Source organism: Ochotona princeps, chromosome 14 (genome assembly GCF_030435755.1).
Source record: "Ochotona princeps isolate mOchPri1 chromosome 14, mOchPri1.hap1, whole genome shotgun sequence".
Taxonomy (NCBI): domain Eukaryota; kingdom Metazoa; phylum Chordata; class Mammalia; order Lagomorpha; family Ochotonidae; genus Ochotona; species Ochotona princeps.
This window is the reverse complement of record NC_080845.1, coordinates 24,794,835-24,939,013: the sequence shown is the minus strand read 5'-3', so window position 1 is coordinate 24,939,013 and position 144,179 is coordinate 24,794,835. Positions and strand designations below refer to the sequence as shown.

The following is a 144,179-nucleotide window of genomic DNA, read 5'->3' as shown; positions in this document are numbered from 1 at the left end:
AATGGCTCAAGGATCTAAATCTATCACCAAACATCCTCACATTACTAGAGAAAAACATTGGGTAGACTCCTCAAGACATTAACACAGGCAAAGACTTACTGGTATATATGCTGCTGAAGTGCACACAAGCAAAGACTTATTGGAAAAAGAGCCCCCTAAAGCACAAGAAATTAAAGCAAAAATCAGACAAACTGGATTATATTAAGCTAAGAAGCTTCAATTCTGCAAAGGAAGAACTCCATAAAACACAGGTAACCAACAGAGGGGGAGAAGTATGCAACTATTAATTTCTTTCCAAGGTCTATAAACATTTAAGAGTTTCAGCACTAACAAAACATGCAACACAGATAAGAACAGCGACAGGGACAGAAAATTTCCAAAATTGCCAACAGACACATGAAAACATGCTCAGCGTCCCCAACTATCACAGAAATGCAAATAAGAACTATAATGATTTTTCACCTCACTCTAGTTATATAGATATCATCCAAATGTCATAAAACAATAAATGCTGGAGAGGATTATGGGAGAAGGTACTCTACTCTACTCTACTGCTGCTGGAATTGAAACTGCTATAACCACAATGGAATATAGTATGAAGATCCCTCAGAAATTTGAAAACAGATGTATCATATGACCCAGCCTTCCCACTCCTAGGAATTGACCCAAATGAAATGAAATCAGCATATTAAACAGCTATCTACATCCCCAGGTTTATTGCAGCCTTGCTCACAATGGATAAGAATACTACTCCGCTATTAAAAAAAACAAAATGCAGTTCTTTGTGGCCAAATGGGCCAAACTGGAAACCATAATGCTAAGGGAAATGAGCCAATCACAAAAGGTTAAATACCACATGTTTGCCTTAATTTAAGATGATATGATGTTATGTATAACATGTTATGTTTTGAATGTTATATGTTGTGTATAAACTAAAATTGAAGTGTAGGTGAGGTGGTCACAGAAGGTGGCTGGGAACTCGCATTTACTTTTAACATATTGGTTACTCATTACTATGTCAATTAATTCCATAATGATGTAAATTCTTGCTGATGGTATGTTGGAGCTTTCAATTGACTGGGATGATACTCTGCTGGCTCTGTCTTCAGACCAGAGAGGGTATACCTAAGAAGCCATTGAACTTGACTGGACAATAAGATGCTGGACTCTATGTTTGGTATACGCTTGCAATGGGGGAATCTCAACTGAACTTGAGCTGTGGTTATGCAACAAGGTGGAGGAATCCACCATGGTGGGAGGGTTTGGGGAGGGGTGGGAGAACCCAAGTATCTATGTAACTGTGTCACATAATACAATGTAATTAATGAAGTTAAATAATAAATAATTAAAAAAAAAAGATATGGAATCAAACCAGATATCCATCAACTGATGACTGGATAAAATAAATGAGCTGTGTATACTACTTAGGCTTTAAAAAAAGTGAAATTCTGTCTTTTGGGAAAAAAAAAAAAACAGATGCAACCAGGAAACATTATGGTAGTGAAACAAGCCAATTGGAAAATTGCAAATGCCATGTTTTCTCTGGTATGTGGCAGCTGATGAACAGAACAAAAAAACCATACAGCAATGAAATGATCATTTATGATGTTATTGTTTTTTTAGCCCATGCTCACATTTCTTCAGAACTGTGATTTTACATAATATTATTGACTATGATTAGTAATGAATTAAGTGCATGCATATACTACTGTAGATTAAAATAATGTCTGCAAAGGCTGATGAACAGAAGGAAGAGTTAGGGCTATTGGAGGAGAAAAGGCAAGTGAGGGAATTGTAGTTGTCTTCTTTGAACTGTACCTATAGAGTACATATAATCTGATCTCTTTATATTAATAAAAGTTAAAAGAGTAAAGGATATACTAAACCATCTCAAAACCGTCTACTATAAAATTATGGAACATTGATGAAACAAATTGAAGAGAATACACAGAAACAGAAAAGGCTGTTTATTTTCTTGGATTGGAATAATCAATACTGTTAAAATATGAAAGCCACAGAAGCCTATATATATTGAAGACAATTATTACGAAAATATCAATGATATTTTTCACAAAATTATGACTCATATGAACTCACAAAATAATCTGAAAAGCAGAAGCTATCTTGAATGAACCGAATGAAGCAAGAGGCATTACACTAATGGACTTCACATATAGAAGAAAGGTCATAGTAATAAATAACTCGTAGTATTAGAATATAAACCCTTAGACCGTTAGAACACAATGGAGAGCCTGGAAGTAAAACACTTATCTACCAACTTCAGTAATGGTGCTGATAACATGGATTGGAGAGAGAAAAGAATTTTTTAAAAAATACTGAGAATATTAGATATTCACATGCAAAAGAAACTATCCCTTGTCTCTCATGAGACAGGAAAAGAACACTCAAAATAGATTAAGTAACAAATAAAAGGATATTTAAAAACTAACTAAATCAAATACTTCACTTTAAAAATAGTTAACAGATTTAAATAGACAATTACCAAAGAAGAAAGGAAAACAGCCAATAAATACGTGAAACGATCCTCTGTCAATTTATAGTCATCAGGTAAATGCAAATTCAAATCAGTATGAACTATCCTCACATTTTGGTTCCAATGACTATTATTAATGCTGACAGGATGTGTAGTAAAGGTCTATGCAATCATGATTTTTAAATAATCTATTTATCAATTTGAAGAACAGTGACCTGACTAAACTCTGGTTTGTCAGACATTGTATTTTAGGTGATTTTGGCTATTATGCTATTTCTAATTAATAGTAAAGAACTATAAAGGTAACCATAACTTGATAACTGTGTTCCTCTTTGGGTGGGATTATTTTTTTAGGTACATATTTTATTAAATAATTCCATAGAGAAGTCTAAAGTAGAAATCAGAACATGTGCAAAAAAGAAACAATAAATGATTCATATGTGTGCACATGTATCGTAAAGGGAGTAAAACACTGACAAGAGGAAAGAAACTGAAATTGAGACATGACATGGTATTAGCACTTAGACTGGAACAGAAATCAGCCAGCTACTAACAATGATGTATTGGGTCGAAATAACAGATTCTGTGACTAATTTTTGTCTGCTCGTTCATGGGATACATTGGTTATTAATTTCATCTAATGACCAGAGACTCTACAGAAGGAAATTGCAGCAATTAGTCTAGACACTCTTTTACCCAGACCGAGGCAAATGGGTCAAGGTAGGCATCTGGGAGACGTTCCTGCCGTGCTGCTAACTCAAAGCATATGTCTGACTTAGCAACTGAATTCATTGGAATTTAATTACTCAATGTGATTATATACTGACAGCAAACTCATTATTGGAAAGATTGATTATTATTATGCAAACATTTCCATTTTTCATTTATTGAGAACTTGGGCATACTTCCCAGACTAGAATTGAATCGTTTACTTCTCTTCAGTTCATTACCTTTTTAGGTGAATATGCGTAACTTTCCAAGATGCTTATTTTGACCCATGTCATTCTTCAATATGATTAAGCCATTAAAATTCATTCAGAAATCGACATTCATTCAGATAAGAAAAAAAGCATTATTCTAAAATGCGAGATAATTCCATTAGATCTGCCCAGGCAAATCATCTCATAATAATTTGCTTGTTTACTTATAGATCTTTATATGAAATGACCTGGCATTTCCTTTCGTAATGAATGCTCCCAAAAAGCAGTAATTTTATATAATGCATCAGTTGCTGAAACATGAGTAGTTGCGGGGTGTTTTATAAACACTTGTGAGTGGTTACATGGGTAAGGGGAATGGACTCTAAAGTTCCCTTGTTTATTTTACCTTTAATTTGCAAGGCATTAGAAAGTAGGAGTGACTACTCTTCTATTTAGCTCCCTAAAATGTGTGGACAGCTGGACCTGTTCCCAGGGGCACAACCAGGAGCTGTGACTACAACCAAGGTCTCCCACATTGGTGGCAGAATCCAACTATGTCAGCAGACACCTTTGTTTTGTATGGCTGGCACTAGCATGAATATAGGGACAGGATCTACAGATAAATATCAAATCCAGATATTTCAATGTGGGATGTGAAGACATTTTAAACACTACACTAAATATTTATTCCATGTAATGTATAAACTTGAGATGATACTAACATTATTACTTGTTTTTGAAAGGGATAGTCATTGCCTTCAAGCAATAGTGATAAGGTTTATATTTTGTTGATATGGATATGTGGATATCAACTTGTTGTACTAATAAAATCTCCATGCCAGTATTAGTCATTATAATCAATAAGTTCACAGCATAAAATTCAAATATCATAGTTCAACGAAACCACATTTTAAAGTAATATTTAAAAATTTGTTTATGGCCAGGCATGACGTCTCAGTGGCTAAATCCTCGCCTTGCACATGCCACTGTCCCGTATGGGCACCCATTTGTATCTTGGCTGCTCCATTTCCCATCCAGCTCTCAGTTTGTGGTCTGGAAAAGCAACAGAGTATGGCCCAAAGCCTTGGGACACTGCAAGCATGTGGGAGACCTGGAGGAAGCTACTGGTTCCTGGCTTCAGACTGACTCAGCTACAGTCATTGTAACCACTTGGGGAATGAACCAGAGGAATGAACCAGATCTTTTTCTCTGTATCAACTCATCTATATAAATCTATCTTTCCAATAAAACTAAATAAATCTTTAAAAATTTATGATTCCACTGCTTAAGGTCTATATTACCCACACCTGTGGATACAGTATGAGATATTATTTAAACATTTGTGAAAAGGAGGGAGGGTAGAGAGATGGAGGGAGGGAGAGAGAGAGAAAGGTGGAGAGAGAGAGAGACAGGTAGAGAGAGAGAGAGAGAGAACCTATTTCAGGATAGAGGTATGTCACTTTTGCCTGGGTCTGAAGAGGATACAACTTACGGGAATAGAGAGTGATTGCAAAGGGTTGTAGTCATTTCATTTTTAGGGGACAAACATGTTCTTAAACATGTTTGAGTATAGTGTTGGTTATACAACACTGTGACTATATTAAAAGCACTAAACTATACACTTTCAAATACTTGATCAAAAAGTGGCTTATTTTTCTTTATACAACTGTTAAAATAGTTTATAACAGAAGTAACAGATGTTTTAAAATTATTATTATTATTATAATTTTATGCTACAGTTCCATAGGCTCCTGGTATTTCCCTTATCACAGCCCCAATGTCCCCTCCCACATAGTTCCTCTATATCATTACTTTACTTCTTCATACACTGTCATATGTTGCGGGCATGGACAATGGCAGAGAGTCCAGCATCCTACTGTCAAGATAGAGTAAACAGTTTCACTGGGAGTCCATCTTTGTCTGGAAGCAGAAATGCATACTACATTGCATCCTCACATCTGGATATGTTAGTCTTAATTTCACAGCTACTGAAAATCTCCTTAAATGAAAAGTCATAATGTAAAATTAACAATAGGAAGAAAAATACAAATTTACAATGTCATGAAGTTATATAACATGTTACTAGATATGACATTCTCCATTACACAGGTACTATACATCACCTCAAATGAAAAGCCACCAAAAAAAATCAACAACTGGAATAAAAAAGAAATGAACAACACCATGAAGTCAAATAACATGCTACTAAATGACTAACATGTAGCTGAAGAAATGAAAATCAAGAAACTTCCTGCAAAAAATGATGCCACTGCATGATCTTTGAGTCATGGAAGAATTTAATCAGAGGAAAGTTTCATCTCTTCAAAAAATTAACAGAAAACATCAAAATCCATGAGATAAAGCTTCTGCTGATTTTTGTTGGGGAAATGTGTCTCTTCCAGACAACAAATAGATGGGTTTTGTTTTTTAATCCAGTCTATAATCTATGACCTTTAATTGAGCGTAAGCCATTTACATTCAGAGTTTAATATGTATGGGTGGTAATTTGGTCCTGTCATTTTAGGAATGGGTTGTTCATTGGTTTAGTATTCTGTTGTCATTTTACTGGCAAGTTCTTCACATTTGCCTTTGGTTTTGTTGGGTGCTATTCCTCTTCTCTATCAAGAGAACATCTTTAAGTATCATTTGTAGGACATGTTTGGAAGAGGCAAATTCTTGTAACTTTTCTTTACTGTGGAAAAATTTTATTTCATTTTCAAAGACAAAAGAAAGCTTTGCTGGATATGTTATCCTAGGCTGACAATTTTTTCTTTTAGAATCTGGAATATGGCCCTCCATTCTCTTCTGACTGTAGAGTTTCCCGTGAGAGATCTCCTGTGAGTTTAATTGGCATTCCTTTATATGTCAATTGATTTTTTTCACGTGCACATTTAAGGATCTTTTCCTTATGTTCAATTGAAGAGAGCTTGATTATCATGTGTCGTGGTAAAGATTGCTTTTGATTAGGCTTGTTGGGAGTTCTATGCCCCTCCTGGATGTTGTTTCCCAATTCTTTCTCCAGATCAGGGAAATTTTCCTTTACTATTTCATTAAATATATTTGTAAAATCAGTTTCTCTTTCTGTACACTCTGGGACTCCAATAACTCTTATATTTGGCCTCTAAATAGTGTCTTTCAATTCTTGAATGCTTTTTTTGGCCTCATGCAACTCTGCTTCCAGCTTTTTGTTTGCTTCCCCCCTGATAACAGGAAATATCTCCCAATTCTGAGATTCGTTTTTTTTTTTTGTTTTTTTTTTTTTTGTTTTTTTTTTTTTTTTTTTTGCTTGCTTCCTTCTATTCTATTCTATTCTATTCTGGAGACTCCACTGTACTTTTAATTTGCTCTACTGTGTTCTTAATTCCTGATATACCAGTCTTGATTTGCTTTATTGCTGCTATTTCTTGTGTAAAATATTCCTTAAATTCTTTGAACTCTTGTATGTGCTACTCATTGTTGATCAGCAGCTTTAAAATGAGTTTTATGAATTCTGTGTCCCCCATTTTCTCCATGTCTTCCTCAGTTAACTCTGAGGTTGGCATCAGGTTTTGCTCCTTTGCAGGGGAGTCTTCAGTAATATTTGTTGTGCCTTTGTCTCTTCTTTTGCTCTTGGTCATTATACTTCTGGTTAGCAGATTCTTCTCCTTGGTGCAGGTTTCTAAGCTCTGTCACCCACAGGTCTACAGTTTGATTTTACTTATTGCCATTGGTACACAGCTCTTTGCTTGCAGCCAATTGTGCCACTCCCTCCAGTGAGTTCCAGGTCTGGGTTCTTATGTTAGATTTCCACCGTGGTTTCTGCAGCCCCAGCTCCTGGCTCACCATTCTCCACCTCCTGTGATACAGTGCTGAGGCTGCACTGTTGTCTGTGCAATCTTTCTCCCACTTCCAGTTGGAGCAGGTCCCAGGATTAGGGGGACACCAGGTGTCCTATTTAGCAAGGTTGTTGGTGGTGCTAATCTTGCTGGGACCTGTTGGATGTTAGGTCTGGGTGCCACACGGACCAGTTTTGACCCTTACAATGCCACAGTCGGTATTATTTTCCTGTGAGACCAGTGCAATCCATGGAACTCAGTGAGTTCTCACGAGCTCAGCACATGTGCAGTTCACTGTTGTCCCCTGCAGTTCTAAACTTTTGCCACACTGTACAAAATGACGGCTGAAGTGCCACTGCTAGAGTTCTTAATCTGCTGGCCGTCAGGTCTGAGCTGTCTTGGGTGGAACCTGTAGAATGCCTCGTTGCTGCAGTTCACTGAGTCAGAAATGAGTTCACTCCCAGCTCAGTGTATGCTCAGACCTTTCCCTTGCCTTTGCCTCCTTAGGCAAAATGGCACCCAATTTGGCTCTAGGGGGCTGACTGGGCTGTGAAATCCACCCTGTTCTCACACTGGTTTAACTCAGAATAAATATTGGGAAATTGTTATAAACACACTAATACAAACACACACACAACAGTTATTTATTGTATCTGTTATTTATTGATTAAATTTGGTGAAAGAGGCCGACATGTGAAAATGTTGACAGGTCACAGTTACTACAGCTCATTTTCAGGTATTGTTATTTGCCACATTATCATCATTTTTTGAAGTCTCCATATTATCTCTCAGGGCTTGCTTAATAAACCTAAGTTAGTTTGTTCAAAAACAGGCAGGTTCAAGATGCACTAATAAAAGTATTTATTACTGTTGATTATAATGAACATTTTAGTTGGAAAATTCTCACTAAAAGCAAAAGGGCGAGAATAATTCTGAAGACATACAAGTTCAATAGCAAAGTACGATGACATAGGATTGGACTGAATGAAATACTACACTGAATAGTGAAGAAATAAACCTGGACAGAAGAAAGCGTTCATTGTCATGACATTGGTAAGTCATTGTGACATAATGTCTAGCATAGATGAAACAAGCCCAGCAAGTTAATTAAATTAAGACCCTACAAAGCAAGTGCAAATGTAGAAGTCAAGGTCCTTTAAGCATTGTGAGGATGTTTATGATGCATTAGCTCCACATTGCTTAGCACAGGTGTTCCAGTAATTGTGGAATACTGGGAAAATGCAGAGTGTTACATTTATCTTCATCATATCCCAAGGTGCTACACCAGTAGCAATTTAGCACCTGCTAAAGCAATTTGGCATCTGTGGTATTTACCAAAGTGTTTGGTCTTAAAGGTTGGCTGTTATTTTCTAGTTCCAAATGTGCTGGGGAATTAACATACCTTTGCTGATATCAAATGCACTGTGAAACCCTTTTGGTAAAAGTTGTGAAAACTATTTAATGAAATACAATGAATACCATTTTATGAATCTAGAAGATTACTTTTACAACCCCTCCATCCTATCAAAAAGACCATTATTCATATCTCAACACAAAGGTTCTCATTCAACCTGATAAAAGACAGCTTTAACAAATCTGCAGCTGTCATCTTAAGAAATTAACAAAAACTGGGATCAGACATTATGGCATGGTACAACACACTGCCACTTGCAACATCAACATCCCACATCAGAATGCCAGTTTAAGTTTCAGTTATTTCACTTATGTGGGCAGTGAGTGCCAGGATCGGTCTTTGCCTACCTAGCCTATGCGAAGGGCCATGGGAATATGGCCTCAGTGCATGCCTAGAGGCCCCCTTTTGTCTCAACACACACCTAAAGTCCCATTCCTGTCTCCGTAGTGCCTCAAGGGCCCTGAAGCCTATGCAGTTGGCAGGGGGTGAGGGACCTCAGGTTACCCTCCTCTCCCTCTCCCTCTTCTGGTAATTGGATACTTTCTGGTAATTGGGTCACCTTCCCCCACCTGCTTATATTGAGACTATTATAACAACTTCACGATGTGGGTGGGCTACACAGTGCCACCTGGTGATGTACGTTACCTTAGTCTAACTGACTAGGATTATAATACATCATATGTACTTGTATCCTATAGAATTACTGTTGATACACCCAAAATAAGTTTTTCCTGACTTACCTTGTATAAGCTTGTGCTTGACTGTCAATAAAAAGAAGTGTCCACCCGACTCATCCCAATGACTCACTGATAATTGTGGCCTCTGCAACCCCACCTACTTGCTCAGGTAGTCTACTGGCCAGAGACCCCATTCACTTGCAATCCAGCTTCCTGCTAATGTGTCTGTGAAGGCAGTATAAAATGGCCAAATGGTTGGAAAACCTGCTACCCACTTGGAAAACCAGGATAGAGCTATTGGCTCCTGCCTTCTGGCTCTTGCAATCTTAGCTGTGTGGCCATCTTTGGAGAGAACCAGTAGATTGAAGCTCATCCTTTACTATGTCCTTCTCTGTTTGTTTCACTGTTTAAAAAAAAAAAAAAAGAGTCTTTAAAAAATAAATGATCAGACTCAGGGCGATAGTCTAGCGGCTGAAGTCTTCATCTCGAATGCAATGACATCATATATGGGTGCCAGTTTGTATACTGAATGCCCGATTTCCCATCCAGCTCCCTACTTGTGAACTAGGAAAGCAGTTGATGATGGTCCACAGTCTTGGGACACTACATGGTCTTGGGATGCTACATCCACATGGGAAACCTGGAGAGAGCTCCTTGCTCCTGGCTTCAGATCAGCTCAGCTTCACCGCTGTGGCTCCTTGGGGAGTAAATCAGTGTAAAGAAGAAATTTTTCTCTGTTCTTCTCTCTATAAATCTGCCTTTGTAGTAAAAATAAATAAATAAATCTTTAAAAAAATAAAAATAAATGATCAAATACTGGTCTTTCTTCTTAGGAAAGAAAGGAAGCAATTAAGAACTTGTTTTCATGTAAACAGACAGTTGAATCACATGAAAAGAAATAATTACTGCATGATAAATTATCAGCAGTGAAACTAAAATAACCTGATAGAAGACTATATTATCTCAGTAGTGATGCTGAAACAAACATATGTTCTTTAAAAGAAACATATTAATTCATTTTTATGGAAAAGTCAGTGATACAGGAACAAAGATCCTGCGCCCACTGGTTCACTCCACAAGTGGCTGCAATCGCCAGAATAGAACTGATCCAAAGACAGGAACTAGAAACTTCTTCCTGGTCTCCGACACCAGTGCAGGGTTTCAACGCTTTGTGCGATCTTCAACTGCTTTCCCAGACCACCAGCAGGGAGCTGAATGGGAAGTAGAGCAGCTGGGACAAGAACCAGTGACCTTATAGGATCCTGGTGCATGCAAGCTGAGGACTTTAGCCACTAGGCTGTGGTGCTGGTCTCTAACTAGATGTTCTTTAAAAAGGAATGACAAAATGAAGGAAGGGGAAGAGCAAACAAACACAAAGAAGGACAGAAAGATTAACGAGAAATTTCATGCTACTTCATTAACCAAGAAAATTAAAATTCTATAACAATGTTGCTCCAGAGTTTTAGAAAGTAGAATCCTGATTGATTGTTCCAAGGTATACAAGAAAATTATCTGCAGAAAGGTATGAAAGAATCCTTTGGGCTAATAGCCATGACAGTCATGTTTTAAAATAACGTGGGCAGTAAATTATTTACAAGGTTTCTTAATACAGTCAACTCTCTTAGACTGGGAATGCTTTTTCCTGTTTCCATCTAGAAATCATCAAGATGAATCATTTCTTTTGGCTATGATGAATAACTTGTGGAAGACTAATATTTCAACCAAACAATTAGAAAAGCCAGATAAGAAAATGTATTATTTACAAGTTCTTATTTTTCATACTGCAGAAAATTATAAGAAGTAACAGCAGATCCATAGTTGAGTGGGAAAGAGCATAAGTCAACAACAAGACAAGCAGACAAACACATGACTCAGTAATAAACTGTTGGTGATAATGTATCATCAATATAAGCATATTAGAACCCCACATTCAAAAGAAAACTACAAGAGTCTAATATATTAAAAAATTAAAGCTGACAAAGAATACTGGAATTGAGAAACTATTTTGACTAAATAAAAATGTTGCATTTCTAAACTTTTTTTAATGTAATTAAAGTAGAATAGAAAAGAAAATAGGTTAACATACACTTATATTGCAAGCTAGATGAAAATTAATAGGCTATCTACTTGAGAAATTTATAAAAATTAAAACAAACATAACACACATCCAAGTAAAATAAGTTGTATGAAACATAAATAAACAAACTTGTAAAAATGAAAATATATAATAATATGGTCAAAAGTTCATTTTTGAAAGTTTTAATAAAGAAAATTAATCTCTGGCTAGACTAAGAAAAAATGCATACTACACAAAGATTCAATAATAAATAAGTATAATAAAATATGGGACATTTATTCAGATTCTGCATACATTAAAAGAGTTTTGAGCATATTATTAACAATGCTATATTTATAAATTTAGGATAGTCTAGAGAAAGGAATGGGAAACAACATCCAGTAGGGGCACAGAGCTCCTAACAGGCTTGACCATGACACATGATAATCAAGTTCTTTTCAATTGAACATAAGGAAAAGATCCTTAAATGTGCACGTGAAAAAAATCAATTGACATATAAAGGAATGCCAATTAAACTCACAGGAGATCTCTCCCAGGCCAGAAGAGAATGGAGTGACATATTCCAGATTTTAAAAGCAAAACATTTTCCGCACAGGACAACATACCCAGCAAAGCTTTCCTTTGTCTTTGGAAATGAAATAAAATTTTTCCACAGTAAAGAAAAGTTACAAGAATTTGCCTCTTCCAAACCTGCCCTACAAATGATACTTCAAGATGTTCTCTTGACAGAGAAAAGGAATAGCGCCCACCAAAAACAAAGGCAAATATAAAGAATATCCCAGTAAAATAACAACAGAAGATTAAATCAATGAACAACCCATTCCTAAAATGACAGGACCAAATTACCACCCATTCATATTAACCCTGAATGTGAATGGCTTAAGCTCATCAGTGAAATGTCTTAGATGAGTAGACCGGATTAAAAAACAAAACCCATCTATTTGTTGCCTACAGGAGACACATTTCACCAACAAAGAGCAGCGAAAACTCTATCTCACGGATTTTTACTTTGTTTTTAGTTTCATCTCTTCAAAACACTTTCTTCTGATTAAATTCTTCCATGACTCAAAGATCATACAGTAGCATCATTTTCTTCAAGAAGGTTCTTGATTTTCTTTTACATTTCTTCAGCGACACATTAGTCAGTCAGTAGCATGTAATTTAACTTAATGGTGTTGTAAATTTCACTTTTTTCTTCCTGTTGTTGATTATGTTTTGTGACTTTTCATTTAAGGGGATGTACTGTAACTGTAATGGAGACAATCATATCCAGATGTGAGGATACAATGCAGTATGCATCTCTACTTCCAGACAAAGATGGACTCCCAATGAAACTGTTTACTATAATCTTGACAATAGGATGCTGGATTCTCTGCCATTGTCCATGCCCGCAATGATGGACATATGACTGTGTATGAAGAACTATACTATAATAATAATATTGGGGAGCTCAGTGAGGAGGGAGGAAATTGGGGAAGGGAGAGGGGAAGTCCCAGGGTGTATGGAACTGTATCATAAAACGATAATAACAATAGCAATAATAAGTAAAATTTAAAAATAATAATAGGTGAAATAATAATAATAATAATTAAAACTTAAAAAATTATAAGTGAAATTAAAAAAAGAAAGTTGGAGAAGTGAAAAAAAAAGATATGCATGAAATAGATATATTCCAAAATAAATTCAAATGGCTGCCTAGAAAATGTCTATAGCAATAAGAGCTTGCTTTGGTGCTGTGCCAAGTTATCACAGACGTTTGCGATGTAAATCAGTGAATGACCACTTTATTGCACACTGTCTCACAAGATCACTCTCTTACTTTCCCTCATGTGTGTATGAGTGTGTGTGTAATTTCATTGATTCTCTAATAGATACTTTTTTAAACATTAAAAAATGTATAGAAGATAAGCTCAATATACATGATGTGAACATACATTTGCATGAATAGAATTTTCATATAATCTATATGAACAGGAAAAAAAAGTATGAACAATAAGCACCAGGCCACAAAAACTAGTTACAAGGAGACCAACATTAGCCTGCTGGCTGGCATGCCTGTTTTCCACATCGAAGTTCCTGGGGTTGAGTCCCACATCCAGTGCCTAACTCTGGCTTTCTGCCGATGCAGATGCTAGCAGGATGTGTTGGCATAAGTAATTGGATGCTTGCCACTCACATGGGAGAACTAAGTTATTTCCAATTCCTGTCTCTGACCTTGGCCCAATCCGGGCTGTTGCAGACAAATAAACCAGTAAATGTAAACATGCTGCCTCTCTCCTGCTCTCTGCCCTTTATTTCTCATTCTGTCTCCACTTTAAAATATATATATATTTAATTAATTACAAAAGTGACTGGAACATGGAAGTCTCTCAGGTGGAAAATAATTACTTGTTTTACATGTGCATATGTATATGCATTCATAAACAAACATCTATATTAATACCAGTTTCTTTTCGTCAGTCCTATGCATTGTTCTACATTTGTGTGGTACTATTAAAATAACTGTGAAGGCTTATAACATACAAATACACCTTTACTTTGGTAAGAAACTTGTAATAAGTTCATAATTTTAGAAAATCACTTCTAATATATGAAAACACCCATACTGTCTATTGTGCATATATAGTAAAAGGGAATATTAATAAAAATGATATTTATTTTGACACAGTGATCATTACATACATTGATAAATGTTCTTTTTTTCTTTCTAAGTTCCCAGTTCCTAGGTTTGGCCTTGCCCAGTTCTGGTCATTTGGTAAAGTGAACCAAAAAAGAGATCCTCCCTATCAGCGTGCCTGTCTCTCTCCCTCATCACTATCTTTCTGAATCTCAAATAAGAGAAAGAGAATGAGAAAGAATATTTCTTGAGGATTCCAAAAAATATATAAATTGCTTAACTATTGACAAAAAGCACACATTTTCTCTGTCTTGGAACTGCCTCTCACACTTTATTGTTTGAGTTTTACAAGTGCTTTACAAATCTTTTGTAGTATTGAATTTCTTTTGACTCCACTTCTTCCTCCAACACTTCATCCTTTTCCAGAAAAGTGCTTTCTCATTATACCTTTTACTAGGTTCTGGGAAAATACTTATCCAGTATATCTCAACTACAGCAGTATAGATATACCGACTGTCATTCTCCCACCTATTAGCTCCATTGACATTCAATTCCAATTCCAATCATATGTTACCACATTTTGTCACTTTGACAAACCTTTATTTTTACAGAGATAACATAAAACATAACATAATCTTTATTTTTTATAAGCTATCATATAGGACAGAGACCCATATGGTTCAAGAAGGTGGCACAGGGCCTGGCGGCGTGGCCTAGCAGCTAAAATCCTCGCCTTGAAAGCCCCGGGATCCCATATGGGCGCCGGTTCTAATCCCAGCAGCTCCACTTCCCATCCAGCTCCCTGCTTGTGGCCTGGGAAAGCAGGTGAGGACGGCCCAATACATTGGGACACTGCACCCACGTGGGAGACCCGGAAGAGGTTCCAGGTTCCCGGCATCGGATCGGCGCGCACCGGCCCGTTGCAGTTCACTTGGGGAGTGAATCATCGGATGGAAGATCTTCCTCTCTGTCTCTCCTCCTCTCTGTATATCTGGCTGTAATAAAAAATGAATAAATCTTTAAAAAAAAAAAAAAGAAGGTGGCACAACCATGTACTGTTCTGTCTGTACACAATCCAAATAAAAGGTACACAATGATCAGTAACTGACAGAGTTTTCAAGAAGTAGTATGAATCATCACTTATTGCTGTGCATGTTTAACGTACATAGTGGTTTCTATACAGTCAAGTAGCACTGAAGTTTGCACTTACATACAATTATATATATGTGTGTGTGTGTGTACATATCAGAATCACAAAAAGGGAATAGCTTATACAATTACATCTCTATATGAAGGTAAAATGCTACTTCATTGTTTGCAATAACAACTGATTGATTTTTGTGTGTAAAATTTAAATGAGTGTTTAATGAAAATATATGTATCCTAGCAGTTAAGACTTCAGTTCACATGACATCTGCATCCTATCATAGAGTAGATGGGTTCAATACCCAGCCCAGCCCCTAATTCCTGCTTCCTACCAATGCAGACCCTGGGAGGCAGCAGTGGTGGCCCAGATAGAGGTTCTACCTGTGTGGGAGACCTGATATGAATGCCTGACTGCTTCAGTCCAGGCAGTTCCATCTCAGTTGTAGTCACTGGGATGTGAGAAATGAGAGTTTTCTCTCTGTTTCACTTTCCCGTGTTGCCCTCTCTCCCACTCACACCCATCTCCCACACTTTTTAGTAATATTTTTATATAAACTGAACAGATTTAATGTATTTCGCCATACAGTTTTAGGAGCTTTAGTGAAACTTCCCGATCTGTCTTTTCTCTTACTCATATTTTCCACCTACCCCCCACCTTCCTTTTTCCCCAATTTTATTGAAAAATTTCTTACAATACTATACTTTCATTTCACTTCACAATCACTGTTTCAACATTCCATTAATTTGGGAAGTGTTGGTGATATTGACCGCATTTTGCCCATGCTACTTCAGCACTCACCTATTCATGACACTTACCACAAACACACAAGACCTCCAAAGAATTATTTTTCCTGTTTTATGGAAAAATAAACTACAGTAGGTAGTCTGAATGTGTAGGACTATAAAATCCAGGGACATATCCACAATGGTGGAAAACCCACCATCACCCTGATCTTCATTTGAGGAACTCAAGAATATTGCTTCATTAGTCATCAGGGATTGACTAGTGTATTTCTCATGGTAACTGGCTTAAAAACAGATTTACTGATGCTCCTACTAATTCTACCATGCATGTCTATATTTCTACCAACAGTATTGGATCAGATCCACAACTTACTCTCATCCTTGTCTTAAGCATTACCTTCTGAATAAACTTAAGTGAAATCTTAAAAACTAGAATTTAATTCCCATTAAATCCCAGGAAAATATAAAATTAGAAAAATCATTTGAATTCTTAGAATGACAGAGGTAAACGATTCATCTTATAGAAGACATTTTTTGGTACATTTGTCTTTACTTTAAAATGACACAGGTGTATGTTCTCTAAGTTGTTTGCATTCATGAGAGCATTTGAAAACTTGAAGAGTTTATGAGTTTTAAAACTCTTCAGCCATGAGTTGGAAAGTATAGAAATTGCTGTGAAAGTGTGTGAATATTTAAATTTTCAGAAAAGGTAAAGACAAGTATTTAGAGGCCTCAGCAGAAGATATCTTTACACTTTTCCAGTTTCCTGCATATAATATTGTGCATTAAGTTATATAAAAAAGAACGTATGTCATTTGATTTCACAGTAATGAATAAAAACTTTGATATTTCTCTGTAAATTAGGTCACCATCATCCTTGATTTTATTATTTTATAAGGTTAGCTAATTTTCTAGCTTGAATGTTCTCTGAACAGTATTTCTAATGAATTATGGATGGGAAAACACTTTCAATGTATTTTTAGCATTTGGATGAATTATTCTGCTTCTTGTGCGCAATCTCCAGTAATTCTCTATCATAGAATTCATAACAACCATGGAATTAAAGTGCTTCCATGAAAAACATCCTGCATTTGGTGTGTTGTTTCTTTGATTGGAGAAACTTGCTGAATCTCACTGTCCACAGAAATGTGCGATTTAATCATAGATTGCACTGCGTGAAGAAGAAATAACCATTTGAGTAACGAAGTAGAATGCTTTTCCAAAGGGTTGTTGAGGTTTAAAATGTTCTTCGGGGACATCAGGTTTTAAATCTACAACCTCATGTTTTTTCTAGCATCACACTGAAAAGTGCAGTGACATTTTGAAGTTAACTTCCAGGATTAGTTTTCCTTCAATGAACACTCGCATAAAAATGTACAGAAATATAATTTGCTTTCCATTATTGACAGAAATTAGAAAGGAGAGACTCATTAGGCAAAAATGAAATACTTAAATTGACATTTAAAAATATTCTCCATAGGACCCTGTGGTTAAATTCCTGTTTCATAAAATACTGTTTGCTTGTGTTGATACCAAACATATTGGTACTCCCCCTTCTCTGGTTTTTTTTTATGAATTTTGTTTGAAAGCATCATCTAGTAATAAATATTTAACTTTTCTATTGATTGATTTTTCTTTGAAAACTAAGACAGTGATTTCTCTTCTGAACTTCAAATAATGAATTCCCAGCATGGAGTGATGCATCTCTGCCTCCACAGAAGCAACCTGAAGACACTCACGCAGAGTGGGGAAGAACTGACACACACCAATCCACACTATTTTTACCCCCAGTTCCTATAATAAAGTGAAAAACACTTGGAAAGCTCAGGACATTTCTTCTTCTTAACTTATTAATCTGATAATTTACAAATTCTCATTGAGTTTACCATTCAGGATTTTTTTTGTATCACTGTTTTCATTTTCACTACTACTACTATAAATGAGATTGTCATCTTCATGTCCATGTTTATTCTATCACACAATTTATTCTCAACACTAATGCACTCTCACATGAAAAATTCAATTGAGTCTGTGTTATTTCTTGATTTTATAGTCTTCATTGACTCTGCCTCACCTGACATACTCAGTAACATTCTAGGTCTTTCCCACTTACAAATGTGGTAAATAGAAAATTGAATATTTTGAAAAATTTCATGTAGAGAAGACACAGACTCAATTGAAACAATATTTTGGGAAACTATATTTTGTTGTTGCTTGCTTTGTTTTGCTTTTAGATCAACACTGTTTAGCAGGAAAAAAAGATGCATCCTGAAAGCCCATAAACAACTTTTAGACACATGGGGCCATTTTGGTGTGGCCCCATCAGACTAATCCTCTGTGCTGTGGAGCCACTATTACATAAGAATGCCAGCCCATGTCCTGCGTGGCCACTTCCAATCCAGTTTATAGCTTATGCCCTGGGAAAGTAGCAGAGGATGGCCCAAAACCTTAGGACCTTGCACCCACATGGGAGACTCAGAAAAAGCTCCTGGCACCTATCTTTGATCAGCTCAGCTCCAGCAATTGTGACCATTTGTGGAGTGAACCATCAGATGGAAGATCTTTCTCTCTGTCTCTTCTACTTTCTGTAAAATCTGGATTTCCAATAAAAATTCAAATAAATTAATAAATAAATGGAATCTTAACAATACTTCTTTAAAAAATATTGATTTACCTTTATTGGCAAGGCAGATTTTAAAGACAGAAGCAGAGACAATGAAAAATGTTCCATCTACTGGCTCACTCCTCAAATGTACCCAATGCCAGTCAGAAGCCAGGAGCCTGGTGCCAGGAGCCAGGAGTTTCTTCCAGGCATCCCATGTAGGTGGAGGGACACAAGGACTTGGACCATCCTCTGCTGCTTTTCCAGGCCATGACCAATGAGCTGGATTGTAGTGAAGGAACAGGTACACAAACTGGCAACCAAATGGGATGTTGGCTTCTGAATGCAAAGGATTAAAATCCCTTAAAAATACTTTCAAAAATAAGATTATAGAGATAAATTGCAGCAAATACAGAACTGCCTTACAAACATTCACTAGTTCCTCCTGAACTGGTCCTTCATTTATTGGGACTATATAATAAATAAGTAAATATTGGCAGTGAGCATAATGTTCATTAGTAACTTTCCTCTCATGAAGAAAAGATTTAGATATGGTATAGCTCACTTTTTACAGTAATGTTGTGACAGAGAAATTTCCAAGTTAAAATGTCATATGTCTTGGAAGGAAAGAAAAAAAAAAGGAAGGAGGGAAAAAAGAATAAAGGAAGGGAGGGAGGCAGCGAGGGAGAGATGGAGGGAGGGAGGGAGGGAGGGAGGGAGAGATGGAGGGAGGGAGGGAGGGAGGGAGAAAGGAAGGAAGAAGGAAGGAAGAGAAAAACATAGAAATCATTTATATCAGAATTTACTATCGTGGAGTCAAGTAAAAAGAACATTGAAGCAACCAAGAGAAACAATTATTTGTAAACAAGTCACAATAAAGTAAAAAATGATTTATTAAATCAGAAGGCAAAGAAAATGATTTTGTCTTTAAAGTTTGCAGCACAATCACTGCAAATTATAAAAAAAAGGTAAAAATTACATATTAAAACCTACTTGAGGGCAGGCTTTTGAGATGTTTTGCTTTACCTTGAAATTAACATGATTATTCTGTTTGATTTATTGCCCATTTATCTTCATCCATTTTCTAACATAACTGACATTTTTTCTGATGCTTTTCTTCAGTGTATTCTAAACTGTGCACACAGTGGGGATATAGCAATGGAATGGAGAAGGCTTTAGAAAAGCCCCCACATACCTTTTAGGTATAGATGAAAACAGACTTCAATTAAATGATCAATATGACTACAAATGAATACTCATCAATAATATGAAGAATAATATAGTTTGTGACAACACTTAGAAGGATTCAACTTTGAGATGTTTGGAAAGAACATTTTTGAGTAGAAATCTGATTATTTATGACTAACAGGCATATAGCATAACTTTCTAGCAGATTATTCTATGAATTTAATAAAATTTACTTGATCCTACTTAAAATGTAATATAATTATTTATTTATTTGGTTAATTTGAGTTTAATCAGACCTAATACCTATCCACCAATATTTTTCCACTCTCCACTCCTTTCTGTTGCTTCTGGTAGCCACTGTGTTTTTAACATCTAAGAGATTAACATTTTGCTATATGTAAGACATTAGAAGAATTTTGGATGTTTTCATTATAAGGAAATGTTAAAGGTTTGAATAGATAAATCTATTCATGCTGATTGGACATTATAATATATATAACAGAGAGTACATACTATATGTACTATGAACTACACAGGTTTTTTTTTCAATTTTAATTTAAATAAATAAAGTTTCATGGTTAGTGTTTTCATTGTCCAACACTCATTTTAATTTTTACCTTAGGCTAATTATTTTTCTTTTGGGCAAAGTAAGTTTAGCCAAAGATCCCTTTAATTTAGGCAAACTAATGTGCACAGAATTTCTAAAATAAAAATGCTTTCTTCCCTCAGGGGAATGTTACTTCTCTTTAACCCTATTGAAAAAAATTAGGAAATACAGAAGGTAAAAATTAATTACTTTGGAAAATAACTGTTGAAGATATGCGCTTCTCAGGGCAGGCAGTTCAGTAAGTGAGTCAAGCCAAGATAGTGCTCGGAATGCGGATTGTTTATCAGAGTATGCGGCTCCTGACATCCGGCATCCTGTTAATTTGTGAGGTATGCAGTGGATGATACCCTAAGCACCTGAGCTTCTACCACTTGCGTTAGAGGCCCACAAAGAATTCTTGCCTCTTGGCTGTGGATTGTCCAGTCTCAACCTTCGTAAACGTGGTAAGCAGACCAATGGATGGAAGACTCGTCTCTGCCTCACTTTGTGTCATTCTGCCTTTCTACCCAGTAAGTAAATTCTCACTTTTTGTAATTTATAAGATATCCAGGGGATAAGTTTTTAAACTATCACACAGGAAACACAATGGTTGTAGTCTAACTCCATCTAGCATATAATAATCAACCTATAACGTCTAAACATTAATGAGATAAACACCACTGACAAGTTTTTAACCTGAAATAAGGGACACTCAATAATCAATGGAAAACAAGCAAACAAAAACAACTACCTCACAGCAATGAAGGAGTAGTCACTGTGGTGCTACGTAACACACTGGAATGTGATCAACAGAGATCTGGTATTTCTTGACTAGAATGCCTTTCACATATTAAATGCACATAATTCTAATTAAAATGTTATTAAAGAATGAACGTATGTAAATTATCAGAAAACCAAAGTGAGGCAGAACTTAATATGTACTGTTTTACTTAAATTAATGTGAATAATTCACAATTACCTGATAGTAATTAAAAAAATGAAATTTGGAAACATATATTAGTTAACTTGTGAAGGTCACCAAAACAGTTTTCACATGTTGGTGTTTGAACCTAACTAATATCTGAACTTGGGCATTTTCCTAAGAACCACTGCTTTGTATCCTTTTCAGCCAACTAGTTTAATGCTACACAAGCTATACTTTTTTTTTCAAGATTTTTATGTATCTTTATTGGAAAGATAGACCCGAAGACAGAAGCAGAGACAAATTCTCCATCCGCTGGTCCCACCCCAAGTGGCCAACAGCCAGAGCTCAGCTGATCTGACACCAGGAGCCTGGAGCCGCTTCCAGGTCTCCCACATGGGTGCAGCGTCCCAAGGCCTTGGGTCATCCCTGACTGCTGGAGCTGGATGGGGAAGTAGCAGTTGGGACATGAACTGGTTCCCATATAGAACTCTGGTGGTTGCAAAGCGAAGATTTAGCCACAAGGCCATTGTGCCAGGCTCACAAGCTGTACTTTTCTCTGCATCCTGAAGTATCATTTCCCAATTTCATATGTTCCTAAGCTGTTTTCAAGTTTCTTTCCTTTTATCATCATTTCAAAACTTGCTGAACACTTCATTTGAGAGTTTATGCTTCTCAAACGTGCAGAACAATGTCAAGGCAATGATCTGTCTCAACACAAGTTTGTAATAATATACTTTAATCAAAAAGAACCACCCTCTCAAAATGCTCACAACATTCTGAGAGCACAGGTGTAGCATTTCTTCAGGTTTATTTACAAAACTATGTAACCTCATAAAAATCTATATTCAGATGCAAAAACAATTTGCCTGCACAGCTGCCTCAAATCCCAATATGACTAATCAGCTAAGGATTGTGTAAAAGTCTCAGAAGTACCCTTGTTGTTCCGTTCAGGTATGGGTGTTTTTCAAAATGCAGGAAGAGTGAAATGTTCAGAGTGTACTTTGATTATACTTTGCCGCTAATTAAAGTGGGATGTTGTTGATTTTTCTATGGAAGCTGCACAAGTATGAGCATGTATAAAAACTAAGTGAGAAAGAAAAAGCTACTTTACCATTAATCAATAATAGCTGTTGAACATATTCAAGAATGTAAGGAATGCGATTTTAGAACACGCCAACATAAATGCCTTATATCTAAATAATGATGTTCTTCCAGGGTTCCTCTATTGTTCTTGTGATTGTGATCTTTTTTTCTTTAACTTTTTGCCCATGCATATATGGAACATTCAGTAAATATGGCTGATTTTCACCCTACAGTAATTCTATTTATATAAAATGTTCCTCCGTTATCTATACCAGAAAAGTCTTTTAATATAAGGTCTATACCTATTTGTTGTCTATTATCATGCATGACTCATAAGGCAGTTTCACCATTTTCATAGTTTTTCTTCATGATAATTTTGGAATCTGTATTCTTTTCTGGATAGCTTTCTATGCTACACCTGCTTCATCTAACAGTTATAATGTTTCAGGAGCCTCTTTGGCATGTTCCTCCCATTGAGTTCTTCTTAATTTATTACCATAAAGTTTGCACAAGGAAAGTTTCGGTGCCAGCATTCTTGTACAATGTGTTAAACCACAGCTTGTGACCCAGACACCCCATACCAGACTACCAGCTGGAGTCTCGGTTACACTGTTTTTGATCCAACTTTCTGCTTGCGTCCTTGGGAAGGCAGGGAAAGATGGTCCAGGTAGAAGTGACAGAACAGGATGGTGTACCTAGCTCTTGCCTTTGGCATGGTCCAACACTGAATGCTGGGGGCATTTGGGGAGTGGACTAGCAGGTGGAAAAAATCTCTTTATCACTCCTTTTCTCTTGTTTAACTCTAACTTCCAAATAAATAGATATTTTTAAAGTTAAAACAATATCAAGCCCTATAACTGACATGTTTCTCTAATGTGTGTTAAAAATGCTCCTTCACCCGACTATACATTGAACAACTTTAAGTCAAGCATCTCTACTGTCCAGATGTGTATTATGTGAAGCTCTGCCAGAGAGAACAAGATGTCCATTACAGCTAGCTAGTAATATATCAAATCACAGTTAAAATAAGTAAGTTAGTACAATTTACAAACACATAGAAATGTCTTCTTTAAAGGTTAAAATATGGGCCTGTGTGGTAGCCTAGTGGCTAAAGTCCTCGCCTCACATGCCGGGATCCAAACAGACAGCCGCTAATGTTCTAAGGGCTCCACTTCCCATCCAGCTCCCTGCTCGTGGCCTGGGAAAGCAGTCGAGGATGTCCCAAAGCCTTGGGACCCTGTGCCCACATGGGAGACCCAGAAGAAGATCCTGGTTTCAAATCGGTTCATCTCCAGCCATTGTAGCCACTTGGGGAGTAAATCAATAGACAGAAGATCTTCCTCTCTGTCTCTCCTCCTCTCTGTATATCTGACTTAATAAGAATTAATAAATCTTTAAAAAAAGATTAAACTATGTTCCTGCATATCCGCCATTTTTGAAAAATTTATATTCTGATTCATGTCTAGAAGTAGTTAGCTTTTCGGTGCTAGAACAATTATGCCATAACTTCAGTATTGTTGCCACATTACATATGTCCAAGTATATGCAATAAATAATGCCAAAAGGTTCCTTTTAAAAAAATCTCATTCATATTATACTACTCCTACTATTCAAACCATAACTATGGTAAAGGAATAAGCTATTTAACAAGAAAATATTTACATTGCTAGAAATGTTTGCTACATTGCTATCAATTCAAATATTACGTTAAAGAATGTAGAATCCAAATTGCAGAGGATTAAAAATGTGTAATTTCACATGCTCATAACAACTTTCAAATATATCTTGTATATTCCAATTAGTTCAAGAAAAGGAAAATTTGGTAATTTCTGTGGTTATAGATCCACTTACGTACTTATTACTTGCAGATGTGAGAAGAAAACTGTGTAGTCTGTTTAAGCATTAGTTCAAGACTAGAGAAAATGACTGAGAAATAATTTGAAGATTTTATTGCAAGATTTTCAGTTCAAGACTGTGATGCGAAAAACAATATAAAATTGAGTTACTAGTATTTGAGATGATTCTTACATGCTAAACATAATTTGTTATACCTAGCTTCTGCAAAATTTGTTTTCATTATGCTAGTTCCTAAAGGGGGGGAGCGGGAAGCAGACTGTGTCACTTCAATTCTTAAATCTTTTCTGAACCAGCTTGGGGATGCCAAAAAAATTCCTAAACTTTATGCCTGTCTTGTAAAGATTTATTCACTTATTTGAAAATCAGGGAGAGAAAAGGAAAAAACAAAAGGAGAGACAGAGAGTGAGTGAGTGAGAGAGAGAGATCCTCCATCCACAGTTCACTCCCAGCAGTGGTCACAAATGCTGGAGCTGAGCAAAACTGAAGCCAGGAGCCAGAAATTTCATCTGAGTCTTCTTCATGGGTGGTCCTAACTCAAGCACAGGAGCCATCAGTGCCAGGTTCCAGGGCACCTTAGTAGAGAGTTAAATCTCACAGTAGTTGGGACTCCACAGGAACTCCTGTATGAGATGCAGACATCCCAAGCAATAGTTTAACCCATTGCTCCATAACTCCCACTCCTAAATTTCCGTCTTCTTGAGTGATTACTATTTTTCTCAGATTCCTCTTCTCCTATAAAATAAGATTGGTGACATTTTCTTAGAATCTTAAAAAAAAATTTTAAGTGCCACACAATAAGCAGCTTTACAGTAACAGAGGTTCACAAAATTTAAAATTTCTTGAAAACTCATTTTAATGTCAAGATTTGTGTCTTGAAAATCCATTTTTATAATATGTTCAAAACAGAGCTCAAGAAAATGGTATCTACAAGGAAAAAAACCGCACAATTATTATAGTAGACTTAGAAAGGAAGTAATGGTGCCCGGCACAATAGCACAGTGATTAAAGTCCCTGCCTTGCACGTGCCTGAATCCCATATGGCTGCCAGTTCTAATCCCAGCGGCCCTGCTTCCCATCCAGCTCCCTGCTTGTGGCCTAGGAAAGCAGTTGAGGATGGCCCAAATCCTTGGGACCCTGTACCCGTGTGGGAAACACGGAAGAGCTCCTGGACCGTGGCTTCGGACTGGCTCAGCTCCAGCCATTGCAGTCACTTCGGGAGTGAACCATTGGACGGAAGATCTTCCTCTCTTTTTCTCTTCCTCTCTGTATATCCGCCTTTCCAATAAAAATAAATAAATCTTAAAAAAAGAGAGAAGGGAAGTAATGGGTCCTGTCTTTTTATTTGGCAGTTTGCTAATGGAAGGGTTTCTATTACATATATATAAAATATATATATAATTATATGTATAATTTATATATATAATGTAAATTATATATTATATATGAATATATTATATAAATTATTATATTATTATAATTATAAAATATATCATATAAATATATAATATATATAATTATATATGTAGATACTTTTGAATTATGTGGTACAATTTTGTATAGACTGGGATTCCCCCCTAACCACTGTGGAAATCAGTACGGAGGGAGCTTGGAGAATTGCAAATAAATCTGCCATATGACCTAGCTATCCCTCTCCTAGGACTATACCCAATGGAAATGAAATCTCCATATGAGAAGGGAATCTGTTATCCTATATTTGCAGCAGCACAATCTACAGACTATAGAGATGGGACTCAAACATTAAAATTGCCTTGTTTTTCAAAGTTCATTCTGCCTGAAAAGGTCTCAGTGTGTTAAGTTTTAACCTGGCCTTATCTTTCGGTAATGGGAAGATGCCAGTGTTTCGTACTGAAATGGAATCTTTTGTGATCTGTTATTTCAGCCTCTCACAGAAATTGGTCAAACTTCTCTTCCTACTTCAAAACTGCAGAGATGTACCTTCTGAAGCATCTTCCTTGCCCAGGAGATGTTGTTTCCCTAGCACTTCCTAATGTTCCTTTATTTAAGTGCTGTTCACGTTCAGTTACAATTATGTTTACCAATCTTTCCCAAAAGACTAGGATTTCCTTAAGGGTAGGGAGTGAAAAAAAAATTTTTTTTTGTGCAAATTAATGAGCAGACCTTTCTCTACCTTTCCTATTACAACTTGAAACTTAAATTGTCTCTTGTCTCACACACCTGTTGGAGCTACAGTCTCCTATAATGTCTGAAATGTGTTGAAAAGTACCTTCTAAATACAGTGCCTGTTTTATGGTAGGCCCTCAGATATTTATAGAGGAATATTTTACATATAAAATGGTAAGATTCACTTTACATGCTTCAGAGAATGGTAGTATTGTTTGAAACAGCTGCTGAATACAAAATTATAACTTCTTATTTTATATTCACCATTAGAAGTGTGGAGTTGCTTACATTTTTATCTTCAAAGAAAAAATTAAGGAGCCTCCTGGTCCATTCCTTCCTAGTTTTCCTGTCCTAGAAGCAACCACTGTGACCTCTTTCAGATGGTTACTGTGATATTCAACTCCTAGGCTTTACCCTGCTTGTTTGGCAACTAGATACTCATTGTAGCTAGATGTGTTGGGAATATGGACTCGGGTACTGGGCTACTTGGTTTGGGTTCTTCCTCTGTTATTGGCTACTTCTCTGTAACTTTGGGCTACTTGACCACTCTATGCCTCACATGTCTTGGTTTAAACAAATACTATCTACCTCATAAGATTGTATTAAAAATTCAGTGTGCTTGGAAAACCTTTTGAACTTTGACTCTGATAAATCAAGTGTTAAAATACTCCTTGCTTTTCTTTCTCTTTTTTGTTTTATTGACTTCTTGGATAGGAAACAAAGACTTGATCCTACTTTTACCAGCTACCTAGATGTTCCTCTTCTTCCCAAGAATTAGGGTTGTATGGCTATTGATTATTCTATATTCTTGTAAGGTATGCTTGCTTTTCCTACCAAATACAATGTCTTGTGAGTTCCTTGTTGCTACCACCCTGTCCCCAACTATCATTTGTAGAAATGTGTGTTCTCCCTTTGCAAGTTTTCATCTTTAGCATGGTCTATTTACTTCAAGATACCTAAAAAAATTTTTTTAAAAAAATGTTATCCTATATTTGCAGCAGCACAATCTACAATAGCAAAAACATGGAAACAATCCAGATGTGCGTCCAAAGAAGAGTGGTTAACGAAACTGTGGTACATCTACTCCATGGAATATTATTCAGCTATTAACAACTACGTGGTCCCAACTAGAGATCATTATGCTCAATGAAATGAGTCAATCACAAAAGAACAAATACCTATATTCTCTCTTATATAAGGAAACCAGCATGGAAAGTCTAACTGCAATAATCGGATTCATACTGCTGGTTTTTTGTTTGTTTTGTTTTGTTTTGTTTGGCTGCATCCCATGTGTTTTGATGGTTTCTATTTTTAAATGACCATGGGTTTGGATTGCTGTGAATGAATTCTTCTTTGGCACTTCAGTAGCTATTGAATTCTACAATAGCAGGGAGAGGGTAACCAAGTAGCAATAGAACAGTACAGCAGCCTGATGTGGATATTATTTTGATACCTGGTAGTCTTCTTACTCACATTTCTCTTCACCCACCAGCAAGGAGTTGCAACTTCCCTAATGCAGATAAAGCACTGTAGCTGTAGGTTAAATGAATTTGTTTTACTTTAATGACTAGTGTGTCAGTAGCTATTCAATAGTATATGCTTCCAAAACATCCCAGAATTTCAAAAATGTATTATTAGCCATATTGGACACCTGGATTGAGTTCCTGCTCTCACAGTCAACCTACCCTACCTTCTAGTCCTAGCCCCAACTAGGGGCCTACGGCAGAGTGAGCTAAGAGGAGAGAACATTTGATCTTTATCAGTTTCTCTCCTTTAAATAAAAAAAAACTTGTGAAACTTGCCTATGCTATGATTTTTGAAAAAACTTTTAAATTTTAAATTTTAATGAAAAAACAGAGCTTTGTACATAGAAAATATGATTAGAAACACTAAACCTAAAAGAAAAAAAAAAAGCTCAACATGAAAGGAGACTTCTAAAACAGAACAGGTTGGACCACTCTCCTGGCCAAATTTGCAACAGGTTCCTGTGTCTGTGGATGCACTGAGGTGGACTTTGTCAACCAATTCACTTTGGAATGATTTTGTCAACACTGTTAAAACAAAGCTGATGACTTTTGAGAACTATCCAAACCACTCAGTTAACACCCACAGACATTTTTCCCCACATCTGGGTTTTTAAGGCATCATGAAATTATTGTCCTCCATCCCCAGGTGCTAATGCAGTTTGATATCAAGGAGTGGCCCCCTTCCCTTCATACCCTGTAGACACAGGAGAAGAAAAATGGAAGCATTTGTCTTGCCCACCTTCTCCCATACCTGGTTCCTCCCCACCCTAATCAGAGACCCACGTGAGTGTGTATCCCTCTCTACTAAATATTCATTATTAACACTAAAATAACATAAAATTAAGAAAAATGCTTAGCAACCATAACTCTCTGCAGTTTTTTAAGTTTCGTAAAACTTCCAAATGAAAAGGCACCTTTCCTGAGAAATCTTTCAGAATTATTATTATTATATCTGTGTGAAAAAGCTCTATTCATAGTAATATTTTATTTTAGTTGATATTGGAAAACATATAATTGCATGTAATTTTAAATAGAATCCATTTATTTAAAATTTTAGGTTTAAAACACATACTTATTTATTTTCCTTCTATTTCAAAGTAAGGGATATGGAGATTTTCTCTCTGCTAGTTCATGCCCCAAATGCCCACAACTTCCAGGGTTTGGTCAGGCCAAAGCAAGGAGATCAAAATTCAATCCGAGTATCCCAGGTCGGTGGGAGGTACCCAAATTCTTGAGCCATTCTCTGTTTTTCACTAGGGTGTGTAATAGCCAGAAGTGAAATAAGAAGTAAAGCAACCGGGACTGAAACCGGGTTCTGTAGAACGGGATGTGGTATCCCAGGCAGTGTCTAATTACTGTGGCAAAAGTCTACCACCATTTAGCTCTTAAATTTCAATAATTATCCCAAGGATATCATAGACAATTTCATCATAAGAAATCACTGCATATGTGAAACATTGTATCTGATTTAGTCAGCAGAGAAAACTAATAAGGCTTTTGTGTAGTGCTCAGTTCTGAATCCTGGCCCACTGTTCCAACTGTGTAAATTGGAAACTCCCTCTTGGCAGATGCTAGTGAAGAGTCCCATGTCCTTGTTGGAGGTCCAGCAAACAGACCCGGAGAGGCATGTGAAGGACCCTGGGATGCTAAGCTTGGGCAGTAAGACCCAAGCTGGTGATACATTTCATCTAAATGTTAGGGTAAGACAGATACTGGATAACAGACCACAAACATAAGAAACGTACATCCCTTAACCAATCAATCATTTAGGACTTGAGAAAACTCCTTTAAGTTAGCTTCCTAAAGAACTTTCTAAGCACAATTATATATACATGAAATAAATGATTTACATTGAGTAGTAGATGCTAGGGCATTCTAGCTACTAGGCCAAAGCTAGCTACTTTGAAGTCCTTATTTTTTTTGCACAGCTTCTCTGCTTATCTTTAGCTCAACAACTAATATTCCTTGCTTATTGTCCCCTCATTTGAAAATTACCAATTGCAATGCTCACTTCAAAACTTAATAGTTCTTAATTTTAAGTATGTTCTCATAGATAAGTAAAATCCTAAAATCATTCTCTTTTATTTTAGCAAAAGAGTTTGCAACAAATTTGTTCTAGCTTAACTTTTGGTCAATTCTTTCAGATATCAGATATGTTCCACTTAAAGATTATGACAGTAGGACCTATCTTACATAAAATGAAGCTGCAACAACATAATTTATTATTAATTTATCATTACCTTACATATAAAATTTATTTGATAAAATTCAGCATAAATTTTGCATGTCTAATATTAAAACTGCCTAGAGACAAAGAAAAAAAGAAAAAAACTACCACAAACAACCGCAGCAGCACGTTCTAGCCTATGCTCTGCACAGAACTTTGCATTTGTGCTTTGATCAGGAAACTATCTATCATTATCAAAGGTGTTTCAGGAGAGATACACAGCTTTCTTTAACTCTGTATCACGCAATTATGGAAACTGTAACACAACAGCAAGAGACCCTAAAGTTAGCATGCAATGAGATATTAAATATTTCTGACAGGCAGAATAACATTGCTAGATGTATGATTTATTAGTCACTGGAATGTAAGGCAAAAGCCAGCAATTTATTTTCTTGATATTAAAGCAAAAAGTTTAGTCCAAAAGAATGAAGATGATGCATTTTGTTAGCAGAATATTATGTCAACATTTCAAATGTACAAAAAAATCAATAATGAGTACTCAATTGCTAAAAGCATATATATATGCATGTATGAAAATATTAACTACATATTAACTACATATGCATATATGTACATTTATGTAGATGATAAACATACATAGGTTTAACAATACTCTCTTACAAACATTGCAGTTAGCTCTGGAGTAATATCTAACCCTGTAGCAGTATACACACAAACACACACATATATTAAGGAATAACAAATCATTATATTTAAAAAATTGCTTAATTCAAATATATTTTCAATTATATGCTAATTACAATATAGGCAAATTAGTTATTTTTGCAATAAATAACAGATGAGTTTCACTTTATTCAGGATAAGCTACTGATGTAAATTCATGTTATGTTGTTCATTTTTAAATTCTGGAATCTTGAAGATACCTTTCCTCTATTAGAACCCCTTCTCCTAGTGGAGAATCTAGTGCAGGAAGAAACTGACTCAAAAAGGTATGTTTCTTTCTTTCTCTCTCTTCCTTCCTTCTTTCCTTCCTTCTTTCCTTCCTTCCTTCCCTCCTTTCTTTTAACATATATACTATGTCTTTAGGTTCCACTGTGTTAAAAACTACTTAATGGGGACGAGCATGCTAGCCTAATGCCTAAAGTTCTTGCCTTGCATGTGCTGGGATCCCATATGGGCATCAGTTTGTGTCCCGGATGCTCCACTTTCCATCCAGCTCCCTGCTTGTGGCCTGGGGAAAGCAGTCAAGGACAGCCCCAAGCCTTGGGATCCTGTACCCGCATGGGAGACCCAGAGGAGGCTCCTAGCCCCTGGCTTCGGATCAGCTCATCTCTAGTCGTTGTGGCCACTTGGAAAGTGAATCATTGAATGAAGGATCTTCCTCTCTGTATGTCTGACATTCCAATAAAGGTAAACAAAATCTTCAAAAAACATTCCCATAGTTCTTGAAATACCATGCCATAATATTTTCAAAAGAGATTGTACCATTCTTTTCTGCTACCGTCATTCTTTATTAGTTTTTGTATGTACTTGATGGTCTATCATTATCATTGATTTCTAATGTCATGAATTTAGTAGTCATAAAATATACTCATTTGAAGTTTTTATGATTTACTTTGTTGAAGTAATCAATGAAGTTATTCATTATTTCATATGATTTCTAACGGGCTTAGCAGTTCTTTTCTGAGGTTCCCACTGATATCTTTTGTTCATTTCAAACAGCTCAGATTCTGTCCTTGAGGATTAACATCAAGCACATTTGCATTATTTGCAATTTTTGTGAGTAATGGTCCATTCTTCACACTTTGATTACACAGTGACTATAAAGGAAAAGGTCTATTTGTATCACACATTATGAGATAGCTTACTCTTCCACTGTTGGCACAGAAAATCAGTATAAAAACTTAATAATTGGTAAACTTATAAACATAATTGACTCAAAATTACCATAATCAGAAAGGGTAACAAAATGAACAAAATAGCTTTTACTTTAAACCTATGCTTTGTTTCATACCTTGATCTGTTTATTTTTTACTTAAGTCACTGAAACAGAAATAACCATCAGTTATACTTGCATCTCACTTTTTTATATTTCTCCTTGCTAGATTATTATGATTAATACTATAAAATAAGAAAGGCAAGTTTTCATTTTGCATTTTTTATTAAGTCTTTGTAATGTCAGAAAAGTTGATGAACTGTGGAAAAGGCATTAACAAATAATATATGTTCCTTCCCTATTGGTCAGCTGAAAATGAAAAACAAAGCTTTTTAATTTTATTTATTTTTTTAAAAGATTTATTCATTTTATTACAGCCAGATATACACAGAGGAGGAGAGACAGAGAGGAAGATCTTTCGTCCGATGATTCACTCCCCAAGTGAGCCGCAACGGGCCGATGCCGGGAACCTGGAGCCTCCTCCAGGTCTCCCACACGGGTGCAGTGTCCCAAAGCTTTGGGCCATCCTCAACTGCTTTCCCAGGCCACAAGCAGGGAGCTGGATGGGAAGTGGAGCTGCCGGGATTAGAACCGGCGCCCATATGGGATCCCGGGGCTTTCAAGGCGAGGACTTTAGCCGCTAGGCCACGCCGCCGGGCCCAAAAGCTTTTAATTTTAATGCAGCCAAATTACAACTATATGACCCGAGTATGTTAAGGAGGAAGAACAAAGAAAAGATGATCTCTGACCTAAGTTTTAAAAGAATAGAATGATTTGCTCATTGTTCCAGCATATTTACTAAATGGAATGAGGAATAGTACATGAAAATACTAAAAAAGTAAAATTTGTAGTTTGCGAGTGGACTTGTTTGAAGGATTGGAGACAATGTTAAAGATGAAACCACAGGAAATAGACCATTCAGATAAATGTAAAAGAAAAAATTTAATCTTGCTCACATCCAAATTAAAGAGAACCAACAATTAACAGAAGAAACAAATAACAGCAGAAATAACAGACAACATCACTAGAGTCTCAACTCATGAAGCTTACACAATTCATATTAAGCAATTAAAGTGGAGGGAGATTTCTAGTCAGTGGTTGCCAATGTTGTTCTTAGAACAGCTGCAGAAAAAAGAAACTTTCAATGACTTTTTAAACAACATTAGCAAGCTCCTGAACTTTTCTTCAAACAATTATAACAAGAGATGAAAAATGTTTTACTAGTATGGTACTGAAAATAAAGCAAGATCAAAGCAATGACTACCAAGAGATAGAAGTGGTCCAATAAGTGCAAAAGCAGACAACGCCAAAATGAAGGTCATAGCAGTGTGTCTGTGTGTGTGTGTGAGAGAGAGAGAGAGAGAGAGAGAGAGAAAGAGAAGAGAGAGACTGAGAGAACAGACATTTTAAAAATTATTCATTGTTTATTTATGTGAAAGGCATGAAACATCATACGTGGGAGGGGTAAGACAGAGAGGGATCTGTCCAGTGATTCACTCTCCAAATGAGCACAAAAGCCAGCTCTGGGCCAGGCTGGCATCAGGTTGTACCCCTCATCTAAAGTTGTTAACATTATTTCTGAAACCCAAACTATTACTTTGTAAGCTCTGGCACAGGATATCAGAGTCTTTATATGTGGTGTTTTCTTCATTGTGTGCTGAATTTCAAATCTTCTGGACTGCTCAAATAAATGCTATTCTTTGCAAACTCTTTTAACTTCTTCAATTGAGTTAGTCATTTTCCTTTTTTATACCCCAAAGCCTTTGTACTGAGCTCCTTTGACTGTAATGAGATGTGTGTAGAGCCTAGCATATAGTGATCCTCTTTTATATTTGATATAAATGATAATTGCCTTTTATATTTTTTTTACTAGAGTGCTTGTTTCCAATCATTATGTTGTTCAACGGTCTTTCGCCCATGCTCTTTGGTGACCTCTTAATGTCAGTCTTTTTAGTACTAGTGTTTAGCCTAGCATCTAGCACAAGTCTGGTTATTCAAAAAGAGTTTGCTCAAAAATAAACGAATTAATGATGCACTTATACAGTAATGAAAGCATAAATATACAGAAAATGAATCCTAATTATATGTAGCAAATACTTACATATGTATGTATGCCCACATCTATTTATCTCTATTTGCTCTGGATAGTTGATCATACGCGTAAATATCACTTAGATACGGGTAAAGACTTTTTCCAACATTTTTAGCCAATCACATAATTTTATATAAGCTGTAATTATTCCATTTATTGTATATAATTATTCTATGAATAAAATAGATTGCTATCTTCAATGAACTATTTTATTGCTTCTACCAAGTACAACGACCCTTTTATGTGTTTCTATATTGACCACAGGACCCAAGATGGACTACAATAATCTCTTGCCATCCAAGCTCAAGTTTGCGTGAACAGGTATGGTGGCATAATGGGTAAAGCTACTAGATACAATGTTGGCATCATGTGTGAGCACCAGTTCCTGTCCCAGCGGCTCCATTCTGATTTAGCTCCCTGCCTATGACTTGGGAAAGGAATCGAGTCCTTGGGCCCCTGAACCCACACGGGAGACCTGGAAAGCAGCTCCAGGCTCTTGGCTTCTGATCAGCTCAGCTCCAGCTATTGCTGCCATCTGGGAAATGAGTTAACAGATAGAAGATTCTTTCTTTCTCCTTCTCTCTTAAATCTGCCTTTCAAATAAAACTAAATATTTCTTAAAACACCACTTTGTTACGAGAGAGTTGCACCAAGAGTGAGCATGGCTTAAACACAGGAATTTAGCAGAGTGTGTAGGCTTCTTAGCCATTAAGGGAGCTGCTGAAGCTATCCCTCTACTGTCACTGCCTTTAGACACATTGTTTTACGTTTACAAGACTCATCTCCCCGAATCATTATATGCACAAACATACCCAAAAGATATTCACTACTTTCTTTGTCTTCAGTGCCTTATTATGCAGATATTTCATTTGCAAACAAAATTTCTATTGGATCTTGAATTATAGATCAAGTAATTAAACATAAAATAACCATATATTTTCACTTGGCAGGAAAGATTTATTGATTTTTTGTCAACCACTGGACAGAAGATCTTCCTCTCTGTCTCTCCTCTACTCTGTATATCTGCCTTTCCAATAACAACAAATAAATCTTAAAAAATTATAAACTGAATGCCTAATCATTTCTTATTGAAAATTTCACAACATTGTATTTGTTTAATTAGAGGAATGAGCAAGAGCTTTGTTATGGCAGAGAAAGTCTTTTTGATGAAGTTTCTCAAGGTATTTTTTGCAAACCTTTGGCAAATTTTCTCTAAACAGTCTCACAATAAGTGCTTATTTTCATAGCTTGACTTTCAGAAACTTAAAAAACAAAATGTCTTGATTTGGAACCAGCATAATGGTACTGCTCTATGATGGCATCCCACATAGGAGTGCCAGTGATTGAATCCCAGCTAGACTGGGATTCTTACACTGATATGGACACTAACAGGTTCTGATTCTATGCTATAAAAGAGCTGGGTGTTGGATCAATGGGAGTGAATCAGTGGATGGACTATCTCTCGTTCTCTGCACACCAACTCAACCCCTCAAGCTTGCCTCTCAAATAACTCGATGTTTTTAAAAAGGTAAGATAGGGCCCGGCGGCGTGGCCTAGCGGCTAAAGTCCTCGCCTTGAAAGCCCCGGGATCCCATATGGGCGCCGGTTCTAATCCTGGCAGCTCTACTTCCCATCCAGCTCCCTGCTTGTGGCCTGGGAAAGCAGGTGAGGATGGCCCAATACATTGGGACACTGCACCCGTGTGGGAGACCTGGAAGAGGTTCCTGGTTCCCGGCATCGGATCGGCGTGCACCGGCCCGTTGCGGCTCACTTGGGGAGTGAATCATCGGACGGAAGATCTTCCTCTCTGTCTCTCCTCCTCTGTGTATATCTGGCTGTAATAAAATGAATAAATCTTTAAAAAAAAAAAAAGGTAAGATAATGTATTGAATGTCAGTAATTATAGCTATTCTCCCTTTAAATATAACGTATTGAAGAACTGTCTTCTATCCTAATGCAGAAATATGAAATTCTATCCAATAATCCACAACTGAAGAAATTTAATGTTGGAGCCACATTTTTCTAACAAATTTGTACCTAATTAAATAATTCAGACTATTATATTATTGACTATGCTATATACATGCAGATATATAAATTTTTAACTTGCATTACAGAGGTATTTCAAATCTTTGGTTATATAACCTAAGTTATTGATTTGAGTTTTTGTTGGTATTAATTGGCAGCTATGATGAGTTAGATCTTCTAGCAAGTTTTTTCTCAGCAAGAACATGGTTTGGATAGAAATGTGCTATTAATTTTTGTATGTTGCTTTTTCTCCTGGAACTATGTTGAATTCTTAAATCAATTCTAATAGTTTCTGAGTCTTTTTGTTGCCCTTTATATAGAATCATGTTGTTTGTAAATGTGTAGAGTTTATCTTTCCTTTTTCCACTTTGTTTAATCTTTCCCACAGACTCTTGATTTGCTGTCAGGTTGAATTTGCAAATGTTCTATTACAGATTGCTGCATTCATGTTCACCAGGAATACTGATGGATAATATTTATGTTATCATTACACACTTGCTTGCTTCTGGAAATTCACACTTCATAGAATGAGTTGGGGAGCTTTTGTGTTAGTTTCTTAAAGGTTTGGTAGAATTCACTGGTGAAGTGATCTTACCCTAGCTTTTTCCATTTTAGGAGACTACCACTGATTGATTGTCATCTTTTACTAATGCATTTTAGAGTTTTCCAAGCCATTGTGATTCAACTTGGATCAGCCATACATTTCCAGAAATCTATCAATATCGTTTCAGTTTTCTTATTTGCTGGTATATAGATAACAATCATGATTGCTAATAATTGCTTGGTGATGTCTGTTGTATCAGTGATCTCTGCTTTTTCTGATTTTGTTGTTAAAATCTCCTCTTTATTTTCTTGGCTAGCTTGGTTAGTGGCTTATCAACTTATCAAATTTTTGTAAAAACTAGATATTCATGTCATTATCTCTGTCTTGTTTTTAAACTTATTTATTTTCATTGGAAAGTCAGATTTACAGGGAGAAGGAGAGAGAGAAATATCTTCCATTTGCTAATTTACTCCTCAAGTGGCTCCAATGTCTAGAGCTGAGCCAATCCAAAGTCAGGAGACAGGAACGGCTTCTGGGTCTCCCACACTGGTGCAGGGTCCCAAGGCTTTGGGCCGTCCTTGACTGCTTTCCCAGGCCACAAGCAGGGAGCTGGATGGGAAGTGGAACCACCAGGACACAACCCGGTACCCATATGAGATTCCGGCATGAGCAAGATGAGGACTCTAGCCACTAGACTACCTTGCCAGGACCCTTTGTCTTGTTTTTTGTACATTTTTATTTTACTTACTACTTATTATTTTTTCCTTTGACTAATTCTAGAGTTGGTTTGTTCTTTGTTCTTTTTCTAGGCCCTTGTGTTGCAATATTAGGCTATTTAAATAAAGCAGTATATACCATGTAGCATATACTGACATATATGTGTTGTGCTTTCATTTGGGTAAGTTTCAAAGATTTTTTTTTTAATTTCCTTTTTGGATTTGTGCAGTACGTTGCTAAGACTGTATGCCATCTATATGATTTCTAGAATTTCTTTTCTGTTATTTTCCAGATTTATTCCATTGTGGAAGAATGTTTCATGGCCATTTCTGTGTTGTATTCTTAAAAATATTCCATATGCTAGTGATATGAAAGTGTGTTTTGTATATGTGGGATGGAATATTCTATAAAGATCAACCAAGCCACATCATCTATGCTGTATTCTGTTTTGAAACAGCATTCACCAATGTTATTTCTTCCTTATATTTTTATTCATTTGATTTGTCCATTGTTAAAAACAGAGTGTTGAAACCTACAAATATTATTTCATCAGTTTATAATTAGAAAGTTAACAATTCCTTCATAAAGTTGAGTGCTCTGGTGTCACCTTAATATAATTTTATTAAATCATATTTTCTTGTTGGATTAATCCTTTAATCTTTACAAAGAGGCCTTCATTACCTTAATGTCTCATTCACATTTTTCTTAGTCTATTTTATCTTACATAAGTATAGCCATTCCTAGTTGGTTTATTTTGATTTATATGAAATGAATAGCTAAGGCTTTTTACAAATTTTTACACATTCAGCCAATACATATGTTTTGAGGAACATAATCCAATTACATTTGAAGTTATTTTTCATAAGTAATGGCTTAGTTTTTAATGGCCATTTTTCCATTAATATTAATTTGTTTTACATATTTTTGTTCTTTGTCCAGTTTCATCCTTTCATACATTTTCATCATACAAATTACTTTTCTTAGTTCATTAATTGGTTAGACCTATAATCTAGACAAAGACATCTTTTGCCATCTAGACGACTAACCTGTTTTTGCTCACATGTAGTCTGCAGGTTACAACATTGAGAGGAAAGATAGGCAAAGCTATTTCAGAGTTAAGCTTGGGATTAGCACAAAATATTCACAGTATACTTATAGTCAAAGAAACTCACAATGCTAGAGTCAAAGAATAGAGGAATGGACTCAGTTTCCTGAAACAAAAATCTGTAAAATACTTCATGGAGATATGCTGAATAATTATGAATAATTTTGTATATAAAAATAATGAATTTCATGATTCTGTTATGTGTTATGAATTAGTTAATTATAATGGTTTTATTTTTTTACTCACTAATGTTTGATTATAATGATGCAAAGATTATGTTGAAATGGCAGGTTAAATATAAAATTCTATATGTATAAATATCATTTCTGTTCATCTTACTTTTTCTGTGAATTTACTTAAAATATATAATTAGTGCTATAAAATTTCCAGGAATAACAAAGCTGTGGGATATTTCCTCAACTTTTAGCCTACTGTACAGGTCCAAAAAAGTTAATCCCTCTTATAGTAGGGTATTTATTTTTAAAAATGTTTTTGCCTGCCTGCTGATTTCTAACACTTGGTTTCCCCATACATTCGTCAAAGACTGTTTAGAGATTTATGTATTATTTTATAAATTTCTGATGCAGGCCATCATGTTTGTTGTCTGGCTTGCCCTTTTTACCTGATACAAATGATTCACTTAATTAAGAAATACATCTTCTGACCATTCTGGGCAATAACTTAGAAAGGTGAGTTTTATGTAACCTATAGCTTTAGTCCTATAAGTAAGAAACATTTTTTGTACCTAGAGCTTATGGATTTTAAACATTCAACTCTTAAGTATCCCTTTAACTCTACAAAATCAATCTCTATTACAAAGTAATTGAAAGAGAACACAGGCATGGTATACCAAATTCTTCACTAGCCATTTCCTTCAGCTATAAGTTTATATGAGAAATATACAGAGAGCAGTTATATAAATAAGATATGAAAATAAATGGGTAATAAAGAGAAACATAATATGAGGTCCATAGGCAATATTTCCAGAAACTACATTTGAAAATAAATATGAACATGTGAAATCCACTGTAATGTTGCATTGAAGCCAAGATATTGCAGAACCAATAATAGTCAACATAAAAATTAGTTTTTGAGATACTTTAATGTTTCATACTAAAACTCTGAAACTGAAATCAAACTCCTGTAACATAAGAGCAGGACCCAGTCTTTTCTCTGTTTCCCTGAGCACAAGATCTCCTTGCCAACCCTTTATCAAAAAGAATTCACTGACTTAAGGGAGTGATTCAGCTAGCCTTACAAATGTCTAATCTCCAAACTCAAGGAGTCATTTGATGCTCCAATAGATAAACACCCATTGTCCTGGAGTGATTTGTGTAGAGGAATTCCAGATCTGGGAAGAACACAACTGCCATCTTCATATAACCCAAGATCAACTGGAACTTATGTGGTCATCATGAATTCCCTAGAGTATGACATCACTGACCCAACATAGAAATGTCACAAGCTCTAACTTGTTGTCAGGAACTTGGGTTTGAACTAACCACACACCTCTCAGCTCCACTTTCAGTCTACAAGAACCTTCATCTCAAGCTGCTTGGGAAACCTAGAAATCAAGCAATAGCTGCCTGGCTCTTTGCTGTGTTTTGCAACAAATACCTACTTTCTTTGATCATCCAATGTCAATAATAGGCTTTCTGAGTATCAGTTGAGTGTACCCACTTTGGGGGTTCTACAATAATTGTTCAACTAGTTTGGGGTGTTGTTTGAGAATAAAATCAAGTATTAATTTTACACTAACTGTAAATCTCAATTTGGAGTCATATTATAGCACTCCAATGGCCACACATAGCTAAAAGGTAATCACATAATTGAATCTAGAATAAATGTGGTAACCCTTAAAAATTCTCCTGAGTATAGAATTTAACAGATATGCTTAAACAAAAATCACACATAATAAAATATAATTAATGAATACTGCATTTTGTGCTTCCATGAAACTATTATTAGTCTTTTTATCTGGCCTGCTATAAAACAACATCATTCTTAGGATAGATCATACCTGGAGAGACAAAGCACCTTCATCCTGCTGATTGCATAAAGTGTTTATGGTTCATATAGCTTCTCTTCCATAACTGCACATCATGTCAGAAGAAAACTATATGATGGAAGCACTAACATATACCTTTGCTGGATGTAGTATTGTGTGCTAAATCTTATGTCACCAAAGAGTTGATACAAATACTAATAAATACATTTCTAATATTATTTAATGACTATGCTACCTATGTATATAAAATAGTTATGTAGTTTTACACACCTCTGATGATGACACTTAACATCGGCATTTCTAATTTTTCCTAATCATCAACTATACTATCATCACCTTATAGAACTGAAATCATAATTAAAGCAATCCGATGACCTTGGAACCTGCAAGGCAGGATTTGGGCTTCTTCCATCCCATGTGGTAGATCCAAATGGGGGTGGTTGACCTCAGAGTTCTTGGTCTCTGAAGGCACTCCATTTCCCCGTGGTCTCCTTGGCAGTAGGGATGTAGTCCTCCGTGCTCCTTGGTGAGGATCTGGGAGTCTTCAGGATTGGGATAAAAGCCTCCTCCTTTCTGCCTGCTCCACTCTGTGGTACCCCCCTGCTCTATGCGTATGACCTCCTGTTAAGAGGTTGTTAGGATTACTCCTGATTCCCCCATATGCCTTTGTAGTTTTGCTATTGTCTAATGCTAATTTGAGTCTGTTGTCTATGAGTTACCAGTTATGATCTTGATAGGTTATATTTCCCATCTTCCTCATACCTTCTAGGGTGATGTAAGATTTCTCTGCTCTCCCTCCCCATTTCCAAGTATCATAGGGCCTTACAAGTACATTAGGTTTTACAATTCTTTGATGTAGATCATAAGCAATCTGCCTCATATCATTGGTTACTTCACAATATCTTATTGCATGAGATACAGGCTGTTTGGGGTTGAAATAATATTACTGTTTTTCGGATTGACATCATTTCATAACAGCCACATCGAGCACAACAATAACAACAACAACAACAACAACAACAGTATCAACAACACATTGCAGCACCCTGATAAAACAATGTGCCACTGAGTAAGCAACACATGCTTAACTAAAAGGAAACACAGAAGTCTCTTGGGAAAGATGATGCCATCATATACTTCATGAGCACTTGATGAATTCTACTAAAGAAAAGAGATTATTTGGAAGCAAGCAAACTGACATAAAAACATCAAAACATCTGAGACACAGCCAAAAGAGCAAACAGACAATCAATCCAGGATCCCTGAGCGGTCCACAGAAACAGAACAGTAAACTTCCTTCGGGACTAGGGAGAGGAGCTTTCTCTGGTCCTTGCCTGCTTCCAACTTTGGGTCCCCACCCCCTCTCGTAATAACCATCAGGGGCGCTCCAGAGACCCCTCAAAACAAACAAACAAACAAACAAAATGAGAATAGATAGACAGAGAACAACAAGGAAAGCTTAGAACCAGATAGGAAATGGTCAGCGGGGATGCACTTATACCTCACTGGGTGGGACACAAAGATTAGTTACTCCTCACTGGGGTATGGAAGATTTCTCTGCACACCCCTCCTAAACATGCTCACCTAAACTGTTGACATATATCATGTTAGAATTATAGAGTTAGACCACCCGAAAAACAGCCAGGTTCAGCAAAAACGTGCTTCAATGCTATAAACTGCTGAAGACTAAAATTAAAATAGGCATGAGACAGCTGAATAGCAATCTAAGCCATTTTAAGGTGTATAGAATACGGTTGAATGTAAACCAAAATTGAAATGTCTATGAAGAAGTCACAGGTTGTGGTTGAGAACCTCAATTTTCCTATTAACATATTGGTTAATCAATACCATGTCAATTAATGCCATAATGTTGTAAATGGTTGGAAATATTATGTTGGGACTTTTAATTGATTGGGATGATACTCTGCCGGCTCTACCTTCAGACCAGAGATGGTCTCACCAAGAAACCATTGAACTTACCAGGACAATCAGATGCTGGACTTTATGCTTGGTAAATAGCTCCAATGAAAGAATGTCAACTGAATTTGAACTATGGAAATGCAACAAGGTGGAGCAATCCACCGTGGGGGGAGAGCTTTGGGAGGGGCCGGGGGAATCCCAGTGCATAAAAAATGTATCACATAATGCAATGTAATTAGTTTAAAAAAAAGGAAATGCAATAAAAATATATGTTTAAAAAACAAACAAACAAAAAAAACCAATCCAATATAGAATAAATGCCCATTCTTTTCCACTCAAGGTTTATGTTCCTGGTTTGCAAATGTTTTGCAGAATAATGTTCTATAACATGATTACATAATATAGATCATTGAAAATAGCAATGAAATAAAGGTAACACTGTACCCCTGTAAATATTTTAGGTGCATTAAGCAATGCAAAATCATATTTGCTAATTTTGTCTTACCCAATAAGATATGTTTCATTATGAGATTAAAGGGCCTGCTGAAAATACATATTTTTTTTACTTCTGAATAAAATGCCATAAACCTGTTGATACATTTAAGAGAGAAAAAAGTAAATTTCAGAATATCTATGCTTTACACAAAACAAATAACACTATATTATTGAGGAGTGATAATATTACTTAAGTACATTTATAAAATAATACATGCAACCACTTAATATAGAATCTTTCATTTAGATAAATGCTCTGTGTTCTGTGTATTGCAAAGAATGAGAAGTAAAGCAAAAAAAAAATCTCGGATTAGTGTGTGTCAAAACCATTTTTTCACACTCATTCTGTACTTAATTTCAGTGTAATACAGAAATTTTCAACTTCCAATGTATAGGTGTTAAAACATGTTTAATTAATTATTCCAAAGTCACTAGCAAAAACAAACAAAAGAAAGTGCAACTGGGTTTCTAACCAGGCTAAGTCTAAGCCTGATGCCCAGATAATCCTATTGCATTCCTACTATTCGTACATTGTCTTATATTGTTAATGCCAACTTTTCAACTGAACACTGGGGGAAACTTGAACATAGGAGGCACAGTTGGTGTCTGGAATTGGCAGTCAGTAATTTGCAGGCTAATAAATCCAAGGACCCAACTGTTTCTCTCATTGACAATAATGGATCAGCCACTTTAGGCTCTGCACTTTTGGTTAATTAGTACACTTCTCAGATGGTAAAATTGATAGTCTTCAGCTTGGTATGCTTTAAAAACAACCTGAGGCTTGCTTCTATCACTCAGATAGGCCTTGCCTGCCAAATATTACTGCTTAATCCTCAGATTTAGCTTAGCACTATAATCACTGGAGTGTTTTAAAACTAAAAAAAGAAAAAAGAAATTAAATATATAAATTACTTCAAAAAGTTGAAGAAAACAAAAATAAAAATTTATTTTTGTGAAAAATTGTAATCTATGAAAATTTTTAAATAACAAGCTGTTTTTCCTGAGTTTTTTGTTGATACTTTGAATATATATAAAATAAATATGTATATTTCACATCTAATTTTAGATCTTTTTTATCTTGTCAGTGTTTTAGGAATAACAGATTGTGCCAATCATTCATAAATAAGGAGTTAGCAATACAAATTTAACAAAAAAGGAACCACCAGAAACTAGGAAACAATGGTTGATATTCCAATAATAATGATAAGATTTTTTAAATGTTAGTAGATCTATTCATTGAGCCTACATTATGTGGTATTAATCAACATCATTCCAGTTTTTCAAAAGAGCAAAATGAACTTTAGATACAATATAATTTATCCTGGGCCACACAAATATTTATTGTTTGAGAATTCAAAACAAGATTACACTCAGGAAATTACATTCTTAATAACTATATTTTAAAGTTGTTAACAGTTTTGAAAAAATGGAAATTTCTCTACATGTCTACCAGTGCAGTCATTGAGATTAAATGAAAACAAAATAATTTATTTTGAATATTAAAATGTATACGTAGGGGTACTTTAAAAAGTTTAGAGATGATGGATTTAAAAGTTAAATTTATTTTGGTTTTATTTTTTTAAAACATTATATGCCTCCTTACTAACATTTTGAAGGCTTTGGCATGATATATTGATATTCCCAAAGGACACAAGACTTTTGGATCATGAAAAGAATATACTTAAGTCATCTGCGGTGGCATCACACTTCAGTCAGTATACAGATAATTTTTAAAAAATTTTTCTTTACTTATTAATTTTGTCTGCTACAGATTATATAGAGAGATATATTTCATTTTCTGTTTTATTCACCAAACACCTGGACCTAACCTGGGTCCCTTTGGGGGTAGCAGAGAGACTCAAGTACTTCAGCCATCATCTGTTTTTCTCCAAGGTGCATGCTAGCAGAAAACTGGAACAGAGAACAGAGTCCGGCTTATGCTCAGGGATTTTAACATAGTAAGAACCAAATCTTGACCTGGGTGTTTCCTGTGGAACAGCATCTTCTGTGATACAGTCCGAAGAAAACTGATATTTTTATCCACCCGAGAAAGACAACTACATTGAGAGTTTTTTTAGCTGAAATAACTAACATCTGAAATGTAAAGAATTTACAAATATAATTGCACTTTTATTTATTAATGTTTTGAAAATGAACTATAACTATAAACTCATTGGAGTAATTACAACATAAGAAGAGCAGAAAAGATTTCAGTATTTATTAATAAGTAGTTGTATGAAGGGCTGGAGTGATAACTCAACTAGCTAATCCTCCACTTTTAAATATTGGCATTCCATATGGGACTCTGAACCCATGTAGGAGACCAGGAAAAAGCTCCTGGCTTTAGATCGACTCAGTTCTGGCCATTTTGGCCATTTTGGGAGTGAACCAACGGATGAAGATCTTTCTATCTCACTTCTCTCTGTAAATCTGCTTTTTCAATAAAAATAAATAAATCTTTAAAAAATTAACTTTTATGAAAACAAGTTAATGTTATTTATAAAACAACTACTTTTCAATGTATTTTGGTCTCAGGAATGGTATAACAGACAGGACAGAAACATGAAGAAGGCAGAAAGCATGAATTAAAGAACTTACCAACCACAAGAGGTTTATAGACTGAATGACATAACATTTATTCAAAACAAGTTCATTAGAAATTTCTGCCTATTTTATCAAAAAATTATTTTACAAGATCACTTAAAAGATATTTTAATTATAGAAATTGACATTGTGGCAAACTATGTTCAAAATTCATTGCAGCTCCTTATATTAACTGCTAGAATCATTTTCAGGCATCTGAAATTTTGACATGCTCTGATGAATAAGAGGTCACAGAAATCATACCCGATGAGGTTGTAGAGGTAAAGACTCAGACCACAGTATAGCACTTGCCATGCCATCATAAGAACACCATGTAAGGAAACCTGCTGGGGTTATGGAATATGAGTGGCCATGTGAATGAGAACTACATTGACCAAAGTACACTCAGACACAACTGCTAGATTCACGAACAGGTCATTTTGACCTGCCTGTCCGGACTCTCAGATCACGAATGAGCTCAGCAAAAGAAATTGCCTATCCAACTCAACAAATATAAATAATGATTCAAGAATATTCCAAGACACCTGTAGTTGGGCTTTTGAGTTGATGTTACGTGATAGCAGAGAAGGGGATAAGGCTTATGTGGAGACTCTACTTCCTGCTTCTTCTGCTCTTAATCTAAAGCTTTTTAAAAGTAAAGCTTACTAATTTAAAGAAAGTAAAATAACGATGGAAGCAGTAAGATGTTATATGTTTTGTCATTCCTCTTCTATATTTATGAAGAGAAATTCACGTTTAAATATAAATTGCTTTGCTATCACAACTTAATCAGGTTTTACTGTAATTTACCTTTTAATATTGCTAATAAATATGGAAACAGATTTTTTGTTTTGTATTTCACACTATAGAATCTACAAAATTTTCAGTGATACCCAAAATAAATAAAATGCGACATGCACTGCTGTTAATACACGAACACACATAGGTGCCTGGGGCAATTATTTCACTAGCCAAACACAACTATACAGATTCAAAGAAACATTTGAGAGGAGAAAATAACGAATTAAAGAATCGCTTGAAAAAATGCTTAATTAACTCAGTAGTTATTTCCTCTGATGGCACTCAAAGTGAGAAGAAAGAGACAGAAAAAAATACACATGAAATGTGCTTGTATGGGTGTGAACAGAGATGGAAAGAGAGCTTATTACTGATTGCAAGCAGCATATTTTTGCTAAATTGCATTCCTAGTTACTGTTGTTAATTTAAAATTGCCTGGTAGGAGGTCTAAATCCTTGCAACTATTAAGACTTACGGTCACAGCAATTTTTCATAAAGATAAATTTTTAACATGCTCTAAATTTTTGTATGTTTTCTTCGGTTTCATAAGTAAAGTGATATGTTCACCATTTGTAAATGAAGGAAGACATAGCCAGTAATATTTCAGTAACAAAGATTATAAATAAAATCATTTAGGGAAAAGTTTAGCAAGCCATGTGGAGGAAACTCAGCTTGATTTAACTGCTGGCTTGCTCTTTAGGTCACTCCCATTATCATTCCCAACCTTAGGATACAAAAAAAACTCCTATGACAACATGTTGTTCTTACCTGAAACTCTTATCTGATTCTCAGAATCCTCCTATCTGATGTCCAGAATGTCTCTTATGAATGTTAATAGGCCTTGAAAAAGTTCAGATACATCCCTATTCACTGATAGCTAAAAACCTCCATCCCACCAAAACCCTGCCTATTTTCTGTGGCAGATTCAAAGCTTTGTGAGTAACCACCCTTCTGTCTATAAGCATGCCCAATAAAATTATACTCCAGGCAATCTTACATTTTTCCACTTTCTTTGGTTTTCCTGCAGCTTCAGCTTTGGTAGCTGGCTTCATATATTGTGTTTTTCTAAAACACCATGGAGCTTAATGGAGATTCAATGTGTTAGGGCTCCTTAAATTATACAGTTATTTAATGATATAGCAATAATAGTAACAATGCTTTTCAAAGCAAACGTTCTTTTTCTATTTTCTCAAAAGACAATACACAGATTTTATTGTGTATCCATTTTGTGCCAGGCACTCTTATAATCAGGTTACATATTACTTTTCCTTCTACCCTCATGAGAGCCTTTATAAGCAGCTACCCATTTCACAGAATAGGAAAAAAGGCATACAAATATTAAATAATTCATTTAAGGTCACATAATGATTCTATGCTAATGCTGAAATTTTCACACAGTAACGTTTAGATCAGAACTTATTCTCTTGAGTATAGGGATACAAAAGAATTCTAGAGAAAATACCTTATTGTCTATATTTCTTTACTCACAATTTTCACAGTGGAATAAAAATAGACATTTTGATTAGAATTAACAAGTAATTATTGTCACAAGGTGGATATAAAAATTAACACTCTCTCTGTTTTCTAAATTTATTCCCTGAAAATATGTGTAGACTTAAAAAAAAAACCAAAACTGTTCAGCTACCTTTTAAAAACTAGTTTTAAAAAAAAAGATATTTCAGCTGTACAGAATTCATGCATTATTGCAAAGTAATAAAAAGTATATTGGCAAAAAATTTAAGAAAGCTACTATCCTCATTTTTGAAATAAACTGTGATCTGTTCCCATGAAGATCACATCAAAAGAATCAAATTCTGAATATGTTCTGTGTTGTGTTACATCTTCCCAAAGGTCCACCAAGTTAATGCAACTCGTGTTTCCACAACTGTTGCACCTACTCTGGCCCATGACAAATACTACCTTTAGACTTTTCAGTCGTGTATATTATACTAGCATTTGTTATTGATCATCTTTTTCTTTGTGGAAGCAGGGGTGTTCTTACCTAGGAGCAGTGGTTAAGGTTCGATGTCTCAGAACTTACCATATAAAGCACATGAAAATTCCAATCATTTGCTTGCCTCTGATGAGAGTTAATCAGTTCTCATTGACTAAAGCTGATATTGCATCATTTTGATCATTCTATGATGGTTTGATTTGAATTAGAAATACATCTTTTCAATAACTGTTACCTGTAATTACATGCCCTCATTCCTTGTCTTTGGTTCATATTTGCTTACATCATGATCTCTCACTTCAGGAATCACAAGTTATGCTCCAAAGGTTTTTTTTTTTCTGAGCTGTTTTTGGAGTATTTTATACTAATAGTTTTAAATCACAACGATAATAACAACAACAAGGTATTATCTCATTCAGTCCACTTAAGTTTACCGTAAGTGATACATTTGATTCTGACTTGTAGGTTTACAAAAAGATACAGAGAATTAAGAAATACATGCCTGTAGACACACAGATGCACATGACCAAGGCAAGATTTCCACCAAAGCTTTACAGAAATCCGTGATCTTAACAGTACATTCTTTAGAACATAGGAAATTTAAAATTTTTCTATAAGAATTGCTGCAATATTTTTGTCTCTTTTCTGTACATCTACTTAGAATTAAATAGCAAAATACCTAAATTAAGTAGCATTCTGTCACTATAGATGGCCTCTATTTTTTCATCTTCATGAAGGCAAAAATCATGCAACAATTTATAAGGAGTTGATTTGATTCTGATATCTGCAACTGATACAAAATACACTTATTATGGGAAATGGTTTGATGTTCTGATATATTTATAGATTTGGTAATGCTCAAATTTGGATGAACATATTTATTTCCTCACATATTCATAATTTCTTGATGGCAAAACATTCAAAATCTTTTCTTCTAGGTATTTCAGAAAAATGCACAGTGCATTACATAGTATCATTAATTATAGTCAATCTACTGTGCAACAGGACACCAGAATTTATTTTTTATCTAACTATGATTTAGTATCTGTTAATCAACTTTCCCTTAAATCTTGCTTTCATCTTATACTTCTCAGCCTCTGAATCACCTCTGTTATTCAAAGGCTGATGTCCCTGTCCACATTACTGAACTGTTTGCGACATGGCTCATAACTGGACAAATTGGACACACACTTAGTATCCAAATCTCTACCTTTTTAAACAGGAATGCTTTAACCTATTCAAGAAAATATGTCCTCAAATCCCTCCCCCCCCACACACACACACATCTGGGCTTGGGTTTCAAAATGAATGCATTGAAGTAAACATATTTTGGGGCCTGGCTCAATAGCCTACTAAAGTCCTTGCCTTGCCTGGGATCCCATATGGGTGTTGGTTCATATTCTGGCTGCTCCAGCTACCTTCCAGCTCCCTGCTTTTGACCTGGGAAAGCAGTACCGAATGGCTCAAAGCCTTGGGACCCTGCACCCATGTGGGAGATCTGGAAGAAGCTCCTGCCTCCTAGCTTTTTATTGGCTCAGCTCCGGCTATTGTGGCCACTTGAGGAGTGAATCAGAGGATGAAAGATATTTGTCTTTTTCCTTCTCTTTGTAAATCTGACTTTCCAATAAATACAAATAAATAGATAAACACAAATCTTTAACAAAATGTTTTTGTTCCATTCTTTAATAAACTTTAAGTATCCACATGTTTTTATCTGTATTATGAAATCGTAATAGCTAACACTCAAATCCCAATTCATCTATTGAACTTAACCTATATGCCTGTTTTTTTAAATAAAAAATACTGTTGAATGCACCATCCTATCAGTCCCACTCCAAACCTCATCTCTCACATGAATTGACAGGTATTGTGGCCCAGCCAGCCTGCCACAGACCTGGTCATCTGGCATACCAACAGGTGACACAGTGTAGTGGGGGTGACCTCTAATAACCCCCACCAGGCCTGTGCCTAACTCCGGTTTTTGTGCATGCCAGCTTGTTACGGCCTACCAGGTGCAGACAATCCACATACCATCTAACTCTTGTGCACACCTATAGGTGCCATAGCTCAGCTTAGCCCAACCTGTCCCCAATCCATCCCTCACATATGCTGAGTGTTGCCACCTCCTTGACCAGCCTGGCCGGCTCCCAGCCCTGATCCTCATGCTTACCAGTGATAGGTACAGCCTAGCATGGGAGTACCAACAGTTCTGCCTGGCATGTATCCAGTCCCAGATCTCGTGCCTGCCTAGAGGGACTGTGACTTAGCCTGACATGATTTGTACCCAGTCTTGGCACTTGCCAGCTCATGTTGCAGCTTATCCCCAATAGGCCCACATCAATTCTGGCTCTTGTGCACACCAGCAGGCACCATCACCTAGCCCAGCCTGGTCTATCCCAAGACTGGCACACCCCCAATCCTAGCTCTCACACTCACCATTGGAATCAGCAGTCCAATAAGGGAGTCCCTGAAGTTCTTCAATTAGGCCTGCTTCAAGGCCAGTATCATGCATGACACAGCAGGTGCTATGGCCCAGTCTGAGACGGCCCACCCCCAGCATTAGCGCTTACCAACAGTTGCTCAGCCTGGCCAGCCTACAGTCCCAGCTCTCACCAGCAAATGCAGCTGGCCAGCCCTGTCTGGCCCAACCCCAGCCCTCATGTGAACTGGTAGATGCACCCTGTTCTGGACTGACCTGCAACCTGTTCTGGCCCTTACTCATGCCAGTGTATACTGTGGATTGACTCTGCCTGGTATGTCCCAAGACCTGGTTCACAGAAACGCCAGTGGGTGCTGTAGCCCAGCCTGGTCTAGTCTGCTTCCAGCCTTGTCTCTCATGCTCACCAGCAAGAACTGCAGCCTAGCAGAGTTGTTCCCCAAGTTCACCTGTCAAAACCACTCTCAGCAATGGATCTCCCATGTGCTGGCAGATGCTGCTGCCAAGATTGACGACGTGACTAGTTCTCAGTCCCGGCACTCACTGGTGGGTACTGCAGCCTACCTCAACTGGCCTTCATCCATTCCAGCCTTTACCACCTGGTACTACAGCCTAACCCAGCCTGACCCATCCTGAGACCTGGCTCTCATGTGACCTTGCCCACACAAATACTGACAAGTTCTGCAGAATTGTCTAGCCTAGTCCACCTGCAGCTCCAGCTCTTATGCCCCCTCCCCCCTTGGGAGCAGAGGCCTAGTTGAAAAGTTCCCCAATTTTCCCTACCAAGCCTATTCCCTTTCCCAGATTATTTATATATATATAAAGCAGTGCTGTGCCCCAGCTTTATATGGTCTGCCCTCAGTTCTGGCCCTTGTATGTGCTAGTAGGTGCTGCAACCTGGCCCAGCCTGCTTGCTCTGTGTTCTGTGGTTGTCAAGTGGATTCCTGTCAGGGAAGTTATGTGGCTCAGCTCGTCACTGACTCCAGCTCTCTGCATAAACTGGTGGGTGCGGTAGTCTCACAGAGGCAAGCCCACAAGTCCCCTGTAGGATCTGCCTCAGCTCCAGTTCTTTCACATTCTGGCGGGGACTGCACCCAACCTGATTTGATCCACCCCTCTTCTGACACTCATGGATGGGCACTGTGGCCTAGTCCAGCCAGTTGCTCTAGACATAGCTATTTAGCCCAGCCTAGCTCTCCTGGACCCAGATGTGCCCTTCAAAAACAGCCACTGGCTGCTTCTCCCCCAGCAGTGTCACATTTGCCTAGGTACAGGGCAGCCTAGGCAGTTGCCTACATTTGGGATATATCTGTCTTTCTGAACCTCCATTTGTTTCATTTCTTTGAGTCCTTGTGACTAGATTTTCATGACTTAAAATCTTCCTAAAATTATCAAGAAGACTGGCTACCTGAAACCTCTGTGGATACAGCTAGTATATCTCATAAATTCTGTTTGTTGTTAAGGAATGTTCATAGTTTCTCTTAGAACCATAATGTCTGTATCTCAGTATTGGTTTATTGTACTCTGTCACCTTGTAGTTACACTAAAAGTTGACACACAGATAACAGTCTCAAATAATATGATCTTCTGTTGCAATTTGAGACCTTAATAATATTCTTATTTTCTAGGCATTTTCTGATTGATGCATCTACCTAAGCATGTTTGAGACTTTGAGCTACTTTCCTAGTCTATGACATTCTTAAATACTGTGTCATTTTAAAAAATTCTTCTCTGTATTTATATATTTTGCTTGACATGAGTCTTTTCCAAATTCTTTGATGGAGTCCAATGATACAATTTTTGGTAATTCCAGGTTTCAGGATATATTCCATAGAGAAGTTATCTGATACACCTGTATGTTTATTACTTGAATTCATTTAAGATGCAATTGATTTCCAGTTTTATCAGTTTTATAAAACATCACCATAGCAAGTTTATCAAAGTATTTTAATATATCATTTAAAGAATTTATTTTATATATTTGAAAGCAAGAAAGAAAGTGACAAAGGAGAGATGAAGACAGGAAGAGGTACTTCTGTTTGTTCATTTTCCAAATAGCTGCAGGGCTTGGTGCTTGGCCAGGAGCTTCCAGCCAGGGTCCTGGATCTCCATGTGAGTCGCCCACATGGGTGGCAGGGCCAAAGTACTTGGCCATGTTTTGCTGCTTTCCTAGCTGAATTGGCAGGCAGATGCATCAGCTGTGGAACAGATGAGACTTGGACTGCTGTTCCAATATGAATGCCCTTTTCACAGACAGCAGCTTAACCTGCAATATTTCTGTAACTTAAATGACCTATTCCCATGGATACACAAGGAAAGTAACTTCAATTGCACACAAAGTTTTCTGCAATTCTACTTTTACTATAAAGGGTTTAATGTATTTAACTCTTTTAATGAGACTAACTGAAAATTTATTAAAGTGCATTGACAGAATTAAATATGCTTTAGAAATGTATTTCTCATTATCTTGCTACCTTTGTAGATACCCTAGATTCGAATCAAATTTTCTGCAGGTATTTTCAATTACCATTGAATTCATTTTACATTGTATTTTCTATGTGCTCATTTAACCAGCAGTCATTGATTTCACCCATCCAAACACTGCAGATGAGGTTTTGTTTTGTTTTGTTTTTCATCAGCTTGATTCTCTCAACTGTTTGCAGCTCCGAAATGCTCAGTGAATCCTTGATCCTTGGAGGTTTAGAAAGAAAAGGCAGTCCTCCCTGTGCTTCCCTTTTGAGTTCTTGTCTCTCCTTTTCAAAAGGGACATCAACATATCAATGCTTGGTAAGAGTAGAAAGTCATAGAGACAAAGAGTCTGCATGAAGAACACCTCATGGGAAATTATTTGAAAAATATGAGTGTGGTAACATGAAATAAAGTGTGGGTACTTGAACTTGGAATTTTATAATGGAGAATGCCATCCTTTAGGGCTGCTTTATTATAAGCACACAGATCTTCTTGTGTAAAAATTTACACGACAAAATTAAGATAAATTTTAAGAGAGACATAGCTGCAGACATTGTATAATTAGATGGAAATGTAAAATCAATAAAATATGAAATAATCTGGCGTGTCAAGAAGCTTTTAGTCTCTGTGTTTCAACTTAGTTTAACATTTATCTGCTTCCAACAACAGGCACTGTGACACTGTGCAAGCCACTAAGATACAAACACAGTTTTGAGTGCCTCTACCTTTGGTCTTCAGATGCCTCTATTTTAGATGTGGATTGTGCCCAGGCTGCCCAGGCTGCCAGGCTGCAGCTCATTAGCTCCTGTGGTTTGCGGGGCTCCCTCTTACCCACTGAAGCTCCCGTGACTTCCACAGGGTCTCGGAAAAGATTTGTCTGTTATGTCACTCTGACCCAAAGCAGATGCACACGCATAACTTAATTTTCCTCTGTGCTTATGAGACGGGTCTGGGTTAATTTAATAGCACTTTACTAAAGGTTCAAGTACAATAAAGTGATAGCATTAAGCAGATTATGCAAATACTTAAAATTAACAAATAGACTTGACAGAAATTTAAATCTACAGCCCTGATACATCATGAAAGGTTCTTTTGCAACAAGATTTCGAAGACTGAATGTTCATTATAAATTATTTTAGGCTCTTATTGGTAATGAAAAGTAAGTTTGTTTTACGTCTGAAGTGGTGCTTGAATGTTTTTTTTTTTTTTTTACTTTTCTAACTTAGGAAGCTTTCTTAAGTTCAATTTTAAGAGGCTCAAAGACCTCCTTGTGTCTTGTCAGTGTGTCAAAATTCAGAGTAACTTTAGGGTGCCTTTAAGCGCACATTAACTGCTCAGAATCCATTTCAGAGTGAATGAGGCATTTAGGAAAGCAGGACTCTATTTTTCATCTTAAGATGCCCTTAACTTCCATATTTTCCAAGAACATTTAACCAAATCGATATTTTTCTTATATTGAGTCAATTATCATTTTAATAAAAAATCCAAGATAAATTATTCATCACAAAACAAAATGAGACAAATCCAATCAAGCAAGCCAACAAAAATTAATTCTATTTAAAACTCTTTCCAAATTAAAGAATACAAAGTTCTACAAATATCTCCCATTCTTTAAAACCTTTAAAACCTATATGACATTAATATACATTCAATCTAGAAAGTCCTCATTAATTTTGATACAGCTACTTTAATCAATTTTCATCTTTATTCTAACAGAGATAAGACCTGCAGCTTTCTGCAAATACCTTCAAGCAGAACAAAATAATATAATGCATATACTACTTTACAGAAAGATATACTATCTTTCTATAGTTGATAGGCACAGTGTAGTCTGAATACAGTACAAACATTTGCTGAGAAGATTTATTTAGCACATAAAGAACGCTTCTACCACACAATTTCCATTGGTTAAAAAGCCTTTCAGTTACTTAGAGTGGTAAATCTCTATCCTTTTCCATTTTCAACTATAGACTCTGATTTATAGTTATAAATCTGTCTACTCCTTTCTGGACCTTTCCAGTATTCAGAAATGGTCTTCTTCACAGAGATTCTATAATCTCTATTCTATATTATTCAGCAATGGTTGGTGGATCCTTCTGATGCCCAACACACTAAGGTATTACACTTGTCCTTCCCACTGCAGCCTTCATTCTAAACACAGCACATTTATAAATCATAAAGGTCAATAATTTTTAACTTCTGTTGAGTTTGGAAAAATATAAAGGAAACACCAATTTCTACAAATGAAGAGAGAGCTTAAAACTGGCAGTAAGTACATAATCTGATTCTATGGTGGCCCAGGAAGCTCCAGTAATGGTGTAGGAGCTAGATCACAATACATGTTAGAAAGATGGAACTAGGTTGATGCAAGAATAAAAGGTGGACTTTCCTTTGGAAAGGAGTGATTAAAATTCCAGTGTCTTATGAGGTATAAGGAAAATTTCAGATTTGGATATTCAAAAAATTTGAAATCCAAATTTTAAAAAATGCCTTCAGTGAGAACTACAAAACGTGAAATAAAGAAAACTCACTTACAAATTGCTCTGGGGATATTTTTTTCTGGTGCCAGAGAAACAAGCATTCTAAGGCTACATTTCCTTCACTCATATAAGAGTAGAAGAAAAGGAAAATGAAAACACTTGCAAAAGAGAACTTGTATATATACATATGTATATATATATATATATACATATGTATATCTTTTATATAATGAAGAAAATTAGATTGAAATAGACCTAAAATGTGAATATATATACACATATATACTCAAAGAAAAGATTCTACTAGTACTGAATAAACACAGCCAGTGGAATAACATCAGAAGCACCATATTTAGAAACTATGAAAACATAGGAACATTTCTCCAGAGTCATCTACATGCCTGCATTGCCAGCTGATATTATTCATGCAAAGATTTTATCCCATGTAGAAGTTCTCACAAATAACCTTCCCACTGTGTTTTTGGCTGATAGCACCACGCAAGGAGACATATACTGGATACTATATGAAATTTTGCACCCAGAAGATTGAATCCTGGATGGATAAAGAATTTCAGGTGAAGAAAGGCCACAACAAGTGATCTGGTGGCCAAAACAAACATTACCTGCCATCTATAGTAACTATGGAATAGCTAAGTCATAGACGAGTAGAGAGAAATTTCAGCCCTGGAATAAGAAGATGCCTACATCCCAGGCTGATATGATTTTCATCAATTTTTTTGAGGTTTTCTCAAAATCCACTGGTGTGAATCCAGGGACAGATGAAATACACATAATGCTATAGTCTTAATAATCATTGTCTTGTTTCTTCTGTTATTCTTGGACTTAGCCAAACCCAAGTTAAAAATACAGTAGTAGAGCACCAAGGATAGAATGTTTTCATTCAAATCCCAACAATTGCTACTGATCTTGGGAAAATTTAGAAAAATACCAAAAATATGGAATCAAACATTGATATACTGGTTATACAATTGGTCGATGTATAAATGGAATAGAGCATGAATTGTACCAATCATAGTGTTATCAAATGGATGAAAATGTATTTTAACTATTTATCTGAAAAGCAAAGTTACACATACTGAGAAGAAGAAGAAAAAGGAGGAGGAGGAGAGATAGGAAGAGGGGAGACAGAGATTCTTCCATCTGCTTATTAACTCCCTAAATAGCAGCAGAAACCATAGTTCAGCCAGGCTGAAACCTGGAGATAGGAGCTTCTTCTAGGTCTTCCACATGGATATAGGGGACCAGAAACTTGGGCCATCCTCCACTGCTTTCTCAGGTGCACTATTAGAGAGCTGGATCTGAAGTGGAGCAGCTGGGACTAGAATCAGTGTCCACGTGGGATGTGGGCACTGCAGGACACAGCTTAAGTGGCTGTGCCACAGCACTGGCCCTGGGATGAAAGACAAATATGATACCTGTTTTTAGCTATACAACACAAAAATCTTAGAATGTAGAGATCAGATAATTTTGTAGGCAAAATGTCCCACTACAAAAAAGAGACATAAAATTAAGCAAAATTAACAAACCTGAAACCTTAGGTAGTTTATCAAAATAGTACATTATTTTAGAGAGTAGAACCTAGTTTGTGCAGAAAGGACAAAATCTTCTCTGGGGCAATTGCATGAGACTTTTCCGGATTCATTAACCTAACCTTAGACTCTGACCAGGAGAGCAATTATAACCTCCCTCCAGCTTAAGATGCTCCCAATTTTGAAAACCCAACCTGATTTGCCAAGCTTTCATATGATGTACTCATAGTGTTTATTGATGTTGTTGCTACTGTTTAAACAGAATTTGACACCCTAAAATCATACAGACTCGTAAATTTCAAAGTCATACGCTGGAATTTAGTAGATTTATGCTAGTGATTGATAAACTAAGATTAGAGATCGGATCTAGCCATGGCATTGGGATGCAGGTCCAACACAGGGATCTTTAGGCCACTGGGAACATTCTCTCTCCAGATAGCTCTTATGAGAGGATAACTTGAATCAGCCATGTAAACCAAGTTTGATTCCTGTGTCTGTCACCTGATACTGAACCCAGAGGCTAAACTGCTCTTGGATGGTAAACATCCAATTTGTGAGCTAAAATAAAACATTCCATTCTAAGAAACACCTTTAGTATTTTAGTTAAAGTAACAAATTGCTGATTAATTCTGGTATGTGCTCAGGATATAAAGGAAAAAAAAGTAAAACGAAAGAGAAGTAAAGTAATGCAGGACTTCTTATGTTGTGATACCTTAGCATGAAACCCAAACAACTTAAGTCTAGTAACTGCTGTTAATGCATCTGCTTATGTAGATTTAATTCCAGACAAAACCTAACATGAATATGTATGCTAATAATTATTATATTATGTGTGTTGCACACAACAGGCAATTTTTTCTTAAATCACAGAAATTTGTAACATCAATGAGAACTAAAATCTCTCATGAAACATTGATAGCTGATTTGGCAGGGGCTTTACAGCAGCTGGATTGCTTATCAGTGGTTCATTGTCCAGCTCACAAAAGGCAGGCTGGAGTTTCTAATGACAATTTGTGTGCTTTGAAACTGCAAAACCTGGTATTAAAACGTTTCATTATTAGCATTCTATATCCGGCTGATAGGAGTAATTTTACTTACAGCGTATTTGAAAAGTATGAAAATATTTCTACCAAACTGGGTCTTTAACAAGCAGACAAAATTAATTTAAAAATTCAAAATAAGCAAATAAAATCTCTTTGGCTGAGATTCAATAACTTTTACTATTAGCTTTGTTACATACTAAAGTGACATTTGGAAACATGCATAAAATCTCTACTTCTAAATCTCTATTAATGTAGGTATAGACCCATGTATATTTGGGGATTAGGCTACATGTTGTACTAGATTTGGCTGAATCTGCCAATCATATCCATTACTTAGGCTTCATTTCTACCAAGTCACCCTAACACATCAAGTAACAAGGACCAAGAAGGAATCCCTGGAAGAAGTCTGCACTCTTTATTGTACACAAGAGTGTAAAAGTTTTCTACATAAAATCTGAAAAGATAGGCTGTGAAACATTCAAGGCTGGAATACCCTTGTCAAGTTCTGCTGTTCATCCACAGGGCTTCCTAAGAGGGCCGAAATGCTAACTGGATTCAGGTTTCCATTTGAAGCCAGCTTCTCAGAAGAACTGGCTCATATATCCCACAAGGGACTTAAAACCTAAATTTTTCTGAACTAATTGATATGGGTAATGAACTGAATTAAATAAGGAATTACTGTTGATATAGAAATCTTGCTTCCTTTTCACTATGGGATTATTTCTGTGAATTTACATCACCTTTGGCATAAGGGTTGTGGCACATCAAATCAAGCTACCGCTTGGAATACCAACATCACATACCAGAATGCCTGTACAAGTCCCAAATACTCTTCTTCTAGACCAGCTTCCTACTTTTGTACTGAGAGGCAGCATATGATGACTTAATTAGGTGGGCCCCTGTTACTCATCTGGAAGAACAGGATGGAATTCTAAATCCTGGATTCAATCTGGCCCAGAGTTTGTTGTTGCCTCCATTCGGAAAGTGGACTGCAAGATAGAACTGAGCCTCGTCAATCTCTCCTTGTCTCTCTTGATCACACTTCCTCTCTTTCATTGTAATTCTCAATAATGGTTCCCACAGCCTCAGTTCAAATTCTCTCTAAACCAGTATAAACCAGTATAAAACAGGGTCTGGATTTACAAATCCAATAATTTGATTATTGAGGGAGTAAAGGTAGAACCAACTTCATTAGTAATGTTAATTAGAACAAAGAAAAAGTAATTAATAGGCATCCAAATATTTGAGCTCTAAATTTGACACAAAACTGTGTGTCAACTGGTTTGACTGAAATAATGCAGTAAATAAAAGTCAATTTAAAACATTTTTAAAAATCTATCATTTACACGAATTGCCAAAGATAGGTACTATACTGCCACATTTTCTCCACTCCCAGTAGATAATCAAAAAGGAATTTACATTATTTATAGAGATGTGACTTTCAATGGTTCAATTTAAATTCAGTACAAAAAATAAGAAAAATAAAAAAGAAGAGAGAAGTCCATAAATTGGATTAGTCTTCCAGGTTTAAAATAATGGGAGACATAAACCTTAAACTCTGTAAATTCAATCTGTACCTTACAATGAGTGTATCCTCACAACACTTAGGGCAGATGCAGACCACAGATATCTTTGAATTTCTTATACCATATTTGAAAATTTTTTTTCCAGAAAAACTGCTAAGGAGCATAAATTATCATATAAATATGATTATACTTACATGATTGACCATCAAATTAAATTGATTAATGTTTGCAAGGAAAACTCATAAAAGCAACATGCACTGTCTAGTTTCAAAGTTAGAGTATGCCTTAATTCTGGACTGTGTAAAATTTTGCAAAAAACTATCAAGTAAAAACCAGTTAAGTCCTCAGTGAAACTGCAATATGTATAGCATCACAGCAATTAGTACATTTAATGTATAACAAAAAAAATAAGCATCACTAATCAAGAGTCTGATTTAACTTTTCAAGATCATTTTGCTATGCCTAAGTATTATTTCATTAGGGCAACTGATACACTCAAATTTATATATAATACATATATATATAAATATATACATACTAATTTTGTCATTTTACAGTAGTTCTGATTATTCCTTTCTCTTATTAGTACTTTTTCCTATTTTATGAATTGTAATTGATTGATCAAAGTTGTATATGTTTATGGGTTACAATGTGATATTTTGATAAATCTATTCAATAATGTTCAAATCAGAATAAACATAACTATCTCCTGAAATATGTATCATTTCTTTGATGTGAGAAACTCTTTTTTCTTATCTCTCTTTAAAATATATTTCCAAAAGATAAATACTGCATGTTCTCCCTTTTATGTAGGAGCTAAAAAAGTCAACAAAACATAAAAAGATATGCCACTGTGCCTTAACACAGTGTTTTGCCTAACTTTGTTTTAAATCTTTGCTGAAAATTTTTTAAGAATTATATACTACTGTACTTCTCTATGCTTAATGAGCAAGTAAAGTTTCACATCTTTTAATTTGATTACTGTTTTCAGCACTTCTTATTTTCCTTCTAGCACTTTTTTAGTTTTTTTTTCTTGTGGTTTCTAGCCCTTTGCTCATACCATCTATATATTCTTTCATGCTGTCCGCTTTCTCCATTAGAGTCTGTGGCAGTTGAATCTTGGTCATGTGAGACATCTGTTCTGACAATTTCAAATCCATGCTCCATATGTGTCCGGCTCAGTTCCAATGTTGGTTTCCACAGATTGTTTTTACCTTTGAACACAACTGTAATGAAGGCTGGATGTGAAAAAAAAAATACTGGAACAAAATAAAGCTTTAGTGTGAGGGTTCTGTTTTCATGGACAGGAACCAGGTTTGCTATGTGCCTGTTGGCCATTTGAATTTCATTCTCTGAAAAATGCCTGTTCACATCCCTTGCACTTTTTATTATTTATTTATTTTTGATATATATAAAATGAGTAGAGGTCAGAATTTTCACAATAACAACTTAGAAGTGTAACAGTTCCTCCTTCCCACTTTCCTCTCCTCCCTCCAAATACCCCTTCCTTATTATTTTTCCCACGAGAACACATTTGTATAATCATTGTTTTCACAGTAACAAACTTAACTTTCTGATTTTTGAAAGTATCCATGACATGACAAGCAGAGGAAAAGGAAAAAAAAAATTAACATAAAAGTATAATAGAAAATAAAAATAGAAATTCTACTATTACAAAAGTGAAGACATATGTTATATATAGCAGTTAATCCTGATTATATTAATCTTATCTATAGATATTTCATTATTTGTGTTCTGGGTATTAATCCACAGAAAAGAGAGAACATATGATACCTGTCTTACTGGGACTAGCTTGTTCACTAAGCATAATGGTTTCCAGTTGGGTTCATTTTGTTGCAAAAGTTAAGATTTTATTCTTTTTTTTTTTTTTTAAAGATTTATTTTTTTTTTATTTTTATTACAAAGTCAGATATACTGAGAGGAGGAGAGACAGAGAGGAAGTGGAGCTGCCGGGATTAGAACCAGTGGCCATATGGGATCAAGGCGAGGACCTTAGCCTCCAGGCCACGCTGCCGAGCCCGATTTTATTCTTTTTTTAATCCTTGCCATTTTTTGAATTGGATTTGTTTGTTCTATTGCTGATGAGTTTCTTGACATCTTAAATAATCTGGATTGTATACAATTTATTGGATAGATAGTTTGCAATACCATTCTGTCCCTGCCTTATTCTCTTTGTTCAATGTTGCCTTTGCAGTGCAGGCATCTCTTAGCTTGAAGTAATCTCATTTGAATATATATATTTATTTATTTATTTATTATCTGGGTCTCTGGTATCTTATTCAAAAAAGTTTTTGTATATACCATGGTCTGCAAAGTTCTCTCAATATTTGCCATTAGTAATTTAATTGTATCATCATAGTTTTATTTCTTTGACCAACTGTGAGTTTATTTTTGTCTAACATGTAATTTATGAATTTTAATTCATACTAGCACATGCAAAGATCTGTATTTCCTAACACTATATTTTGAGAACACCGTTCTTTTTCCAAAGAGTGGTTTACTTTGTCAAAGAGTATTTACTTGTAAATTAATTTATAGGGCTCCTATTTTGTTCCATTGCTCTGCACATCAATTTGTGTGTGCCGGTATATCCTGTTTTGACTTTAACTGCACTATAGTATTTCTAGAAATATAGTATGTGATGCTCTTCATTTTGTTTTTGCTGTTTAACACTTCTTCAGCTATTCAGGGTCTTATGTGTGTACATATTACTTTTAGGGTCATTTTTTTTTTTTTTTTTTTGTAGATCTGAGCATGATGTCCTTGGTATTTTGATTGGGTATTTTGAAGATATTAATTTTTTCAATTCATGGGCATGGATGATTTTTCTATTCATTTGTGTCTTCCTCAAGCTTTTCCCTTGATATCCTGTAATTTTCATTGCAGATTGTTCACATACTTGATTATATTTATTCCAAGATGTTTCAACTTTTTTCCACTATTGTGAATGGTATTAATCTTACAAGTTATTTCTCAAACATCTTATTTTTGTGTATATGAATGCTATTGGCTTTGTTGTATTTTTTTAATAACATGTAATTTTACTGAAATCTCATGAATTCCAACAGTTTTAATGGATTCTTTGGATTTCCTTATTTGTAGGATTGTGCCATTTGCAAGCAGGGATAATTTTACTTTCTCCTTTCCCATAGGAAAATGGGTAATGGCTCTGGATAAAGCTTCTAAAACTATATTTAAAAGTTATGGTTAAAGTGGGCATCCTGTGTTGTTCAGATGTTACTGAAAATACTTCCAACTTTTACCTTATTCAAGTACTTTGCTGGTTGTGAGGCTGTCACATACTGCCTTGATTATGTTGAGAAATTTCCCTTTTATACTCAATTTGCTTTTTTTTTTTAATGAAAGGATGTAATGTTTTATCTAATGCTTTCTCCACATAAACTGAGATAAGTATGCATTTTTTAATTCATCAGTTTGTTAATGTGGTGTGTCACATTTACTAACATATCTAATGAATCATTCCTGCATCCCTGGGATAAATTCCATGTAGTCCTGGTGGAAGATCCTTTTAATTTATTGGATTCTATTAGCTAGTATCTTATGAGTTTTATATTCATGTTCATCTGGAATATTGTTCTATGGATCTTTTTCTTTGTTGTACATTTTTTTCTGGTTTTGTAATGAAGATGATCCTGGTCTCATAGAAGATATTTGAGAAAATTGCTTGTATAGTTTAAACATAACTGGAATTAGCCCTTTGGAAGTTTGATAGTATTTAGCAGTGCAGTCAAGTGCTACGGGCCTCTTGACAGGGTTTCTCTTCCTGATTTTGTGTCTTGATTATTGCTCTACTGAGGTTTTGCATTTCTAAGGGCCTGTTCACACCCCCTTTTGTCACTGGAAAATGCACAAATGGTTGCATTTCTTCAACAGTCATATTGATAACCTAACATTCCGCCTCTGTTCTTGCTGTCTTATTGCCTGTGAACAATTGATGTACAGCCATGAGGCTTCACTGTTTGATCATTATTGGGCCTCCAAATCCTCATCATTTTAGGCTTTTCCCATCATTTCTGCTTCTCCTGTTAGATTTTGGCTTACATGAATATTACATCCACACACCTTATTTATGTTGTCCCATCTCTTTTTCCTTTTTTTTTTTCCAACTTTTATTTCAGAGGATAAAACGAACATTTTTATTCCTCTTTTGGTTTGAATATGACATTATATATCATATTTTACTTTTTTGTAGCTTATAATGATTATGATGATCTTTAAACTGTGTATGAGATATTCTCTTATGATCAAATTTATTTTAAATAAATATGCTTAGACAATTTCAGAAGTTAATTTATAAAACGACATTTACTTTTTGCTTGATACAAAAATGAGATTTTTAAAAGACAGTCTACCGTAAATGGATACATTTTTGTTCTAGAATATTCAACCCTTGTGTAGACAGATTAAATTTGTTATATTTTGCAGGTGAGAAAACATAGAAAAAATTCTACAGGTCATGTAAATAAAAATAATTTAATTCAAGAAAAATATTATCTATATGTGTGTTCAGTGTTTGTATTTATCACACACTTTCCACAAGTTTTGCTGGCTTCCCTTAATTGATTAAAGTGAATTTTCAATTTTGTGAATTTTAATGTTATGGATTTTTAATCTTTGGATGAAATAAATCATGAAGATTCAGATACACTAAAAATAATTAGGTCAAAAACTCCTCATTTTGGACCTGAGAGCCAATTTAGAATTAACATGTAGAAAAATAAACTGGTATGAACTAAACTTTAACTTCAAGTTCTAGAATTCAACCCTGGGCTATATTTAAAGGATATCAAAGAATATTCTTCTAAAAATGAATAACACTAAGCTGACGCAGTCAATGGCAACAATGAAACTAACTGCCTGATCCGAAAACTGAAAAAAACTTTTGATTTGATATATGCAAAATCAGATGTGGCAAAGCCATATGCCTGCAAACTAGGCAACAATCTCAACAAAGATGCTGTCTCAGTTCAAGATGAATAAGATGTAGTTAAGTATGACATCGACAGAAAGTTTGTAGCTGACATCATTTTGGTATGACTGCTCCTGGAATCACTAACTGAAATCTAATACATTTGTTCATATTTAAAAAGTGACTTTAGAGGTCAGACATTGCTGTTTTGACTAAGGAAATGACAGTTTCCAGAAATTAACATGAGCCACATTTTCAAGGAGCTTACATTTTCATATCAAGGTAAAAGTAATAAAGAAATACACAGGTAAGAATATTGATACATTTCCAAATACTGTAAAGGCTACAGAACAGTATGAGAAAATGTGCTATAACTTTAGACTACTCAAGAAGTAAACAAAAAAATTAGAGAAAGGAACAGTGCATCTGACATCTGAAGGATGACAAAAAGTTCAGCCATTAAACAGAAATTGTGGCAGGCATAACAGACAACATCGTTATGATACCAATGTGAGGAAAACATCACAAACGTAGGGGAAAAAAGAGTTCAACTAAAGTTCAGGGATTGAGGGGGCATAGGAGAAACATGAGAAACAATCGCAAATACTTATGGGTTTTGAAATTTTTTTTTCTCTTAAATTAAAACCAAAGAATAACAACTAAAAAAGGAGCTCAAATAGCACAAACTGTTAGGGACAATGGAAGGTTTCTGATTGAAATCATACATCTCAAGGATAACTGAGAAGCAGAGCTGAAGCAAGGCACAAACAGAAAAGGCTAGAAAAGCTAGTCACTACCACTTATTTTGGTAGCTAAGAAAAGAGAAGGGATGTGCTGGAAGGGAGAGGAGAGATGAAGAAAAGTAAACCAATCACGCAGGAGGTAACACTGAGAGCACTGATGGATTCAATCATCAGGGGCTGTGGTACAGCAAAAGTATGTTTGCCACAGGGATTCGGATGCCTGTCTCCCAAATCAGACTGCCTGGGTTTGGGTCCCAGTTCCATTTTCATTTCCAACTTTCTGCTAATAGACACTCTGGGAGACAGCAGGTGATTGTTGTAGCGTTTGCATTCCTGTTACCCACACAAGAGACCTGAAGTGAGGGCCAGGTTCTTTGTTTCAGCCTGGCTCAGCCACACTGTTGCAAGCATTTGGGGTGTGAGCTTGCAGAATAAGGAGCTTTGTGTTTTTCTCTCCACATTTTGCTGTCATTCAAATAAATAAAAATAAATAAAAATTTAAAAGCACTTGAAAGCCTTTCTGCCTTACAATGACAAATGTGTGTTCTCATGATCATAGATCTGTAAGCTAACTGACATTTATTTGATCTAGACCACACTTGTCTAAGCCTTACTGGACTCTGATCAGGTTTGCTTCATGTGCCTTCTGAGGTTAGAGATAAAGAGACGTGCTGTTTTCAAAGTGACTCACACAGGAGTGCAAGAGGGCAAGCTAACGCACATGCCTGGAATGAAGAAGTATGAAAAACATTGTAAATGTCATGGATCAATATTATGGTAGGAATTAGAATGCAACTAATTTAAAAAAAAAATTTTTAAAAAATTTAATTATGAAAGGAGAAAAAAAGGATGCAGCATTTGCATGTTGAGTTTCAGTTGTTTTCTTTTTTTTTATATAGAGGTAAAAATAAATACTAAATAAACCACTAAATGTAGTGTACAAACTTTATTGGATGTGGAGAGACATGGGGAATGAAAATTTGGATGGCATAATTGGAAGTGGTAATTTGATTCATACATGAACAACATTTCCCACAACATTAAAAAAATGATCAAACGATTTATGAGGAACTAAAATATTCTGTAATACTCAATATTTGGATTGAGTGTTGACAGGTCTCTAAGACATGGCAAATGATTTGTTAGAGAGAGAAAATGTTATGTAGGATATGGCTTTGTATGGAAGCCGAAGAGGAGTGGTTTTCAAGTTTAAGGTAGAAGGAACAAAGCATGCTCATTGTACTTAGCTTCTGAAAGGTTTGCTGCAGAGTTGGAATGAGTTATTTGAAGGAGTGATCGGTATTTAAATTAGAATGGTGGAAGCGCCAAGATAGGAATAGTGAATAGTGAGGGCAACACTCAGAACAATTGTAGAAGTTTTGCTTTTAAAAGACATGAAATAAAATAATATCTTAGGGTATAAGAGGAAGACATAGGGGATTTTTTTTTTTCTTACTCTTTCATTTTTCTTTTCAAAGGGAGGAGAGTTAAGTCTACTTAGGATCCAGTATGGAATATCCATTTCAGAAAGAGTAGTTGAATACTTAGAAGCCTGAGGAGTAACTGCTGTGTAGGAGGGATAGATTCCGGGACACCTGGTATGATTCAGCTTTTGATAGAGAAATTAAAAGAAGAAGAATGATAAAATATGAGTCGTATGGTAGAAAGTTACTAAGAAATCACAATTTAAACTTAGACGAATGATTTAGAATGGGAGTGACGAAAATGCAGTCTTGATTAGATCAGCATTCAATTGACAGACTACAAAATACATGCAGGATATCAAAGGGCTTATTTTTGTTTCTTGTCACACAGATTAAAGAATCCAAAGTAATCAATAAGATATCCTGTTAAAAATGATAATTGAATGAGTTAGTAGGCTTGTGACTTATAGAGCAAATTTTCTCACGTTTTAAAAAGGGATCATAGTGGCCTAGTAGCACCAGCATCCCATAAGGGTGCTGTTTGAGTTGCAGCTGTTTCACTTATAACCCAGCTATATGCTAATGTGCCCAAGAAGGCAACAAGGGTGACCCATGTGTTTGGGAACTTGTAACCACATGGGACACACAAAATAAGCTCCTGGCTTTTGATGATGGACAGGCCTACTTCTGGCCATTGTGGCCATTTGGGGAGTGAACCATCAGACTGAAGATCTCTCTGTGTCTCGCACCCAGTGTCTCTATAACTGTGCCTTCTAAATAAGTAATATTTATTACTATCCTAATGAAATATTCTCAGAGTCTTCTAAGGATCATCCAGAAAATCAAATTTGTATCATAGACTACATTAATAAATTCATAATCTAAAGGTACCTACATTAATTCAAAACCTCTTGGTTATAAATATTTAGATGTATTCTTTATATAGTCTCACAGTTACCACTGGTATGAACTAACTAAATTTTAGTTCAATAATTTAATAAACTAATAATAGATAATTAGCTAAAATCAGACCCAGCTTATGTTTAGATGGAATGTGGTGCCACTAAATTTACTGGGATTTAAGCAGCAGCATCTGTTCCAAGTGGTATGCAAGTAGTTTTGGAAAAATATCTCTTCATCCTACTCAATGCAGACTGAGTGATAACATTTAGCCATTTATAAATGCTTAGATTATACTTGGAAAAGACTCGGTACTTGTTATAAGATTATATAGTCTCAGCTCAAGTTGTACTTTATTTACATATTATTAGGTTTCAGTTGCCACTTGCAGTTCAAGTTTAATTGACAATATCAAGCACATTGTTTGCTTTTACATTTAGGCAAATCTTTGCAGAAAGCATAAAGAATTCGAAGAGATTACTGTAAAAAGCACAAAGGGAAGCTGCAGGAAGAATTCTCCAGAAGATAGTAAATGCAAAGTCTAGAATCAACAGAGGGCTACTTGCCCCAGCACCTCAAAACCCAAACTCATTTCTATGTACACACTCAGTGTCACTTATGTGGATGATGTCTATAATGCTACCGTGCAAATATGTGGCCTCTTACCAATAATTCTTATGTTGGAGGAAGAAAAATACCTTCAGCCTCTGTGAGTGGACAGTTCTATGGTCTGTGTGATCACACTGTCATCTTGCAGACATATTTAGAATTCACTCACTTGTGACAGATCTTTGGATGTGTCTTTTCATTCTTTATTAGTGATATTCAAATAGCATTGCTCAGTCAAAGAGTATTATCTTCTTTCTTACATCTATCAGCACCTCTTGTATGACACTTTGAAAACAATCATTATGATCCTGAAGCAATTAATTTGATAACAAATGCAGCTATTAAGTAGTCAATGGGCTAATAGCATATCCATGTTGGGGAAGCACTTGATTCTTATCCTGCATAGGAGAGAGGAGGGAACTATATTTTTTAATCTTGGTTCCCAGAATGGCATGCAACTGAAAATTTATGATTTGTTCATTTCTGAAATGTTTAATATTTTAGAGATGTATTTATTTCCTTGAAAATATTAGAGAGGGAAAAACACACAAATACTGCCACGGGCAGTTTTTAAACACACACACAGAATGAGAGAGGGAGTAAAAGGGAAAGAGATCTAGAGCAAGCCTCCATTTGTTGGTTCGTTTCCCAGGATCACTGTGGCTAGGCTGAGCTAGGCCTAAGCCAGGTTCCAGATGCTTAATCTGAGTTTTACAGGGCTTCAGCACTTGAAACATCCTTCACTGCTTTTCACAGACCATTAGCAGGGAATTGGATCAGAAGAGCAGCCAGTATACAAGCTGGTACCGTATGCAAATACTGGAATCATAAGCCCCATTCCTACTGGCTCCACCACAATGCTGGAACCAATTCAGTATTTTAGCGCACAGCCGATTATCAAGGGTTGACAGCACAGAAACAAAACCATTAATATGAGGGTATTACTTAATGAAGAGATGTTTCACATACTAAATTCAAATTTTCACTTATATTTGAGTGAGCTACTCAGATAATTATCTTCACAGGAGAACAGATTTCTTTTAAGTGTTATGAATAGAAGAAAATGTTCTTTGAGCAGTATTTCACACTCTTAAAATTGTACTTAAAGAAAAGAAATCAGAGATGACTGTATGATTTTAAATACATCAAGTATTTTGCTGGCTAAGTTCTACAAGTTGCGGATTATAACAGCTGTGACAGCAAAACTAAGATTCCTAAATGCACTTTCAAAATGTTCAGTACTATCCATTTTAGCACTGAAGTTTATTCTTCATATCTGCAAAATTCATGTAAGTTAAAAGAATGTGTTTTTTTCATATTTTGAAAGACAGAGAGAAAACCTCTTATCCATTTGATCATTCCCTAGATGTCTGCATTAGTTGGTGCTGGGCCAGACCCAATCCAGGAGCCTGGAACTCAATTCAGTTTTCCCATATGGGAAGCAGGATCTTATAATCTGAACAACATTTCAGCTTTCAGCAGGAAACTGGAATTGGGAACAAAGCCAGGATACTGTAATATGGGCAATTAATACCTAAAATGGAGAATTAACCACTGTGACAAATACCTGACAATCTTTTGTTTGTTTTGAACACATCACCTCTGTCTATGCATTTTGTTTAGAAAGTAAAACAAGCCTTGATACCTTTAAAATTAAGTAAGAGCAGAAAAAGAATGTTTTGCTGTCTACCAATTTGAACAAATTATCAGTATTAAAATACTTGAGAGTCATAAAACTGTTTTCACCCTAGACTTTTTCTTTTTAAGGATTTATTTATTTTTATTGGAAAGGCAGTTCAGATTTACAGAGAGAAGGGGAGACAAAGAGAAAGAACTTCCATCTGCTGGTTCATTCCCCAAGTAGCTGCAACAGCCAGAGCTGAGCTGTGCTGAAGCCAAGAGCCAGGACATTCTTCCAGGTCTCTCATTCAGGTGCAGAGTCCCAAGGCTTTGAGCTATCCTCTGGTGCTTTCCCCGTGCACCAGCAGTGAGCTGGATGAAAAGTGTAGCTGCCAGGACAGAAACCAGTGACCAAATGGGATATTTGCAAAGTGAGAATTTAGCCACTGAGCCATCGAGGTGGGCCTGAAAGGTAGATGTCACAGAGAGGCAGAGAAACATACTCTATGACTGGGTCACTCCTCTGATGGCCACAATGGTCAGAACCGAGCTGATCCAAAGCTGGAAGCCAGAAGTTTCTTCTGCATCTCTTATGTAGATGCAGAAGTGTAAGGACTTGAGTCATTTCCTGCTGCTTTCCTAGGTTGTAAGCAAAGAGTTGGATGGGAAGCGGAGTAGCTGGTATATGAACTGGTGCCTGTAATATGGGTTGCCAGTATTAACAGACAGAGGATTAATATGGTATGCCATTGCAAGGCTCCCCACCCTAGACTTAAAATTTTCAGTTATTTGCCAATTTTTTTCTTTATTATATCTCAGTAGTGCATTTCCAGTTCCTTTTAAAGTTCTTCTCCTAGTTTGATAAACAGGCTTTAATCAAATTCTTTTGTCAAAACTTTGAGAATATTCCCTATTTATCTACTCTGGAAAGGTAGAATTTACCTCAGCACTCAGTATTTGGCTGTTGTGTGATCTCCATAATCAGTGACATTAAAATTTCCCCATTTTCATGGCTTAAACTTCTAAAGACAGTTAATTTCTTGTATCTAAAATCATAGTATTTATTTCAAATGTTAAATTTAAGCTTGTTCAAGATGCAATGTAAGTTTCCCATCAAATTTGTTCTGTTTCTTACATTCTCCATCCAGGATAACCACATCACTATCCAACTATTCACAATTATTATTAGTTATATATCACTTTCCCATAATAGTCACACCAACTCATGAATCATTTTGGTTCTATTTGTACAAATGCTTCCAAAATGTATTTTATTTCACAGTCATATTTTTCAGTGTATGGTCAAATTATTGGGTGATACAGTTTGAGTGTTTTTCTCCTTCAATACTCATGCTGAAATTTGCACTGTGGCAGTTTTAGTAGATAGGACAAGTGGAGGTGACGGGCATAAATGCGAGTTAGGCCATGATTAAAGCTGAATTCTGCCCCCATCATCATGTCTTAGCCCTTTCATTTTCCATTCCAGGAAAGGACACAGCACTATAGACACAACTGCTAAACCTGCCAGGGCTTTGATACTGAACTTCCCAGTCTTCTGAACCGCCAGTCAGTACATTTCTGTCCATTACAATTCACCCTGTCACAGGTGTTTTGTTACAGGAACACAAAATAAACTAGTACACTTGAATAGCGTTAAAGCCTTTTTATTTCTTCCTCTCTTTTCCTGCAGCTTCCCTATACTCAAGACTGATATATCTAAAATTTGAACTTCATATATTCATTTCACAATGACTGGTACATACTACAGATTCAGTAAGTTCTTACTGAATTAATTCAGACCCCTTGCCTTCTCTCCTATATAGTCTACAAGAAAGTACCTAGGCTGGCACACACAGATAATGAGACTACTGCTATCTGTTGCTAGAAGCTTTTGTCTTTTAGAGAGGATTGAAATCACTTTGAAGCACAATGCACAGGCTTTGAAAATATCCACTTGAAGGATCCACTTAATTATGTAAATACCATGTGAGTTAGAGCCTATCACCTAAAGAAAAAGAAGAATCTTTGTTGATTTCACAAAGAACATAACTGAAAATATAAGCATCTACCCTGATGGTCAAAGCTGACAATAGGGACTGAGTGTTGGGAATATAACATGTGCAGCATCTTTCATAAACTCTGGCTCCTTGTGCAGTAAGGAACAAAAGCTCCAGGCTCTGAATTACAGATTTGAAGTTTAAAGTTAAGAAAGCCTATTACTGTGGAATAAAGTGCTCCTGATAAGAACGCAGAAACACAGAACAGGTATCCTAAAAAAAAAAAAGAAAGAAAAAAAAAAGAAAAACTAAAGTTAACCTAAAAAGCTGACTCTAGAATCTAGATTGAAGCTTAAAAGTGAATAAAACTACTAAACCTATCACAAAATGTTTACTTGGAGACTCAGATGCCCTGTGTATTAGCTCTGAAGACACTCAACTGAACAATGAAATGGCAGTATATAATACAGTAATATTCTCTTTTAAAAAATTTATTTTAATAAGTAAGGCAGATGCACAGAGAGAAGTAGATACAGAAAGATCTCTTTGCTGATTCGTTTCTCAAATGGCTGCAATGGCGGAGCTGAGCTCCTCTGAAGCCAGGAACCAGGAACTTCTTCCGGGTCTCCCATGTGAGTTTAAGGTCCCAAGGCTTTGGGCCGTCCTCGACTGCTTTCCCAGGCCACAGACAGGGAGCTGGATGGGAAGCAGGGCCATTGAGACACAAACTGGTGCCTGCATGGGATCCTGGCACATGCAAGCTGAGGACTTTAGCCACTAGGGTACCACGCTGGGCCTAGTATGCAGTGTTACAAATCATGGTCTTCATTGGTGGCAAGATTTTTTAAGTGACCATGCCTTTAATTTTTAAGCAGAAGGTTTATTATTTTTTTTTGTTGAAACTCAATGTTCATTTTATATTCTCAATATATCTGTGGTATTTTCCTAAAGACTGGTTAAGGAAGTCCTTTCATGGTAACCTAGTGTAATTCCTGTCCTTCCACATCCAGGAGCCCATATGGGCACTGGTTTGTGTCTCTGCTGTCCCACTTCCTACCCAGCTTCCTGCTTGTGGCCTGGGAAAGCAGTCGAGGACAGCCCGAAGCCTTGGGACCCTGCACCCACCTGGAAGACCCAGAAGAAACTCCCGACTCCTGGATGCAGATTGGCTTAGCACCGGCTGTTGTGGCTACTTGGGAAGTGAACCAGTGGATGGAAGATTTTTCTCTGTATCTCCTCTCTGTTTCTCTACCTGACAAATAAAAATCAATAAATCTTAAAAAAAAAAAAAACTGATTAATGTTACTGGGAGTAAGAATAATGAAGTAATGGAAGTAATGAGGAAATGGCAATTCATGGCTCTTTAGGCCCTTGGATAAATCAGCAGAATCTGTATATATTAGAACTAAAGTTCAATTAAACATCTATATCCATGGAAACATACTGTATTTCCTTAGGTACACTGTATTCCGAGTTTGAGTAGAAGGCTGGGATATTTGTTTGGACACTTGCATGTGATGTTACAATAACAGATAATAAAGACCATTTATAATTCTCTTTCAGTAAAATGGAAGTAATAGCGTCACTGGTAAATTTTGATAGATATATTTAATCTTGAGTGAAGATAAAACCAAGGGGGAAAAATCTCTAGATCAAATGGAAGTTCATTTTGTAGGTAAGAATTTGTAACTGTAAGAGGTCTAAAAATGACAGTTAAGTCACAGAATAACAGGGAACTTTAACATAAGAGGCTGTGATATTTCAATATTCATCTCAGAAATGGCAACTAACACATTCTTGCTAATCTTCTAGCCTTTTTTCAATGCAGCTACCAATGTAAAACATTCATAAACTAAAGTAGCAATAGGCTAAAAAGTTCAGATTTGCTGGCTTGAAAGTTGGGAGAACAGAAAGGCACATTTTCTCTATTTGTGTTAACTCATAAATTATTAGTTGATTCAAGATTCAGCAATGGTGTATTCTTAGAAGAAACATAGAAAACGTTGTGTTAAAATATTTCAGGACTTATTTCTGGTGCAAAACAAGTTGAAAAACTGTCCAGTCTGATATAAGGCCACCTTCATGCAGAATACAAGATGAATAGATAAACATGTACATACATATATGTATCCAAAGGAAGGAACTGTATAATACAGAGTATCATATCAAGAAACAAAGATACAGTGCAGTATGCATCTTTACTCCCAAATCAAAGATGGACTCCCAATGAAACCGTTAATTATATCTGGACAAACGGATGCTGCACTTTCTGACAGTGTCCATTCCTACAATGTTAGGAAACACTTATATAGCAGAATGATAGATTTATGGCTGTTTAATGTATCATTTTATAGTTATATTATTATTGCAATAATAAGGACTATATTATTGTAATAATTTAGGGGAAATCAGTGCCGGGGAAAGGAACTGGGAAGTGGGAAGAGGAAATCCCTGAGCCTATGGAATTGAAGCATAAAATAAATATTTTTAAAAATTAAAAAAAAGTGTCCTGTTGACCCAATGAGATAATCTTCAAATAAATAAAGCTTCATGGGAAGCAACCAACACCTGTATTTCATTGCTTTCATTTTTAACTATTTGGTGGTACTCCATTTCCCAAACTTTGATCCAATGTGGAATTCAGAAATGCTAAATAGTTTGGAAAGACTTCATTTTCATAAAGAAGGAATACTTGAAGAAACAATTAGAAAGTAAAGTGATGAACTGAAACTATCTTAGGTCATTATGAGGTAAAAGTGGTAAAATGCTGGTTAAATTGAATTGCAATGAATAAATAAACCGGTAAATAAAATGGGATGTAATTAAGTACTACTACATGCTATAAAAGGATTTTAGTAAGCCTCTAGCTGCAGAATATTTAAATAACTACTAGGTTTTATGATTATTAATTGAGTTATTATAAAGATTTCTATAAAGGCAATTCTGTAAATATTCCTAAGTCTTATGTATTTTTATGTATTCTGTTCTGCTTTCTCTGGGTACAATAGAGATTATTTTCTTTGCTTTGCTCTTTGGAAACATGGAAATGATATATATGGTATTCATTTTTCAAGAATATCTCCTGGTTGGAATTCTCCGAAGTTATTAAACCCGTGATTTAGTGTCATTTGCAGATTTTGAAAAATCAGAGCTATTATCTATATGTATTTTCTTCACTATTATCTCTCTCTTCTTCACCCAAGATTTCATTGACATACAGATATATACACACAGATATACATATATACACGCACATATACATATATACACACACATACATATGTAATAGTTTCATATTTTCTCAGTTCCTGGATACTTTGTACTTTTCAGTTTGGGTAAATGCTATTGAATTGTTTTTAAGTTCACTGATTTTATATTCCACTGTGTTAAGTCCACTGATAAGTTTATCAAATGTATTCTTCGTCTTTGTTATCCTGTTCTTCATTTCTGGCATTACCAATCTATTTTTTTTTTCAGAATTTTATCCTACTGTTGAAATTTTCCATTTGTTTCTGCATTCTCTTTCTATTCTACTCCAGCCTTTAATGTGTCAGTCACAGATAATTAACATTTTGTCTGATAGTAATCTCTGAGCCTCATTTTGTAAATCACTTTATTTTGTATCTTAATTTTCCATCAAAGTTTAGATATTATGATAATTATAAGTATATTGAAAATAGCAATTATTTCTGAAAATTGACATACTTCTTGTGCTGTGCCATTACCAGGAGGAATAAGTCAAATCAGGAGATGGGATACATTTGGTTTCACTGTTGCTAAGGTAACTTTATCGCACCAATATCCTTAAATACTTCTAGTGTTACCTTGTGCTTGAAGTGGAGTTGCTAGAAATCCTTCTGATTCAGCTTTCAGGTTTCATTTTACATATATGTCTCCTAAGAAGCTTGTTTCTACACAACTGCTTCTCCACCAGTGGTAAACTGCCTTTCCAGCAGTGGTAAACTCTTGTTGCTTCTCACTAAAGCATTCAGCTCCTGGCCAAAAAGCCTATGAGTCATATTTAAGGATCAACAATAGATATTTACAAAAGATTTACCTGACAGCCTTCATGAAAAAATGTCTTTCCTGCCCAATATGGGTAAGTGCCTTGCAGTTCCTGAAGGGGGTTGCTACAAAGGACTCTGGCTCTCATCCAGCAAGGCGCTCTCACAAACCTACATCCTGACCTAAATCTCTACCAACAGAAGTGCCTTTGGCAAGGATCTTCAGCAGAGACTTTCCACTGTTCCCTCTGCTTAGACTCCATCATTAGGGAGACAGAGAATGGCAGGTGGCTTTGAAGACACTCCCCTCTGTGACTTGGTGCTTTTTCATACTTAGCACTTACCATTCATCTTTTAGCTTCCCATGATCTACACAATTTTAGGGTCTTTTGTTCAGGGTTTCTCTGTAAATGCTCCACATGTGTTTCTCAGGAGTTAGCACTGTCTCCAGCTTAGTCTCTAGAATATGCTATCACATTAAAGGACTAAGCGCTTCATGATCAATTCATGCTGTTTTGTTGTCTTGTCAGCTCTGGCCAGGTTGACACTAGGCAGATCTGCTCAGGCTCAGTTGAGCTTTTGACAGTTGTTTCTGTATTTTGCTGAGCTGAAAGATATAAAGTGAGGTACAAATATTTTCTACCTTGTTCTCAAGGTCTAATCTTTTTCAGGAATTGTAGGATTTCTTTAGTGATAGGACCTTAGACCTAAACATAGGAGTTTTCTTCCTTTTTCCAAATAACAGAGGCTATTTTAAAATTCTTCAAGTCACAATGTATCTACAATTGAAGACCTAGGTTTATAAGTCTGTTTTTCCCCATTCCGGAGTGGTGTGAGTGGGGTTTTATATCTTTCTTTTAATCAATATTGTTTTCTATGCATCAAATATGCTTGCTAGGTGATTTATTCAATTACACTGCCTCCAGTCCTTCTCCTGGGTGCTGTATTAAAGTTACAAAGAGCCTGCCTGCAGGCTTAAACCACACATGATTCTTGGGACTTTCACTTGCACTCTATTATATGTACTAGTTAAGATGCAGCTTTTAGTTATTCACTAAAATTGTCACATGTTTTTAATTCCCCATTGTGACTTGGATAGTGTCTGGAATCTATTTTTCTCATATTCCTCCAAAGGTTTTCCTCATTTCTTTCTGTTTCTCAGTTACCAGTTTCCTGTGTTACTTCAACTATCTTAAGGATTCAAGGTAATTACAATTTTCATCTATTTGTCCCTTATATTTTTCTAATTTCCTTCATGTGAGACAGAAGCAAGTTTTTAAAAAACGTATTTTGAAAGTTTTTAACTGATAAATGTCTTTTTGGTGTTTTGAAGATTAGTCATTTTTTTCTGCCCAATACAGTTCTGTCCCAATCATTTTGTGCTTCAAACATCTTCTAAACTATATTCTTATTTTCGCAGTCATTTTAGCATACATTTCGTTTCATTCCATTTTATCAAAAGACTTGCCAGTCTTTTTCTTATATCATAAATCTACAGCAAAGGAATTATATTAGTGTTCAACACCTTATGGAATAGAAAAAAAATGTAGCACTTCCTTTACAAGAGAAATCATTTTCTTGTGTGCTGCACATTTGCATTGACTAGTGCGTTGAGAAGAAGTCACATTTCTGTAAAATTTAGATTTCTTCTCTGCAATCACAATCATATTCCATAACCATATTCCAGCTTATTGGTACTCATTTCCTGGTGTGACTATGTGATACGATCATTATAAAAACAGTGCTGATTTTTATATAAAGAAAAGCTTCATTTTATATTTAGAAAAGCTTCATTTTGTGTACCAAGACCATTGAACAATAATGATATTGGCTATAATGTCCAAAGACAACTTGCTTTTTATTGACCACAAATTGCAGTCTTCTGTTCTGGACCACTAGCATTGATAATCATTGATGCATCTTATCTTAGACAAATAAGACTTCTCTCATCATTGGTTATAGTAATGTATGGGCTTCTTTAAGAACTACTAAGCTAGCTCATTAGATTATTCTGCTATTAGATATTTCAGGGTAATTATGCACATGGACACTCTCCTGAAGTTACAATCCCTCTAGTGTCTTTATTGGAGTTAGTAAGTCTTTAAGTATTGTAACACCAATTTGCTAAATCTTCACATAATATCTTATGTTTCATGGTCAGTTCTCAATAAACCATTGCATTCACTAATGTAGTAGAAAATTTATGTTTCTGTAACATTTTGGAAACTGTATGTACCCAAAAATGTTATGTGCAACATGGGAGTGTGACTTAGGTTTATTCCATCTTCCAGTGAATTCTCACCTGGTTATGATATAAGACATCACAAAAATGTTTTTTCCATATTTCCAGAGGTTTATTATTGGTAACATCACAGCATCACATTACATCAAAACCTATCTCCTTTGAAGCTCCTCAGGTTCCATTTGCATCTTCCTTAAAAGCACTCACTTGATGTTCACATTCCATATATTCAAACCAGCAAATTAACTTCTGACATGCCAGGCAGGCACAGCAATCTGCTTCCTGTCATATTCAGGCAGCTGACTCAGCAATGCATCATCTTGATTAATAGCCACAGAGTGGTAGAAGTTGCTTTTTAGCGTTCTCCACCACCCCCGAATTACTGGTAGCATTTTTCTCATATTATTGTAAAACATTCAGTATTGGCTATAAATTGTGAATCAAATGGTCGTTGTTTGCTGCTGCTAAGTACAGTTTTCAGGAGTATTAGCAGGGTTCCCCCTGCCTTTTTTTTTGCCAAATAGGTGGAGTTTAAGTGGAAAGAACTCATAAATGAACAAGAGTCAAATTATTCATTTTTGGAGAAATTTATCTGCAGATTTGTCCTAGAGTCTTCCACTAGTGTACATCAGATTTGAGATAGGCACTTTGTGCTTATATCCTCATGCTCGAGGCACTCTTGTGATAGAGTGTGGATTGCACTGTTCACTGAAGCCACAACTCATGAATGCAGACCTATTTACTGTCATCCTCTTCCTTTTTATGCACAGTTTCTTATGAGTCCACATTTCTCGCCATGTGGAGAGTACATGGCTGCAAAGTTGAGTCACACATAAGGTGAGCAATAAGAGCACCGGCCTTCCCTGGCCCAACTTTTAATAGGTAACAAATAAAATGACTGTGTCTTTCTTTTAGCAAATAAAACAGTTATGTCTAGAATTGGGGTGCAGTTTCTCCCTCCACAATGTAACACCCTAGATATGTATTACTAAGCTCAGTGGTGTGGACAGTAGGCCTTACACACTGATAAATTTGTGCGTAAATCAAAGACCATGAGATAGGCAAAATGAAATATTTCATGCAGCATCCTATCCTTACTTTTCCTCATGTTTGATCTAAGAAATGATTTAAATGAATTAACTAATCTTTCCATTTTATTCATTCCTGATTGGAAAAGTCCTCCTGTTAATGGTTCATTTCTTTTTTTTTTCCTATGAGACTATTGATCTGAGTCTTATAAACTCCAGAAGTCTACAAATCAATATAACTGAAATTGATACCGTGCTAGGCAGACTAATTGTCCCCATGATCCTTAAAAATTTGTAAATATTTTGATGCATGGCAAAAGAAACTGAAGCTAGAATAAAGGCTGTGGTTTTTTGAATGGCAATAGTCTCCTGTTTCATTCCAGTGGGTTCAATACACTCACATGAACACTTAAAAGCAGAAAATTTTCTCTGAAAATTTTCTTTGCAAGCAGGAAAAATGGTTTGGAGAAGAATTCTGGTCAGTGAAATTCAAAGTGTGAGCACCCCTGTGGTTGTCTTTGAAAATGAAGGAAGGGAAGCATGAGCCAGAGAATGTGGAAGACCTCAAAAACTGAAAATGACCACTGGCAGACAGCCAACAAGGAAACAAGAATTCAGTCCTGTAGGGAAATGTAGCTGAATTCTGACACAAACTCTCATGTTTGGAAGTAGTCATTCCTAGAGCTTCCAGAAGGGAATAGGGCCTTGTAACGCCTTGATGATGGCCTTGTTAGACTCCAAGAAGAGGAGCCAATTATACTCTTTTGTGGTGGTAATTCTGATTTACAAAACTGAAGTTAAAACATGCTTTTTTTTCATGCCTCAAAGTTCATGTTTTTATCTAGGAAAGTAGTAGAAAAGTAGACTTACCAAACTGCAATAATTTAAGCCATTCTCTAATTTTGCCCATATAGATAATATGGGACTCTCTGTCTTACAAGTTTGCACCTTGTCACATGGCAAAGTTTATTTTACTATATCAAAGAACATGTTCACAGATTCAAGGAGCTGAGATATGTGTGTGTGTGTGTGTGTGTGTGTGTGTGTGTGTGTGTGTGTGTGTACACAAATGTATTCATTTGACCTACTAGGATATTCCTCCTGACAAAAGCAAGCATTATTCCACTAACCATGTGATACAGCTTAAAACTGATTGGGCTCCCTGAAAAGAGAAAATATCCAATCCAATGAATTGTGATACTGGTTAATGGATTAATGTTTATTGTTGATGGCTTAGTCCTTTCCTCCCCCCGCCCCCCATTAGACATATGCCACCTACTTTACTGGTTGTGGAAGGAAAGGAGAGAAAGGGAGAGAAGGAGAAGGTGAAGGAGGGAAGAAGGGAAGGAGAGAAACAGACAGAATTTGAGAGGCCCCTTCACAGTATTATGAAGGCTCCATATTCACGATCTCATCTAAATCTGATTACCTCCCAAATACCATATCTCCCCTCCAAGCCCCAACTATACACATTTGAGAATTAAGGTTTCAATTTACAAATTTTTGGAGGGGGCCATATATTTTAACTATTAATTAGCCTAAAATTCTTTAGCAGTACAAAGGCATGTAGAATTTATGTGTGTCCCAGAATTTTCTTTGTCCACTAAGTGATATGTACAGAATAGATAATATCTGATAATCTAACTAGTTACAAGTACTATTCAAGAAATTAATTATTTGCCATTCATTGATTTTCTATGCTTGTAGCTTTTTGTTGAAGGCAACGAAAGAATAGTAGTAGACCAGAAACCTATTTCTTCTATTTGGGAAATCCAGGAAAGAAAGGAAGATGAATTTCAAAATATACCTTAAATATGCTGATTACATTAAAGCTGGGAAATTGATCTCAAGTCTTTACTAGAAGGAATGACCTTTTATAATACAAGATTTTACTATTATGTGCCTGTAGATCAAATAGCCTTATGTTGAATTAACCTTGAGTACAAATACAGAGGAACAACATGATGTGGGAAATAAAATTAATTGTGTCAATACTGGAGTAAAAATTCAAATGTTTCATGAATAAATCAGTTTCTTTTGATGAATCTCATGCCTCAATTGCATCAATTAGGCACCTATGTTAAAAGACTGCAAGTTCTTTCTAATGAGTCCAAGAGTGACCTGATGGTGGTATCCGTGGTTATAGACTTGTTCATGGTATTCTTGAGCACTGTGATTTTCTGTATTCTTGACATTAATATTCATGGTTGATACTAAGAATGATATAAAAAATTCAGGTCATATTTTACTGTCTGACCTTCAGTATTATTTCAAGTTGAAGTTGTGGGTGGGATAGTGTTTAAGATTCATAAATCTGAATCATAATGATAAAGGAATTCAGGAGAAATAAGAGGAGGCAGATGAAAAATATCAAGAGTTTAATTCTAAGATGTCTGCTCACATATCCTTGTTTTTGAATGACAAATATGCTTAAAAATGTTGCATAAAAGACATTTCAACAAAAGAATCTGCAAGAATTAGAGCAAAGGAAACTGATACGTTGATTAAAAGGAAGCACAAACAAAGTAGAAATGCTATTAGCAAAGCTTTCTTTTCTACATGTTTTCCAGCTCTCAACAAAAGTTTCACTTAAAAACGGAGAGATTAATCATATCAAGATTTACTCCTTTTAAGTGTATGTATGTGTGTATGCATGTGTGTGTGTGTGTGTGTGTGTGTCTTCTGCTACAGAGAACAGAGGGGCTTTCCCATGCTTCTTAAGCTGCTTAGACAAATGAAATCTATGACAGAATGAAAGATGTGATTCTGCCATCCTGGACATTTTATATAACCTTGCTCCTCAGAGATTTCAGAGCATATTCAAGAGGAAGGAACTTGCTGGCTCAGTTGCTGTAATTCATGCTAACAAATCAAAAGTAGTAATAAGAGAACAAAATGAAAGATGGTGTGGGAGGAGGAATAGATAACCAGCTCAACTTGCCATAGTACTTTAAAAGGTCACTGGATAATGGGATTAAAACAAAAAAAGACAACTGTCACATCTCTACTAAGTTGGTACTTCACTAGAAATATTTAGAAGTTAAAAGAAAAAAAAAAGCAAGTCCTAACCACAACCTATGATTAGCTCATTGACATTTCAATTTTAGTTTATATACAGGACCGGCTGCTATATACCTTAAAATGGCTATACGGTACCATTCAGTTGTCTCGTGTCTATTTCATTTTAGTATTTAGCCATTTGTTGTGTTGAAGTATAATTTTGCTGATCTTGGCAGATTTTAGGATAATCTAGACTGGCTTGTAACTCTAACAAGATATTTGTCAACATTTAAGGTGCAGAACATTTTTTTTAACATACTGGTTACTCAAAACCATGTCAATTCTATAATATTGCAAATTGCTGTTGATGTTATATTGGGACTCTTAATTGACTGTGATGATATTTTACCAGCTCTAACTTCGGACCAGAAATGGTCTCCCCAAGAAACTGTTCAACCCATCTGGACAATAAGAAGCTGGATTCTATGCTTGGTATATGTTTGCAAGGAAAGAATCTTGATTGAATTTGAACTATAATACTGCATCAAGGTGGAGGAATCCACCACGGGGGAGGGGAGGGGGAGGGGTGAGGAGATTCCCAGAGCCTATGAAACTGTCACATAATGCAAAATAATTAATAATAAAAAAAGAAAATAAAAAAAAGAAATATTTAGAAGTGAGAATTCTTGTTGGCTTCACCCTACCTCTTAAACTTCTAAAATGCTTTTTTTTTCTGTATAAAGTAGGCTGATGAGGTTAAGGTCTAACATTGAAGCTCATTGTTGAGATGAACTTGGAAAAATGAAGATTTCAAGTCCCCCTGTCTTTTTGCCTTTACCCCCTTATTTCTGTGTTCACATATCTCTGTGTCTCAATAGCAACTAGTGTAATGTTACAGGACCATTTTCTTTGTTAGCTGCCCACAGGTATGTTATGTGATGCTTTTGTCCTCACACGCTTTTGTCTGTAAACCTATATGAGCAACTAGGGAAAGTGGGTAACATGGTTAGGCATGGCTGCCTATGGATGTTTGTGGAAACACTTGTGGCTGCTTTTGGATGTGTGAATGTGTAATTGCGTGTGATCATGGGTGAATGTGGTTCTTACTGTATGTGGCTATGTGGAGGTATATGCAGATGTCTCTCTGCATGTGTCTCACTCCTGCTACACAAGCAGAGGCATATGCGTCCTATGACACCACCAACATTATAGGCAAGTGGCTTTCCCTTGAGTATTTCTCACCAGCACTGTGTATAAAGGAGATACAAACCCAATGGCCCTACGTTTTCTGACCTGCTTGCCCTGGGCCATAGGCACTGGGTGTAATCTCCATAATGTCGAGTAATTATAAAGCAGAGTGAATTAACCCCTTTAGTTGATGCCATAAAATTTTAAACAAGTCTGAGGGGTCAATATCTGTTCATCTAACTGCTAAAATTATTTTCAGAGTTATCAATGGGTGGTATAACAATTTCTCAGTCAATTTTCGCCAGAGAAAATATATACCATGCCTTTAACAATTAGTGTACAATGACATACTTGTGAAAATATATACAAACAACCAAAGTATTCATATATATATTATGCAAAGTGGGACAAGGAACAGTTTTACAAATTGCATAGGAATTTTGTTTTATAAATCTTGAGCAAACACTCTGTTTTTAAAACAAGTTCTAACTGCCCAACATATTAGTGGTTAACTTGGTAATCACACAGATAACCATTTAGAATTTGACCTAGGAAAACCACAAGAATATCCTTGTTCTTACCAACTTATACTATATTTCTAAGACCTTTCAAAGTTTTTTAAGATATATATCACATGACAACAACAGAGACTGATTAGTGCAAATAGATAATTTTTCTCTAATATAAACTATTAAGCTGGATAAGAAAAACATTAGTCATTAGATAGCTAAACAGGTTACTGAAACTGAATGCTGTTAAGCTAGTCTCTGCAATACTGTTGCTTTCTTTTGGCCACAAGGAAACCATGGGAAGTATACATAGTTTTGTGTGCTATAAATACAACATGCATCAATCTGTACAATACCACTAAAGCAGTTAATATGTGAACTACAGAAATAACCAGAATTGTAAAATCCATGATCTATATGATATTTTCATTGGCTCATGAAGGTATACTTATAGCAATTAGAATTATTCTACAACTGGAAGCTAAACAGCAATAAAAGTTTGGACTCGTTCATATACTTACTTGCTATCCTGAGCTCTCAGAGTTTTCATGAGAGCTATCTAAAGTCTTTCAGACAGCAACTTAATGAACTAAGGACTCACCACTTGTTTCTACCTCTTAAATGTCCTACTATGTCTTATATAGTCTTTGTGAGGACCAAAGTTAGCGTATGAATCCTTGGGACACTCTGAAAAGTTTGGCAGGGTAACAGGATTCACAAGCAGTGAGTATAAATCCTTGGTCCTAGTATACACAGCACCTGCATGGCTGATAAAGAACATAAAAATACAGTCTCCTTTACAATAGCAGGGAATAATCTTAAATACCTTGGTATTAGGCTAACCAAAGATGTGAAATTCTTCTATGATGAAAACTATAAAACATTTTAAAAAAAACAAGAAAGAAGTGAGAAGAAGACATTAAAGGTTGGAAAAATTTGCCATGTTTCTGGATGGGCAGGAATAACATCTTCAAAATGTACATATTACCAAAAGTAATACACAGATTCAATGCGATCCAATTCTAAACCCAACAATATCCTATGGCGAGTTGGAAAAGATGATACAAAAACCCATCCAGAAACAGAAGAGTCTACAAGCAGCCAAAGTTATCTTAAAGAAATAAAAATAAAGCTAGAGGTGACACAATTCCAGGTCTTAGAAAACACTACAAGGCAGTGGAAATCAAAACACACTGGGACTGGTACAGAAACAGAGAAGATCAATGGAACAGAACAGCTTCTCCAGAGAGGAGCTCACTTACACAATTGTAACCATCTAACCTTTGACAAAGTGAACTGAAAATAACCCAGGTAAAAAGTTCTCTTGAATAAATGCTATTGAGAAACTGGATAGTAGCATACAGAAGCAAGAAACAAGACCCTTACCTGTCACCTTACAGAAAATCAACTCTAAATGGAAAAAGGATCTAAATCTGCACCCAGAAACCATCAAATTATTAGAGGAAAACATAGGAAGCACTCTGCAAGACATAGACACTGGTAAAGATTAGAAAAGTCATAAAAACACAGGCAACCAAAGACAAAAGAAACAAACGGGACTACATCAAACCAAGAATCTTCTGTACAGCAAAGAAAAGTTTGACAAAGCAAAGAAGTACCCAATAGAATATTTGAAAAAATCTTTGTACACTACACAACTGATAGAGGACTGATACCCAGGATTTACAAAGAGTTTTAGAAATCCAGTCAGCGAAACAAACAACCCTGTAGAGTAATGGGCAAAGGAAAAGAGCAGGCATTTTACAAAAGAACTCAAATTTTATATATATTTTTAGATAAGCTGTAAAGCAAATTGTGCTAAAATGGCATCACTACTCATGAATAGTAATAGATTCATGTTTCATTAGAAACATGTTTATAGGTTCATGTTTTTTTCACTGGAAAAAAGAGTAGCTGAAAGATCTTAAGTAAAAAAATAAAATGTTAATCCTTCCTTTACATTTACCTCCATTTATTAATATAATTCAACTGACTGAGATAACCAGAACTTTCTATTAGGGAACTTAGTTTTCTTTTTGCACCTAAGGTAACCAAAATAATTTTGGTTATCACACACCATTCCTTGAAATTCTTCTCATTCCGTTTGCATCAACACTGCTACTTCCAAAACAAATAAGACCAAAGCATCAAACCTAAGGAACACGTAACCCTATGTACTAGCAGTGTAGCATAGTCAGTAGAGCTGCGGCCTGCGATACCACCAACCTATGTGGGTCTTGGTTTCCAGTCCCATTTGTTCTACTTCTGATCCTGCTCCCTGCTGACAGCCTATGAAAAGCAAAGATAGATCGCCCAAGTGTTTATGCCCCTGCTCCACATGTGGAAGACCTCAATGAAGATGCTGGCATTGATTTTACTTAAGCATGGACCAGACAGGCAAGTGCAGCCATCTGAGAACGGATTAGTGGAAGGAAGATCTTTCTCACTCTGTCTCTCCCCTCCCTCACTGTAGCTCTCACATCCAATTTAATAAATAATATTTGAAAAAAAATAAGAGCATGCTGGAAAATGTGTGTCACCTGAAATGTTATGAAAAACAGAAGGAGAATAAAATATATCACAAGATTATTAGGCTTTCAACAAATGAAATTTAAGTAAATAAGATGTCTCATGAAAATGCTTTCCACAATGAAAGGGTCTTCTCAAATTCTTCATAACGGTTCCACAGTTCGAATTAGGAGGATTGTGACCTAAATGTCTGAGGTAACTGATTTTGAGCAATTGCTCCACAGATAACAAATATACATCAACCTAATACAGCTACTAGCAATGTAGGATACCAAATCAGGAATTTCAGAATCAACAGATTGGGCAGTTTCTGCTCCTCCAGCTTTATCACTGCATCCAACTAAATCATAAAAGCATTCACACCGTTCTACATGAGGATGTTTCATTTCTTAGTTCTTGTCTTTTGTAGTGTCTTCCTCTAGAAGGAGAAAATTGTGTATCTTCACTCATTATTTCAAAGAGCTTCAATGTAATTTACTTTTAGCCAACGGAGTGGCTTAATTAGAGCATAACAAAACTTGCCCCAGGGCATGGCACAGAAGCCTAGCAGGTAAACCCCCTTGCACATGCTAGGATCCCATATGGCCACTGGTTCCTGTCCTGGTGGCCCTGCTTCCCATTCAGCTACCTGCTGGTTTCCTGGGAAAGCAGTGGAGAATGGTCCAAAGCCTTGGGATCCTGCACCCACGTGGGAGACCCAGAAGAAGCTCCTGTTTCCTAGCTTTGGATTGGTGCAGCTCTGGCCATAGGGGCCGCTTGGGAAGTGAATCAATGGACAGAAGATCTTCCTCTCTGTCTTTCCTCCTCTCTGTATGAAAATCCAAATTTATGGAGTAATACTTGATGAGCATTTTCTTTTACCACGCTTTAGAATATTTTAATGTAAAATATATTAAACATTTAATATCACTTATACCTTACTTTGTTCTTTTTTAAAGATGTATTCATTTTTTTTATTGGAAATGCAGATACACAGAGAGGAGGAGAGACAGAAAGGAAGAATCTAAATGATAATTTACTCCCCAAGTGGCCACAAGAGCACTCCAGAGCCAGGAGCCTAGAGATTCTTCTGAGTCTACCACGTGGACGCAGGCTCCCAAGGCTTTGGCCATCCTTGACTGCTTTCCCAGGGAACTGTATGGGAAGTGGGGCCACAAGGGTTAGAAATGGCACCCATGTGGGACCCAGGCACATACAAGGTATGGACCTTTTTGATTCCTTTCCTACTCAACATAATAACAGCCGTGTCTTCTCTCCTGTATCTCTTCCTTGACATTTTATAGCTTTTATTACTTCCTTCAAATAACACATAAATATTAATGAGATTACAACCAGTCTAATTGATTAGATAATAGCTTACAAAGCTAAGTTGTTTTTCACTAATGCAAATATTTTTCAAGAAAACGTCACACTTGCCTTCTTTTAGTATGCTGCAACTTTAAGCAACAAATCTTTGGTAATTTATATAATAGCAGTCCTGCTAACCATGCATATGTCACAATATAATTCTCTGTGAGACAAATATGTGTGATTACATTCACTAAGTAACACTGAAGAGCGGTAAATCATTCACTGTGAAAAGCTGTAACTGCATAAGTAAAATTAGTTTGGTTTTTCAATTAGCTTCTATTTCTTCTCATTCAAAGATTTAGTTTTCAAAGCTAGTGAATGAAAAAAATGACTTTTTTCCATATTCAAATTCAGAGTGGAAGAATCAGAAAATCAGAAGATGCTTAGCTAAGGAACTTATCCCTGATGTTTTCATAGAAATTAGGAGCATTAATATACAAAGATATTATATAAAACATTAACATATTAATATATGCATATCTATGTATAATATATGAACTACGGGTCAGAGACAAATCACTGAATGTATTTCAAATTATTACTTCATCATTAAATTGAAAGATGCAAAATAATTTTAACATTAAGTTAAATTGTTCATTCATTTCCTAGTTTTGTTTCTTTAAAACTGGTTATCTTATATAAACATAAATAAAATGATATAAAGTAAGTAACAAGTGATTACAGTTCAGACAATAATATTAATAATAAAAATTATTTTAATGCTTTACAGAAACTATGTTATCAACTTTGCATACAAGATTTATTGTAATACTTTCAATATTTCTAAAAGTAGATTCCATACTTGGGAAAAGGCCTGTGTTTCTCAAGGAATCATGCACAAGCAGATCAACCTTTAGTGTCACACAGAGAAACTGGACTAATTGAAGATGATTAAATCATGAGACATCATCCTTAGAAGAAATCAATGGAGCTGTTTCTGGAGTGAGTTACATTTTACAAATTAATTATTAGAAAATGCTGCTACCCCTGTGTTCAGCCAGTCTTTAGAGATGGCCTTTTCACTTTTCTCAGTAAATTCACATAGCAGGGAGCCAGTAACACAGTATCCTGCTCAATAGTACACAGATATTTGAACTTTCCAACTAGCTGGACTATGCGTCAAATAAGCTTTTTTTCTCTATTATGTACGCCATCTCAGATATTTTATTTTAGTAGCAAAAAATGACTCAGGCTTTACATATCCTTTTAAAAAAAAAACCCTATTTTGTCTACAGGAAATTTGGATACAGAAAATAAAAGTAACTAATGTTCTACCGCTACTCCAATTTGAACACAGTCTGTGTGAATTAAAATCTTAACATTTTAAGCATCAAAAACAAAAGCAGAGTAAAACAGAAACAAGGCTACAGATGTGAGCTCTCCCCAAATACAATGACTATTTGCCAGAAGTGGGTGACAGATTTGGTTCAGAATTCCACTGTACACAGTGCATTTTTCTTTGATAGGATCCTAACTGAACAAACACAAATTAAATGAATTCTCAACATCTGCTTCAGAATTTTTCAAAAGTGGTAAAATAATCAGTATTCAATTATTTCTGAAAACCTTTTCTTTAAAAATCTAAAAGAGCTTACATTTTTTTTCCTAGTGGATTTGTCCTCGGTATATAATTGACACATTAGTTACTGGAATTCATTATTCTAAGCATTTTAATATGTTTAGTCAACACAATAGCATATGTAGATAGGTAAGCAGCACAAATAAGAAACATGAAGCTCCAATAAGCAAAATGTGAATTTGAGTTCAGTTTTTCTATTTTCCAACAAAGCTCTTAGCACATATATTCTAGTAAATTAACTTTCCTTAATACTGCATGAAGTTTTTGATTTCTTGGTCTCTAGTTTCACTCCATGATGCCTTGAAAAGATGCATGGTGCAATTTTGATCTTTTTAAAAAGTTGCTGAGGCTTGTTTTGTGGCCTATAACATGGTCAATTCTGGAGAAGGTTCCATGTACTGATTTTTAATAAAAGCATATTCTCTGTAGGATGAAAGGTTCAGTCCATTTGCTCTAGTGTCTGGGTGAGTTCTGTTGCTTCTTTGCTGAGTTTCTGTCTTGTTGATCTGTCCATTGATGTTAAAGGAGTATTAAAGTTCCCCACTATTATTATTTTTTATTAATTAATTTGCATTATGTGACAGTTTCATAGGCTCTGGGATTCTCCCCCACCCCTCCCCATGCCCCTCCCCCTCGGTGGACCCCCCACCCCGTTGCAGCATTACAGTTCAAATTCAATCAAGATTCTTCCCTTGCAAACAGATGCCAAGCACATAGTGCAGCTGCTCATTGTCCAGATGGATTGAACAGCTTCTTGGGGAGACTATTTAGCTGCGATCAACCCCTAGTGGTTTTAATATTTCTCTAGTTATGAATCACTGCCAGTCTCGCCACTCCCAGCTCGATGAGGTCGTTGCAGAGTTCACTGGTTGACACTGTCCATCATAGAGTCTTCATTCACTCAGTTTTCGCTGCCAACATATATCTGAGATGGTTGATTGACCCGTTCTGTCCTCTGTCTTTTCTTGGCTAGGGTTCTGAGTCCAGCTGGTCATCGTCACAATCAGCTTGAAGGTGCAATTCCAGGGCTGGTTTGTTTTCAGACTGGAGTTGCTCTGGAACCAGTGGGTGTTGCAGACTAGGTTGGTTCTGCCTAGCACGTACTCGGCACTTGCGTCAACCAGTGGGGGCTGCAGCCTAGTCGGGGCGACCCACAATAACCCCCACTAGGCCCGCCCCCTATCCTGGTTTGCCTGTGTGTATAGCAGACTAGTCCAGTCTGTCCCACATCCCATTTAGCTCTTGTATTTGTCCCTGCGTTTTAAAGCTTAGTTTTAACTAACCAGCTCAGCCATCCGGCCCCCACAGATGTGGTTGAGTTCCTCTCTGTCTAGCCACCCCAGCCCCCTTCCAAGTTATCATGTCCTCCCGCGGGAGCAGTGACCCAGGAGGGGGGAACCCATTGTTTCCCTCCTGGGTCATTCACTGTCCCAGTTTATGCACTTTTCGGGTGGTTCCGCGATTTGACTTGACAGAATTAGTCCCTAGAGCCAGCTTCTGCCAGCTGGTGTAGTGGCTAAGTCCTTACACCCCTCATCCATTCTAATTTATGCTTGCCCCAGTAGGGGATAATTTGCTCAGTCTGGCTTTTCCCTGGTCTAGTTCCCATGCGGCGCACAGGTGTTGTAGCCCTGCTTAGTGTGGTCTGTCCCCAAACCAGCCCACGCTCTCCAGTGGGAGTAGCTGTCCGGTGAGGGGACCAGCCCCTAAATTCCCATGCCGGCTCTGCTCCTCCTGGTTCAGTGCTGGTTGGGCGCTGCAGTCAAATCTAGTACCAGTAACCTCGCCCTGACATTCCACATTGTACGCTGGTTTTGTCGCAACCAAATCCATCCCAACCCACACTCTGTTCTGGTGTTTGGATTTGCCAGTGGACAACATGCACTGATTCAGCCTGGTCTGCCCCTGTCCCGTGCCAAATGTATGCCCATGGGAAATTTTCAATGGCCTATTCTGGGCTGTTTCCTATTGTGCTTCTTGCGCTAACCTGGAGGGTCTGTATCTTGCCAGAGGAGTTGCCCAGGCACCTCCTTCTGAGTCTCTCCCTTTGCCAAGTTATGCGCATACCAGGGGGTTTTTGAGCCAGCTCTTCTCAGTTCACCTCCTGTCCAAGCAGGAACAGTGGCTTAACCTGGCTGGCTTTCACACCATTCTGGTTCTTGTTATAGGATGTTTCAGCCCAGCTGTGGCTCGTCTATACCCACGTACAGTTCACAAGTGGCTCAGTGGGGGGTCGAGACCTAGCCTAGCCAGTCTCTTGTTTACCCTGGTTATCCAGGACACCAGACGGTGTTGGGGTCCGGCACAGTCTGGTGCATCCAATCCCAGCCCACACCAGTGCCTTGGGAGACCTCAACTATTTCTAGGTTAGGACACAGCCCTCATTCCTGCACACATTCCCCCTGGAGGGAGCCTCAACCCAGTTAGGGTATCACCTTGGCTCCCAGACTGGGCCTGTTACTAGCTGTAGATCATATGCCTGCCAGTGGTTGCTCTGACTCAGCTTGTTGCAGTCCCTCATTTGTCCTAGCCTCAGCCTTAGACACTGTGGCTTCACATCCTTGATTCAAGCAGAGTAGCAGGTGTAATGGCCCAACTCGGCTTGACCTGTGTTCTATCCTGGCAGGCCTGGGCACAGTTCGCCTTGGGCACCTGGTGGCTGGAGTCAGGGTCTGAGCAAGACTCCCCATCCTGCGGCCCCCTGGCAACTTCCCAGTTGCCGGAGGTTTGAGCCCCCGAGCTCTAGATCACGCCACTTTCCAATCCCGTTCACCATCCAATGAGGGCGGTGGGTGTATTGTCCTAGAGATTCAAGCCTCTGTTCCTGGACACTGCAAGGAATCCTGTCTCCCCTATATCAAAGTTGGGCCTATTGATGGGTGTCCTCCAATAGCTTTCCATATCATAAAAAAAGCTACAACATAACATCAACAACAATTTACAACATGATGGAGTTAACTGAGAAGGTATTGAGTGACCAATGTTATAAAATGCAAGTTCTTAACCACATCCTGTGACTACTTCAATGACATTTCAATTTTAGTTTATACACAACCAGCTGCTATACACCTTAAAATAGCTATTATTCAGCTGTCACGTGTCTATTTCCATTTTTATATTTAACAGTTTATAGTATTGAAGCATAATTTTTACTGAACTTGGCAGATTTTAGGATAGTCCAAACCAGCTTATGACTCTAACTAGGCATATATTAACAATTGAGGTGCAAAACAGTTTTAGGAGGGGTGTGCAGAGAAATCTTCAATACCCTGGTGAGGAGTAATTAATTTTTGGTCCAGAAGAAATGAAGATTCCCTTAATTTGATCCTGGCAATAAAAAGAAGTAATACATATTTTCCAAACTTTTACTTTGAACTGATATCTCATTAACATTATCAATCACAAAGAATTGCTTAATTGTATAGTACAGCAATATTGAAAATATCCAATTACATTTTCCTCAATTAACTTTTACTAGCTGATGTTTACAAGTCATTTAGTGAAATTAGGTGAAGATTAAATTACTGTAGTAATCAGAGGTGTACTTAAGTAGTAAAATATAGAGCAAGAACTACTTGTTCTTGCGGATATGCATATTAACATACTGCCCTTGGGATATAACATCAACCCTCCTCACTTAATGTTAGTAATAAATCTCCATGTGCTACTGCTTCCAGATGCAGAGCTCTGTGATGTATACTCAACCATTTAAACAGATTAGCTTTCCATAAACAGATTCACTTCTACACCCTTTAAAGCCTCACACTATTTATCTGATGGCATTACTAATCTGTATTTGTAACTCTATATTTTGGAATTTCACATCTAACCATTCAACTTCCAATGGAATATTCTAAATGGGAACTTCAAGCCTCAAAATTTCCTCTCCCTATTTTTTAAATGAATTTTACTTACCTGCCTCAAGTTTAATTCACTACTCTTACAAACTACTGAGGTATACATATATATTATTACTACCTTCTAAAATATGAATTTCACTCAACCTCATTACCCAGCCACCAATTTCCATAACTGCCCATGAACCCTGTGGCTTTCAAACACAGAATGATACTTTTTAACAGTGTGATCTCCAAAGGACCTAGTAAAAACCTTCTCAAGTTTTCTTTCTAAATCATCACTCATTGGAAACTATTAAAAAAATTAATTCAGAAGTTGCTCGTTTTATAAATTCTGAATAGGTCTGAAAAAATACTCTCCAATTCCATAAGTTGGGAATATTAAACTTTAAAATGATCATGTGTAAGTTATTTTACTTAAATTAACTGCAAATGCATAAACAGCATCAATAAATATGCTAAAGTTGCTCTAATATCAGCATTTCTGTACTGTTATGTCCTCAAACACAATTTGTTCATCGGACTACATTATTGTCTTGAAATTGCTTTTTTTCTCACAGCATAAAGGTATCTGTCTCTTAGTGTGTTTAGACTATTTACACTTAAAGTAAATTGTGAGGGATTCAAGAACAGTCACGTTATATTTACTAGGGTATTTATCATTTTATTGTTCTTTCTTTCCTTTCCTGTTGTCACTTTCATTTTGTTTGAAAGAGTTTGATTTAGGGGAAAAATTTTGAAACTATATAATTCTTCATGCTATGACAGTGGAAATTCTGTGATCATACCGTAAGACATGGTGTGCAGCTGGACCTCTGGGGAATCCTTGTTGCTGCCTGTTTCTGGCTTCAGAGGCTCAGGGTACTCTGTGGATGTGGAGTTGGCAATTGAAAAGGTTTCTGTGATCACATGGAAGATGACGCAGATCCTTTGTGCAGTCCTCACAAAATTGTGCTGGGGTGTGTTCTATTGTGATCTCTCCCTCAGAATTGACTATCTTGAAGGGAAAGAGGTGAGGTGGGGGTTACACCAGTAGATGAGATCATACCACCCAACTGGTGACAATAGAGAAGAGGCACCATGCCCAATATAGTCACTCTGGACTTCTGTACCACAACCCAGTACTAAATAGAGTTCCCTGGCAAAATTTATCACATGCCTCCGAATATCCATGGAAGGAACAGACACTCCAGTAATCCACAAAAGCATATTTCAAACATAGAAACCATCAGAAGAGAAAGCCAGCAAGAAGTTACAGAAATGCATAAAAACAAATGTAGAAACATGAGAAACATCAACAAAGAGACAATTTGATTTCCTCGGGGAGCAGAACATTACAACACTGGAATGTGAGGATGAAGAGCTTGACGAAGTGTCTGAAAATAAATTTTTAAGAAATAATCAAAAATTACTCAAAAACAATGAGAAACAAATGCATGAATTAAGAAAATCCACACACAACGTGGATGAAAAAAATTTCCACAAGATCGAAATACAGAAGAGAAGTTAGACTCAACTACTAAAGATGAAGAACTCAGTATGTATAATGAAAAATACAGTGTGGCACTCTGCCATCAGATTTGGTAAAACAAAGGAAGAATCTGGAACCTAGAAGATACATTTTTTGAGATATCTCAGACCAAAAAAAAAAAAAAAAAGCCCACAAAAATTTAATGAAAATATTCTCCAAGATTTCTGGGATATTATCAAACAACCTAACATACAATGTTAGAAGTTCGCGAAGGTGTTGAAAGACAGAATGGATTAGAAGGCTTATTCAATCAAATAATACTAGAAGACCTCCTTAAATTGGAGAGATAAATGGATAATCAAGTACAGGAAATACATGGAACTTCAAATAGAACTATTCAGTAAAGATTTTCAACACAACACACTATACTCAAAATTTTCACAAGACATAAAAAGATTCCAAAATGTATACAAGAGATATCAGAATACTTTCAGCAGATCTCCAGTTAGACTGACAGTCAACACTCCATCAATATCTGAATCTTAAATGAGCAGAAAATGGAAAGCTATAATCTAAGCTATGAAAAAACAAAATCAAATAAAAACAAACCCAGGATAGTGTTTGCAGAACACTACAACCTGCAAATGTCTCATTTATAAATTAATGTGAAATAAAGGCCTGCCAAAACAAAGTAGAATTTAATCCAAAATTGTCAAAAGAGGGGGAAAAAAGAGCATTATGTAATGACTAAGCAATCAATACATAAGGAAGATGTGACTATAGTATAGCATATACACAAATGCCAGGGCACTTGACTATTTAAAACAAATGCTAATGGAACTGAAAGGAAACAAAAATTCTAATGCAAAAACATCTTTTAATTACTACAATTCCTGTAAAATATGTGATATTTGTCCTTTGGGGACTGATTTATTATACTAAGCATAACAGTTTCCAGTTGCATCCATTTTGATGCAAAAGAGAGTCTTTTATCATTTTTTGTGGCTGAGCAGTTTTCCATAAGTTAGAAATACATCATGTTTTGTTTCTTTCCTTCCTTCTTTCTTTCTTTCTTTCTTGGTGGATATCTGTATTAATTCTCATTTGTATATAAAAACATATTATACAATTTAAAAATATAATGTGTGAGAGAAAATAACATTACCAAATTTGATTATTGTCTTTGCCTATACTCTTGAGTAATAGTTTTACATCTTTCTATTTGCCGAATTCATTACCAAAAATTGTTAAGCCTGAGATTGTACAATAAACTGAAAGCATGTCATTTTAAACTTACAGAAAAAAAGAGATGTAAGAAAGCAGCAGAGTGCGTGGGCACACAGGTGGTAGAAATGATAGAGTGGGAAGTACCATTAAGCTTCCAGCTCTGTATTGTGAAGTACGTAAAATAGATGCACATCTATAAATAAAATATTTTAAAAAGGCTTGTCATTATATTTCCCCAATATTATCTTTGAGTGTAACATTTTAATTTAAACATACAAGAATTGAATAATTCATTTTCATTTTGGGGAAAAAAACTGCATCAGTTTTGTTTTTCAGTAAAGGCCTATTATGGCATCAGAAGGAACCTGCTAAATACTTGATGATGAAATTAACCTTCAAAGCTTTCAATAGTGAATATTTTATATTAAAATATTATAACTAATGTGATAATGTAATACAAATAAAATGTGAAGCTAAAAATTTCATACAATTTGGTTATCTTGATTATAAGCACTTGTTTAACTACATTGTGCATTCTCAATATCACTTGGCCCCTTTTAATAGAAACATTTGTATTCTCTGTCCATTCTGTTTTACTGGCTAAGATCAGTAATCTCTATGCCAGCAGCCTTTTCTCTAAAATAGTATGATAGGAGCATTTTATTCTGTTATATTTAATAACATCACTGAGTTCGATCTTACATGCATCCCCACAATCCATTTTCATTGTACAGAATTTACTGATGCTATATAATTATTACAGCAGGTATTCTCTGGAAACTGAAAGTTTTTCAACTTATCTTTATTAAAAAACTCATTTCTTAGTTTCCTCTAGCCATCACATATTATTATCTGATTCATAATAAGTTTTTATTCATTTTGACTAATTTATAGGGTTTAACTTGAGACAATTCATTAATGCTTAAATGCACATAGAATTAAGACAAACTACATATGTAACAGTGAGGAAAAGAGAAGTTTTCAGAAAAAAAGTTGAGTATAAAATTTGAACTTGAAGTTATATGTGTATAATCTCCAACATATAGGAGTGATATGTGTTCATTTACATATGATGGAGGACAAAACTACTTATTTTTCTTTGGTTTTAGTTATTTCATAAATAAATATTTTCTTGCTATATTTTTATCCTTTTGATTTAAATAATAGAGGACACATAAGTATACGCAAATTATTTATCACTTCAGACCGGTCTGAACCGCTTTCATCCAGTCATAACCGGTTTCATCCGGTCTGAACCAGTCTGAACCGGTCTGAACCGATCTGAACCGGTTTCATCCTGTCTGAACCACTCTGAATCGGTTTCATCCGGTCTAAACCACTCTGAACCGGTTTCATCCAGTCTGAACCACTCTGAATCGGTTTCATCCAGTCTGAACCGCTTTGAACCAGTCTGAACTGGTTTCATCGGGTCTGAACCGAACTGAAACAGTCTGAACCGGTTTCATCCGGTCTGAACCGGTGTGAACCAATTTGAACCGGTTTCATCCGGTCTGAACCAGTTTGAACAAGTTTCATCCGGTCTGAACCAGTCTGAACGGCTTCCATATGGTCAGAAATGGTTTCATCCGGCTTAAACCAGCTTGAGCAAGTCTGAACAGTTTTGAACCGGTTTCATCCGGTTTGAACCGGTCTTAGCCTGTCCAAACCGGTCTGAGCCGGTTTCATCCGGTTTGTACCCGTCTTACCAGTTTGAACCAGTCTGAACCGGCTGTATGTGGTTTGAACTGTTCTGAACCGGTCTGAACCAGTCTGAACCGATTTCATCCGGTCTGTACTGGTCTGAACTGGCTTGAAGCAGTTTCAGCCAGTCTGAACTGGTTTCATCCGGTTCGAACTGGTTTGAACCACTCTGAACCGTTTTCATCTGGTCTGAACTAGTTTCCTCTGGTTTGAACCAGTCTGAACCGGTTTCATCCGGTCTTAATCGGTTGCATCCGGTATGAACCGATTTGAAACCAGTTCAGACCGGATGAAACCGGTTCAGACCGGTTCAAACCAGAGAAAACCAGTTCAGGCTAGTTCAAACCGGTTCAGACCAGCACAAACCAGATGAAACCTATTCAGACTGGTTTAAACAGCTTCAGACCAGTTCAGACCAGATGAAACCGGTTCAGACTGGCTCAAACCGGATAAAACCAGTTGAGACCGGATGAAGCCGGTTGAGACCGGATGAAACTGGTTCAGACCGGTTTAGAATGTTTCGGATTGGATGAAACCGGTTCAGACCGGCACAAACCGGATGAAACTACAAAATGATAACATAGACATCGAAGCATGGTGAATTTCTAAATGGCTTAGGCACTACACATAGTCATCTCCTGATTAATTTAATCACTACACTCTGTGTATAAAAAGAAAGATGGGCGGGCTATTTCTTCACCAAATGTGTTTTTCTATAAAACATTCTGTGCTGCTTCTTGAACTATTTTCAATAACCTATACTGATGAAATCAAATGAAAACCATTTCTTTAATCACCTCATCAAATCAAAGACACATATTTTTTACTAAAATATGACAGACAACAAAATCTTTGTGTGAAAAGAATTCAGCCCTATACTTTGAAAAGAAGTAAAGCGTTGAAGTCAATTTTATTATTTTTGGAAAATTTTTTTCAGTTTTATATAGTTTTTGGATATTATTTATTCTGTAAAATCCCTTCATTATAACCTACCATTCCAGCACATTTATGTAAGGAAAAAAAGGTATTATTTAATGATTACTATATGCTCATAAAATTAACAAATACATATTTGGTTTTATGAATTAATAGGTATAACCCCATGTGCTATAATTACCGAGATAAATAAGAAGTTCCAAATCTATGAAACTCCTCATTTGATGGAGGTAGATGGCTATATAACTTATCAGGAACAGAGCAAACAATAATTTAGGAATTCACTTTGTGAATAGAAAGGATTCATTTTAGATAAGAAAATATACAACCTCCTTATTTTTCTTCAACCTTTTTTCTTAAGGGTTTTTACTTGATATTTTATGCAGTGGTTTTTATCAGCATTTTAGCTAGATGGTTCAAAAATAAATTATTGGAGTGAAATGTGGTTCAACTTAGCATACCACATCTAAGAGATTTTCAAAATCTAAAAGAATTAAGTGTTTTTCAGAAGATTTCAGAATATAAAAAAAAACATTGATTTTTGTCAATGGGAAAATGGGAAAAAACGTGCAATCCTAGGAAATAACTTGAGAGAAGTTTGCAATAAAAATTGAACAGAAAGAGGAAAGATGCCATGGAACAGTGTGGACAGCACAAACACGCAATGGTGCATGGTGAATGAAGACACTATCCATGATTATCACACCAAGGGCTTGGGGGAGATTCCACATTCTAGAAGCAGAAGAAGAGGTAAGGATGTGGTAACTACAGACAACATGATCTTACCCACCCCCGCTAACAACACAGGAGGCTTATCATGCCTAACTTTGGTGTCATCCTAGACTCACGCTTCACATTCAAGCACTGACCATAGCATCTTGATCACATGCATGAAACACCAGATTTCTACTGAAGAAAGACATGACATCCTGTTAAGCAGTGGATTTGGTTTTTGAAGCAAAGTTTAAAAACAAAAGCCCTCAGAGGAGAAAACCAAGTACTTCACAAATACCCAAAACTAAATGCACAAATACAAGGCATCATAATATCAATTCCAGACTATAAAACATTCTACAAGGAAGATATAATCAAAACAATCTGATACTGACAAAATACAGACAGGAATAGGATTAAAAGACAACCAGAAATTAGTCCATATAACTACAACCTTATCTTGGACAAATGATCTAAAATCAAATGTTTGGATACTCTTTTTAACAAACAGTGCTGTAAAAACTGGATCTCCTCATGACGTTTTATGAAATGGAACTGCTACCACATCTCAAATCTCACCCTCTCTCCTTTCCTTTACTATTTTGTCTTTTCACTTTTATGCTTACAAACTTGGCTCATGTCTGTAAATTTAGTTTATAGTGAGCATATCCCAAGTATTTAACAGACGTACTCACTGAATTTACTATCTTAAATTTGAGATATAGGTACAGTTATACCAATTATTCTTTTTTTAAAGATTTATTTATTTAATTACAAAGTCAGATATACAGAGAGGAGGAGAGACAGAGAGGAAGATCTTCCATCTGACGTTTCACTCCCCAAGTGAGCTGCAACGGGCCGGTGTACGCTGATCCAAAACCAGGAACCAGGAACATCCTCCAGGGCTCCCACGCGGGTTCAGTGTCCCCAATGCATTGGGCCGTCCTCAACTGCTTTCCCAGGCCACAAGCAGGGAGCTGGATGGGAAGTGGAGCTGCCGGGATTAGAACCAGCGCCCATATGGGATCCCGGGGCGTTCAAGGTAAGGACTTTAGTTGCTAGGCCACGCTGCCGGGCCCTATGCCAATTATTCTTACTTTAATTGGTTTATTACTCAGTATACAGAATGTTAAAATAGATTAGGTAGTAATTTCAGGAATTTGTAGCACATTTTATCTATAGCAAACATTTTTTACTATCTGTAATAGCAATTAAGACAGGGAAACAAATAAATTCACACTTCAAAATCTATTACTGAATAATTCCCTAGAGAGAACGTTCTGGAAATAAACTGGAAGAGAATGAAGGTGTGTAGCAGCAAGGTGTGGAGGTGATGGTATTTTGTAAGCCCACTCTATTTCTGTAACTCTCTTTAGCAGGAAAAATTGTGCATGGCAAAGATGTTGTAGCCAGTTAATCTTAAATGCATTATTTACAGGAATTTGATTGATTTTCACTCTAACTACTATTCTTAGCATCCCTGATTCCAATGTTTGGAGAAAGGATGGACTCAGATAGCACAAGAAATTCTAAAAGAATCTCATCTACCTCTACACTAATTCAGCAATTCTCATAATAGAGCCTATACTGTAGCTTCATTTTATTCACATGCAACTCTGTTGACTAAGCAGATTATTAAGTGAAAGCTTAGACAGCAACAGATTAGAAAAATTTTTTGAGATCATGCAGTTTATTTAACAACATAGGTAAGTTATATCCACTAATATTAAGAGACCTGGAAAAAACATTCTATCAAGGTAATTGAAAAAGGACATGCATTGTGTAAACACGGATAGATACACAAGATACTGGGTATTGAACGATGATATCTGAAATGTAAACTTTTACATTCATATTCATTTATGCATTTAAATCCATTCAGATATGAAGTTTGAACAGTATTCCTCAACTAAATCACATACAGAGCCTGAAAAATGATTAAACCAGAGGGATTTGAATTATATGACAAAAACTGTTCTTTTCAAATGCTAAAAATGAAAGAATTACAACCTTTCAGCTGATATTACTAATCATATCTTTTTCACTTCTTTTCTTTCCTATGTGTAAATTGAGGGAATTGTTCCCATGATGTCATTCATCTCTTCAATTCTGTGACTATTTACCAATTAATTTATCCTAACTGAAAGAGCTCAGGATCCAAGATTCTTCTTTTTGTGAAATCTAGATACCCATGGCTTAAATATAAAATGTCACTGTCTAGAAATCCAGAATTTTCCTCAGGTATTTTAAAATGTTATAAAATACAGTGAAAATAAATCTCATTCTTGTGGCTCATACATCTGTGGCTCATACATATTCTGTCAGTTGATGTGTTGTTTCATCATCATATATGTGCAGTATTTGCCTTGTCAATTGCCTTGCCAATTCCTTGTTACCTTGGAATTGGATTTGAGCCACCACATTGGTTCCGAGAGGAAAAAAAAAGGCAAAATAAAACTCACATAAGCGCGCACACACACACATCTTTTACCACAATAAATGGGTTTGTTTATTAGATGATATTGGAGATTGAAAAAAGATGAAAAGGTGAGTATTGTATCATAGCAGCATAAACAAGTTTAAATTTACTGGCAGCCACCTTTTTTATGAAATATCTTTCACGTCTAGGAACTTCTGATGCTTACTTTGATTTTGCGGTCTGGATTCTTTTGAGGTACTTTTCTCCACTTCTTCAGTACTTTATTATCTCTCTCATTAGACACTATTTTCTCATTTTATCTTGTTTTTCTTTACTGAAGTGCTTACATATATCATGATCTCCCTTGGTTATTTTCACTGCATTAAAAGTACTGCTATTTCAATTTTAAATGCTCATATTCACCCCTATGGTACAGTTCAGGGATGCAGGCTGTATTGTCAGTATTAAGCAATTAATTTTATACACATCAATTGTTCATTAGTGTTTATTATACAAAGAATTAGCAAGCAGTTATGCCACTAGCTGTACTTTAATCTTTCTTTTTTGGGGAAGTGATATAAAGATTTCCAAATATGTGAAAGTTTTTCAATTGATGCTAAGATATTTTTCCTGTAGAAATCCAATACCTTGACACATGTCTTTACAGCTTGAGTGGCTTGCAGCTAAACATCATCAGGCTACATGCAGGCTATGGGTTATTTCTAATTTCAATGCACACAAAAATTACACATTTGCTAAAACCACATGACTCTGGGCACAAACCAGGATTGTTTCCACTTTTGGATACTTTTATTAACTTCTATTTAGTTGTTCCCCAAGAGTTTCAGGCAGCAAATTTTATGTAAAAAGGAGAAGTATTTGGTTGGAAGTACAAAGCTCTAACCACCAGAAGAATCAATTCTGGTGAAGTTGATTGTTGACTACCTAGTTATCTCTTTGATACAGACTCCAACTGTCTGAACTTGATATCAGGTATAGCAGGAAAATAAGACAGTGCCCATTCTTTGTTCAGTAAAGCATGTTTACCTTCCCTGAGAATGATTCTGAGTTCAATGTTATTGCCTTATGGTTGGCAAAAATAGCACTCATAATCAGATATGATACTATTTTTCATATTTCTCATTAAAGCTGTCTACTTTGTTTCATTAAAATGTTTTATTAAGGATTTGAAAGAAACACCAGGATTTATAGGTCAAATGATGGTTTTTAAATTAGAAATAATTTTAGACAATTAAAAATGCAACAATTACATAAAATGCAACACATTACATAATTTAGACATTATAGAAGTATGACTCTAATGTGAAACATAATAAGGACAATAGTATAAAGTGTGCATATTTGGCAAATGCATTAGTATGTTATTTGTGATCACCATCCTATTTAGCAGTGTATTAGTCTAGGTTTGAGTTTAGCTTCAGATTGTAGCTTTCTGACAATTTGCACTACAATAGGCTGCAGGTGATGACTCCAAGAAGTTAGGTTTCTGAACTAGTACAACAATTAGGGAAACACATCTTCCATCAACTCAGCCATTTCACTCCTAGAAATTTACCCAAAGAACATAAAATTAGCCTATCAGAGAGTTACCTGTGTTAAATATTTACAGCAGCTCAGTTCACAATAGCTGAGATATGGAATTAACCTCAATATTCACGAATCCATAACTGGATAAAGAAAATCACATATAACTATGAAATACTATTCAGCCATATAAAACAACGAAATCTTGTCTTTTGCAATGAAATGGATTGAACTGGAATCCATTATACTCAGTAAAATACGCTAATCCCAGAAGCAACTATCCTGTATTTCCCATGATCTGTATAAATAAATCTAGAGTACAAAAAATGTAATATATGTGTGAGTTCAATTGAGATTTTGTGTTTTGAATATGGTTTATAGTCTGTTTATACACTTGAGAAAGGTAGCTATATTTTTTATTAGCTAGTTGTTAAATTCTTTACCTAATGGAGTGCTAAGCCAATGATTGTGAATTGAATGGAAAGTATGTCATTATAAAAGTTAAAACTATTATATTAACAAAACACAAGGAGGAGAGGGATGGATCAGAAGGCAGGTAGGAGAGTGGATAGAGTGGGATATATCACTATCTTCCTAAATCTGTATTTTGAGTTACACAAAAGTTTTTGCCTTTTATAAACAAATTAGCTTTATATAACAAAAAAGAAGTTGCAGTCTTGAGCTCATGTTGGAGCCCGGTCTTGAATTTCCTGCTTTGGGTTATGTCTTAGTTCATTCTGGGCTCTTCAGTGCACTTGGGAAGTCAATCTGTAATAGAGTGTCTCAGCCTGTCTTTTTCTGCTTCTCTCTCAAATAAACAACTAATAATATCAATAAATATTTAGGAGAGAATTTTAGCAGCAGCAAATAAGCTAGTTGACACAAAAATTGTGGCACAACACATGTAAGCCACCTATGATATTGACATAATATCTGGATGCCAATTTGAGTTCCAGCTGTTTTATGTCCAATGCAGCTGTGATTTATAATTATGTAACTAATACAGAGGGTATTTAACTGAAAGGATACATTCATGAGCATGTATGATATACACAGTATCACTTTGTGGTTGACAATGATTTTTTTAAACAGTCATGTTTTTCAAAAAAGAAAAACAATGGTTTTCATTTTGATAAAAGTTTCACAGTTCTAAAGCTCTACCACATATGTCACATGAGTTTGTACATATACTATTGAGGAAAGTTTATTACTGTCCAAAAATTTTTCATTAATACCAGACAGATAGAACCACTGGTCCTAAGAAGCAGAAAGTGACTAAAAATGTGCATATACTGATAATGACAAGGAAACACACAAAGATGATTTACACCTCTCAATCTGAAATACTCTGGTTTTGATAGAAGGATAAGGATAATGAGCAAGATTACAACATATTACAATATTTCAAATACCAACCTTACCCTTGACATCATAATTCCTAAGATCCTTCTTTGCACCTGAACCAAATCATTGGTTCCTCACAGAGCTAATTTAGTAAGGCACTGAGTCTTTCATAGGCAGTAATATAATTAGTCAATAAATTTCTAAAATAAATAGTAGTGACCTTTATAATTAGTGGAAAAGAATATACTTAAAGATCAGTAGATTCCCTCTGAAAATTCTCAGAAATAAAATGTGTAGTCGGGAAAGGCTACACAGATAAAACGATTTCTGATGTGGGCGGGGGGTGAGCCAGTCCTGCAGGCAGATAGTTGATATTCTTTCCAGAAGACCCTGTAGAGGCCGTAACTCACACAACTGATCAATGAGTTTAAGTAACAAGGTAGGATGTCAAAACAGAGACAATGATATGATTGTAAGAATGACCAGAGTTGACAGCAAGCCAAGATTGTTGCAACAGATGTTGAATTTCAGCTGAAGGAAGGTATGTGTTTTCTATAAAAACTGCATAAATCAAAATAAACTACAAATAGCTTTTTCACTCTGTGCCAGAAACTACAAAGTCAGTGATAAAATAATTCTCATCTGTTGGCATTGTGGCATAAAGAGTAAGGCCACTAACTGTAACACCAGCATCCCACATATGCACAAGTTCAAGTCCTGGATTTTCTGATCCATTTCTCATCCAGATCCCTGATAATGCATTTGTGAAAACAATTGGCTCCTAGCTTCAGACTGGCTCAGGTCTGCTGCTGCAATCATTTGGGGAGGAGGCCAGCAGATGAAAAAATCTCTCTCTCTCTTTGACTCTCCTCTCTATAAATCTGTATTTCAAATAAAAACAAATTGCTTAAAAAGGAAAAAAAAAGATTATACCACTGAATAAATGCTATATTTTATAGTATAAATTATTTATTCAAATAAGCCAATGCATAAATATATTAATACTTATTTTATTTTAAATCTGTAGTTTTGTTTTGGAAGAGTTACAGAGAGAGAGAGTGAGACAGAGGGTCCAAAGAGAAAGAATGGCAGAGAAAGACAGAGAGAGAGGAGAGAATCTTTCATATGCTGAGTCATTTCACGAATGGCTACAACTGCCAGGTCTGTGCCAGCCCAAAACTAGTTGCCAGGACATTCTGTCTGATTCTATCATGTGGGTAGCAGGGTGCCTTAAGCAATTTGCTCACTCCACTGGGCCAATAACAGAGAGCTGGATCAGTACAGTAACCAGGGCTCAAAGCAGAGTCCATATGGGATGCTGGAATCATATGTAATGTCTCTATCCACTTTACCCAACACAGCCCTTTATTTTAAGATTGCAAAGGCTCATTTGTTACTTGCAATTTGTAACAGGTCTGTCTTCACATTTGTAGCAGAAAGAATTTAGCAGATTTGTATTTCACTTAAAATATTTTCTTTCATTTATTCTGTTTATATTTCTTCTTCTTTTTCTTATGTCCTTATTACAAGTATCACTATTCCAAAAATCCTAAATACTCCAAAAGTCAAAAGTTTATCAGTGTTGACATTACACCACAACTGATATATTTCTCACTGACTCCATCCAACTGGTCAGGCACACTAACAATATTGTGTAAAACTACATTTAGGCTATGTGCTGAAAGTATCTATGAAATGTAAGTTAACTCCATATTCAGATTTGAGTTCTATCTTTAAGAGCTCTTATTATGTGTATGCAAATATGCCCAAACTTAAAATGCTTTCAGTCTCAAGCATTTTGAATAAGGGATATTTAAACTGCATATACTTTATTTGAAAAACAAGCAGATTTGTCAAATAGTAAAATGTTTATTAACATATTACGTTGTATGAAACACAAGTTTTTAAGCAATTATTCTTTCAACATCTAAAAACATATAAAATTTGTGTATCAGATATCACATTTAAAATATCTCTGTTTTATATTTCTCTTTTATACGCCTCATATTGCTCTTACATATATTTATGAGACAATATTGAAGTACTTTTATTGCTGCTATTTTCATTATTTTAATAATATTTTCTTCTTTTTTTTAATTGGTCATAGTTACAGAAACTTTTTCAAGTGCAAGATATGAGTTGAACAATTTCTTTATTTGGTAGTCTCTTGAAACCTTTAAAATGAATTTTATGAGAAATACTTAATGCTATAAGACAACCAGTAAAATCACCATCATTTTTGTTCCCTAGAAAGTATTCTTAAAGGCTTTAGATTGACCTTTTTAAATAACTGTCTGAAGCTTAATTTTTCTGTTACTTGTTTGTCTTATAAACAGGTTGACTATTTTCAACACTAGGTTGATCCAATAATAAACCATGGGATTACCTTTCCATTATAAGATGATTATTTGTTTTAACAAATTTCAAACACTATGAATATTAAGATTACCTGTGTGTAAAATATGACTTAATGATGTGACTTATAATTGAATGATTACGGACATGTTAAGTAGCTTAACATGCATATGGTAAGTCTACTTCCTTCCTGAAAAAGTTCATTTTCTGTGTTTCGGACTCTTTGTTTATACTTTATTGTACCGAATTATTTACAATGTAAAATTAAGCAAGGTTGTTTTTCATTCATATTCAAAGTTGAAAGTTGTACTCAGTAGTATAAATTTACATAACTACCTGTAGAACTGTGGGTCTAGCAAGTGCTGGGATCCCATAATGGACACCAGTTCATGTCCCGGCTTCTCTGTTTCCCATCCAACTTCCTACTTATGTCCTGAAAAAGCAGCAGAGAATGGTCCAAAGTCTTGGGACCCAGCAGCCATGTGGGACACCTGTAAGAAGCTTCTGACTCTTGGTTTCAGATCAGGTCAGTTCTAGTCAATGTGGCCATTTGGACAGTGAAGCAGAGAATCGAAGATCTTACTCTCTAACTCTCCTTTTCTCTATAAATCTGCCTTTACAATAAAAATAAATAAATCTTAAAATTTAAGAACTGTGGGTTAATTAAAATTTATACATTATAAATGCTTTTAAAAAGTGTGTCAGAAATGAAAACAGTGAAAATCGGCAATACTTATTTTTTATATTTAATATTTGGAGAAATTAAAATCTTATTTCTTAAAAAATATTTTCAAATGTGTTTTTACTATCCATCAGAATACTTAAAATATTTTGGGGTGATATCACCAATATTTTTGTATAAATTTTGAAAACTAAAAAATGACAACTTAATGTTATTCTTCTATTTATTTTTAAAAAATACATTATTTGGGGCCCGGCACAACTGCCTAGTGGCTAAATCCTCACCTTGCATATGCCAGGATCCCATGTGGGTGCCGGTTTCTATCCTGAATACTCCACTTCTCATGCTTGTGGCCCGGGAAAGCAGTTGAGGATGGCCCAAAGCCTTGAGATCCTATACCCAAATGGGAGACCCAGAAGAATCTCCTGGCTTCTGGTTTCTGATCTGCCCAGCTCCAGCCATTACAGCCACTTAAGGAGTGAACCAGCGGGCAAAAGATCTTATTCTCTGTATCTTCTTCTCTCTGTATATCTTCTTTTTCAATAAAAAATAAATCTTAAAATAAAATTATTATTTTCCACAATATGGTTTTGCAGGTAAGGGATTCCTTCCTCCATCTCCCCTTTCTCCCTCCCAATCTGCCTCCCCCATTGACCTCCATGTTTCTTCATATCATTGTAACAGTACTGTACTTCAGCAACCAATCACCAGTCTACTTTTATGCTATTTAAATGTATCACGGCATAGCAAGTGAAGGTAATGACAGAAAAGCTAGTATCCTTTTATCAAGTTATATTTTACAGTTCTTTGGGAATCCTTTCATTCAGTAGTAGAGCTGCACATTGCTATGTATACTCACTTCCTGGCATGTTAGTGTCCATTATGCAGTAAGTCTGAGATTGTATGTATATATATGTTTACCTATGTAACTTCTTTGTTTTGTGCTTTGCATGAATGTACGATAGTTGTCCTTTTGGTGATCGACCTATTTCACTGAGCACAATGGTTTATAGTTGGGACCATTTTGTTGCAAATGGTAGAATTTCATTTTTCAATGGCTAAGCATTGTTCCATGGAGTACATGTACCACAATTTCTTAGCATATTCTTTTAACAGACATCTGTGTTGTTTCCTTGTCTTCACTACTATGGATGGCAATGCTATAAATGCAGGGTTGGGGTCACGTTGCCATATACATGTTTTTCTTCCTTTGTATATATCCCTAGCAGTGGAATAGCTGGGGCATAAGGTAGATCAATTTTCATTTGTCTTAGTACTTTCCAAACTGATTTCCATAGTGGCTGCACTAGTCTACAGTCCCACCAACAGTGGAGTAGGGTGCCTCTGCCTGACATCTACACCAGCAAGTGTTGTTTTCAGACTTCTGAATGTAGAATTTCACTGTATTTGATGGAACCTCAGTATGGTTTTTATTTGTATTTTCCTAATATACATGTCCTAATTAGTTTTATTTTATTTTTATTTTTTACTGGAAAGTCAGATATACAGAGGAGGAGGAGAGACAGAGAGGACGATTTTCCCTCTGTTCATTCACTTCCCAAGCAACAACAATGGCTGGTGCTGCACCAATCCGAAGCAAGGAGTCAGGAGCCTCCTCTGGGTGTCCCACGTGAGTCAGGATCCCAAGGCTTGGGGTCCGTCTTAACTGCTTTCCCAGGCCACAATCAGGGAGCTGGATGGGAAGCAGGCTGCTGGAATTAGAACCAGTGCCCATATGGGATCCCAGTGCATGCAAGGCAAGGACTTTAGCTGATTGGCTACCACGCCAGGCCCTCTCCTAGATACTTTTTAAAAAATCTAATGCAATTAAAGGAAAGTTGATAAAAAGCACACACAAAACAACATCTCCCTCGTGCTCCTAGAGTTCTACACTTCCACACTTTGATGCTTAGTGCTGACATCTCAACTCCATTCACCTTTCTGATCTTAAATATTCCTATTTTAACAAAGTTGTATTTGCTGTGTTGAAGGTTAAAAGATTTATTACAGGAGTTGCAAGTACACAGCACTTAATTAATGAGCACTTTCCATTTTTATCTTATTGATGATATGCATTTTTAACTTTTAGAATTAATAGTGAATGAAATTACTTATTGAAGTTTTTGTATTTAAATGTTAGACATAGCTTACAGTTTTTAAAAAATATATTTATTTATATCAGAAAGGCAGATTTACAGAGAGAAGGAGAGACAAAGAGGGAAAGATCTTCCTTCTGCTGGTTCACTCCCCAGATACCAGCAATGGCCAGAACTGAGCTGATCTGGAGCAAGGAGGCAAGAGCCTTGTACAGGGTTTCCGTGTGGCTGCACAGTCCCAAGCACTCCACCATCTTCCCACTTTGTTTCTGGGCCATAACACCAGAGAGCTAGATTGGGAATGGAGCATCTGGCACATGAACTGACACTCATATGGAATCCGAGCATTTGAAGATGGAGCCTGCTGCACAGTATACTTTTTTCAACAAGATTTGTCTTGTTTATAATTTGTCTGAGTTTATAGTTGGTTAGAGCTGCATTTAAAAGGTCTTGGCATAACTGTTGACCAATTTCAAAATCAAGAAACATTATTAAAAACAGTTTTAAAATCTGGAAAACCTACTAATTGGGACAATAGGTTTGTGACTAATTAGGGTGGTTTTGAATGTTACAAAATAATTTAACTCAGTAGACTTACTTCAGCAACAATGAGTAAAACTTTTTTTAAAGACCCATGTTGAAATTATTACAGAGTTATATTGAAAATGTGCCATTTGAATTGTGCGAGGTTTTGCTGCTATAGCCTGGAACAACAGAAATAAATACAGTTTTCTAACTACATCATGGAATATAAATAATGATGAGGATTTAAGCATTCTTGTATATACAGATATCCCATTTAACAGAAACAGCGTGTGTGTGTGTGTGTGTGAATAATCAGCCATTTCTTTCAGACAGGTGTAAGTGTAACATCCGTCAGACAGTAATAAAGGTAGTTGCAGATGTATAAGTTAAAGGCGCTAATCTGTTTTGTTTAACTTTGTCAATTTATCAATAGACTACTCAGCATTTTTTCTGCCTTCCCTTTCTGGAGATTAACATACACCTTGAGAAAAGGTGCTTTTATGCTTGATGTTGTATTCTGTATTTTGAAAGAAAAATTTCGAACCATGTAATTTTTGTTCCTTATTTGCTCTGTTTACTCAATACCAGGTGAGAACGAAATGTTTTGAAAGAATTATTCTGGCCAGAATTCTCGCAATTAAGTAGCTTATGCTCTTTCAATAAATTAATGTAAACAATGAACATTTGGTTAGCGAGTGTGTATGGATGTTATAAGTAAAATTTAAGCTTAATATAAATTCTTTTAGTTTTATTCCCAATACTATATACACGTACCTTAAAATGTGAGGTACTGCATATTAAAATTACTAAATATAAATACAAGTGTATGTTATATAATTTTATTCCATGACATAGTCAATTCTTTTTTTTCTTTTTTTTTATTAATTATTTTGCATTATGTGACAGTTTCATAGGCTCTGCCCCTGGTGGATTCCTCCACCTTGATGCAGTATTATAGTTCAAATTCAATCAAGATTCTTTCCTTGCAAACGTATACCAAGCATAGAGTCCAGCTACTTATTGTCCAGATGGGTTGAACAGTTTCTTGGGGAGACCATTTCTGGTCCGAAGTTAGAGTTGGTAGAATATCATCCCAGTCAATTAAGAGTCCCAATATAACATCAACAGCAATTTGCAACATTATGGAATTGACATGGTTTTGAGTAACCAGTAATGACATAGTCACTTCTAAAGATGGGTCATTTCAATTTCACAAGTTTTTGAGAATTTCCATTTTTCAATATTAAATCATTTTTAAAAATATAATATCCTTCCATATCAACATTTTAATTTTTCTCAGATTTTATTGGTGAAAATGTTATAAGACATGTTTTTCCATGAGGAAAATTTGTATATTTTGTATATTATGACTTCATCACATATATTTAGTTGCTGATGAGATTCAACAGATTTTTTATATGATTTTATTCATTCATAGTCCTAACTTTGATATTCTTATTCATGTCTTCGATTCATTTTCCCTCTAAAACATTATCTTTGGTTTGGTTTCATTCAAACTCCCTCTCCATTAAGCCTAACACATATTATTTTGAGGACAAAATATAGCATAAACCAAAATATAACAGGAAATAAAATTATAAACTACTATTAATCTATATACATTATACAGTATTATTTTTCTTTTATTCTTATTTTGTTGATTTCATTAAATGTTTTCTTAAGAACTTATTTCTGACATAACATTTTTAATTTATACCATAATCAAAGACAAAATAAAGGGCTCAACAAATAAAAAAGTGAAAAGATAATAGTCTTCCATGAAAATAAACAAACTTTGAATCTTTTTGTTTTGTTTTATTTTGCATAGCCATGTGTAATGTACTTCTTTTCATGGTCTTTTGCCTTTTTTATTTCGGAAATTGTACCCTAAATTCATTATACATAATGTCTTTTCTATAAATTAGATATCAATTTTCATATTGCTTTTACAATTTACAAAGTTCATGTTAAATGTTCATTCACTTAGTCATAGAGCCTTTTTATGTCACTTTCATAAGATTACTATAAGATGATTATTTGAGAAATCTTTTGAGAATGGCGTTAATCATAGGTTAATTAGCTATTTCAAGCAATAATGCATGCAGAAAACACTTCGGAAACCGTAGTTCACTTTTTCGTCTATCACTCTTATTACATCATAAAATTTGCTCTTTTTTTTTTGGTTATTACAAGCACCTATTGCCTGAAACACTGAATTGTATTTTTTGTTATTTTATCATATACAGAAGTGATAGATGAATAATAAACACAAGTATGATCATTTAAAACAGAATTATTTTATTAAATCTGCTTACTCTTTGGTATAAATGCACTTGTGCTACTGTGTTGTCTAAAAGTCTTCCTCTATAAATTGTTTTGATAGCCCACCTGCAGCACTCATTTTAAAGAAGAAAAACTCAATGAAGTATGCCTCTGATTTAACATTTCAAATGTTTATCAGAAAATAAATATTATTCTTTAACTACTCTATCACTTTTGCTACTGATAGGTCACACAGAAGATAATATAGGCTCAATGTTAAAAACAAAATGACAAAACCCTATACATGTTAACAATGAATTTTTCCCAATAATGGTGATAATATTTTAATATAAGCAGTTTTATGCTGATAATTGCATCTGGTTGATTTTATGATCTTTTTACAGATTCTTATATATTTTATTTAAAAATGAATGATTTCAAGGTTATCTTAGATGTTAATATTCAAGAGATAAAATAACTCTTTAGTAACTATTAATCACAAAATGAATTATTTTGGTCTCACATTAATATACAACAAACTAAATAAGTATTTTGAATTTTGGTAACTGTTAAATATAAACATAACCCAACCTTTCAAAGAAGAAATTATGTTAGTGTCTTATACTAACATAATCCTGAAATAATGAAGCAGTGTACTTTTTAAGTAACTTTAATATTAACTCTTTTGTGAATGGGTCTCAGATCTGATTATATGTTCTGCAGAGTAGCTCATCATCATCTAGGATATAAGATCTCTTGACAAAGGTGACCTTGAGGAATTACTACTTTTCTTTTGCATGTTATATTCTCAGGGATTATCCTGTTTTATACGACCTATACTGTTTCATATGCTCTTTCCTAGGGCTCACCAGAAATCTATAACTGGAAAAGTCTCCTATAAAGGTTAATGAAGTAAAAGGACAGGATACAATCGTCACGTTTAATGTTTAAAACGAATTTGTATTTTCAGTTATTGCTGGTGAAGCAATTATTTGCACATTACTGTCTGCAAATAGTACTTTGCAAAACCAGGCATGATAAATGGTGTTTAGAAAAGTTTTTCTCCAAACTCAGCAACTTGATTTAATTTGGATTTGCTAAACTTGTTTTTATCATATAGCAAAGTACTGTACACAGTGATGTTAATTATTTAAAATTATGCATATTATCATGTTTTAGCTAAGGTCTTTGTCAACAAGACCTTAGTTCTTGGAAAGTAGAAGGTGTTCAGAATATAAATATGAATAGTTTTGTAAAATTCTGGAAAGAGTGGGAAACAGTGATACCTTATTTGTGAAAGTATCCACCTTTTATTCTTAATACCATGATTTTCAGCAAGTTTTGTTAGGAGTCCCAAGAGCATAGACTGGTTACAATATTTAGCCATACAAATAGTTTCCTTTGACACAGGTGATCCATTAGTCACAAAATTATTTACTGATATCCTTAGCCTATCACTCTCAAACTGGAAATAATGGACAAAGACCAACGTATAATTATACTGCTTCCAGACAAAATGATTACCACAATATTAATTTTCATTTTACCGCACTATTTATGAGTAATGCAAGCAAATGTTACAATTGCAGTTCATTGATTTTTCAGAGTGAACACATGAGTAATTGAGACACACTAAAAATGTGATTCAGCACAGCACACCACACCAACACAATGAATAAAATCCATGAGATCATTTCAGCAGCTGTAGAGAAGGTATTTGTAAATTCCAACACCATTTCTGCAGTATTTAAAATCCTTCCCTGTATCACACATTTGAGTTGTTTCTAGTTTTTGACGATTATGAATGAAGAACATTTCCACATCTCTGCAACAGATGATATACACTGTAAATCTCTCTGACATTTAAAAATATGAAATAGGTATAAAATCTTTCTCTTCAGTGTGAACAGCTAACAGCAATACTCTCATGTGAAGCACCCATTATTAGACTGAAGTTTCCACTTAAATGTGTTGCATTAGACTCTTGATTCATAAATTATACTGCAGTAATCTCATTTTTCCCATAAAGGCAGGAAGAAATTAATTGAGAACTGATAAGCTAAAGTGTAAACAGTAGTATCACTTGGCTGACAGTGTGTGTGTGTGTGTGTGTGTGTGTGTGTTTGAAGCTGGCATTTAGACTACGATGTCTCACCCCAGACTACCTATGTTCAGTTAGTGACTCTTGACTCCTCACTGCAGCTTCCTATTAACGTGGACCCTGAGAAGTAACAGTGACAGCTGAAGCAACTGGCTTCCTGTCATTCATAAGGCAGAATTAGATTAAATTTCTGGCTCCTGGCTTTGATCCTGACCAATGAGATCTTTCCCTTCCCCTCAAATAAGTAATAAAAAAAATATCTTACACAGGATGAATGATCCACCAAGACTTACATGTATTTAAAAAAAGCATGTATTTTCAGGATTGCTCTGCTCTCCATGAAAGAAATCTACTTGCGTTTATAAATTTACAGATGAAGAAATAGCAATTTCAAAAGTTTAAAACTTCCCCCATAACTTTTTTCTCAGGAAATACTTATTTGACACAGGCTATCTCCTAGATATTGTTTATTCCAAAATCAGAATTTGTTTTAAGAGTTATATTATAAAAGGTAACAAGAAACCATTTTACTAGTGCTGCCAGCAAATAAATGGAATATAACATATTAATAATCCCTATAAGCAGGTTTGATAGTACATTGTGTATTAAAAATATCTGTATTTAAAATAACCTCAAGACTTGATAAATTCATGGAGCATTCTACAATCCTTTCTTTTATATTGAGAATATACTTATTTGTATATCCATACCACCAAAGAAGAAATAGTATAACATACCAGGAAGTGATATAAAATCAAATTATAATCCTGTAGATTGTTTTCCAAAACTCACTAAATGAATGCTATCTAAAGGTGTGTAGAAAAAAATGAGTGATCTTGATTACTGAGCACAGTGAATAGCTTACAAAGATTAATGATTTTATACAACCACCTAAATGCACTAAAATGTGAATTAAAATGTCTGTGATTCAGTGTTATAATTCAGAGTTGAATGCATGATTTTAATTGAGTTGTATCAGTTATGGAAACTATAATCAATGGCACTCAACACAAAGAAAATTACCTCAACACATTTTATTCCATGAAATCAGTTATGAAATATAATTGAAGCTCCAAATAAGTAAATATTCAAGTTTTCAAAGATGTTGTATGTATGATTGTTTTTAATAACAACATGAAAGGCATATTGCAATTGGGATTTTTCTCTCTCTGATTTTTTCAGAAAATATCTCATGTTACAGAATTGTAACATAGGAAATCAGTAGATTCCCCAGAATGACATGCCAAAATGTTCTCAAAAAATAATCTGATGGCACATTTTTCAATCATCCTCTAACTCAGCGTTCCTGAAATTGCAAAACTGGTATAAGCATGAAACAACTCAATTCACAAATTTCTTCTATTGCCTTTACTCCCATAAAAGATCATTTAATTATTAGTCTAGAATAATCATCAAGAAAGCAAGTACATATAAACCAAACTTATCCCTTTTATATTCTTTGATTTTTAAGTGCTTATTACAAAGGCCAGGAGATTGGAATCTATGTGATCAAAAGAAATACATGAGCATACTGAATTAGTGAGTTTCAAAAACATGGAAAAGCTAACTTTTGAAAAAAGAAAGTGCATGCAGTTTAGCAGAAGAAGGAAACAGCTTATTAGTCCTTGCAATGCACGTTTAACCCAGAAGGATGGTCTTCTATCAGAATACAAATAATACCTTTTATTATTGAGGAACCATGCTCAACCATATTGTACTCTCACCTCAGATTAATCTTGCAATAAGACTCCTACTGCAACAGCAGTTTTCATACCCTGTTAAATATTTAATAGGTATCTCTAAAAGAATGGCTCCATGCTGTATCATGTTCCTTTCAGAACTTAACTCCAACTGACTTTTGACAAGTAAATGAATGAAACCTATTATAGAAAGAATTCAACACTTCAAAACTCAGAGACATGAAATATATTTCCTCTGAGGTCTCACTTCTTTGATGTGCTGCCACTATCAAAAATGTTTTCCGTTACTATCAGGGAAAGAATATGACGTCCAATTTTTTTCATACTTGGAATAACACACGACTACTACTAAAAATTAAACAAAAATCAGTAACAAAAGAATCACTAGGAGCATCATAATGTTGCATTGTGTAAAATTCCAATCACTTAATATTCCTTTTTTCCTTTAAATTCACCTATGTGTAGGTCACTATGGCAGAGACAGAGGAGGACACATTTTGATCTGCGGATTCACTCCTCAGATGCACTAAACAGCCCAGCCTGGGTCATGACCAACACAGGAGGCAGCATCTCCCTACAGCTCTTGCACTTGAGCAGCAGATCCCAAGTCCTTGGGCCATAAACTCCCTCTCAGGTTCAGGAAGCATGCTGGACAGCAAGCAGAGCTGGAATGATCTCAGGCACTCCAAAACGGAATATTAATACTCAAGTGACAGCTTAACCCATTTCAACTTACTGCCCAGCCCTCCATTTCATGTTTATTACACTGTTTTATATTACAATTTTTATCTTCATTTTAAATATCAATTACTTTTTCAAAAACAGATTGTGGCTTTATCATATTCATCACCACTTTGCTATCCCTACATCTCTGAGTCTCACATAAACTTCACATCCTGAGAAAAAATAACAGAAATGCCAACTGTCTGACTTTCTCTTTTCTTTTTAATTTTAGTACAAAATAGAATTGCCAGTGCTGATAAAGGACAAACACATACTTAGTAAACATCTAAAATGAGGATGGGCTCCAATAGTAGGATCATACCAGACTGACAATAACCCCTCACTACACAGCATTCCAACACAGATATTGCAACACTTTATCATACACCTTTTTTTACATAAGGATAAAGGAACAAAATTTCCAGCTGGCTTTCATTTTATTTTGCAAGTGCATGTATGTTGTTGACTGTGACACTTACACAATTTAGATTTGATATGTTTAAAAGAGAAAGCATAATTACAAAACAGTCACACCATTAAGTCCAAGGATATTTTGGGTTACTGGTCCCAAGAAAACAAGAAAAAAAATACATGAAACAAAATTTGCAGAAACACGCTTATTTTGATTCTTTATAGACGAAACACCATTTAAGGAAGAGAAAGTGTTAAAAAGATTAGCTCCTCTATTCTTCATGATCAGTAGAGATGAGAGAAGGTTTGAAAATTATTCAGATATTTTCCAAAAAGAGACCTCTATTTGAAATGCGATGTTGGCCAGTCAAGTTCAACGGCCTCCTAGGGAGGCCCTCTCTGGTTTGAAGGCAGAGCCAGCAGAGTATCATCCCGATCAATTAAAAGTTCCAACATACCATCAGCAACAATCTAGGTACGATGAGGCTGTGCAGAGTCCACTGATTGACATAGTCCATTCTAGAGTCTCCTGGACTCTATGTATGGTATATGCTTGCAATGAGGGAATCCCAACGGAACTTGAGCTGTGGTTATGCATCAAGATGGGGGAATCCACCATAGGGGGAGGGTTTGGAGTGGAGGGGGGAGAATCCCAGTGCCTATGAAATTGTGTCACGTAATACAATGCAATTAATGAATAAATGGAAAAAAAAGAAATGTGATGTTGGAAGGTAGATAAAATAACCATACTCATGCTAGTTTTTCAACAGGCTCACAACCCATAGATAGGAATCCAGAAGTATTTTCTTACAGCCACTATTAACATATTTCTCTCTCTTCCCCTCCCTCCCTCCGTACCTTCCTCTCTATCTCTCCCTCTCTCTCTATCTCTCCCTCTCTCAAGAACAGATTCTACAAGCTTCCGCTTTTTAAATGGCTCTGGAGCTCCCTTCCAGTTTGATAATTGTTTACTACCTAATCAATATATTTAAGTCTCTAAGTATCTGAGAGCTGTTTTTAATCATCTAGCTTATTTCCTTGTGAAAGTTTTACCTTACTTGAAAGTTATCTGTTGAGTGGCATGGCTTACCTCCATGATTCATTACACAATGACTTAATCATGCTAGCTGGGGGAAAGCACACAATGCTCATGTCATCTCTGACAGACATGGGCTTCATTTTTCTTAGACCATACAAAACAACATATTCTTCAATTCACACACTTGATCACTCAATTATTCTAAAAAAAATCACTGGTTTTTTTATCTACAAATATTTCAGTGAAAAATTTTCAGTTTTGTGTGTGTGTGTGTGTTGTTGTTAAAATAACCATTTGGATTTCATTTGTCTAGTACTTTGGAATGGAACATCAATAGATTAAACTATTTGGAAGTTACTCTAATCTCTGTTATCCCAGAAAATCTTTGTGTCCTAGTAAGAATTAAATGGGTTTCCAGGTTTTTGTTTGTTTGTTTAATGTTCATCACAGAGGTGAGGGGACTGTGGAGCCCTGTGATTTGAGAAGCAGAACAGAGAAGGAGGGGATGAGGAGAGGGTGGGTGTAGGTACAGGTGGGTGTAGGTACAGGGAAAGCCTCTGCCCGCTCCCCAGTGACCACAGGGTAGGAGGTAAGGTGGTGCACATCTCTGTGCTGTCAGACCACATCAGTGCCTGAGGACAAGAGGGGGAACACTATCCAGACGATGTCATATGGGTGGTGGTGGTTGCTCCAGGATGTTGGTTTCATTGTATAAGGGATAGGATATTATGTCAACAGGCTTACATCCTTGCTGGAGGACTTGACCTTGAGATCTTCTGTTGAATTAGAGGAGACACCCATTCTTTCATGTACATCTGGATATGTTCGTCCTTGTATGGGAGTTGACAATGGAGTTGGGAAAACCTTGAAACATGTTAGGGGGTGTTATCATAAGTCCACATGTTGCTCCCTGAGGTAGAAAGTCAGGTGGAGCAGTCCAGTGGGGAAGATTTGCTATAACACCTATCATGCCAGTCCTCAGACCCAGCTCCAATAGGTGCAAGTGGGTGGTTCACCATCCCATGCCCACGCCTGCCAATGTATCTCTCAGCTGGTGCAGCTGCCTGTCCTGCCCTGCCCTCAGTCCCTGCCTCCTGAGTTTATCTGTTAGTATAGCAGCCTGATAAGGAGACCCCAAAATATCCATACCAGTTCAGTCACAAGACCCAGCTCTCATGTCACTGGGGGCAGTGGTCCAGCTGGCATCCAGTACTGGTTCTTGCATGTACTGTCAGATGTTGCAGACTTATCAGAAGACCCATTACAGCCCTTGCTAAGTCTGCCTCCAAACTGGGCTCTTGCATGTGCTGGCCAGTGAGTGTTGTGACCTAACTGGGGAGATCCCTAAGATTTCCTACCCACCCCGAACCCAGGTTCATGCACCAGCCAATGCTGCAGCCTGACCTACTTACCTTCTTTCAGACCTTGCTGTCACTTATACTGGCAGGTGCTGCAGCCCACCATGACCAGCCCCTAGACCCAGCTCATGTGCTAGGCAGTGAATGCTGTGGTCGGTTTTTATATAATGTTCAGGAGGTAAAACATTCTGGCAGATTTATTAATATCTTTATTAATCATTTCAATAACCCAAAGTTTAGAGATAAAAAGAAAAATCTGCTTGGCATACCATGCTGCTATTGACCCAGGGGCAAGTCAAACATTTTAATTAATTATGAAGTTTTATACTGAATATAGTTTTTTTGCAACAAATAAAAGTTTCCTATAGAAAAGAAAGCTCATCTGTTAGATGTAGGTAGAAAGAGACTCAAATATAATTCAGTTAATTAATCATGAGAGAATACATGCTTGAAAAAAAACTAAACACAATATGATAGGGAGAGAATTCAGCTCTAATCTGCCATCAGAATGAAGGCTGGAAAGAATTCAAAGCAAAATAAAACAGAAATACGATGATTCTGAGTGACACGTGAGTGAGTAGAAAGGAACTTGGCAGGGGAAGCATTTTATAAATTCAGGATACATACTCAAGTGCCAGGCAGAGTTCACATTTTTTTCTTAAATCGATTCTTTCAGAGAAACTTTGAAACTCAGAGTATGCAGATAACATAATTTTTAAGATAAGAACGTAATTTTTCACTTTTTTGTGAGAAATCTCAAGATAAAAATTAAAACATTAAAGATATTCAAAATGCTAAACCCCGTAAGAGATATATACCCAAGGTGGAAATAAATGCTTAGAATCTTTCAGGTACAGTTAAAGAATTAGTTGTCACTCTAATTTTGTTTGAATAAGTTCAAATCCAACCAGATTAGGATCTCACTGCCATGTGTGCTTCCCTTCTCACCAGGAAGTTTGTCTCATGACGTTCTATTGACAGACATTAAAATCAAAAGAGACACATCTGGAGAGGATTTCAGTTTCGAATCAGTTGTAAGCTGCTGCTGGTGTAAGAAAGAAATAGCTGGAATAAATTACCATAGGTGAAGAAATACATCACATTAAAAGTTTGGAATTACCTAAAGAAGTTTGAACTCAAAGCCTTAAGAACCAGACATTATACCTCAGGGAAAAGGATGATCTGATTACTCTTTATTGACATTCTTTTTCTAAATTGGGACTTGATGAATTTTGCAATGTAAGGAAAATATCTCCATTTTCTTATCTCCCTGGGATCTTCTGCTTATTGTGTTTATGAGCAAAGTTTATGAGTGCAAACTCTTTACGGCAAGATAATTTAGTGGAGAAAGCAAAAATAAAAAAATGAGAATTAAAGGCCCTAGAGGTTTTGAGTAATTTCTCTAACAATCTCAGTTATATAAAAATGTAAATTTTTTTTGGAATTTCTTTGAATCTGTTCTAAGTATAAAACCATTGATTACTCATATATTTTCATAATTCTTACACAAAAATATTAAGTGTTCGTCTGAGGGTAAGAAAATGTCAATAAAAACACGTTGAATAACATGAAAGTGAAGATTTTTATGTAATCACTGATGAATAATTACAATGAATTCTGTCCTTTGGAACTGATATTAACAGAATATAGCTCCTTAGTGAGTTGAACTATGTGAGAAAAAAACTGTGGTATTAAAATAGCTAGGATAATTAAGGTGGATATTCTCTTAGGGTTGTACTTTAAATAAACTGGCAAAAAATTACAAATGAAAATAAATCTTTCGCTTTGCAACTCCATGGATATAATTTGAAGTCATTATATTCAGTGAAATAAACCAGATCCAAAAAGGCAAAAACCATACATTTTTCTCATCTATGAAAAGTAATTCACAGTTTTAAAAACTGTCATCTTATATGAGTGAGATTGACATTTTGGGATTTGAATATTGTTTATAGCAACTGTCTACATTTCCCGAAGAATATTTGAATTTTTGTTTTACTTACTATATTTGATACCTTTACGTAATGTATTGTTAAGTCTCTGAGAAGTAAAATGAAAACATAGTAGAAAATCAGGGGGAAAAGAAGAAAGAAGAAAGAAAGACAGTTGGTGGGGAATGTTGAAAGGTGTGCAGGGCGGGACATATCATTATGCTCCTAAATCTGCACTGCAAAATATGTGAAACCTCTTCACTTAATACCAATAAAGACGCAAAACTAAAGATCCATTAATATAAAGTTTAAAGTCTTTCAAAAAAGGCAAAGAATATGAAAAGCAGCCAATACAACATTTATGTATAACAAAGAGATCACCTATTAAGAAATATATTCCAGGCATATACTTTTCAAAAATCTATGCTGAGTTATGACTACAATATGCCAAAAGTTGTAGTCTCACCCAGGAACATCATTTTTAGTCCAAAATACTACATCAAGTTAACTTCAAAACTAATCATATGAATTTAAAAAAGGGGAGGGGAGTTTCAAAATAAGGAGTGACTCGGAATATTAACCTTTAGTATATTCATTACTTGTGGAAAACTGAGGGTAAATGACTTGGAATTACAAAAATATATATAAATAGTAGTGACACTGACTAGTGCACACAAGATAAAGAGTTCTGGAAAGTAAAGAATAGAAGGACCAAGCAACAGCTGTCTGACTGGTTCCATATTGAAGATGGAGAAGATGAGACTATTGAAGGGAGATCTTTGAAACATGCAGCTTATAGAATATTTGTTAAAGAAGTGGCAAATGTTAAGAAGCATAACACATTGAAAAACTTCCAGAGAAACAGAACAAAATTCAAGGCAGGAAAAGAAGGATAAACATATTACCTGGAATTTTTTGTAAATAGTATACATCGTTTCAAAACAATGAAGCCCGGAATACAATGGTAGAAAAAATCAATACAAATATTGATGGATTCTAAAACAGATACACAGAAAGACACAAATAAAGACAATATAGCAAATAATACCAGCAGATTTTGTTCCTATTTGTTTGCAAAACCAAGAACTGGTGCATTTTGAAGTTACCAAGGTGACTTTGCTCCCTGTCTGATCTGGAATCAGTTCTTGGTTCCTGCTTGTGCCACATGAGATTTCAGTGGGAAAATGGGAATGAATGGCTTCAGACCATGTGACAAAGTCACTACCATAAAGTTTTAAGTGAAAATGTTTCTCTTACTTAGGTCTGAATTGTAGATAAATGAGACAGACAGACTCTTCTACTTGTTGGTTCACTCCCTAAATGGCTGCAACTGCCGGAGGAGAGCCAGGCAGAAGCCACACGCTTCTTCCTGTCTCCCACATGGGTGTTCAGGTCCCAGTGCTTGTTCTTCCCTCTTATGCCTTCCCAGAATTGCTAGCAGGGAACTAGACTGGAAGTGGAGCAGGTGGGACTTAAACCAGCATCCATATGGGTTGCTGCTGCCACAGACGGAGGCTCTACTCACAATGCCATGGCACCAGTACAAGAATAAACATTAAAATCCCTAAACTTCAGACACATCTTCAAACTGCAGAAAATAAAAAAGGAGAAATATTTTGAAAAAAGAACAAGTTGAGTAGAGTAGGGCAATATCTTACCTATGGAGAAAAAAAAACCTTTATGAATTAGAGTGGACTTGTCAGAAACCAACAAAATATGAACTGGGGAAAATGAAATATTTAATGTACACAAAGAAAAATAAATTGCCCACATGGGCACCAGTTCTAATCCTGGGAGCCCCACTTCCCATCCAGCTCCCCACTTGTGGCCCAAAAAAAGTCCTGGGACCCTGCACATGCATGGGAGACCCAGAAGAGGCTCTGGGCTCCTGGCTTTGGATTGGCTCAGCTCTGGCCACTGCAGCTGCTTGAGGAGTGAATCAATGGACAGAACATCTTTCTGTCTCTCCTCCTCTCTGCATATCTGACTTTCTAATAAAAATAAATCTTAAAAAATGAAAAAGTACAATAACAAAAGAGGAGAAAAAGTAAAAAAAAAGTCATCAGTTTTTACTTAATTCAAAAGTCAATCTGACAAACTCCATTTTTCTTAAAGTATTATGAATAATTTGGAGACTCAGACACGTAATCAAGAAAAAGAGCATGCATTTTCGCGTAAGTAGTTTTATCAGTGAGTTTGAAAAGCTTTGGAATTTTTATTGAGACTAGCTACATTCTTTCATTTAATTCTTGCTCTGTCCCATTAAATTTAAGTTGGTAGAGATTTTGCTTGTATAATAAATACACTTTTTAAGAACTTTGTGGCTCTCTGGGGACTAAAGGGGAGTTTCATTCCACTAGACTGAAGCTTGTAGAATATATCTTCTTTGGATATAGCTTTGCCTTCTGCTGAGATGATCCAAGTGATCGGAGTCTCCTCGAAAGAGTACATATGACTGAATGACCTTTGTTGCTCTGAGACACCAGCCAAAGGCTGTCACACAAGTTCTCTTCAAAACTGCTTTTTCACAGTGATTATCCTCAGTACAGCACCTTTCACAACATGAATAGCCTGACAATTTCTGAACTAATTCAGTCATAAGCTTATTTGAAAATTTCACATAAACATCCAGACCTAGAACTTTGTTTTTCAATATAATTTTCCCTGACATCATGCTTTGATTGACAAAAAAGCATTGTTTTTCCAAAATGGCTACTTTTCCCCTTTCCTTGCTAGAAGCATGAGATTGTTTTTTCTGTTTCTTTCTTACGTATAGTTCAAAAAAGAACTAGTGTGAAAATTGGTATCCTCCCTACCCCACCCATAGAAATGGTCTGCAGGAATTTTCAAGCTTATTCACCTGAATCTACCACTAAACTATTATTTAGTGAATAATAATTTCAGATTAATAATTTCCTACTAGAGGGTGGCTTCATGTACTGGCTGTATTCTTAGGTTTCTGCTCCTGGTAAATTAATTCTTCATGTTCACTGCCTCATTAACTTAAAGGCAGCACCTTTCCCTACAACTCAATCATCTCATGAATCTAAATAGGGTTGCTGATTTTCAGAATTTTTAGCATTTAATGTTGTTATGAGAAAGTGGGCAACAACTTTGAAGGACTTAAATGTCAAACAGGAAACTAGAAGTACCCTGAATGTACGTTATTCAGGAAATTTATTCTAACTCATAGGTTCACTCATGCAATATTAATTGGTCACATTTTTAAAACTTTTTAGTAGTATTAATGCAAAACACATAGAAATAAAGACTTTTTCTGGAAAGAACAGATTAATGATAGAACTAATTTTTCAGCCCTTTTCAGTTATCTTAATAACTATTTTTAAATAATTGTAGAAACCATGAGTAGCCTTTGTCATCATTTCATATGATGAAACTGCATTTTAAAAAATCTTTTTTGAATACATAATGGTATGCAACATACTGTGCAATCATTTGTAAAAAAAAACAAGTAGCAGAGTTCCCACATTCATTAAACATAATTCTGGTAATGAAGATAACTATTTACCTCAGCAAAAGAACTAAAATGAAGTAGACATGGAATAGTACAGGGGGAGCCTCCATAAAACTAGTACTATTTTGCACAAGTGAGAAAGATTACCAGTTTTGTAAGGGGAATAAACAAGAAAACAATAAGGAACAAGAAATGTACTAAAATGAAAATATTTACCTGCAGACAGAGGAATCCAGTAAAGGTGTCTCATTCAAGTCAAGATGGATTAAATTGGATAAGCCAAAATGATGGAACCCTCAGAGTAATTGACAAATCGGTTTTGTACTGATGATATTGAAAGAGCCTGGGTCAAACAAGTCACCAAAAATGAGCAGAATTCAATAATTCCAGAAAGCGATGCATCATGTAAGACTTGAAAGATGACAGCTGTAAGAGCTGAGAGGATTCAAACTAAGTGATTCAAGCTACCGTCACAATTGATGCAATGTGAGAGTAAGCTAACTGCAGTTAAAGAAAAATTCTCCAGGAGGTCAGCAGCATTGGTTCTTGTCCTTGCTGCTCCACTTTTGATCCAGCTACCTGATTATGACTTGAGAAGGCAACAGAGATCAAGTCCTTGGGAGTATGACTCACATGGGAGACCTGGAAGAAGCTTTCAATTTACACAACTGAAAGGATAGGATGCTACTGATAGACAAGAATGGTGTCTGGAAATACAGCAATCACAACAAAGAGCTCACGTCAGAACTGTCTCAAAGACATTTCTCATTTATTTCAGGGCACAAAAGATAAGGAAAACTTGGGACAATTAAGAAAAAGGCTACCGTTTGCATCTGTAATGCCATACATTTTTTTATTTTTTTTAAAGATTTTGTTTATGTTTATTGCAAAGTCAGATATAGAGAAAGGAGGAGAGACAGAGAGGAAGATCTTCTGCGATGATTCACTCCCCAAGTGACTGCAATGGCCAGTGCTGATCCGATCCAAAGCCCGGAAGCAGAAATTTCCCCCAAGTCTCCCAAACAGGTGCAGGATCCCAATGCTTTGGGCCATCCTTAATTGCTATCTCAGGCCGCAAGCATGCAGCTGGATGGGAAAGTGGGGCTGCCAGGATTAGAACCGGTGCCCATAGGGATCCTGGCGAGTATAAGGCAAGGACTTTAGCTGCTAGGCCGCCGCGCTGGGCCCCAATTGTTACTTTTTCATTTATCAGTTTATAAATCAATTGATAATGTACAGTACTTGACAGTGCTCAGATATTTCAGATTTATGCACAGCCATGGAGAAACCCTGATAGTTCCAAAAATGTGTGTTTGTGTAAGATAATTTTGGTTTCCCTGTGTGCATTTTGGCTCTTTATTTCTGAATATCTTACTGTTTTATAGTCAGATTAGAAAGTAAGCAGTTATCTTTTTGAGATCCAATTTTGCTTGGATATTTAATATTCTGTGAAAATAATAATAAATTGGTATCACAACATTATACAGATGAAATGGTAGAATTTGACATTTTGGGTAATACCACTAAGTTTTAAAAGAATTTGCTGATTTATTCCAAACACAGACTAACCAAGACAGAGGCAGAAAAGCAGAGAGAGATCTTTCATTTACTGGTTCACTTGCCAAACCCCTTCTATTGCCAGGTCTCGGCCTGGCTGAAACCACAAAACACGGAAACCATGCGTGCCTCCCACATGGGTGACAAGTACTAAGACGTGCCTGTCATTGCTACCTCCCAAGGGCAATCAGGGAGTTCTGCTGAGCGCATCCCAACTACAAACTCTGTGCCACAATCCTCACCCTACAACTTCAAAATCTGCCAAACCATTTTCTTTTTGGTAACTTAAATTTCACTGTATTGATGTTAGTTTAAATTATTTGTTGCTTCTTTCCTCTCTGCAGCCCCTTTTTGCTCGCTGCCATGTTGCTCACCTGCCACCTCCCTTTCCTTCCTTCCTTCCTCTTTTCTTTCTTACGCAGGTGTATCTGTGAATTAAACTGCCATTCTGTTTCCTTTAACCCCATCCAAACTTTCAGCCGCACATTCCCTGACAAGGACAAGAAAATGTCCATCTGAAGAGTGAAACATACAAGACAAGTACAGAAGAACTTATGAAAAAGTACATTTTAATATATAAAATTTACCACCTATAAATTATTTAAAATCAGAGTAAGACAGTAAGTTTATATTTCTCTAATGATGTGAGCACTTCTTATTTCAATTTTGCCCATTTCATTCTGTGGTTTAATTTTTATGTGCTGAAATGTCTGCCGGCATATACCAAAATTACTTTTTCTTTGTGCACTCTGGTATTTAAACGCGTGTGGAAGAACAGATGCATAAATGAGCATGTGCACGGTAGTTTACCTCCCTGTGGCCTGGAATCTTACCACTCAGAACCTGAAACGTTTAATGTTTTGCTCTGTGTTCATTTGCATACTGTCTTCTATTCAAGCCTTTCACCCACTTGTAGAATTGCATGCCAGTTTTCTCTTTTGTCTATTTTTTCATATTCTGAAAAAGAATTACAATATTTTCCTCACTTTGTGTCTTTCCAAATTTCCATTTCCACACAGAATAAAAACGCTTTTGTTTTTTTTAAATTTTAAAGTTATTTCTTATTTATTTGCAAAGCAGAAAGACTCAGAAGAGAGAGTGCAAGACAGAGATCTCACATCTGTAAGTTTGCTCTCCAGCTGCACACGGCCGGGGCGAAGCCAGGAGCTTAGAACTTAGGCAAGTTCTACCATGTGGGTAAAATAAATGGACCAAATAAATGGACCATCATCTGTGGCTTTCCAAGGTACACATGAACAGGAAGACGGATCAGGAACACAGGGCAGATTCTAATTCAGGCACTCCAGTATGGGATATGGAATTCTCAAGCAGCATCTTAACTGTTGTGTTAATGTGTGCCTCCGTGCCTTTATTTTATTCCTTAATACAGTTTACACATGCCTCACAGCTTTACTGACTTAATGTAATAATTTGTTTAGAATAAAAGGGAAACTAACTGAACTTTAATACAGAGAATTTAGCAAAACAGCTGGTATAATATTTAATGTTATCTATCTATATATCTATACATATATTTAGCTTAAAATTATATTGATATCTCCAAGAATAAACCACAGAAGAATTGATGGTAAAAGCAAGCTTTCTCTTTTCTTTAAGAACTGCGGTCTTTAAGCTGTTGGGTATATTTCTACTTCCCCAAACACATTTTTTAAATGGAGATACTGCTGAAATAAAAGTTCTATAAGCTTTAAAAGTGGATGTTGGGCCCTGCGGCGTGGCCTAGTGGCTAAAGTCCTCGCCTTGAAAGCCCCGGGATCCCATATGGGCGCCGGTTCTGGTCCTGGCAGCTCCACTTCCCATCCAGCTCCCTGCTTGTGGCCTGGGAAAGCAGTCGAGGACGGCCCAATGCACTGGGACCCTGCACCCGCGTGGGAGACCTGTAAGAGGTTCCTGGTTCCCGGCTTCATTCTGGCTCAGCACCGGCCCGTTGCGGCTCACTTGGGGAGTGAAGCATCAGACGGAAGATCTTCCTCTCTGTCTCTCCTCCTCTCTGTATATCTGACTTTGTAATAAAATAAATAAATCTTTAAAAAAAATAAAAGTGGATGTTACTGGTATAAGCAAGAGGCATAGAGTTGAAAAGTGCTAACAAGGGAAATAATGGTACCTTATTGCTAGCAAGCAACTGATTTATTACTTTCATTACACTTTTACAATTAGAACAAAAGGTCTGAAACTTTGTGTTTAAATTATTATTCTTACTATGACTAGATTTATTTGCGGATAAACTCCATAAAACAGTCACGTTAATAATCTTACACAAAAGACAGAATTGATGCAAAATTCCCAATGAGGTTTGCTTTATTTCTACTGCATTCTACTGCTTTTTCTTGAGAAGGCAGAACACATTAGAATAATTAAAACTAAATTATTCATGCTTTTCTTACCTCAGTTAATTTTTCTACAAAATAACTAGAATATATAAATGATGCACATAATTTGTGAATGGTGATAGGAAAAAGAATTAGTAAATTTTAGCAATACCAATTTTCTGGATGTTCCAGAAACTCCCTTACAAATGTAACCTTTTAGTTAATATTTAATGTCTAGTAATTTCAAGGGTTTAAGACAGTTCTAAACATAAAATGATATTTCCTATCTTTAAAAAAAATAATACTTAGCTGAAAGATCAAGGTTATACAAATTACAATGTAGAAGGTACTATAACAAACATATAAACACCCATTCAAATAAAGGAAACAGAACACGAAAATGGACAGATAAAAACAGGGACATTAAACAAACAGCTATTTCAATTTTTGCTACTTTTACTTCTTTTAAGAGAAGAGGCTTCATACATTCTTGAAATTTATATTGATGTTAGGTTATTATTGAGCCAGGATGATAAGATGTTCTGGATATACAAAAACTCATAAGGGTATGAATAGGGATCAAACTTGTTAGGATCTTCCAGTTAATTTCTGAGGTCCAAATGCCTAAGTTTGGGAACAAATACAGTTTAAATGAATTGTCTGCAGCTGATCTGGATTTGAAACCAGAAGAGATGGCACCATCACTAACAGAAATACAACATGAGTAATTTGAAACTTCAGTAACATCTATATGTGTAGTGACTGGTGCTGATAGCAGGGATAGCAAATAAAAGATAAAATCTAAGGCTCATTTTCTCAATTCACATCTTAGGCAAAGAGGAAGAATGACAGACTCCCTCAGTTGGGACTAAACTACTTAAACTGCTGTTATGTCAACGTTTATTTACACTTGCACAAGAATAGTTCCATAGGCACAATCTAACTAGCTTCCAGAACGCCCACATAATTGTAATCCTCTACAAATAACTATGTATCCATAGCTCTGAATTATTTTTTTCTCTATGGATCAGTTCATACAGGTACTTAAATAAGTGCCACAGGAAGGAGTTATAGATTTCAATAAAATGAATCACAAAATGATATAAAATAAATAACATAATGAGCACAATCACATAGAAAGGGTTATTGCAATAGGTGTTGGTTCAGTGTAATATCACCCTGAGAAGGAAAGGACAGAAGATGTAGAATGAAGGGGTAAGAAGGTCTTCATGGTTAAAATAATAAAATCCTAGAACCTGTCTCTTTTTTACTTGAGACTATAGGTGAAGCTCAAAAAAAAAGGAGCTCATTAGAGTTGATGATAATGAAACCAGAGACTCAGTTCTAAATCTATCACTGTGGGTTTTGAAGGTAATTATATTAAGCGTTACTAACAAGGCTGTGGGCCCGGCATGGTAGCCTAGTGGCTAAAGTCCTCGCCTTGAAAGCCCCGGGATCCCATATGGGCACTGGTTCTAATCCCGGCAGCTCCACTTCCCATTCAGCTCCCTGCTTGTGGCCTGGGAAAGCAGTCGAGGACGGCCCAAAGACATGGGACCCTGCACCTGCGTGGGAGACCCAGAAGCTGCTCATGGCTTCAGATCCGTGAAGCTCTGGCAGTTGCAGCCACTTGGGGAGTGGACCAGTGGATGAAAGATCTTCCTCTCTGTCCCTCCTTATTTCTGTAAACTTGACTTCCCAATAAAAATAAATAAATCTTTTTAAAAATTAAAAATTAACAAAGGCCAAATGAGAGTCAGAAACCAAAGAGAGCATACTAAGGGACAGTAGGTGGCAACACCGGGGCTAAAGAAACTCAGATTTCAACAATTTTTATTTGAGGAAACAGGGTCATATAATTTGAACAGTATGTAAATTACACAATGTATCATGAGTTCTCTATACATGGCAACTGCTATTATTGTTAAAGTTATGTCCTAAGGCAAGATACCAGGTGGTTTACTTTTCAGTAATTGATATTTTGCGCTCCTGTACAAAATATATGGGGTGACACTACATCTCATCTCAATGGAATAAATTATATCTAGCAAGAAAAAAAAATTAAAGCATAATTCAGTCTGTCCATACTCATGTTATATCATCTAGAGATTTTAAATGAAACTTACAGGGGATTAAGTAACTTAACTCTCATCACAAATTCTGTTTCATTATTACAGCATAATGAAAAATCAACTTGTGTTTGAAATATTTTAGATTTGTATTTATGGAACAATTGCCCTTATAAAGCATTCTCTTATCCTATGCCACTCAAAGAGAGGCTAAAGTGGGTTCTTCTTTTCAGACTGCTGAAATTAATATTTTGGATTCAGTTCATGCTAGCTGTGTAACCTTAACTGATTCACACTTCTGATACTTCTGCGTACTTATTTATAAAGGATAGCATTACAATGATAAATTATAAAAGAATACATTTTCCTCTAAATGTCACATATTTTCTAATCATATGCAATAGGTCTTCATAAATTCTTCATCTATCTAGCAAATACTCCATGTGCCCATGATAATGTGTTTTATGTAGCTGTTAAGTGAAATGTCCTATAAATTACTGTTAGGTACGTTTGCTCGGTAGCGTATTTAATTCTGATGTGTCTTTATTGAATTTTTGCATGCATGGCTGCTTCATTGCTGAGCGTGGGATGTTGAAGTCATCCACCATTATTGCACTGGATTCTATCTTCCTTTATCTCTGATACTATTTGACATATGTATATGGGTGGTCTTGTGTCGGATGCATTAGTGTTTATGATTTTTATATTTTATTGTTGATTTGGACCTTTTATAAAAATACAATGTGCTTCTGAATCTCTTTTGGCAGGTTTTGATCTAAAGTCTGTTTTAATTTATATCAGAGTAACTCTTCCTGCTTGTTTGTTTTTCTTTTGCTTTATATCTCTTACTTATGCTTGGTCTGTGTGTGTCTGATTGGCAGTGTATCATGGGTCATGGTTTCTTAATCCTGGATAATCTGATCAACTCATATTTTTGGTTAGTTGATAAGTAAAAATTAAGACCTGTGCTTTCGTTTATTTTATGCTGATTCTACCTGCTCTATTACTGAGCTTCTTGTTGTCACATGTTTTCATGCTTACTTCTGATACAGGATACCACTTAGAATTTCGTGAAAAGCTGGTGTAGTGGGGGTGAATCTTTCAGTTATTACAACTTTGAAAAATACACTTTTTACCCTTCATTTTCAAAGCATCACTTTATTCTATATAATACGCTTCCCTGAATGTTCTCCCTTTTCAGGCTTTGATTATATCATTCCTCTCTTGGCTTGTAGGATTCTGATAACTCTGATGATATCCAATTGGTTTTTCTTCATATGTAACTTACTGCTTCATATGTCGGATGTTATCTGATAAGTGTTCCTTTATGTTTAACTTAGTATTTTCCTTTATATGTAACCTTCTGCTTCATTTGTATTTTCCCTTTATATGTAACTTACTATCTTTAAGATTCTAAGATTGCTCTTAACTTTTGACAATTTTGAGTATGATATGCCCTTGAGAAAATCCTTATTGGTTGAATCTCTTTGGAGTATGTATCACAAACCATGGACACATTAGATCAAAGTGATTTCTTTGTTAAGAGCACACAGTAAGCAGGTGGCAGAGCCAGGATTTGAACCCAGGCAACTGGGCTTCAGGACATCTGAGCCTAACCATCATTCTTTGCCATTCTCTGATCAAAGTGATTTCTAAATCAGTATATTTACAACAGCACTGTTCACAGTAGCCAAAATTTGGAATCAATCAAGGTGTCCACCATCAGATTAAATAGATAAAATGTAATACATATATAAGCAATGAAACATTATTCAGCTACAAAACAAAATTAAATTCTACCATTTTCAACATAATGGATGCAAGTAGACTGAGAATTCTTTGGATGATAGTGCATAGCTAAGTCTCTGGACACAAACAAAAACTGCAATGATATTTTGTGTGCTCCGTGTGCTGAAGTGGTGGGGGTTGTAGCCACTGAGGGATTACACTGGGCATTGATCACCTTGAAAAAGAGGAGGTGAGGCAGCAATCCCACTAACTTGTGATCATTGCCTCTCCCGTGCTGACAAAAGAGGATATCCAGCAAACCTAACTGGGTGTCACCCAGGACTCCCACTGTACACTTGAGCATTGAGCAGAGCACCTACTCACACCTGTCACGCATTTATGGATGTCCCCTGAAGTGGAGCGATCAGTCCCTCCATGATGTCACAAACGCATTGTTCAAACATTAAAGATGATTAGACGGAAAAGAAAAAACACACAAGAGCTACCCAGAAATGCCTAGAAATAAATTGAGAAGCATGAGAAATAAGAACAAGTGAGACACCATAATGCCTTCAAATGAGCCAAATAACTTCAATATTAGAATGGGAAGCTAAAAGAGAATAATGAAATGTGTAAAATGACTTTAAAAATGATTAGAGGATTGCTGAAAAACAGGAGGCAAAAAATCCGTCTGTGACAGGGATGACTTCTCCCACAAGACTGAGAAAAAGAGAAATCAAGCAAATTTAAGAGATGAGAATTCAATATGCCAAATAAAAATACAGTGCAAAGCTATTACTTATTCATTCATTTTTATTGGAAAGTCAGATTTACAGAGTGAAAGAGAGACAGAGAGAAAGATCCTCCATTCATTTATTCACTTCGCAAGTGGCTGCAATGGCCAGAGCTGAGCCAATCCAAAGCCAGGAGCAAGGAGTTTCTTCCAAGTCTCCCACGCAGGTACAGGGTCCCAAAGCTTTGGGCCATCCTCAACTACTTTCCTAGGCCACAAGCAGGGAGCAGGAAGAGAAGTGGAGCAGCCAGGAAATGGAGCAGTATCCATGTGGGGATCCTGGGTGTGCAAGGTGAGGACTTCCGCCATTAAGCTACAACACTTGGCCCAGTGTAAAGCTTTAAAAGCAGATGTGTTGATTCAAAAGAAAAATCTCTGAGACAGAACATAATGTTTTGGATAATCTCAGACAAAAATCAAGAAGCAAATCAAAAAACCAAAAACTGTCCATGATTACTGGGATACAAGACCTCACCCAATGACTTAACATCCATGTCTTAGTACTTACTGAAGGCATACAATAAGAAAGCAGATTAGAAGGCCTATTCAGTGAAATAATATTGAAAAACATTCCTAATATGGAGAAAGAAAGGGTATTTAATATAGCAACCACATAGAAAACCAAAGTTGCATGTTATTGTAAATTGACAAATCTCCCTTGCATGCATCATTAGTAGAATAAGATGATTTGGTAATATGCATACAATGTGTAATGTATAATGATTAACTAATATTTATTGCCTCAGTTATTTATCAATTTTTGTGGTGAGATAATCAATCCTCTTAGTTGCTTTGAATTAAAACACATTATCACCTATAGTCAACATGTTGTTTACTAGATTTCCAAGCCGAATCCACTAAGTGATCCTTTTCATACTTGGACCAAACCTCCAACAATACAAACCAAATGGTGACCATTATTTTTATAATGTTCAAGAACACTGAAATGATTTCTGCATCCAACTGTAGTTTAATATTCAGTATTTTAGAAAAACTATGCCATTTTCTATCAGGGCTGGAATGATTTTTTTTCTATGGATGAAATTGTATATCTTAATTCAAATAAGGTCTAGATGTTGATGGCACTGTTAAGGTATATTTAAACCTTAATCATATCAGAATCTATAATTACAATTTATCTTCCATATATACAACATAAAACTGTGAAACAAGTAAAGCATAATTGACTAAATAATAAACAAGAGAAGAATGGACTGTCAAAATGGCACTGCCAAAATACAACCAGTTTGACAATTATCCCTGCTCCATTGGTTACATTCCTGCTCTGGCCAAACATTGCAATTCATGGAGTATGCTTCGCACATTTAATTCTTAATTGTGACATATTCCATTAATGAGTGGCCCTTTAATTAAGATAATTAACTTTTCAAAACTGGTTCCAACCTGTAGAAAATAAGATGAAAGATATTTATATATATAAAATATTTTTAAAAGATTTTATTGTTATTGGAAAGCCAGATATACAGAGAGGAGGAGAGACAGAGAGGAAGATCTTCCATCCGATGATTCACTCCCCAAGTGAGCCGCAACGGGCCGGTGCTGAGCCAAAATGAAGCCGGGAACCAGGAACCTCTTCCGGGTCTCCCACGCGGGTGCAGGGTCCCAATGCATTGGGCCGTCCTGAACTGCTTTCCCAGGCCACAAGCAGGGAGCTGGATGGGAAGTGGAGCTGCCGGGACCAGAACCGGCGCCCATATGGGATCCCGGGGCTTTCAAGGTGAGGACTTTAGCCACTAGGCCACGCCGCCGGGCCCGAAAGATATTTATATTTTGATTTACATTATACATCGATTTCAAGCTATTTCCCTTTTTGGAACTTTCATAGGTTTTCTGTGTATCAAAATATAATTCATTCCCTTAGGTAGTATTAACATCCAGAAACGTTTTTGACAAAGCCTTTTCTATGTACAATATGCTGAGACTCAAAATGCTACGTGATATAACTTTAAAGAATTTTAGCAGTCTTTCCATTCAGAAGAGAAGCTCTAAAAGCATGAAGTTTGTAGAAATATTTTTATGAAGCTGAAAGGATTTATGACACTATATTCTAAATCTTTCTGAGGTTTTGCAAAAGAAAATTATAGCCACACTCTTCAGATATTAACCCCAAGATAATATTTTATTCAGAGTCATAGATTTTATTTGCCTCAAGTTATTTCTTATTTTGAGATATCTGTGTGAAAATGTTTCATTCTTGTATACAATATGTTCTCAAATTGCAATGCATGAATATTCTGTATATTTCAAAACTTAATTTTAAAATTATTACTTCAATTCCCTTTGCAGATGAAAGAGAAGAGGAGGCAAATGAAGGAATGGAAGGGAAGGGAAGAAGTGAGTGGAGGGGAGGGGAGGAAAGGGAAAGGGGGGAAAAGGGAAGGAAGGAAAGGCAAGGGGGGAGGAAGAGGAGGAAAGTATTTTATCTAATTGGATATTTCTTATGCAACCCATAGTTCTAGTATGTATAGATATCCTTCCAATATTGTTGTGCTATCTGTGTGACCCACTGCTTAACTCACATCTCTGTGTCAATGAGGACTGATGTGGGAACTGCTGCTTAGGAAAACTGGCAGTCTGCCCACATTGAAAGTTTAATTTAGCAATGGTGATTGCATGTTTTCATTCAATGAGATTAACCTTAACAGATATACAGATACTTGTACTGAAAAGGAAAAAGGGAGATCAATACAACATTCAAATTCGTCACCCCGCTTTAGTTGTTCAGTTGACTCTGTAATAGCTTCTATGGGTTCCCTTCCAATAAACACTTCAATTTTAACATTAAATTCTGAAAGACTGTAAATAAAGTCTGTGGCACAATTCAATGACCTACAGAATTTTATGATTTAAAACTGCATTTATTTTGATAAAGAATCATTTATTTTAGCAGTTATAGAAGCATTGGGCTTCCTTAGTTAAGCTAAAGTTACTCAGAGTAATCAGAATTAACCCATTCCATAAGTTATTCTCATTATGTCAGTTTTTTCACTATTGTAGCAATTCTATGGGCATACAATTCCATGGGCAATTGATGTCTCTTCCAGTGAAAACTTCTGTAATGTCACAGTCATATATTTAGATATGTGTTTGGATTACTATTAACCATAATGGCCAAAAATTAGTAACAACAACTCTATATAAGGTTAGAAAAACACACTGGAAACTGCTGGCCCATCTTGCTGCCTCTAATAACATCTTTTAAGTTTAATACCTCTTGTTTCATTTATATAAATTTCAAATCTCAAGTTTTTAAATTTTTTCTCTGCCTTCTTTATTTGGATTATTAATTTTGTTTTTAGATTTATTTTGCTAATGATAATCTAAAATCAAACAGAGGTTGAGAATTACAAGAAATATTAGTTTCAGCTGAGCCCATTTGACGTGCTTCAAAATCATCAGAAGGGAACCATAAAGATGAGGAAGCCCAGCCCAAGTTGACCCACAGGACTATTATTTCTATGAGCTCTTCAAAATTTTAATCTTCATTAGCATTAACACTGCTCTCATATTCTTAAAAACAAAATTTATTCAAACCATGTCAACAAAACCCTTCTAAGGTAATTTTGAAGATATTAATTAGACGCCTAGAAGGAAAAAAGCATACAACATTCAGGAGACACGATTAACAAAACAGAGACTCAAAGTTTTATCCATAACCATGGTAAAAATAATGTATGAGATCTAAAGCAAAATAGCATGGACAGAAGATGCTCTTCATAATGGCAACTGGAGAGCTAATGCCTTATAATAAAATCAATAAGGGGACTCTATGGGACCGTACTGTGTGTGTGTGTGTGGTGTGTGTGTGAGATGACCTGTGGCAAATAAGACTTTGCTCCTTGTGACATTACTAAATTTGAGCTTTTTCAGTGTCTAAAGAAAACCTAAATTAGGGTGATGTTTATGTAAATTAAATATAGAACCACGTCACGCCAATAACATGAAGTTTTGGGTTTCAGAAAACACAGCATCAAATTATATATAAAGCCTGCAATTTTGTGAAAAATTTAAAATAAACAAAAGCAAAATGGAAGTTTTGTCCGAATCAAAATGGGTTGCTTTATCAAGAGTTTGAATTAAAAAAAAAAACAGGTAAAGGTAGACATGGCTTATTGATTTTGAGAAGTATAGTAATATATTAATAATGGTGATAAGCATAAGAATATATTTATAATGGGAAGTTGAAGGTTGGGAAGGTGAGAAATCTTTGCATAGATGCCTTTTTGTTTTATAAACAAAAATAATCTGAAAAAAATAAAAAATATTTTTAGTAACTAAACATATTATTTTAATATAGAAAATGACTGATGGAATAGTCTTAGGGTCTACATATTTTTTTTGTTCAAAAGCAGAAAAAGAAGAAAAACAATTGATTTTACATGGTTGTAATTTTAGCCTGCTAGAAGTTGAAGTCTAGTGGATTTTGAGATAGTCAAAGATGATTTAAGAAAAAATGGGCACTGGAACCACAGGGGAAGCAGAGGCTGCAAAGGCAGCGCAGATAACAAGGACTTTTCCAAGGAAAAAAAACAAGGAACTGACCTTTATTCTTCATAGTATATTGCAGACCCATCATTCTCCACAGGAGATGGGCAACAGAAGAACAAGACAGGTTTTGTGCTCGGTTTTTATCATGTTTCTTCCCATTAGTTCTTTTCCAAGTGCTGTGTGAACTTTATTTCAGGTCAATGTTCAACTTGAGTTTTCCTGTTATAACAATTCATATATTTTTTCCTTCTGCATAACTCTTTTTGAGTCTTTATTATAGATTTTTTTTCAGATAAAGTTTAACCAAAGAAGAATCAAGAGACAAAGAGCACTCTTCAGCTTTATCAGCAGGGATGACATGTATATGAGAAACATTAACAAGCATTACCACCTTAGAATTTTGTATCTATTCTTTACTGCTTGTTTTACCCAATGATGTTTCATTCTATGAAAACCAATGCAAGAAACACAGGGTATTGTATGAATTTTATAAGTCTGTTACAACAAGAATCAATAGATTATTAAGCCTCGTAATTCGAAGATGTCACTATGGTTTGTTCTTCTGACACTTGTCACCTTGGCTTACATATGAACACATACTTGTTGTTTCTTCACATGATAACCATCCAGCTGTACATGTGAGGCCTGACTGTCTCTACCCCTTCTAAGGCCACTGACCAGACTGTATTATGGCCCCAAGTTAGTGATCTCTTAAACTCAATGACCTCTTTTAAAGATGATCTCCAAGTATCGATTACCTTAATGACTATTTTACAAACTGAGTTCTTGGAGCTAAGGCTTACACATATGATTTTTTTTTTTGGTGACACATTTCAGCTACAGTATATATTCTAATCTTAAAGCATAAATATAAGGTCAATGCATGAAACCTTTAGTACAAATCTGTTGAGCAAATCACATGCATGGTCAAAAAAATGTATTGAAATTACCCAAGTATCAAAATTGCCGCTTTAATTTTGAGTCTCAATATAGTATGAAACTCACGTTAACAGTATTTTCAAATAATATGGAAAAGATTATAGACAATGCTTGGATATGACCCTAGTTTTCTGGACTTACATACTATTTCTAATACCGCTGGCTCTTGAATTTATTCCACAAATGTTAATAAAATGTGAATCAGTATCAGGAATTGGCAGATGGTGTCTAACTATGCACTTTATTGAGTTTAATTACACTTAATTAGAATGATCAAAATGGTTATGTGTAGAAACACAGACAAGATTACTTAAAAACTCACTAGAATTGTTAATGTGAGAAATGGTTAGTCTATTAAATTACATTTTTCACAGCTTTAATTCCATAGACGTTCCTCTTAAATGTCTATATTCTTTAATTATAAAGTTGATTGCAAACTTAAATTCCACAATCATATTGTATATCTAATTGCTTTTTATTGTTTACTGTGAGAGATGGGCATAATACAGCGTTAAAACTGAACTGTCAAAGCTATCCTACATCTTAAAATTAAGTATAATTTATATTAAGTAATGCAAAGAGAATTCAAATAATACTGCTCCAAGTTTCATGCATAGATTTTAAAAATATGGTTTGTACTAGGTCTTGAACTATTATATTCATGAACATAATAAATAAAATTCTAGAAACTCATGAAATCCTTTAACTAAACCATTAGGTTCAAGCAGAAAACAATATAAGACAAAAATTACATCTGCTAAACATTGACATTAAGCCTTCATGACAATATAAAGTCAGAAGTAACTAGTCTTCAGTTTCTGCCTTCCCTTCGAGGTCCTCTACTCGCTTGATTTTCCCAGGTTTAATGTAATTATAGCCCCTCTAAAGCACGTCCTTTCAGGTATAGCTTTGTCTTGCCTTGGATTCTATTATCTTTTACCAAAATACTTCCACCCATAAAAATTAGTGCTTCTCATTTTATTTCAGGACACAGATGAAGCAGAAATTCTGGCATTCAAACTTACATTCAGAGGTTTATTAATAGGAAGCCATTATTATTTAAATATACTTTGTTTATCAGGAAAAAATAAGTGTGATATAAAATATAAATAATATAAATGGATTTGGTTTAGCAAAAGAAGCCAGAGACAAAAGAGGAAGTACTGGTGACTTCATAATATATGGAATTTCTGAAATATGAAACATTAGTAATGATTCAAAGAGAATGATCCTTCATATTTAAGACAAAATTATAAAAGAGTAAACTCTTAGCATGCTAAAAGTTTCATATTTTAATTTTTATGCAGCTTGCAAAACTCACCAATTAATGGGTGTACTTAAGTGAGTGCATTTTATTCTGTGTAAAACTGACTTTAATAATAATTAAACATAAAATTTAGCCTGATAACATCATAAACAAAATCCCATCATATAAAATGAAATCTGTGCCTATGTTGACTGCTTGAAAACAGAAAAATAAGCTAACAAGGGGTAAATAAATTTATTCCACCAACAGAATGATTTAAATATTACAAAAGCTATGGGATGACATTATATAATAATATTATATTATATTATATTATATTATATTAGACATTCTCCATTATTGGTTTTCAAAATAATCTGCCATCATATAAGCAACTTACTTACAAGTGTGGATCTACTAAGAGGTCCACCCAAAAATCTTTAGTATATAATAAACAGAGACCTTTAATCCAGTGGCTTGTGTAAGAACAAATTATACTAATAATCAAATACATTTTATTATTTTTTATGGATCAGAACATTTTTATTTTTCAGTTTACTTAAAGTTGTTTTAAAAAAGTATCCTTTTTCTTGCTCTTGTATTTATCACTCAATTTCTGAGAATTCAAAATAAATTAATTTCAACTTTAATAAACATTAATGATCCTTACTGTTGCAAGCCATACATCCCATAGTTCATCAATTTTACTCTTCCAATAAACCCAGGGATTTAAAAGATGAAAACTATAGCAAACTTCATAATCTTAAAATCTAGATGTCCTCATGGTCAAATAACTTGCAACACATATAACCAGGTCACTAAAGCAACATACTAGCATAAAACAATTTCTAGCAGCAAAACACCTGAAATTGCCAATGATACATTTTTGTTAGATTGTGGCTTTGTCAGAAAAAAATTTAAAGTATTACACTGTCTAACTTCATAGTCATGAAAGATATTAAAGTTCTGGTTTATTTCCACTTTTCCCTGTGGAATCTGGTGCCACTGAAGCCTTCTTTGTTTCAACAAAAACAGATTCAAAGGATGCTTCCTGTTCATCCAAAGAAGCAATGCTTGTTGCTCCTTCTGTTAGTGTGGGCTTGGTAAAAGATTGTTGCTGCTTGGAAAATTTACTCGATTGTGCTGTTTTTTATCTCTTCTTTAACCAAGAATTTTGACATAATTTACAGGTACAAGTCCTGTTGTACGACCATTAAGACTAACCAGAACCAAACATGTATTCTGGGCTGCTATTCTTTAAGAGATAAACTCAGCATATCACCAGCACGGAAAGAAATTTCTTCTTTCAATAATCAGCAAAATCATATTCGGCTCTAGCAACTATGTGGTCATCCTCACCGCTTGCGCAGTTGATTTTACCCATTACTTCATCACTGTGAATAGAAAGAAGTTTCCAGATGAGGTAAGGACCACCAAGCACAACAGGAAGATTTTGCTGAGTTAGCTGCTTGGTCCTCAGCACCAAGGCAAACCACAGTTCCTCCACTTCTGCCCAGAGGTCCTCAATTCTCAGAGCCTCTTCTTAAACCTTTCATATGCTGTAACTATCTGTAAAGATATCATATAGTTCTAACTAAAACAAAAGCTGAGAACACTTTTGTAAAGTGTATTTTTGATAGGGAAAAGTAATTTGCTACATCCAGTATGGCCCTAAAACTGCTATACACAGTTGAAATGATAGTGTCCATCATCCTATGGACAGAGACAAACGCATGCACTATGCTTTCAATTGACTGAAATGCACCTCTGCTGCTTTCTTCAGCTTGCTGAACAAATCTACTGGTTGGAAGATCATCCACATGGAGACAGTTATATCCCAATCTATCATATCCATAACTATAAGGACTATAGCTTCCATGAAATGTATTCCCATAAGCACCATTGGCAGAAGAAAATGAGCTGTAAGCGGGTCTGAAAGTGTTAATGTTGCTGCCTCCTCTCTGCTGGGAAGGACTTGGAAGAATAGGTGGGGGCAATCTGATAAGTGTTGGCAATCTGATAAGTGTTGGCAATCTGATAAGTGTTGGCTGTCCAGGTCTTAGCAATAACATAGGACTCAAATCAGCAGATTGGAATGTGGGGCCAGCCCCTGGGAATCTGGCAGGTCTCCCAGGGTTTTAGGGGAGGTGGCGGCTGAAACACCATCTCCTCCGAGTCCAACAATCAAATATACATTAAAACAGAATTTTTGAGTCAAGCCTTGGAATGACAGGTCACCCTTGACTATCATCTGGATTACTATGTCAGATTCTGAAGTTTAGGACCCAGTCGACTTATCTCACACTCCTGATCCAATGCAATGGCCATATATTAAATGTCTTATCTTTTTTAAAACTTCTAGTTCAGCAGTCATATTGTTTGTTGTAACATCAACTGACATCAGTGACATCAATACTGAGAGATAAGTAGAAATCGTGTTACTAGATGTACCAATCTGAAGATACAGTATGATTATGCAAAGCTCCAATCCAAAATGTATAACTTAAAACTCTTTAAAGAGAAATGTTAAAAATATTCCAGTTAGGAGATAATCTATTTAAAAAAACAGGTTGTATTCCTTAAAAATAGCAATGGTATAGAAGACACAGAAAATATTAGACACAGTGGCAGGTTAAAGAAAAATACACAGACATAAAAGCTAAATACAATTTGCAATTTTAGAGTGGGTCATGTAGTAGAACATAAGTAATTATAAAGAATATCACTGGGACACATGAAGCAACTGTAACCTTCACTGAAGAAGAGAAAATAAAATATATTGATATTAAACTTCTTGAATTTCACAACTGTATTGCGCATAAGCAAGCAAAGTGATATTTAGCTTAGAAAATGTATGCTAAACTATTACTTGATTATGAAATTACTACACTGTTTCACAGAAAGAATAATAAAACTAATTGGAATATTCAAGATGAATAAAACTATAAAGAATATACAAGAGTTTTCTTGTACAGTTCTTGGCAAATGTTCTGTGTTTAAATTGTTTTTGAGGTGAACTGATAAAAATTGTGATAGTCATTCAGTTTTTCCTCAACACATCGTATTAGAAGCCAAATGGAAATTACAATTTCTCATGATCTATCCAACAAACTGTCATACTTTAAATTCCACAGGTCTTTTGTTTAATATGCATGAAGTGTTAATGCCTTTTAGCTTCTACTAGCATACAGATATTCTGAAATATGGAGATAGAAAACAATTGTGATTTTTCTCTATTCCTATTTTGGAAAATAACCTTTATACATTTCATCAACAGCTAATTAAAATTCTATGCCACCGCTAGAAAAAACATGAACACCAAATTTAGCAAAGGTAGATAAATCACTAGGACGCTAGGAATTAACTGAGAAGAAAAAAACCCTGAATATTACAGCAAAACTAGGCCATCTATTCACGTCAACAGGAATCGATCATTTACAATTCATCTGAAACACTGCCAGGGGGAAAAAAAGGGAAAACTACATCATCACACAATTGCTCACATATTACCGGGTAATAATATGTGAATGTTTGAGTAGTGGTGCAGAGTAAAGAAGGGAAAAGAATAAAGTTTAAGTTGCATGAAGACACAAATCATTTGTTCTCTAGAATTTCCTTCTCCGATCTCATGACTGAAAATAAATGTAAGTGGGTTTCAGTAAGCCACCATTGCTCTTCTTCAGTAATCTCAAGAAAGCCAGAGTTTCCAAGCTTATACACACTCTAATATTACCTGCAATTCTCAAAATTTTATGACATAGAAATTCAAAACAA

General features: G+C 35.7%; 1 pseudogene; it reads right to left on the bottom strand.

The window, feature by feature from the left end:
• Positions 1-141,363: 141,363 nt before the first annotated feature.
• Positions 141,364-142,571, bottom strand: LOC101517710 (peroxisomal membrane protein PEX13-like; annotated as a pseudogene).
• Between the last annotated feature and the right edge of the window lie 1,608 nt (positions 142,572-144,179).